Here is a 118,297-nt window from a genome sequence, read left to right as displayed (position 1 = left end):
ATGAAACATTAAAGTGCTGGTCCAGAGCCAAGTTGCCCTAATATATAAAAGCTTCAACTACAAAGCAAGCTGCTGCTGGAAGATATTAGCACTATGCATGTAAGGGATCCATGTCACTGCTGTCTTGTGAAAGGCACTAAAGAACAATTATGCCCATTACTAGTGGAACTGACCAATTTCTCCAGAAAAGCACACAAGCCATGCCTTTAGAACATAGTGCCTTGACCTGCCAAAGAAGAAAATATTTGAATTTCTAGCTATTGCCAACAGTACAAGAAGAAAAGCTACTATGAAAGTATTAAAGAGAATTCCAGCAACATGACATAGGTCATCTGTTGAAGCTTCACAGGTTCAGACACAGCCACAGACCAAAGACTGCCCTGGGCACTCCAGCTTACATACTCTCTGGCCATGGCACAAGTAAGATGATCTCCATGTTATTCCATGAGATCTTTACAGTGACTTCGAAACAGTGGAATTCAGAAGAGTCTTCAAAGCGTAGAAGTAAATCATAGAATCACAGAATCATTCAGGTTGAAAAATGCCCCTAAGATCATCTAGTCCAACCTTTTACCTAGCACTAACAAGTCTACCACTAAACTATTCTGCTAAGTTCTACATCTATATGTTTCTTGAAAACCTCCAGGGATGGTGACTTAACCTCTTCCCTGGGCAGCCTATTCCAATGCCACACAACTCTTTCAGTAATTTCTCCTAATATCCAACCTAAACCTCCCCAGGTGCAACTTGAGGCCATTTCCTTTCATCTTTCACTTGGTGCTTGGAAGAAAAACCTGATCCCCACCACTCTACAACCTCCTTTAAGGTAATTGTAAAGTACAATAAAGTCTCCCCTGAGCTTTCTTTTCTCCAAGCTAAGCAACCCCAGCTCCTTCTGTACATCTAATTTGTCTCTGGTAGGAATCCCAGAGAGCATCACCAAAACAGACAGGGAGTCAGCGTGTCCTCACATTTTATCTGTGGGATCATGCACAGAACTCTGTTGGTTTTTTTTTGATAGCTTTCAAAATATATATATAATTTTAATAATAATATAGTAATTGAGACACCTTCTCACGCAAATAAAACACCTGGATTTAAGTCTTCCATAGGCAGAGGCTTACTTCAGGGTGAACTAACAACAATGTACTCAATGGGGGACACAGAAAGGAACCAAAGAGCAAGCACCACTTATGGTAAGTTGCTCTGAATGTAAACTTAAAAATTTAGAAGATCAGAAGCACTGGAACAGTAGCACCATCATACCACATACTGTTCCTGCCATGTTTTTGGAGGGATGCAGCCTCAACTGCTTTACTATGTGGTGAACTCGGTGCTACCTATGTGAGTAATGCATGCGCACAGAATAACTATTGGATTAGCCCTTGATCTTAAGGGCAAAATATGCCTATTTTTTCTGAAGCTAAGGATTAGGCATTAAAATGCTCTGCACAGCCAAAACAATGCCATCTCAGGAAAGCAGAGCAGCAGAATATTATACGCTGAACAAATTGTAGTAGCACAAACATGAGACGTCTACCAATTCTCAGTCACACTACAAGTAAAGAAGCATTTTGAGGAGATTGCTCACCTGGATCCACATGCCTAAATAATTTATTCCAGGTGGCACTTTTGGCAAATAAACTTTTTTTTTTTTTTTTTTTTTTTTTTTTTTTTGAATCTGGCTTTATGTTTCTTCCTCCTATAAACAATCCTGACAAACAATCTATATGTCTGTGACCTCCACCCTGGATTACTATAACTCACTATGTGGTTGAAGCTGAACGTGTGGGTAAAGTACTGGCTCCAGATGTGACTGCTCATCTCTTCCAATGCTTACATCATTATAGAATAACAGACCTGCATTTAAGACTCTTCATAAGCTCCCAAGTAGTTTCTAAAGCAGAATCAATAAAGAACTGAGGCAGTTTAGGTTGTTCATCCCCACAGACTAATAGGTACCCTATTTCTGGGCATAGTGAGAGTTAAGAGCTTTAGGACATCCCAGATGCTGAACAACCTCTGATGCACTACGTGCAGAGGCATATCTGACAACTTCTCCAGGGTTTAAGGGTCTTAGAGAAAAAGTCAGAAACCCTTCATGGTAGTTAGGATATAGGCATCTAGAACTCTCAAAGAGCTGAGCAGAGCTAGCTCTTTTATTCTGTAATCTACATAGGTATATTATTTAACATAGAAGTTGTGGTTGTAGTACAACTCACTTTTATCTAAGATGTAGTAGTTACTCTACTTACCAAAAAGTGGATAATATCAATGCAGTTCCTAAACTGGCCTACAATGAGGATGGAACATTTTCTTGTGGCAATCCAACTACATACCCAGAACAGATCACGTAAATCAGGGTTTCCATGTCTTTAAGATTACCTGCAAGTCTTCTTACTGGACGCCACAGGAAAGGGTGCAATTTATTTTGGATTGATAGGCAATAAATTTCCTGCCTCACCTAAGCAGATTTCTTTGCTTATCCTTTGACTTTTACCATGAAAAGAGTAAAACAATGCTGCGTATATTGTTTTTGACTGTTACTGCAGCATAAACTGGATACAAGGATTGTATTAAAATTCTATCTTTGAGTTTCATGGCATGCCAAGTTTGATTTTGTTAAGCTGTGCCAATTCCAGACTCCAGTACCGGCTCAAAGATCTCAGAAAAAGTTCACTTTGGAATTTCAAAGGCAAGCTAAGACTCAGCTGTAACCTGGCAGATTTGAATTTCAGAAAAAAATGATCCACACTTTTCCTTATTTACATGTTATCTTCCACTTTGTTTCATCTCACCTTTTCCCAAGCTTCCATATTTTGCAGGAAAACAGAGAATATGGAAAAATAACATAGTCCAGGGATTTGGCTTACCACGTGAACAGGCTATTTGCAGAAAAAAAATACAGATCACAGAAAATTCTGGAAGTATGTTACTGACAAGGTCAGTAACAGTACTGATGTTTTAGACAGAAAAATTGACAGTATTTTCATGCAACATTTGAACAGTTTATAGACACAATAAGGCTTTTCTTTGCATTTGTTCATTATGTTCTAAAAATGACAATGCAGTTAATTAGCATCTTGCTGAACTAAGACATTTAAAAGTATAGTATAACTGTCTCAAGAGCACAGAGATAAATTGGAGGTGGTTCCGTCTGTGTAAGCTAGTACAACAGAGCATTACCATCCTCAAAAACTAATGAGAATGTCAAAATGTCAATTCATAGACTACAGAAGAAAAAGTCAAATTGTTTGATGAGACCTTGGACAAAAGTTTAGCCCCTTCTACACTACTACGACCCTGAACAATGGTTGCAAACCTTGCCAATTTTTAATTTCTTCATACAATTAGGTTTTAATACAGTTGAAAAAAAAAAAAAAAAGCAACTAAAACAAATTTAACATATGTAACAAATAAGGAAATTTGCATTAGGTTTGGAGGATCTGGAAGGCTGCCATTCACCACAAAGTCTTGGAACAAGATAAAGTCATCCATATACTTAGCAGATGTTAAACAAAATAAAATAACAAAAGTGCTATAGATAAAAATTTCTTACAGTACATTCAGATTTGGCTCCATGGTCATTACACAACTGACTTGACAAATGAAAAATATAGATTCAGATAAATAAAACACATGATAGAATGGCCACACACAATGTGGGATCTCATAAACTACTACAAATATTTGTACTGTTCTAAAAGTAATCTTGATTAAAAATTAACTATGTATTCACTGCTTCTAACCAGTTTACCTAAAAAAAAAATAATAAAATTCCAGTTAAAGAATGGTAAAATGGCCTGGTGTTTATACATTCTTCTCATCTGTAGAAGTACCAAGCATAGTGTTCTGTACGACAGTCATTTATTTCATCCTTACAAATCAGACAATTCTTGACAAGACACTACAGTACAGAAACTCTTCCCATAACAAAAAGTTATATCTAGGTTCTACTTTAGTTCTTTGCTGAAATGATTTTCTTATGTTTGTTTTCTTGATATAAATGTCCTTGGTCAAGGTGGATGATAAATGTAATTAATCTGCAAAGAAAATCCATTCAATTGATTGTTCCACTATTGAAGGAAGCTTGTGCAACCTTTGAGTTTGTTTTCTTGTTCAAAGCTGTACAGATGAAGTTTCCAGCCTCCATCACTCTATAAAGATTTACTCCCTAAAAAACAGAGGTGAAAAAATATTAAGAATAATAAATGCACACACTGAAAATGCTTAAATTTCATGTTATTTTGCTCCAATGTCTAATTTTTGAAGAGGACCTGATTCCTATCATAGGTGGATGATAGGAAGCAATGGAGCTCAGTAAAGTTATAGAGACACAACAATCACAGCTCCCAGGTGTTTGGAAGGTTCTACCACTCTAACGGTGATTTCATACCCTAACAGCAGTGCACCAAATACCCTAGTAATACATTTCAAAATCAAAAAGATCTGGAATAAAGAACTGGAATAATAACTAGAAGAAGTTGTAATAAAATACAGTGTCTACTTATGTGTTGCACTTATCACCAAACTTCATGCTCATAAATATTCCATTTGTACCTCAGGAAAATGAAGGAAACATACTTTTATTGGCAACTGACATCATTGAGAAACAATATCTTGCATTCTCTTGAACAAATATAATCACCATCTTGAAAAAGTTCCCCTCAATGCAAAAGTACAGTTTGCATAGCTAGTACAACTGACTAAAAAATTGCAGCTGGTTGATAAGCTCTAGATAAAAAAATATTCCTTGAGCAATCAACTGTTGGTTTTTTTTTTGTTTTGTTTTTGTTGTTTTGTTTTGTTTTGTTTTTAACTAATATAAGACACATGACACATATAGATACTGCTTGATTGCTAAAATAGAATCAGATCAAAAAGGAAAAAATACTACATTATTGGTTTCTTGAATTACTCATTTAAAGTTAAAGTTTTAGACTTCAAATTGTCTAAGTGATGCAAGCACTTGCTCCAAAAACTGGGATTTAGAAGCCAGTAAAGCCAGTAGAAGGGATGAAAATGGGGACTTTGAAATGCAAATACACTGAGTAGATATGCAGAACTGGGAGAAGTGTGTTAGTTTAGTAAACATATTTGAATGCAAGATTTATTACACCTGAAGTACACTTTCATAACAATTACAGATTTATGTACTGAAGTACAGACCAAGACCTCATTGGGATGCTTTTTTTTTTGAAAGATCTAGCACTTACCATATTCTACAGTAAACTTTGTCTTTTTCATTCTTGGAGTTGGCTCAGAATGTTAATGAGTATAGAAATTACTTCACAGAAATGAAACTAAAAACATTTTTAATTTTAAAAAAAGTTTCTGTTTCCAATCAGTTCTAGCATTCAGCACCATCTAAAACTTATTGTTCAAACACATCTTTTTATAACTCTCTCATTTTATAGAGTTATAACCAGGGTGATTTCAGCTCATTCTGTTTATCCCTTATTGGTCATTACTTCATTTTAGTTTGTAGAGAACTGTTGTACATAACACAATCTAAAAATTCTTACCGTATGCTTTTTTCTATGCTTTTTACTAGGAAGAAGTAAGGTACATGTCAGCATAGACATACTTGGTAGTTAGATTATGTAAGATGAAAAGTAAAAACATAAACTATGCAAAATTCACATTTTCAGCACTGTAACAATGCATAATGTGACACACGTTGATAAGAAACATGTTCACAATTCACATTCACTAAATGGAATACAAGCATCTCTGGCTTTTAAATTGTCTTTCTTATGTGTCATAATCCTAAGAGGATTGTCATGAGGACACAAAACCCAGCATTCACAAGTATGACTTACAGATAGATATGGGAAAAGAGTAGTGTCGTATGTTTGTAAGGTTGTTGAGTCAAAATAATAGGTTTTCAAATAGATGCTCAGACATGTACTTAAGTGCATTTAGTGTATTCCACATATTCAGAATTCCTCCTTGGTACCATGAAGCATAAAGACAAGTGATTCCAATAGTATCTATGAACTTGGATTAGTTAGTTAAGTTAGAAAAGCTTCTGCCAGAAGGCAAAGCTCTTTAACTCCCACTGACTTCAATTAATCACTTCTCATTCAGCAATCATAAATACCAAACCTATTACCTCTCTGAACTTTGGTTTCATTGTCAGTAATGTGAGGCTAAGAGTATTTAGTCACTTCTCAGAAAGGCTTGTTGTTTGCTACTTCAAAGACATCGTAAGCACAAGCTCTATTACTGTAATTACATAGGGACCATATAGAAATTGTCTTTGTACATGGCTGCCTACAAAGTTTCATGAGCATTAATGGTCTATGACATAATTTGTTATTTATTCACTGTGGTACAACCTTTCAACAATCAACCTTTTTGTAGATGGGCTCTACTACAAATTTATTTCACACTTAGCCTGCTAAAGATTCATTTCATGTGTCATTTCTTGGTTACACGGTATGAAGAAAAGTACATAACAAGTATTAATTGTTATTTTGACATATCTAGTCAATCTGAACACAATAATGTACACTTAAATACTGTCCATCCTTTGGTGGACACTTTAAGTGACTTTAGTCAACAAAATAAGAGCTTTAATGCATAGATGAAAGGAACAAGAGAAGAAGCTCCTTGCAAATGGGCACAACTATAATTGTAATTTCATTTTATGCCATTATATAAAAAAGGACATATTAATAGATTTTTTTCAATAATGATTTTACAGAATTGGCCGTGGTATCAAAACCAACCAACACTGCAGAGACCAAAGCTCATGTATTAAGACAATAATTTTGAGACTCTGTGTCTACATCCAGGGATTTGTCTCTCATCCAGTAAACCACTTTGTTTTTAATGGGCCAGAAAAGGGTCAAGAAGTGAAGCCTTGTTTTGCTACTGCATAATCTAAAACGAAAAAATGGGGAGCACTAAATATTTGACGATAAGATATTTATCTTCATGTTATTTGGAATCAGCCTTTAGGATAAGCTAGATTCCTGCTTTGATACCAGATCATTCACAGACTAGTAAGTCTTATCAAGTAGCCTGGAGCAAAGCATGTTTCTTTTTATCAGGGCATTTTTATTCAATTGATTCCTTTTGCTGGATGTCAGTCATAAAAGTCAATGGGTATTTTGCCCAGAGAAAGGCTAACTCTAAAAGGCACCCACCAACATAAACTGAAATGCATGATTTCTCCTCCCCTTTCTAAAGAATGCTGTTATTTTAAAAGAATAACCATCTGCTTCATGAAAATGACACCCCAAATCACCTATGCAGAGTTCAAAACAGTTCACTTGTCCAGTGGACACGTGATTAAACCTTTTCCAAACAGGTATCTGACATCTAACCAGAACTCCCTATGAAGCACATGAAAACAGAAAATCATTACAGTGAACTCTGTAAGGGACTAAATATGATTTAACTGGTCCAGGGATGTACAATTCAGATACAAATTCCACAGTTCTTTTATGTCAAGGAACTCTGTTAGCATGCATGCCACACTGAACTGCAATAGATAGGCAATAATTCCCCATTAACTTAGGTCTTTGCATGGCAGACATTAGACTTTTCTGTCTCTGCAGTAACTTAAATAAAAGCTACACACATAGAAGTTTTGGCAGCTCTTAATATTTTCTCCTTTGAACCTGACTCTCAAAATCCAAGTTAAAGGTAAAGCCATTGTATTGCTTAAGTCAGTAAAAACTCATTATGCCACATTTCTAGAACAATCCTGACCAAAAGGAAGATTAAAGAACAGATCCTTTTGAGAAGGTTCTTGGTTCTCAGGATTACAGAATAATTAACATGCCAACCAAACATGGGATACTAAATGTGTGCTCATGAAATGAGGAGTCTCACTGGCAAGGTTAATTAAAGTGCAGCTCAGTGCAGATAAGCTGCCTTGCCCTCTCCTTCAAGAACAGGGCTGGAAATAAACATGATTGTGAAGCCTGCAAAAGTCAGCAACTGTTCATAGAATCATAGAACAGCTCAGGTTGGAAGGAACCACCAGTTCCAACCCCCCTGCCATAGGCAGGGATGCCTCCTACTAGATCAGGCAGCCCAGAGCCTCATCTGAGCTTGTTTTGAACACCTCCAGGTATGCGGCATCCAAAACCGCTGTTCTAGCCAAGAACAGATTTTGCACAATTTTGAAATATATTAACTGAATAACTGACAAATATCTTTGTCCTATGCTTGTCCTATGTCCAAACACAATTCTTTATCTACCTTGAAGCCAGAAGAATTGACAGCATATTAATAAGCATTATGAAGCAAATTCAAAGCTTTCAAAAAAAAAGCTGAGGTTCACTCAATCTTTCCAGTGAAACACTGATTGGACTTCTGAGGCAATATCTACAGTAGTTATATTTTGAGGTTACTGAGGCAGAGCAATGACTCAAAGCCGTTGCTACTGAGCTCCTCATATCTCCCGTTAGGGAAGTGGGGTTATTCATATTCCTGTCAAATACTCAAACCCTTCCTGCTCTAGACTGCTAGAGAAGACAATATTGTTCATATTGTGTCAACGCATATTATAACACTGATTTGCCAAAAACTAGCACACGCCTCCAATATTTTTTGTACAGCACAACTGTCCATTATGCATCTCATGTTGTCTAGAAAAATGTTTTTCTTTACATTAAAGTAAAGATTATCTTAAGTAGAAAGTAAAGATTATCTTACTGTATTGATCCCCAGACCATTAAGCATGTATATCACATCCTCTGTGGCCACATTTCCAGTAGCACCCTTTGCATAGGGACAGCCACCCAGACCTGCGACGGATGAATCCACTACAGCAACTCCCATCTGGAAAATTACAACACAAGAATGCATCACCATCACCAAGTATTATTTATAATTATTCATAAATAGCAGGCTACACATATTATTTGCCATAGATAAGATACATATTTCTCCACAAATGGATGTGTTCATCCAAAAAAAATATAACAGCCTCAGTCCTGACATCTTTATAAGGTAAGACTCTTCAAACACAGGATGTGGAACAGAGAACTAACAGTCAATTACATATAATTTTGGCAGATAAGATGATTGCTGTCTTAGAGCCAAACAGAGTTTTATGATTTCTCTCTCTTAATATCACTGTGTGATGTTTTTAAGTGCATCTACTCCTGGAAAGGTTTACACACAACCAAACACAATCAATGCATTTACTCAAATGAGTAACTTTAACATGCCTTTTCAAGTTGGAAGCCTTAATATTAGCATCTGAATTATGTGTTAACCAAAAGATTTTGCGACATATATACTCTAAAATGTGTTTTATATTAATGGCAATGCTTCCACAATGAATGCCAGTAGTAGCATTTTCTTTCCTCTGGTTTTATTTTCTTCCGTCTTTACTAGAGACAATGAAACCACCATGTTAATAATTCTATGGACATTTTTCTTGTTCTCGTTTTAGAGGAAGACTACAAGGTATTTTCACCCAAGTTGAACACTGCAATGTAAGGAAGAATTAAATTTTGACACATCTGTTAAAGAGTTTGAGTTCAAAACAACTGGAAATAAAAAGATTAAACTGTATCCTGGTGAGTCTGACCCTTTGTTTACAGTAGTCACAAGTCTAGAAGAAAAAACAGTTCCTGAAACAGTAAATTTCACACCCTAGCACAGTCGCGGAGCAGCTTTCAAAAGCCAAGTTGTTAAGCTGCTTCAAGTAACAGAATAGCTTGGGTATCACAGAAGGTCTCCATAGGTATAAATTCTGATTGAAGTACAGTATTAAACTTTCTCTATTAAAGTAAGAAAACAGACAATTGTCCTTAATTAATAATTTTCTGATATAATTTTCTTCCTACTTTATCTGATCTCTTTCTTTCTCCTAATCCTCTCTCAGCATATTCATGATAAAAAATAGTAGAAAAATTACCAACTGCACCCAACAGATATTATTAAATTTCCTATGGGATAAAGACTAACCTGTGTGTTTGACTGGGCAAGGAAAGGGACTGACCCTGTGATTTCTACTGCTTTGTTCAGTGAGCTCTTGCACCCTCTTCTTTCTGTGACTGGTTTTTAAGATAATGCTGAAAGGGGGATGCATTTTTTTTTCTGTTATGTTAGGTATGCGGTCCCAGCCACTTGAGTCTCCCTTGTCAGAGAAAGCTCTTCAGCCTTCTTCTTGAAGACTAGGTGCCTTTGGAAGCATTCAAGCTCTACAGATAATGAGAGGCATGTAATCGTGTTATGCAGAGAGGTCATCAGGTCTTTAAAGACACCAGCAACTCTCTACCTTGTTCACACTAGAGTATCCCCTTCCCCTATGGCTAACCACCTAAAATTTATGCAGATGAACACCAGAAGTTTAGAAGAAGTCAGACAGAGTGAATTACGGTTCACTGACAACTCAAATTCTGGACGGGAGTTCTTGAGCACAGACAAGTTTTCATTCCAGCTCTGATTTGGGGTTCTGAGAGATTCAGAGGTTAAATCATTCCTGTTGCTTACATTTGCAAGTCGGTAAGACCAGCTTGTCTGACTGCACTGCAAGCTGGTTTCTCTTGCTCTTATACATACAGGGATCTAACCATCTCCATAGGCTAGGAGCCTGAGTTTCTCCTTCACAGACAACTACCTGATAAGGCAGGCAAAAGATGGTGTTGCAGTTGCTAAATCCCGTTTCCCATTACACCCATCAGCCTCACTTTATATGTGGGTATTTTGGTTCTGAAATTAACTTCCCTAAGGTTTTGTTGCACTTTCTTCTAGTTTTCCATCATTTCCATCATTTCCATTTCCATCATTGACCTTACTGGCTTGCTGAAGTTCCAACAGTTCTAGAGTGTAAAACTAAAGAGTAATCCAATTAAGTGTTGTCCCAGGTCCTATTCTAAGACAAAAAGCTTTATCTTGAGCTAGGTAGTTGCTCAAAGCCTTTAACCTCAGAGGAGAAAAGGTACATAACGGTGACAGATAAGACATTACTGTTTCATACTGCTCACACAATGAGACCTTCTGAGAAGGATATTGTATTTAAAAGTACACTAATCTGTGAGTTATGAAGTGAATCACTAAAGTACATGTTTCACATTTCAGTCACTTGTCACACACTTTGTTTGTGTAACCCGCTGGTCAGAAAATGTGTTATACAACACATCTGTGCCCAATACACAGAGGGTATGTGTTTAAAATAGCTTTCAACAGGAAATTCTGTTTCTTTTGCATTAGCTGCTAAGATTCATACATTTATTCTAAAAGTCATTGCTTCAAGCTCCAAAGTGGCAGCTGTCAGGCTTGCAAGTGTCCCTGCAGAAAGACACCAAAAACCTCTTACTGGAAAGAATTAGGGTGGTGAACGTCTGGGAAATAGAAAAGGGAGACTAGAATGTAGGTATGTTGGTTTGATACAAGCATGCATCCTGTTATCATTACTGCTGTCTTAGTCTGATTTTAAGATTTTCATCAGAAATAAAGACTTCTTTCAGGAATGACTGTTTTAGAGAGGAAAAGGTAGAAAAAAATGTCCTTCCTGGTGTTTCCCCCCAGCTGTCAGGTTATGTCATAGCTGCTAGAGAATCCTTCTTGATACTTTATTTTCACTAACTTTTATGGGAGGATAAAAGTTTTAGATAAATAATGTGCTAACATCCATCACAGTTGTTAAACTCCTAGGAAGATCAATAGATTCAGGGAACAGCTTTATCATAAACAGTCACTTTTTAACTCCAGCAAAGTATCTCATGAAACACTTGTCAATATGCAAAAATAGGAAAAATATCAACTAAATGGGTTTTGGTGGCAAGGTAGCATCCGAAATCATATGGAAAAGTACATCAATTGAAAGCTGGGGAGAACCTGCTCCTGTGGGTTCACCTATATTACTCTCAGTAGACTGCTCCAGTGCTTCACAGAGCTTCAACTTCAAGAAAAATAAGAAACAATATACTTCCAACATAAAAAGAGAGTGTCTTCCTTTAAAGTTCTCTTTACAACCCTTCTGATGTCTCCTGCACTGTACTGCTATTTCAGCAGCAGGCTCAGCAGCACCCATCTGTTTTTGCATGTGCTACTTCTTTCAGTGACAGGCAAATATAACGTGCTGTCTGATTCATGTGCAGAATCACTGCAGTTCATCGCCCGTGTGGCCCCATTCAAAAAGTACTTAAATAATACGTACTGCGAGCTCCATTCTAATCATGCTAAAAACAGATGTTGGAAAACATCCTTCAGCAGCACTACTAACTAATTTGAAGGTTAATATTACAGCCCAGCCCGTCCAAGCTCAGAGTCTGATATAGCACCTAATAAATAATTTCTCTATGATTTTGAGCAGCTATGAAGATGTTTTGCTCTTGCAGCACTTGAAACCATAAGGGGCTTTAAAAGAAAAGCTAAAAATTGACATAAAGTGTAAAATAAGGCCTCATCCTTTATCAGATATACAATATTTGTCAGGTTTTTAAAGGAGATAATGAGTTTCAAGCCTTTCAGCAAGCTGAGCTTGCAAAACATTCACTGTCAATATGAGATCTTTAAAAAGCCCACAGTTTCATTGTCACTTCCTGACAGGCACTAAATTGCGCTGAGATTCATGAAATATTGCACTGCAGCTATTTCATAGGACACATCCAAGATGAGCACTCACTGAGCTTTTTACATATGGATATGTGTGTGGGTGAACAATGGCCTGGCTTCCAGGACCATTTAAATGCTCCAATCTTTTTAAACACTTGCAGAGGTTTGACAGTCACTAAATTCCTGATAGTGGTTCCTGAAGACCTTCCAAACTTTAGCTTTGGATAGCTTCAGTTACTCTCTAGAGAAGGCAGAAGACTTTTTGTTCCTGTCCCATGTTAACTTTCAAATTCCCCAAAGAGAGAGCAAGGAATTAAATTCATCACCTTTGTCAAATAGCCAGTTTTAACAGGAAACCATTATTGCCAATGAATAATAAATGCTTCATGTTTCTCGGTTTGCTTTTCTGCCTCCCCATAACTTCCTGTTGGGACAGTCAGTCTTCTTATTTACCTTCACTACTGATCTTTAATCCTGGCTTCATATGACAGAAATGTTTCTGTAAAAGAAACTTTGTTCCTTTCTTAAAAATGGCAAGGTCAGCATCAGTAACTCCACAGACGCATGAACTATAAATCTGAAGCTACAAACCAAGTCTGTCATAAATTATTAATCTTTTTTTTTTTTTTTTTTTTTTTTAATATAACATTTCAAAACCATATTATATGTTGGATTTTTCTGGCTTTTATCATTTTTTATCAGCTGCATTTATAAAATACCTAGGTGATCTAGGGAAGAACCAGTATCCCAGGTATGCATAAAAAAGATATCCCTATTAAACTGGAAAAGATTTGTTAGCCCAGAAAGTTTATGGGCCACAGCACTGTGAAGTTCAGTACCACAGTGCTTTAAAGATAGGTGCATTTTGACCAAAGACCACTACATTATTTCAGCATTTGTTCAAGGAAGAAGGAAGGGAGGACCTACACTCTAGGTCAAAGATTGTCCACAGAGAAGGCAGCATAAGACTGTTTAATGCTGCATCCCTGTCAGTGTGTAGCTGGCACAGGTGTGGTACTGTCATGCTACTGTATGTACTGGCATCAGTTACCATCACTGCTTGGTATGCCATCAGGGAAACTCCTCCTGTAGAGAACCAGATAACCACAGAAATGTAAGTAACTACACCAATAATTCTTTGTAAGGTGGCTGTGCCCACAAAGACTCTTCTGTCTAAAGTCAAGGTTTGCCACCTTCTTTATTTCAATAAGACAAATGCATGTAAACAAATATTATTTTAGTTTTGGAAAAATTAGAAACATGCATTTCTACACACAAAGCAATAAAACAGGATGACATATCTCTTTGTGGAAAACTCTGAAGGCTAACTTTTTTCCTTTCTGCTGCTGCTTCTCTCCTCTCTTGCTAAAAATTAATACATCACAAAATAAAACTTTTCAGAGGAAACTCCTCCACTACTCACCACAGGGTGTCACTGTTACATTAAAATCTATAATTTCCCATTTCATTTATTTAGAAAATTGGTACATTCAGCCAAAAAATAAAATAAAATCCTTTCCTTCTGAAACATACTGAGATGCAAGCAATTTGTGGGCAGACGTGCTGCATAAAATAGGTTAATACAGCATTCCTTTAACTTATTGCACACATCTTTTCATATTGCTACTGACACATTTATTATAAGCAAAGCTGGCAATGACATCTAGAGTTAAAGTTCCCTAACACTTTCCATCATAAGGCCCTACTTTCAGTTGTTTATTACTTTGTCAGCCTTTAACTGCTGGATCTTATATTTTCCATGCCTTGTCTCTGCCTCAGGCTGGATTGTTTTGGAAAGTTTTAGTGAAAAATGGGGTTGGCCACTTCCGAGAACAAGTTTTGGGGAAGAAAAATGCTTTGTTATGCTAATATTCAATAATTCTAACTCGAGCTTCTTGGAGACATTCTTACAGCTTTACACACATCTGGCACAGGAGTAGCACTGATTTTAAGGGCTCATACAGCCTGGGGTTAGGAAAGTTCCACCTCATCATCAGGAACCTGGTCACTCTGGTAGCTAAAATGCCTGAAGGTCAAGCCAGCAGCAGTTGACCATGGTCTTTCCCTCAACCTCAACAAAGAACTATGGAGCAATTTTTCTCTGAAACTAAGAAAAACCTGTCTCTGGCCTGAAGTACATCAACTGCATGGGCAATCTCTTGCCTACTGGCTTTAACACTCAAGATCTGTGTTGTGGATCCAGTTCTTTGGAGAATTTCCATGGACGTTTTGGGGGGATAAATGTCATTAAATGTACGAGAGACTGCTTTCCTTTTTCCTTTTTTTTTTTTTTTTTTTTTTTTTTTGAGATTTTGAAAAGCTTAGAAAGGCCTAATCAAAATCCTACACCGTAATAAAATTAAGATTGGGAAACAGGAGTTCAGAAATCACTATTAGCATTGCCTTTGCGGGCATATTTTGCACTCTTTTTGAGTATGTGCACTTACAAGAAACTACGTTTTGCTAATTCAGGACTGTACCCTATTAGAGCTATTCCCCTTTTTTTGTGATCCTGCTAAGGATCACAAAACCTGCAGGGGGAGCAGGAGACACATTTTAAGGTCTTGTGGAGCCTCGCGAAGATGCGATGACCATGATGACACAGACCGACTTTCCATTCTCCCTGCCACCCTAAGCAACCCAGGGCATTGCCAGATTTTCCAAGGCAGCTGCTGATGATTTCAAGTAAGTAGTTATTGCCCCAGATGCTCTTCAGCAGAAGGCTCTGCTCTCAGGTAAACCTGTGATGGTTTCACAGTTTGTTTGCCTGCTATATACTATGGATTAATCTGATTTAAAAATTTGGGATATTCAGTTTATAGATTCAAGTTTGGACACAGTCATGAGACCAGTTAAACATGTATAACATAGAAGATAATTTGGGGATCAGGAAGGAAAGAGGAACTAGAGAGGAAAAGCTATGGGCAGCAATGGAGTGGACAGAACTGTTTAGTCCGCAGATACAACACTTATGCCAGATTGTTCCCTATATGCAGCCACAAGGTTCTTCTCACATGCTACATCACAGTGCAAATTAACAAAAATAAACTTGAAAACATACTGAGGGCTTTGAATGGACAGGAAGAAACATTTTTTTTTAATAAAGTACATTTGTAGCAATAATAGTGTTTACAAGAAAGCTGGAAAAGCAGAACAGAACTATTTCATTCCATGGCAGTATTATGGTATGTCAGCATCAGGGTGTCTTAAGGAGTGAAATGGTAACAGCATTTAAGTCCCATCTGACTTTCATTCAGCCAGAGCCCTCACACAGCAGCACCTGACTCCCCTAGAGCCAGGAACATCACCCACCCACAAAAACCACTTTGTTTTGACTTTCATTCCCCACATTATCTCTGAAATCCCACCCACCTGCCACCCTGTCAGGAAAAACAGGGACCTCCCCCACATCCCTGGGGCTCATCTCCAGATGTCCTGTGGAGTCCTACAGAAGCAGCATCTCCATGTCTACAGGCTGGTCACCCACACAGTATGTGTGGTCTTCACAGTCCGAAACCACCACTGGCTCGCTGGAGTTGAAGCTTGGGAAGCTCAATGGATCAAAATTCATAAACCCATGGCAACACTTAAATAGAAGATCCTGCTGAAGCTAAAGTTTTCAGCTACTTCAGAAACACCAGGATGGTGGTGGGTTCTGTGCATGTTCCTTGAGAAGACTAGACCCTCTCCAATTTCGCCTTTACCCCTCCATTTCTCGACTACATTTTATTGCACTTTCAATTTCCTTAGGCAACAGCAACATTTAAAGCCCTGGCAGCACACTCCAACTGCTTACAAGGATCTATTTCATACAGACCTAGCTCTCTTGAAACTGCCCAGCCTTCCAGAGGTAAATTGGACTAATTCTTATTTTACTAAAAATAAGAATTTATTACTCTCTGGGAGCTTGCTTGAGCAAAGGCATGAACTTCAAGACTGTATCATTATTATTACAACCGCTAAAATAGTTCTAACCTGCAGTTGGAATTCCCAGATTTGACGCCTCTTGTAGATCCCAGTGACAATCAATGAAACATGATTCCCCAATAAGCAGGCAGAAAGAAAAGGAACTCATTGTATCAGAGAACAAAAATCCGTTTTCATCTTTTTAAATGTTACTGTATTAATTTCACTGCTTTCAGAAGAAGCAACAGTTCTCTTAATTCCTAAGGTGACTTATTTTGTAAAAGAAGATACCTAAAGGAAGTCACACATTTCCAACAGGGCACATGTGTTATAATGATGTAGTCTGCTACTTTGATCAAGAAAGCCAGTTTAACTTTCATCAAATGTATGAATGCATTATTTTATTAATTGTTTTACTTGTTCAGATTAATTAAAAATGTACTAAAAGAATGTTCAGAACTTTGAATTCTAGTTTAGTTTTCCCCTGGTATCATCCCCATTTTATGTTAATACATACAATAAATGTTTCATATTTACAATGCATAGTATATGCTCATAGCAGTTACTTTTTAATTTGTTAAATAATTCTCTTTCTTCTCACTTCTAGTAATATACTTCATGGCAGAAACAAAGAATTGTACATTCTATCTCAAGTTGAATAAATGTCTATCTCCATCATTCACTATCACTCCATACTAGATTTAAAGTTCAGGTCAAAAAGGATTTTTACCGTTAATGCTGTTAAATAAAAACCTGTACTTTTTATTCAGGTATAACTACTTTTTTTGAATCTCTCTGACTTTTATTTTCATAATCCCTTGAGTGAAACAATGCTTTATTTTGTTTTCATATGTAGGACATAAGGAAGTTTGGAGATTCTACTCCCTACTATTCATTGACAAAATACGTTCACCATAAAGAAAAGTAAATTGCCAAGATGTATGGTAAACTACCCATAGAAAAAAGTTCCTGGCATTTATTACATCATCTGGATTACACAGGTGCATATTCATCTTCTCCCATATTTGGAAAATAAGAACTGCATTCTCCATTCGAACGCTTTCAACTTATTTACAACTAGACCTGGAGACTTAATATTTATCATCACAAAGTATAAAGCCAAATGTCCTTTTTCTTCAGGAGCACCAAAGATTAACAGATTAGAATGTTTTCCACATGTCCATTTTACTGTCAAGAGAATATTAAAGAAGTTTTCCAGCTTCCGCAGCTCAGCCAGATGTCAATGGATCCCACAGTGAAGCAAAATTGGCAGAGTAGCCTTCTCATGACCCCAGCATTGTTTTATCAAGGATCAGTTTAAAAGTATAAAGGGCCATTTCTTGCTGAGATCTGTAATGTTTTTCAGCCCTTTTCCCCTGCAATTACACAAAAGTGCTGACTTCGTTGAACTACTGATATGCAGTAGTATTCCTTATGACTTCTCTCACACTGTGCTGTAATTGCTGTTTGTGTTGGCACAAGAAAAGTACCACGTCTTGTTTCCACTGTACATTTCCGGACTCTGGTTTCAGTAACATCAGTGTAGGATATTGTACTGGGCATGTGTTTTGTTGTGTAAACATTAACCGGTAATTTACCCTGTCAATCTCCACAGTATGGCCTCTAATTAGCAGAGGTTGAGGGGCTTCAGATGGACATTTTATAAAATATTTACAAAGCTATACTGCTGCTTTTTTCTTCATTGGTATCAGGGTTCTGAAAATCATTGCATGGAAAAAAATTACAGCACCACCAAAAAAACATAAAGCAAAACCCAACAACAAAAACAAATGTATTCATTTTTACACACCTCATTCTCCAGAGGAAGACCAGGTTCACAGTTAGTTAAGCCAAAGTTATAGCAAAATTTCAGTACATGTTATGGTATAATAAAGTACTAAATATTTGGTTTGTTTTTTATTATTTATATTTTTATTATTTCCTTCTACATCTTTTGCAACAAAAAATAGTCCTTCTACATCTTTTTCAACAAAAATAGTAGGTTATTTCCATCAGTACATTTGTCTTTTTAATTCACTCCCACTAAATAAACCCCAAATTTGCAAATAGCTATACACTTGCTTAATTTCATTCCAGATTCAGACAAATGTATTTAACAAATGGGACCAGTAAGGTTTTGTTGGAAAATATAGCTTCTACTGCAAAGATTCAGAACCAAGGAGTAACCTCCCTTTAAGAACTCTGGAATATATGTTTTATTCATTCATCTATGTAATTTCAAGGAAGTAGAACTTTCCATTTTCTGCTACAATATAATGTTCTGAGCAGAAATCCAGGAAGGGATTAAACAGTTAATAACTACAGTAAAGCAGTGACCAAAGAGCATGTAATCAAATAGGGCATCTTTTTGGACACTGTGTGTCAGAGTGCGTCTTTATTTAACATGAAGTTTTCACCATGAATTTCATCATAATGCAGTAAACTTTAAAAGAAAGTGTAACAGTTTCTCAGCTTCTACTATTCCATTACAACTGGATCAACTTTGTAATATCCATTACATTACATTACAATACCTTATTACATTATAGTACCTCCAGAAGAATCTTGCCTTCCAAGGTGGGCAGTCACAAAATATAATCTTACATTTTTTCCCCTTATGCTGCATAAAGTTCCTTTATATATATATATATATATATATATATATATATATATATATATATATATAAAAGTTGCAAATTGCTCATCTAAAATATCTTCTAACAGTAAAGCCAGATCACTGCCCTTGTTTTAAAAAACATTCAATTTAGCATCTTCTCTTTTGCTGCAAATGCACATTATATTGCCTTGCTACTTGCTGAGTCTACTTTTACTCTGTTCATACAGTTTATTCTTAAGAGGAAAATATACATCAAATACTGTTACAGGCTGGTACAACTCTTACTGTGAGTAACATCTAACTATAAGGAAAAAGATCAGAGAAAAATCTTTTTATAATTGCTTACTTTCTGCATTTGAAAGGACTTTAAGCAAATCATATCATTTGCCTCTGACAATCTGTCACTGTATAGTACTTGCAGTACGCAACAAAGGAGAAAAAAATAAATAAACATGAAAATATGCAAGCTGGCAAAAATTAAGGAGTGTATCATTCATTTATCTTTACAATGACCAAAAAGGTTTTATTTTTGAAACCCTAGCTGTTTCAATTTATACTGTAATATTTCAAAAGAAAAAAAAAATAGATAAATGACAAATGAATTACTTCAGAAGACTGGTTCAGTGTTGTTTTTGGACAGCACAGAAAGAAAAGATGATTGTCATATTTTAAGTATTGCATCGGCTTTGGTTTCTGTCTTGACTGAAGAGTCATCTTTGACTTATTCCAGTTATGCAAAATGTTCACTTGCTCTCATACAGCTACAAAGATCTACCCAACACACTCTGTTAGAGTGAACTCAGCAGCTTCACTATGTCTGATGATAGTACCTCTGCACTTTCTGCAGCGAATTTTTAAATGTTTTAGATGTTTAATTTACCCTAGGAAACATCCCGACAGCTTGTTTAAAGCCACCTGATACGTCTCAACAATAGGAAGTATATCTCCCTCCTTCATTGTTTGCTGGATTGTAACAAAATTGGTTCTGAGGAGCCATAAATATGCAAGAATGGCCAGAGGTTTAGTTCCACCCCCTCAGCACAGCTGTCTGTAGAGCTGCCCAAAAAGGAAGTAAGCATCATCCTGTAAACACTGCACTTCCCTACTGGAGACACTGGGATTTGCGACCCAGTTGTAGCTATTTCCCAGGACTGTTCCTGCCATGGCAAGCTAGTCTGACCTCACCTGGGTCTAAAAGTCAGCTTCCATGCAATACCTCTTTTCCAGGCATAAACTAGAATAACCATGTTCATAATTAACATAAGGTCATGAAAAGAAACATCAGTCCCAAGTGGGAAGCACTGTTGCAATTCTGTCCTTACTTTACACTTACTGTTAAACTCAAAAATAATTACTTTAGGGAAAAAAGGGAGAGAGAGACGTTTTGACAGTGTGGAAAAATACACATGCTTAAAAGCTATTTATCTTCTTCTAACTGATGGATGCAGAGTCATAGCCTGATTGAAGTGCAATATAATTTTAGGGAGAATTTCTAAAGACAAGTAAAGCAACTCTTACAGAAATAAGTTCTTTTTAGAATACCATGAAAATATGTCCTTACATGTACTTAATATAATTGTATCCTCACCAAACTTTTATTATTATTTTTTAGAATTGTTTTAAAATTATGTTGAAGTACTATATGGTATTACTGTCAGTGCACCACACAGCTTTTCAGTGTACAGCATGTAAGCTCAAAACAAAAAGAAAGTGAAAATAATAAGGCTATACCACAGTTAGTCCAGAAGGAGACTAGCTGAAAACACAAAGCTAGGTACACAGCTATTGGCATACTAAGATATTGCAAAGTAGCAAGGACCTAAAACTAGATATCCTAGAATTACCATCATAAGGACATCTTAATCACAGGAACAAATAGGTAGTCTATTAACATGAACTAAGTATTAATCTAAAATATGTTTTAGATTATGATTTTTTAAAAACAGACATTACTTTTGTGGCATTTTTAAATTAGAAATTTAATTTAAAGTGACATGGTAGCAAAATCAGCTGCAAAGATTGGCCAGCATCTTCCATATTCAGATCCTATGGTACACTATGTTATAGCTTTGCCAATTTTTCATTTATCAAGCTGAAATCCTATGGGACAGATATCTGCCCTGAACTGATTGCTTTGGAAAAAAAAAAAATAGCCATAACAGTTCAGCTTTTCAAAACAACTTAAATGCGCTGCTTTTCTCATGGTGATTAATGATAGCCTCCTGAAGTGCTCATGACCCCATGCCTTGAACCAAGGACATGTAATCTGGGAAGTCCCACCTCAGCTGTACAGACAGACACAGAGTACAGCTGCATCATGAAGACTTGTATCAGAAGGACAGTGAAAATACTCTGGGACTCCAGCAGCACAGAACACAGCCAAGGCTGACCAGAACCTCTGAAACCTCAGCCATGGGGACAGCCTCCAAAAGCCACTAGGAATGACAGCACGAATTATTTTTTGTGTTGTTAATATACAGAAATGTGCATTCTTTTGTTGCTGTGTATATCACCAGTAGACTAAACTGTGTTGGGGAAGACTTCCAAGTACTGGAAGTCAATTGTCCACTGTGTGTAACTCTTGCCACAGTCTCTGGAATGGCTTTGGCCTGGGACAGGTAGGGTTCCAACAAACAATCTCAGGCGCTTTTGGGAAACTAGCACCACTTAGAAATCATTCATAGATGGCAGTGACTTTGTTTTGTAGGGTAAGAATGACCTCTATTACATTGTTTTGTAGGGTAAGAATTTGATTTTATGGATGCAAGCTTTTTCATATCAATTGGCCTCAATGCCAGAGAAGCCCGGACACATTTAGTTTACATGCATAGATGTAGCCAGTTGACACTTCACTGGACCCAGGCAGCAGAAAGAAAGGTGACTGATTCAAATGGAGATATGACAAAAATAAATACATCATGAAATTCAGTGGGGGAAAAAATAAAGGAAAGATATAACGAGAATTGGACAATATTTAAGAATGAGGAGGTAGTTCTAAGTCTATTCAGACAGGTAGTCTGATGAGACAGAAATTGGTGAAGAACATGGGAAGGAGGCTAAGAGGGGAGAATGGGACTAGCTTGCTAGGATGAAGCAGATCTGGGATGAGCCAGTGGGTAGGAAATATTTGTGTGTGGAAATACCATTTCATTTGTTATAGGTGTGTAAGAAGCAAGCAAGATATCATAAAACCAAAGGGGACAGGTAATAGCTGTGGAGAACTAGACTGGATTAGAGAGTGCCTATGTGATGCTGAATGAGGCACAAAAACAAACTTCAAGCCAATGAAAATTCTTCATTTTCCAGTCATCTTGATAATCTAGATTTTCTGACAGTGAATCCAAAACTGTTGTAAAATAACAACTTCTGATCTTTACAGTCATCTTGTCAAACCTACAGCCTACATGTAGTCTCGTGAAAAAAAAAAATAAACAAAGTACTACCTTTTTATGCATGCAATCCAGTTGAGGTACAACAGAAAAGTGCAGGGGGAATTTGACACCAGTGTGTCCTCACTATATTTTTATGCATGCTACAGCTCAGTGATTTCAGTTTTCTAGTGCTATATTTTCACAACTCCTAAAAGTACTAAATATTTATTTTAAATTGGGCTTAGCATTTTGAAAACTATTTTATACTAATTTGTTCTATAAACACCTGAAAACCTTTTTTGAAAAGCCTTCTTACATTTCCAGCATTTGGAAGTAATTTGTTTCTATTCCAAAAAAATGAATGTCTGTCTCTAACAGAAAGACCTGGATTACTGCCCAGTCCACTTCAGAACTGGATGATGCTGACTCTTAGTCATTTAAATAGTCAAGTTAAACAAGACACGGTTGGGATGATAGAAGGAGGTCTGTAAAAAGACTATTGCTCTGGCTATGTGGACTTACATCTAAAAAACAATGGCTAGGAAAATAGTAAAAGAGAGGAGAAAATTAACATAAGTGCCAGGGAAAATATTATGATTAGGTGATGTACATGTAAGAACACGGTATCTGTTCATATCATTCTCCTTTCTTGCCAGTGAGCTGCCAGCTCCACTTAGGAGCTCTATTTGCTCCACTTAGGCACTGAGGGAGACAAAGAATGGGAGAAAAAAAAAAAGAAAAAAGGAATTACACAGGAGAACAAAGGTGAGAGAAGTAGACAACAGCCTGTGCAAAGTACTGTCCTCAGATGAGCCTATAATCTGCTGGTTAAGTATCTAAATTACATCCTGTGCTATCTTGTATAAACCTTGTTTGCAAGCACAGTTTTCCAAACCTGTAATCAACTGGCAAAAGGTGAAATAAGACAGAACTCTCTACTCATGTTCTATGAATTCTAATTTCTTTCCATTTTACAAACTATAGTTCCAGATATAATAACTAACAAATGATGCAGAACAGCATCTGATGAAGAGCTAAGAATCATTTATAATAAATTATCTGAATCTGTTTATTTTTATATGCATAGAAGTGCACTCACAACAGGAGAAAGATGACCAGTAATGGAATAAATACTATGGTTCTGGATTTAATGAAACAAAAAAATACCAACGAAGCTGAAACGAGCATACCACCAACACTGCAGAATGAAATGTGCAACTGAACATCACTTACAGCATGGGAAACTCAGAAGTGAAAGCATTCAGGAGGTGATTAAGAAAGCTACAATAAAAAAGCATTCCAAGAAAAAAAAAAAAGTATAAGTAGGTCGGCGCAGAAAAAGAGGAAAGAGCATAAAGCATTTGGGCCAAACACATTCCTTCTATAAATCCATAGCTTCAGTGCTATTAGTACAGAAATTATCTTTGGCTTTAAGATAGAAAATTGTTAAAACCACTTTAGAATTTATTTCTCTAGTTGCTACAGTGATTTCTCCGTTCATATTGCATTTAAATCTAGAGTGATAAATCCATATGAGCTTGCAGAGACATACAAAGACATACATGGGTTTGCATGAGAAATTCAGGGTTTAAGAATGTTTTAAAAGACAGTTGAGGCCTGATTTTAAGCCAAAGGGAAGTTGCATCTACTGCTCCAAGTTACCACTAGTGAGAGAATTTGGAGACGAGGATAATCTATAACTGATGAAGGATCTCTTTTTCTGATTAGTATCCTGAAACAGAGAGAGTTGAGGTTTGTTGGTTCAGTAACTAGGGTTGAAAGCTTCTGAAATTCAATCATCATATTAGAAGCAGCTAGAAGAATGAAGATTTCTATTATTTGTTAATTGTTTATAATAAGCTAAGATTATTTTTTTAAAGATCATACAGGCTACCTGTTGGTATACTGATGTAAATACTTCTTCATCTTAGCACTCTGGTTGCTATTTCAGTATATAACAAAATACGTTATTACCTTTCCTATCCTAAAAAGAGTGAAAACTAAAAACTTCAAAAACTAAAAATCACGAAACGAAGTCCACTGTTCAAACTTTTTTTATTTTCCTAGCAATACTGTAACAGTTGTAATATTAGCAATGAGGAATTTATTTGTTAACTATCAGGCTATTAAGTTTTTCTGAAGCACAGAGAGAAAGATCAGAAACATTCAGCCCTTCAGAAACTGCATACTATGCACATCCTGCGAGAAACAACAGAAAGCAATAAAAACAGGGTTGCTCCTTCTTTTGTACTGATCTGAGAAAAGAGCAGGAGTGGTAGTGTCTGTTTATTTTCTTTCTTTCTTTTTTATTTTGTTGAAATTACAGGGAATAATATAAAACCAGTACTTATGAAAAAGGCCAAAAAAGAGAAAGAACAGAGAAAATACTGGAAAACATCTCTCGGATTTTCAGTATGAATGCTTATGTTTTCATTTTTTTCCCATATGTAGGTCTGATTTATTCATTTCTGCAGTATGCTTTTTCACTTACAGAAGTAACTAGCTGACTGCTTATAGTAGTAATATTATTTGATATAACACAAGTGTTTTTCTACTTTTCTAAAGTGCATACCCTCTCTTTAAGTTTTCTTAATAGAAACTTTGCAATCTGGTACCTTTTCACAGTTCACCTGCCATTTTCCCCCAACTTACCTGCTTTCAAATATAGTCTTACTCACTTCTGTTTTCATTCTTAAGGAGTTTTTCACTCTCTTCTTTCTTTTTTATGCAATGTATTTCTTCAGCTTAAACATCTAAACTTTTTAATTGCTAGTTTTACTGATGTTTTGTGTTGTTTCTATGAGGAAAAATGAATGAAAGGAAACAGAAATAAAGACACCAATTGGTGTTTGCTAAAGAATTTTTTGTCATTACTAATGGCTTTCTTAGTTTACTGACAAATAATTCAAAAGTATCATTTATACTTTAAACACAGAAAAGTAACACTGGTAACTGCTCTGAACAAACTAGCTCCTAGAGTAATAAAAAAGCTCTATAAAGACCTGTTTTTTAAACAACAGGCATGTTGTAACAAATAATATTTTACTTTACCTAAAATTAATGTATTCATATACTCCCAGTTTTGGTCCCAAACTTATTTCTTTTGCATGTCTTAGAGTATTAGACAGATTTACACTTAAAAAAATGTGCTAGCTATCCTGTTTCTCACACTGGAAGTCTAAAATTTCTAAATCTAAATCTAAAAAGTTTAATTTCTATACATTAGAGTGATTGCCCTTAACAGGAACACTATGGTACAGTAAATTACTCATATAAGCAGGAAAGCCTGGGACCCACAGGCCAATACTTCCACAACCCTGCTGATGGGTGCTTTACAGCTTGAAGAAATTCCGTTTTATAACTCCATTTGTTTCCTGCCATTTTGCCAACTTTCCACTTATTACATGACTCCACGCCTTAATATTAACTTCCAGTACAGAACACTGTAAATTGTTTTCTGACAAATCAAAGCATATGATGGCCACTGTATATCCTTTGTCTTCTTTGGCAGCAACTGCCTCAAAGAATTCCAGCAAAATACTGAAGCATGACCAGCCCTTCCTGAATCCCATTCTCAGTCAAGCTGTACTTTTTCTAATGTTTCCCTATCTGAACCTTGAAAATAGTTTCTGTAGCTCTCTGTCAAGTCTTCTGCAGTTTCCAATATATCTTGATTCATTTATAAACAGCAGAGGAAAATAAACCTGTGAAGTCTGCTGAAACCTCTCCTCTTCTATGCATTTCTCAAAACAAGAATGAAAAAAAAAAAAAAAAAAAAAAAACATTTTTGAAGATCCCAAAATATGTAAGTGTTTCATATGGTAAGTCTTTCCCAATCCACATTGAACTGCATAAATTCTTCAGAGTGCCAGGCTGTGCAGGAGAAAGGAAATGGAGTATTACATGGATTTGAATTGGCATGTATATGTATTTTGATCACTTGCCCACTCATATACTTTTTTATACTTTTTTTTTAGTTCAAAATTATATTCTGTACCAGATTTGAAATCTGTTTATAAATTACAATTTCAAAAATAACTTTTAAATCTGGACTTCATAAAAATAATTTGTACTTGTCTGATATTCTTCCTCTGTGTATGTTTTTTAGCATTTCACAAAAAAAAAAAAAAAAAAGAAAAAGAAAAAAAAAAAAGAAAGAGAGAGATGAGCCTTATTTCTGTTTCATAAATGAAAAACTGAGAAAAAGTGATGTGCACAGTGACATGTCAAGTCAGGAAAAGACAAGCCAAGATTTTATGTTTCCTGCCTCCTGTACCTCATTTATTCCATATAATACCACCCTGCTGGCTTAAAAAAAAAAATAAATTAATAAAAAAAAATGCCTTTACTATAATGTTGAAATGTTAACTTAACTATTAAAAATAAGTTTAGATGTAAATTATTTCAATGCTAGGCAATGGGCACCCCAGCACACAGAAGAAAATAAAACAATCCCAGTGGTAGTTAATGTATTATTCAAGCAAGAACTTTGGCAATATACAAGTTCATCTCCTCAATTACTATTTATTGGCCCAAAAAACAGTGTACTTCAGTTTGTTTAGCAACAGGCAAATATGGCTAGACTACCTTCCTCAACCATTAAGCTCATATTCACTGTTCCATGACAAATTCCTAGCTCAAGTCTGGTATGATGGCAATACACAAGGCTTCACACATTAGTACTTCTTAAGTATTAGCTATTAATTTTGAAATATTAATTATTAGTATTTCATAAGTATTTCTTACCAGAAAAAAAAAAAAATTTTTTTTTTTCTTTCTAAATATCATTTTGAATGTCCAATATTAGGTTGCTAACGAGTTAGATACGAGTTGAGTGACATAGGTGTATAAACAAATTTCTAGTCCTACCACAACTGTAGCCTATGGTCGCTAGGAAGAAGCACAACTACAAGTGATGAACGTGATGAGACTAGGAGTCAATGGTAGATAAAGGTGGGAGACCAGAGAGATTTTATGTCTTTATTCAAAGCTTGTGCATACTTCTCTGTTTTACAAGGAACAAGTGAAAGATGTGAAGTGGTTAAACCACTTTGGGCACATAAAAAGCAGTCCAAAATTTTGATCACCCAACATGGTGACCATTTATATCAGCACATAAATAAATGTGCATACCTGAATTAATGACACTTTGAGCTAATGCTCCTTTCTTTGTCCTCTTCTAACGTCTTTGTTTTGTTGCCCGGCATGCTGTGGATTTTTGATTGCCGTTTCATTAGAAAGGCAGAGAACTGATTTTTTTAGTTTTATTGTTGATGTTTTACTTACACCATGTCCTCATTACTCTCTGCTAATACAGCATTTTGCAACAGAGTTCAGCTAGTTTTTAAATCACCATTAATTTTGTGACCTTGTCTAAGCAGTCATACAAAAGATCACAACCTAGCTATGTTTTTTCATTATAATTATAAAAAAGGGGAATTTCAATGTAAATCCAGGAAAAACAGCTCGTTTTAACTTTCTGTCTTTTTGGAAATGAAATAGAAGCATGAAATGAGTACATAAAGCTCATGAAAACTAAACTATAGGAAAATATGCTTTTAAGTTCTTACAAAACAAAGTTTTGTAAAACTGTATTTCAAAAATTATCCTGTTGCTTCTTTTAAAATCTGTAATACTGTATGTATGTTTTAATGTATAAATTAGCAAAAACGTAACAAGTTATCAACAGAAACCCAAGAGCAATTGAATATTTATATGTGACTAGTATACAAACATAGCTGCTTTCTTCCCGCTCAGCCTCTTACCATTGCTATCCATACCATCATGCCATTTTACTATTATTTCTTTGTATTACTTCTCTATTTTATTCAGCTACTGTAATTTGTATGGCTTCTAGCTGTACATACAAGTCATTTACTGGGCTACACTAGCATGAGTACTGGATCCTTTAGTAGCCATCGAGGAAACTTATTTAGTAAATAAATTGGACAAAGCAAATGTGCAGGAATTGTCTTCAGGATACAAATGCAATTAATTTTCTAGAATAGAAATATTATTGCAGATGCTGTACTTAGTTGGAAATTCATCCTTTTGAATATAGTCTTTAGTTCCCAATGCTGTTAGGGCTTTGTGTACAACCAGACCCAATGAAATGTATGATTTAAATGAATGTCAATAGCTTGCCTCTCTGAGAGACAAAGCCTCCAGCCAGGCTCCAAGATCAAACCACATGAGACCTGCTAACTTGCCCAGCCACTGTATCTCCCAGTTCAACACTATCACCTGCTACTCAGAGCCATCCTTAAATCAGAAGATACTGGTTGCTGGTCCCTCCTCTAAATATTCAACTATCTCAAGTAGCAAGGACAGGCTGCTCCATGAAGGCAGGCAAGCCAAGAGCCAAGAGTCACAGCTAGGCCAATGGCAGCAACAACCTCACCAAAAAGGAGCCAGGAAGCTGAGTCAGTGAGTCTAGGTCAAGACCAGGTCTGGAGACAGTAACCAGGATCAGTCACAGTCCAGTGATCACTCAACAAGATCCTAGTGATGAGCCAGGTCCAAGGTTAAGCCAGAAAGTCAAGCCAGTGAGCAGGGATGAGGGGGGGAAACAAGGTACAAGAGTGGGTGCAAGCACAGCAGCAACATTGCTGCAGGGTAGCTCAGGTGAAAACCAAGCACAAAGGGCTCCAGGTTTAAAGCCACCCCTAAGTGAAGGAGGGGGAGCTCCTATAGAAGCTTCTTGGCAGGGATATCTTAGCAGTGAGCTGGCCTCTAACAGCTAGCTAAAGGGGCGGTCAGTGAGATGTTACTACAGGGAAACCAAACAACCACAAACAGCACATCCTGTATTTGAAGAAAGAGACAAGTCAGGTACTCACATCTTGGAGATGGTTTGGGGTGGAAATTTCATCTCACCTAAGGCTTCAAGTGTAAGTTTATAAGAACCATGGAAGAGGGGAATTTAAACCATAATCCCTTTTTCAGTTGCTTAACATAGGCTCTCCCATTTCAGGCTGCTGGCTGTTGTGAACTCTGTTCCCGTAACATAACAATCCTTGTTAATTAATATACCATGACCTTCTGCTACATGCAGATCCCTTTCCTGGTTCTGGCACTTCAAACTTAGCCATATCAACACCAACTGTATTTGTGTGAATCTAGTCCTTATTCCATATGTAAACTTGAGCCACAAAAATATGCAAGTTGGTTTGTCTGTCCAGCATGTACAGAAGGGGCTAGAATCTACTCGGTTAAGTTATAAAGGGAAGAGTTCAGCAGCCAGCCATTCCAAGTTCTTAATAATAATTATAATAATAATATTTAAAATTTAAGGACCTTAAAGATATTAATGAACAATATATATTTTTTTCGTCTCTTTACAGGGATATATTATAATGTCTATGATGAAAAACACCCTATTCTCAGACATGAATTTTTCAGCTGTGAAAGCTTAATTATAGGCTCGTTAAATTCTGTTTCTGATACTAAAGTGTGCATTTCATTTCAAAGTCCCTATTTTCTGGAAAAGGAAAGCACTAATATAAGCAATATTATTGGAGAAATCATCAAGACGAATCATCTTGTAGTGCCTAGTAAGGTGGAAATGATTACACACAGCAATAAAAATCCTTGCTCCTCTTATGTCATTGGAACTCGTTTTCTGTAAGTTAGGATTTGATCCCAGTAGTGTAGGGATCAGTTCATATCAATGAATTAAGTTAGTAATTCAAATTTTATAAAATTCTGTGAGATTACCAGTCAATTGTTTCATTCATTCATTGAGGTATCACTGCAGGGCAAAACACCTCCTTACCTATTCTACATATTCTCTTCTCATGTTCAGGCATGTACTATGAAAACAGACAAAGCTATTTCTGGCAACTACACAAGCTATGCAAAAAACAAAAAAAGAGTTTTATATCACTTCCATTAAAAAACTTACTCTTTCTTTAAATGCTACAGGGGTCAATTGTCAAGGTAACTCAAATCTCCTGAGATAAATGGTCTACCTTATTGAGGCCTCTCCAGCACAGAAGTTTTCTGACCCATCTTTTTACTCTTCCTTGGAGGTCTGTAACAATTTCCTAGAGATGTTTTACAACTTCTTTTAGCTACATTTTGTATTTGTCACATTAGCTAACCCACATATGCAATTTTACTCAAAATACCACACAACCTTTAATTAGATCACCACATCACTTCCCATTCTGTCTGATCCTCTTCCCATTGTCTCTTCAGTAAATTTTATACTCTGATATTTTAATACTAAGCCAGTTAACCAGGAGCCAATCGTGTTTCTACTTAAACTGTTTAATGTTTTGTAATGAAACATGACTTCATGTTCTTCACATTCTTACATAGATTCTCTTCATAAAACAAAGTGAATCTCTCTTTTTTCTTTTTATTTAGGCAATGCTTTCTGCCTATATGACTCGCTTCAGCAACTTAAAAAATTACTTATCCTTTAAAAGTTGGCTAATCTCTCTCCCATCTTTCACTACCTATCCTTTTGCTAAAACAACACACATAAAACTGAATACTAAAATTACAAGGCTACTTCCCTGCTAATTTCTTATACAGATACGGCCTGTCAGTTCTAGATGACTTTGGATCAGCCCCAAACAAAAGAAAATATTCTGGGTAGTATAATCCTGCATGGAACAATGTGATCTGTATAAAAAATTACTTACTGAATCACCAGCACCTCTTTCCACTCCTAGGAGATCTCCCTTCGAAGCAATGCCTGAATTAGTGTAGAGTGATTTGTGGCTTTCCAGCTGTCATTCATTAATTCTTAGGAAATACAATATACAATACAACAGTACTCAGTCTGAGTTTGTAGTTTGCAGTGTCTTAGGAATAGTGTAATTTGCCTGACGAATATTCTTGAAAATGTTTTTCAAACAATAATTGCAGACCATTATTTCGATAACCCCTCAATCACATTTCACTCCTGATGAAATATTGTGTCGGTCATACAAACCCATAAAGCAGGCAGGGTAAGGAATTCATCTATGGAAAATCTGGTTCACAAAACAGATTACTGAGTTGAAGACAAGGGTTTTCACTCCAGTACTTTAAACTACCCATTCATGTTTCTTTGGCAGAAAGGAAAACACAGGCAAGCCCGGCAGCAGGGACCTCGGTATTCTCATCTGGTTTTGGCATTTATAATCTAGCTGACCCGCAAAAGTTGCGCTGTTTTAGAAACAACACAACATAGCTATAATTCTCTGCTAGCTACCCAGTTTCTCTGAACAAAGCAACAAAGCCACTACTTAGAGTCAGTGCATGACCACTGAGATAGGTTGGGATGTGATGTCCTGGACCTGTGTGAGGATCCAAGAGACTGAGGATCCAAGAGACCTTCAGACCAAGCCAAGGAACTGCTTGCATAAAGCCAGTCAGAGAGACTGTGTAATGCCTGCTTCATCAAGGAATTTTGGCAAGATCGTGACAAGTTCAGGTCAGCCAAAAACACAGCACCTTCAGACATGCACTGTAGCAGAACCTGAGCACATAAGGAGGTTTTCTGATGGAAGCTTAGGCACTCATGGCTTCCCAGTAATCAGAGAAGACTCCACGAGGGATATGTTTTAAGTTTATTGCTCTCTTGAGTTTACATGTTAATTAGCCTGAACTGCACATTAGGTAACTAAGAGCTTTTTTCCCTTTTACCAAGTTGATTTAAGAAGTAAATATAAAGATAGGACCATGAGGTAAACATGAAATGAGTATTGCAGCAAATACCAGGGCTAACAAAGCATAACTATTGTTCAGTGTTTAGTGGGCACCATGACAGCAATTATTTTAAGGAAGGATTTAAAAAACAATGCTTCAAGTATTTTTATGGGGAACTCCTCCCATGCTCAGGGGTTTTCATGCTTTCAGCTATTACATCTGCAACTGAAGCTAACTGTGAAATTAGCAATTGATTTATCCCATGGTACATACATGCACATTTGCAACAGTAAAAGTGAGTAGGGGTCAATAGTGAATAGTATGAGTAAACGTTAGAGCCCTTTTTATCAAGTTTTGTGATTCAGTATTTAATCAAATACCATACTGAAACATTTCCATGTTCCCTCTTGTTGCTTGTATCACTAGCACTGTTAACACATTGCTGTTATTTCCAAACAACATAATATGAGCAGTGCCAAAATAACAAGTCAGAACAAAGGAAAAGTTGATATAATAAGTGATGGTATAACTTGCAAGGAGCATAAGATGCCATTAAATATAAAATAGAACAATACAGGCCTAACATTTGTAAACAGTTTTTGGTTCTGTAAGATTTAATAAAAATAGATCTCCTTAGGAATGCACATACATATGAAAGTATTTTTCATTAAGGTGATACCCTTACAAAAACTCCATTAGAATTTGTAGTCTATTTCTGGTATTGTGTCCTATTATAAAAAATATATGAACAGAAAGAGAAAAATATGGAAATTAACTATTTCTGATTATTTAGCCATGGATTTGAAATAAGATTAAATAGGATACAAATTGTTTCTCATCATATTTGGAAGATGTAATTCATAAACATAAAATTCATAAACATAAAAGCATACTATGTGTTAATAGTAGTAAAATTATCTAGACCACTCTGCGTACATGATCTCCAATAATTTAGGTTTATCAATATGAAATCAAGATGTAATTACACTATTTTACATTTAGAAACATTTGTAAAATAGACATTTTACTTTAGTGGAAAATGAATCGACTGATGTTCCTAGGAAAAGACATCAGAAAAAAATACTTTATCTCCCTTGTTCATGCAAAATATATGGGATATAATCATCATCACTGCTTCTTAGGGTTTTTGTATGGAATTGACATTAGTAAGTAGATAAAAATTCAGAACTGGATACTTTCAATTTCATGCAAGGTTGCAGAATATGTTTTGAAATTTTCTTGCAAAAACAATAGTTATAATATCTGTAGACAACTCAAAGTGTGAGCAACACTTGCTGAAAAGTTTAATGAGTGGCTCTTTCCTCTTCTACTGGTTTCTTTAAGGGTGGGATTTATTTATTTTTTTCAATTGTGCATTGTATTAAAATAAGACTATTGTTATCATATCTATAAAATAAGGACTTGCATTACCTGTATGGCTGTGAGTATATTGGCTAATGCCTGGCCATATGTGTCATGACAATGAACAGCAAGAGCACTCAGAGGAATTTCTTTCATAACAGCTTCCAACATTCTTTTCATACTTCCAGGAGTCCCCACACCAATTGTGTCCCCCAGGGAGATTTCATAACAGCCCATACTGTACAGCCGTTTCGATACCTGGTTAAAAAAAGAAACACAAAGAGGACAAGATGAAAGAGTGAAAAACAGGGTCCAGAACATACATTAGAAAGGACATGTTTCTCTATAGGTTTCAGTTTTTGTCACACTGAGTTGGATCTACATATCAGAAATCCTCTCTATTCATTCTTGAAAACTGTAACCCAAGAAAAATTTCCCATAGATCCTCTTCTTTTTAACTTTGTAGGTCTGCTTCTGTACATGAAATAGCCAATGAAGCCAAATCTATCAACTTGCTTTTTGACTCTCCCACAGAATCTAAATAAGCAAGATTTTACATTATGAATTAAGTTTCTGTCAAGCCCTTTCCCAACATTTTCCTGTCTCTGGGGATTTCCCAGCTGTTTGTTTTTCTTCATGTACTTTTCAGCTTACGAACTGTGCAGGGTAAAGACCTGCCCTTTTGTTTGCTTATTACACAGAGCCAAGCACATGGCTTAGCTAAGACAATAAATAATTAACAAGAAGCCTGATTTAGATTTGTCTTGGCACTGAAAACATCAATGAAAACTGAAGTTTTAACATACTGTAGTTAATATTAATTTTGCTTGCTTTTCACAAAGCCAAACATTAAAATACTAAAAAAAAAAAAGCAAAACTATAACACAATTAACATCCTAGTTTTTAAGTCTTCAAATTTTTCTTAATACCAAACATAGCCTTATGCTTACTTACAGAAATAGAGCCTTAAATGCTTCAAGAATTGTGTCTGCAAGTTCTTTGTGTGCGTATGAGATTTGAGGTCTGGCCCCATCATGTTTGTATGGAGAGACATACACTAGGCAGCACAGAATTATGTTTGCACATTGCTTTAGAAATTGAATGTAAAAACTTCCTATTTTAGCTTTGTCAAATTTATTTGGAAAGGGTTTCAACTTATTTTCACTTGCTGAGTATGTTTGTCCCCTTTAGCACTCCCCACTGTGCATCGATGATCCCAACAGGCCATTCCATTGGAACGGAATCCCAGTCTGGAAACAACTGTTTAGAAATGAAAAAATACAACTCTTTTCCAAGACGACTTCAGTTGCAGTGCACTCTCCTGTTAAATCAATTCCAAGGCTTCATCAGTGGGATTGCTGTGAATATGTCTGAGGAAACTGACAAAGTACTGCACTAGCAGTCCCGGAAGTACTGGATTAATATCACTGTTCACTTAATTCAAAGAACAGCTGAAAAAGAGCTTCAAGTGGTCTGAATTGTTCTGCTTAAAGCCTGTAAGTGCTATGACTATTGTAAATGTTGTAAAACTCCTTGTGCTTTACAGTCAGAGCCCCTGGTTCATATCAACATAAATTCCATATACACTTAAGAAAGAGACATTCACCAGATTGCAGAAAGGGATTCCATCTTGCAGCACATTTTTATATCATCAGCACATGGCAGGTGTTTAAGCTGGACTACTGTTGTAAGACAAAATAGATCATCTGCAGTTAGAGGTGGATTACCTCTATTTAATACCCAAACTTTAGTTTTTGTTTAAGATCAGGGTGAAAGAAGTAGACTTCTTTTTTTCTTTTTCATGTTCTTTTCTACGCTTGATTCAAACATTTTATAGGTGAGCATTTTAGTGATGGCAAGGAGGCTACATAAACTGCTAGAAATCATACTGAATTCGCTTATTTCCAGTGTTCTTTGGTCTTCTAGCTTTCTGAAAATATAGCTCTGAAAGAACAACAGGACACTTTGCTAACAAGCTGAGCAACATCACTGACTTGTCATGATCTAACCTTAAACTGACCCTTAAAAAGAGATATACATTTAATTTCAAGAAGAATGTGCATGCTTAAAAACTGAATGGGAGTTTTTCATACTGGATTTTCTACCCTACTATGGTAGGAGGCAGCTCATTAGTCATAGTTTTATAAGTTTTCAGTGTGGATTTTTGGGAGTAGGGCGGGGGAGAAGAGAACGCACTGTTTTGTCAGTGTAATCAAAATGTGATTATGAGGTTGCAGCATTGTTAATTGAATAGGTCCATGTTCTGCATTATTGGGCAGTTTTACTTTGCATCAGTTTTTTGCTGCTTCAAGCTGGTCACCCAACACTGCAGCCCCTTAAGCATGTGAACAATCCTACTGCTGCAAAGCATATTTAAAACTATCCTCTTAAATCAAATACAAAAGGTCATAATGTAGTTACAGATGGTTTTAAGTGAACAACAACATAAAACATGCTGCAGCCTTTGTGATTTAAGAGAAAATTTCCAATAATATAACAATATTGAAACAAGAATGGGTACATTTTCTATAGCTTGATCAGCAAGGGGAAATTACTGTATCATTAATATTTACATGAACTCACTGATCTAGGTTAAAAGGATGCTAAGAGGAGAAAGAAGCAGGCAGAAAGATAAAACCAAGTATACACCTGAAAGATAATGGACAACACAACTGGCTTCGAGGATGTTATCAACATCCTCGTTGCTTTCAACAACTTTCAAGCCTCATTTGCCTAAGGTGGAAAATAAAAAATCAGGGGAGGATAAACAGTTAAACAGTAACTCCACTTCAAGATGAAGATAAGTGATAAAAAGGGTTATGCAGTTTTATTTTAATTAATGATAAATGGTTTTTTTTGTTTTTTTTTTTTTTTAAATAAAGAATCATATGCATGTACCAGATGGATCCTACAAGTCAGAAGGCATCTGAAGTCTGGACTCACGAGATAACTGTATAAAATAGTTATGTACCTAGTAAGCCTGAAATGCATACAGGTTAATGATCCATCTCTCCCAACTGCTTTTGCTTCAGTTAAAGTTTTTGCTTTAAAACAAACAAACAAAAAAAACTGTTCACTGTCATTGACTGTGGAAAAAACAGTCTAAACCTGTAAACCTTTCAATCATAGCTGCTGATTACAATGCACAGTCACATGCTCTTGTCCCAAGAAAGATGATGACCCAAGAGGCAGCTCCCTGAAAGGGTTGAGCAACATGGCCAGTAATTTTGATAATTCTGATTCAGCAGAGGATGAGTGCAGATGTTCAAGTAAAACCCATTAACAGCTAATCAGATACTTCTATACAAACATCAGTGCTTGCTGAATCAGTGCCTGAATGAATAATTTACTGAGGTAGCTTTCATTCTTAAACACATACACAATGGTGTACAGGTAAAAGACATGCACTTGGATGAAGACATAAAATAAAATAGCTGCATGAGTAAATGTATGCAGGTTTGGAACATTAGAGCACTCCCACTGTCAAACTGAAAAGGAACCTTTTCCTGCACAAGGAGAGTAGTCAGTTTTTAAAAAACGAGCAACACATGGAAAGAAGCCTGTTGGGGAACATGATATTGCAGTAAGCAATTTACCAACAGCACAGCTGAATCTGTCATCACTGCTCTAACTAAAGCTGTGTCACTTCTAACTTTCACTTCATATTAAAACCAATTAATTTAGAAATACTGAGTACCTTCCAATTTAGCTATTTTTTCAAAGAGTGTAAGTATGTGTGGTCGCTGTGGGAGAAGCATTATCACAAGTTCCATCTGGAACGTATGCTAAAAGAAGATGCAGAAGAACAAAACCTGAAAGCCACACACAGAGAACACAATATATCAGGCAAATGTTGACGAGCTGCTAGTGCTACAAGAGAAAAAAATAAAAATAAAAATTGGAGATTCTGCTAGATCACCAAAAATAGGTGAGTAAGTGTAACAAAGAAGACAAGTCTTTCTCCAGGAGTAAAGTTGGTGTGTTCTGCCTTGTGCTGCTTGAATTCTCTCCCCACTTTCATCTTTAACGTCCATTGCACCCTCAGTGCAATCTTTGTCTTCTTGGAAAATATAACACTGGTGATTCACTCTACAGTCTTTTTAATCTGTCATCTCTGCTGTGAAAAAAAATAGACTAAGATATCTTTTTCAATTTCCTTTATTCTAAATGGAAAAAAGGGTGTGCAGAGGGAAGGTGTAGCTTATTCTATCACAGAAATATAATGAGTCAAGTTGTAGGAAATCTCATCACATTGGTGATGAGCTTTGGTTCGTGTGTTAGTCACATTACACTTGTATGTCACATGCCAGAAGCACAATGTTTTAGCAGTGGCTCTACTGGCACAGTATGCTCATGCCAGTGTAAAGCAGATTTAATATCAGTTTCCCTTTGCAAGAGGTTGTTGTGTTGGAAATCATCTCATACAATGTGGTCCACTGACATATGTGCTTGAATCTATTTCCTTAAGTATTTCCTTGCATTCTTGTTGAAGGAAATACCACATAATATTTTTCTCATGACTGATAACAATCGAAAAACACTGTTTTCCTTAGATTTGACTGCAGATGGTTGAGAAAAACTGATGCTGTACACCCAGCCTTAGCATTAGCTGCGTTTTGTTTGCTTCCCTTAAATGTTATTCATTAAAGAACTTTTTAGGATTAAGTAGATAACATTACTTATAGACATTTTAAAATGTATATTTATTTCATTAAAAAAGCCAGAAGTTCACTCTTACTTCTGCCACTTTAGCTGGTATGATGTTTCCTTCATACGGGCATCCCAATGCACAAGACACATACCTACAGCAAAAAGAACAACACACAAAGATACTTCTCTTTTATATGTACATATCTATATCCATACATGTTACATTCAAAAAAAAAAAAAATTAAGTATAATTTTGAATAGTTAAGCCAGTCAGTGCAGAATAAAGATCCCCATGAAAAGTTAAAATTATATCAGATGAAAATAACAGGTTTCCCAAAATTCTTTTTAAATCACAGAACAAAGTTTTATAGCTTTATTTATGCACAATGTATGTCACAATTTGTAAAGGGCTGACAATGCAGCCAAGTTAACTGTGCTGCAGGAAACTTTGATTTTTCTCAGTATTTCCTTTTAAGTTACAAGAGTCAGCTCAAGTTTTGCCTTGCCTGGCCCACACAAGGAATTCAGAGGAAGTACGGTATCATTTTCCTCCTTGTGCCAGCTACCTGGATCATAAAGAGCAGCAGAAGGACACAAGCAACTTACAACCACTTTGTCATCTCATCAGTAGCTAGAACTGTGGTGAACAGGGTAGCTTTAGCCCTCTGTATCTCTGCTGGCATTTGTGTGCCAGTGCCTCAGGAGAATTACAGTTCCATTGCAAGGTATGCCTTGGGACATGAAGAATCTGTGAGAACCTGTGTCTCTCAGCAGCTATCTACTCCACAAAGCACAAAAACTGGGAGCCACAACTAAGCCTTCATTGTTCAGTCTTAATGCTGTGTTAATGTACAATTTGGTTTAAATTTCCTTTTTTTTAATGACAATTAAAAGCCATGAAATTCCAATTAAGCTTCTAATTGTTTATCTTAAATTGATTAGAAATAGGATTAAACTAACCAGAAACATCCATTTGAAATCAAAATAAGTGTGGCTGTAGAGGGATTTACAACAGCTTCAAAGGCAGGCAGAGCCCCATTCCCAGTGGGAGGTTGCTCAACTGCTTAATAGGAGAACAAGAGCCTTCATCGATCCCTTGTCATTCCCCTTCCCTCAGCACTGAAGGATATAATGTAAAATTATACACTGTATAATGCAAACTGGATTGAACAGATGCCAGTTTGTATGTAGTCAAGGTCCACAGGGTAAAGAACGTATTGTTTCTTTGCAGCTGATGGAGAAACTGATTGATAGAATGTGAAATCAGGATGAGTAACAGGCAAAAACAAACTGTGAAAAAATGTCAGCATTTTAATGCATAGAACATATTCCATCCCTTATATGAAGGTATGCTGTTGGCACACTGGAACCAGCAGTAAGAATGAAGCAGACCCTGAACCTAAAAGGAACCTGATTAGCCCCAACAAAGAAATGCAAATTAATTTTATTTCCACAAAAGTGATTGGGTCCATTACATCCTGCTCATAATTTTAGCCCAGATGCCTACTAGGCATGATTTCAATTATCTGTATGTTATTATGAAAACCGGGTTTTTCAAACTTGGCCATACACTTCATTAAATATCCCCTGATTTACATGTCACCATTTAAGGTTTAAAATTCTCAATTTTCTTATCTACATAAAAGAGTAGCTACTTTTAACAACTAAGCACAGTCCTGCTTTTCAGTGACACAAGTCTGAAACAATTCAAGATAATTTCCTTAATTTTTTTTGCATACCCAGAGTTTTTCAAATGCTACCAAGCATGAAAAAAATTAGAGCCAAAGGATTGGTTTTTACATAATACCATGGTGCCTAGAGCTAGTGAACACAGACTTGTAATGAAATTATTTTGTAACATCAGCCACAGAACTCATTATGAAGTGAGCAAGAACAGTACTAAATACAAAGTAAATGCAAAACATACAGTATGTATGCACATGTTCCCTTTAATTACATTTATCTGACATGTTCCTAACAGCTATATGTATTAGATCAGGTAGAACTGAATTTGGTAATGATAATGTGGCATGAGTGACATCTGGAATGGGGTAGGGCAAACAGAAGTAAAAACAGGCCAAAAGGTATCTATAGAGCAAGGATATACTCCCTGTAGTTCACACCAGCTAGCAGAAACTCGCCTGAGCTCACATAATTCAGCTGCGCCTACTGAGGTATGAAAGTATGTGGTGACCGTAGGAATCTGCCTTCTACAACATACAAATCTGTTTGGGATTATGAACTCTCTGCATGCTTCTACCATTGTGCCTCGCCTGACATTTTAAACAAGGAAAATATGATAGATATAATCTAACTGGGCATCTGATACTACACTGGAGAAAACAGGGATTACTAAAAGAATTAGACAGGTAAAGGACTTCCTACCAGAGGGAACAAAGTCCTGTAGAGAATGAACGAACTGTTTTTAGTAGAACTTGCCAAGGATGAGTTGGGCAGAATTTTGTTTAATATTTTCATTTAATGAACTGTCATAAGAAGTGTGATGATAACAGTAAATTTTTTGATACTGTCATTACAAAAAAAGCACTGGGATTTGTTGAAGGACAGACAGGATCAACAGAAATGGGACTCGATAGCAGTGTCAAAGGAAGTGAAATGCCTAATATGAGGCTGTAAAACTGTGAAATGCACTCCAAAAATATAACAGGATAAGCACTTTTAGTAGAGAACATAAAATATGAATTCCATTTGACAAGTTCTTGTTATGTTCTTATTGGAAATAGCAGATACAATTTGAGTCATTCCTAGAAAAAGTAATACAAGCTGGAACAGATGCCAGTAAGAGCCAGCACAGCTAACAGCAGTACAGAGAACCTATGATATGAAAAAAGAAAATATGCATGCCAAGGTGAAAAAGGGAATATAATCATTTATCTGCTCTGAGCATTTGCCAAGACATCCAGACTTAAGGCAGCTCTGGGTGGGATGCTTTGTAATTGCATTTGTGTGGTTCCAAATTAATAAACTCAAGTAAGAGGAGGTTTTGAAGGAAAGTTATCTGCTATATGCAGATACATTTGGCAGCTACATTTTCTTTGTGGTGTATGAAATAACCCATAAGGCATAAAAAAGAATCCAGACAAAGCAGAGCCCCAAGACCTCCACCCACACCCCTCCAAAATAGGTTTTAGAGACTTTGAAGAACATGGTGAAGAACCACTTGGAAAGAAGAAAATGAACAAGACAGCCATAGAAAGCAACAAAGGACACAAGTTTAAAGAAGAGCCTGGTCAACTGCAGCAAACACTACTGACAAGTCGAGAAGAATAAGGATAGACTACTGTTTCTGAGATCTTGTCATCAGGGAGTTTGGTGAGAGCTGTTGCAGTTGCAAGCAAGGAACAGAAGCCAAAGTGTAGGAGTTATAGGAGGGAATCACAGAAGAGGGTCTGCAGACAGTAATTATAAACAGCGCCTTCAATGAGCTTAGGAATGAAGCAGAGATAGGCGATGAGATATGATATGAAGAACCAAGTGGGGTCAAAGGTGCAATTTTTAAGAGGCAAATGCTTGCTTCTATTGCAATGGAAAAGAGCCAGAGGACAGCAAGAGGTTAAGAAAGAGAGTAAGGGAGGGGAGAAATAAGAGGAAGAACAGAACATGGGGTCACTGGGGCAAGTAGAAGGGGTACAGATGGGAAGTAGACAAGAAACTCCTGCTGTTCTGACAGTGGAGAAGGAGAAAGCATTATGGGAGGTGAGGAAGAATAGTGACAGAAGGAAGGGCATACTGTATCTATTTTTCCTTAGGAGAAAAAGCAAGAACTTGTGTGAAGAAAAGCAGAGGGGAAAAAGAGGGAAGAATTTGAGCAATGAGTTGCAGAGGCAACTGGGATTTAATTTGGGATTTAATATTCTCCAATTAAGCTGGAGAATACAGCTGTTTTCTAAAAAGATGGCAGGACTGAAAGAAAAAAGGAATTTGTAATGAAAAAGACTGTCTTGGTCTCGGAATATTCACCAGAGACACTCCTTAGTATGAGAGCAGAAGCAAATATCTGGGAGTTCACAAACCAGACTTTGCAATGGAAGTGTTTAATTCTAAGTATGCACTTAAATCTTTGCTGAATCAAGGCCAGGCATTTTAGTAGCTTAACTATGTCTTTAGCATGCTGTCAAGAAATAGCCCAAGCAACCAGAGTAGAAAGAAGGGCTTGCAATATGTGGAGGTATCTATAAAGCTGCTTTAGGAACACATAGGTTGATGCTGTTTCTCTCACTCAGGTTGCGTGAAATCAGAATTACTCTCTTCAGTAAAAAAAAAAAAATAAATAAAAATAAAAAAAGTGATAAAAAGATCTCTGCTTCCTTCACCTGGCAGGGGTTACCTAGTCTCTTGCCTGTTTTCCAGATTTCTCTGCAGGTGAGTATGATTTGATCTTAATGATTCTATGACTCAAAAGATCTTCTCCTAAATTGTTTTCTATGAATATAATAACAATTAAGAAATAAAACCCAACAACTTTAGTGTGTAATATTCTGGATAAAAATGCTGAACAGCCTCTGGGGATGGGGAGGGATAAGGAAGAGGAAGAGAGTTTTCAATTTCTTCCAATAAGCCAAAACCAAATTGCAGAGCTCCACAAATGGAACGTAAGACAATATCAGGTCCCCAAGATCAAGGTCACTAGGAATGGTGATAATCACCACACCAGCCCAATGACTGTGAAGTGCAGGATATGAAACCACAAACAGGGTAAATGAGCAAACTTTTCATAACCAAAGTGTTAAAAGGAAAATGAATCCAAGCAGAAACTGAACTCCATGTTGTAATCAGCCCTTTGTCAGCTTGTTTCAGCAAGAGTTCCAGAGCCAGATCCACAGCTGCTACCACAGCTGGAAGCACGGAGCCTCCTGAGAAGCCAGTTGCAGACTCAGATGCTGCTGTTTCCTGTTTATTATTATAGTGTAAGTTCGCATATAATTTACCATGTTCACTGCAGATGTATTTATTTTTATTGGATGTTCGTGCTAAAATGTATATGCCTATCATTTGGTGAATTCATAATATGAAGGTTGATCTGTCTCTTTGCAAAGGAAGACATTTGTTAGAAACAGGCAACCTTTACCGCAAGGAGAGGGAAATACAAAGAAGAGAGGAGGTAAAGGAGATTGATTCTTCCAGAAACACAATCTCCAAGCCAACCCCAAAATGTGTAAATAAGTCCAGAATTTCTTTCTGCACCTGATTTAAAAAATAAAAATATCAAAAAATAGCTCTCACTTTATGTGCTTTTCAAAGTGAAAGCCTATAGTATTCATTAGTAATTTTAAGATGCCTAGAAAACACCACCAAATTCCAAAAGTGACTTCTCTAAAAACAGAAGAAAACAGTTACTATAATGAAGGGGTCACTTAACCACTTCAGGTTTGATACCTATATCCATGTGGCAATCAGTTACATACTAGCAAACACACTATATTGTTACCTCATAATTTCATATTAACATTTCATATTTGAATTTCCACTAATACTTTCAAGAAAGAGGGACAATTTTTAATTACCGCAGGTATCCTTTTTTAAAAAATAAATAAATATATATTAAAGGAAAAGCTATTCTGGTCCAACAGTAGTATTTTTTTTTACAGGCACATAAAAATTGAGTAAAAATTGATAAAAAGCTGTTCCTAAGAAAAATCTCTCCTTTTATATAGTGCAATCATCCAGTATGATAAATTATTATAATGGCTCCTACACCATTTTCTTAACCTGTGCCCAGTACAGCAAATGCACAAAATCCCACCATGCTAGCAATCTCTGAATTCTCAAACTTCTCCCGGGGACTGTGACCAGCTGGCTTAATACCGTGCAACCCTGTACTTGTTTACCATTCACACATTAAAATGTTCTGCTTCCAAGGAAGTCTATTAAATGTTCGTCTACATTTTGTTGTTCCCACAGTCTCAAGTATAAGCTCACTTATAGTGACATGAAGGTGTTAAGCTGGTTTTACTAACTTTCTAAAGCAGCAATAATACAAATCTCCCTGTTACTTATATAATTGTGACTATGCTACAGAACATAATGTAGTCTAACAACAGTGGTTTAAAGCACTGCAAAAAAATTAAAAAACATGTGTAGTCCAGCCCTATATATTCTAGAAAGTCAGAAAATATGAGGTTGAAGTTTCTGCCTGTATTTGTAAAATACACACAGCTTTAAATTGCATTGATTTGTGCAAAACTGCATTGTTAAGAGTTTATCTGATGGTACTTCTGAGTATCCAGCCAAATGACCTGAATTAAGGTATCTAAGATGAACTGTAAAAAAAGGAAAAATGGCATTATTGAACTGAATTAAGATCAAATTGTCTTGATAATCAGAAGTTTCGGATAATTAGAATGTTTCTTTATTAACAAAATAAACTTTGTTATTTCCAAAATTACTTGATATAAAGTATATTAAAAGAAAACTGATACATTCTTTCACATGTATTTTTTTTTCAAAATAAATGCAAATATAAAAAGCAGAATGAAGATAAGTAAAATTGAATCTTTATTCTATAACTTCTATGATTTTGTCTTACCTTGTGTATTAGCATAGATGTAAAACAATAGTTATTTCCTATAATCAACAATTATAGTACTTTTAACCTGTAACCTTTATTATACTGTAACATAAAAGGTATCAGTTGTACTATTTTGATAATATTGCAATATAATTGTTTGTATGCTATCTATCTGTCATAGCAAAAAATATCTCTATATTTCAGCTGGTATTGAATTCTATAGACACATATCAATATATTCCAATATTCTTTTACATATTGTGAACTCAGCATACTGCTCATTCTTAAAAGTTACAAGACTATAAACTAAGGAATTATATACACCAGTTTAGAATTAATGTGTGATTACATGTGTTTTAATTTATGAAGCAGCAGCTTTGTAAGGAAATGCTTCTAGAGTTAAAAGTTATTTTACAGCAAACATTTCCATCTGTTTTTCTAACATTGAACCTCTAAACACTTGCATACACACTCACATTTGCACATGCAAATAGCCCAAATGGCCTCAAAAGGGCTCTTCACATGAATTTTTTTCAGGACTGGGACATAAATACAGCTTTTAATTGCTGGAGAGGTGCTTTTTTGATATATATAAAATATTACAACCTTTCAGCTTCATATTCCCTGTTAATTTTATTAGGATTAAGACAGTCGTATACAGAACTGAATGTTTCAGAGGGAGATAGATTATTTCACTGTCACGGGATACACAGTAGGTACTGAAGTGCCATTTCTGGAAAACAGGGACAGGAAAATCCCTATTTCCTTACTGCTCTTCTATTGTAGCAACTGTGATTTATTTCCATGTCATTTTAAATTTTGGAATGCATTCACTTTGAAGAATCTCTTTTAACCAGATTTAACTTCACTTCTCCACATATACATTTACATTAAAATTGCATCTATGGTAAAACACAATCCAAGTGATTACTTGCAACTATCATTTGCCACAATTTTTTTACCAATCCTGGATTGGTAAAAAATCCATTTTTAATCACTGAAAAAGATATGGTACTTTTAACAGTACCTGAATTATGTATTAATAAATGCAATCCTAAAACCAGCAGTATTTTGTGCCATGTCACATGCAAAATATGCATAGTAGTCATTAGCTGACCACAGTTTATAACACTGATTTGGCAGTGTCTTCACAGAATGTGTCCCAGATGTTATTGTAAAGTTTTTATGCACGTACAAAAAAATAAAAATTAAAACCCCTTTATGATGCTAATAAATAGTCTAACTGCTAAGACCATATGCAAGATTTCAATTCTTCATAAACATTTGAACTAATTTAGTAAACATTTAGAAAACTGTGTGCTGTGCTACAGATTTTAAATGTGACAGCTGACAACATAAATTTTCTGGATGATGATCGAGTCAATGTTAGTGCAGCTGTAGCAACAGTAAGACATGCAAAAGCTTAAAGTTTAGTTTCAACTGTTTGAGTGCATTTTTCATAAGATTCAAGGATTGCCAATGATTTACACTCACTACATAAATTCTAAAATGCCAGTAAAAATAGGAAATAAAATTTGAACCCCTTAAAATTATTTTTGGATGTATTCTTGAACTGCTCAAATAAGGTGTTAGGGCAAGGCACTAAATTATCCATTTCCTGCAAATAAATAACACTTTAAACAACAATAGTGCTTTAGAAAGGAAACAGTCTCTGTATTGAAATTAATATAAATACAATTTATGCATATTAATATTTTTATTACCTAAGTAATTCAAGCAAAATATTTAGCCTACAAAATTTATATTAGAAGCCAAAATGTGTAGCCCTGGGATCTTGCTTGAGTAAAGGCTGCAGAGTTTGGCCACAGTTCTTTATAAGCAGCTATTCTCCAAAAGAGTGATTGAAAAAAATAAATAAATAATAATAATTCTCAGTGCACAAAGTGCAAATCTTTGCCCTAATACTCCACAGCTTCATTTCGTGCTACCTTGCACCATAAAGCCTATTAATACATTAATTGTATCTATTGCAATTTACATAAATTACAAGATTCTAATCCTTAGTATATGCACAGGTAGAATGGGGTTTAGCTGCTCTAACTTTTGATATCAAAGATAATCACCTACAGCCCATGCCTTAGACAGGCCAATCTATAGTGTGACTAACATAGGATAGGACCCAAGCTCCTTTGCAGCCAAAAGGATCATCCAGAGAGTGATCCATCTTATTCTAAGGCAGGTACTTAAGAAAGCACACATGATAAATTATAGTCTGAAGGCTGCCTATTTCTCTCTGGTAACTAAAAACAAATTTAGGACAACAATCTCAGACTTGTCATATTGTCATGCTCAGCTTTGCCTCGTGTTACAACAGTAGCTGTAATCAATATGTAATAATTATAAATAAATGCCACTTAACAAAATAAAACCTGAAATTAATCTTCTCCTTGAAATTAAGAAACAATCAGTGAAATAATGAGTACCAGTTCTAAATACTGAATATTGGCTGATAAATTAAGTAATATTCCATACTCTAGTTCCTAAAATGCTAGGTTTGACATCATTTAATGTAAACTCCCAAATTTCAAATACTGAAACTCAGTTTCTGCCCCTGCTTGACTTGTGAAACTTACAATATAGATCTGGGCATAACTGCGTAAAGAACAACTTGCTACAAAGTCCTAATCATCTCACCATTCAGACAATCTCGCAAAAAAAGTTTCATGGAAAATGCCATTTACTTCATCTGTCACTAAAAGTAATATTTATAGTAGCAGCTATATGGGATCATAAATCAAGATGGTAAATCACAGGCTTCAATAGCTAACTCTTTTTTCATTGTTTTATCTTCAGGAAAAAGTCACTTTGATTGCACTGAATATTACTACCAGAGCTGTTTATTTGTTTGTTTGTTTGTTTTTAAGTTCCGCTTCCTGATTATCTTCTCCACACTTTTCATTAAGAAGGAGAAGCTCTCTGTTTTATATAATTAAATGCAATGTAAAACTCCACAAGTCTTCTAAATGTACTTCAGTATTTGCAAACTAATGAAGCACCTCCACTCAAGTCCTAAGGAATTCAGTGCAGGCTTTTGTTGAGTATTAGCACAAGACTTCCAGAATTGAGCTGGAATTGATGGGCTGCTTCCATAATCGTCCTATCATTAGCAGCTGAAATACTGTAAACAGACTTATTTACTTCCTGGAATTTGGCATTCAGAACTGATGCTTCCTCTTTATGGGTATTTCTTTATTTTTTAACTAATTAGACGTTTCAAGTCCACCTTCTAGAACTTTGTTAAAGAGATCTGTCATTAGAGTCTTGTATTCTGCATGTTCATGCGCCTGATCTTTTTTTCTGGTTTTCAGAATTCTAGTCTACAAAAGACAGGATATTGAAGCTTAACAGAAGATACTGAGGTAGATGGACGCTAATCAATCCTTTTTATTTCTAAGCAATCATTCAGTCTCAGTGCTTCCTAGAGATTTCTGTAACTCATGAGGAGTGTGTCTAAATGAGTATGAACGTGCAGCTACGAGACTCAGTGTATCACAATAGCTGATAACTATTCTCTCAAAAACATTATTTGTTTGGACTCTGATCCCTAACAACATTTCATTTCTCATTAATTACTACTTTGCCTCTTCAAAATCTTCCTGGAAGGGATTTTTTAAATGTGCATTGAAAATCCAAATGGATTGTATTAACTGGTTCTGATTTATTTTCTAACTTATTAGCATGTTCAAAACTTTATTTTCAATATTTTCATATACTGAAAACGATATTCAGATGATGCTTTAGATACTTTGAATTATTACTTGAGGTTTTCTGGCTATGAAAGAAAGCTCCATTTTCTGCAATTTAGATTCTTGTCAGAGTTCTAGCAGATTAGCAACTTCACTATTGAATTAAGTTAGATCCCCTTGGACAAATACTAGTCAGTCTTCTAAAATTATTGACTTGTTGAAATATAACTTTAGTTTAATATCTTATATCTCAATGTCTCAATCTCCAATTTTCACTAGAAAAATTAGTTCCCAAGCTAATATTCTGTGCTGAAGATAGCTGTAATATAAACACACTTCAATGTACTTATCCCTTCTAATTGGATTCTTTACTCAGTTACAGTCCTACAAAGGCAATCATTCTGTCAGTGGCCTCCTGCTTCTCAATGATTCACTCTTCTTAGACTTGTAAGGCTGAGGAAGATAGCTATAGCTGGAATGGACTTACATCACAGCTTTCATTCACAGCTTCAACTTTGTTCTCTTTATAGCATATCTGATATTTAGCAGTCCACTGCTGAAGTGTTGTGTAACATGTTGCACCTGGCATGACAGACTCAATAAAATTGTCCTGCACATGCCATGTGAAGTTTGCTTAGGTTTGCACACTGAAGTGAAATTACAGATCTTTGCACTGGATGCACAAAGTAAGCACTTCTGATCTGATAGTAAGTAAGCACTTCATAATCTGATTATATTTTCTCTGGGTTAAATTATTTTTTTTTTTTTTTCATCTCTGGATTGCTGTTCTTCACTGTTTGCTTTCTTACATGATTATTGATATCCCTTTCACTGTATCTTCTAAGCTTGTTTTCTTTCTTTTTATTCTTAATTATTTTAATATTATTATTGTCTTATTCTGTTTTGCTTCTCTCATTTTCTGCCTCTTAGTTCATCCTCTTTCTAAGTGTCTTCCCAACCTGGTGCTTTCTCAATCTTTTCTGCTGTGTGACCACATATGATTGATCAGGTAGTTAACAACAAATGTATGGGAATGTTGTAGAATCCCATTGTGGGAACAGCCATTTCCATCACGTGTCAGTGTATCAGAGCCAGAATAGCTTCTGCTGGCATAATACAAATGCCTTAGACACACATTTGTGGAAAAGAAGCAGCAGGGTTCCACTTTCTTAAGCATGTGCAAACTAGTGCGGAGAAGATCAGTTACCATTTTAAGCTCCAACATCAACTTAGAGTCCACCACAGGGAGTTTCTTCATCAGCTGTAGTTTACATCTCCTGGACCAGTTGCAAAGTCCATTTATTGACACCCATAGCTATCCAAAAATACATACAATGCACAAGTTTTGAGGATTCCCTTGATGGTTGGCTGGCTCTATTGTGCCATTTGTTTTGAGTTTTGGTAGTGAAATACAGGGACATGAACGAAAAAACTACTTGACATGCTTAGACATCTGAAGAAACTGGAACACAGAAATTTTGTGAACCAATGTTCACCAGTGCTAAAGGTTTGTTGCTATACAAATGCTGCCTTTTTTGATTTGACTGTGCCCTTTTATCTACACCTATCTGGGACCTACAATTCTGTCTGATTAATCCCTGATCTTAATCCTCCTGGAGAACTTCAGTTGCTAGTTATATTCTCAACTCAGAGTTTACTTTCAGAAAAACACAGCAAATAGGTGTAGAGATCTGTTAGACAACAGACTTCTTATAAGATATGCTGCTCAGGAAGGCAAAACCTGACTCTGCTTGAGAGAATAGTAGCTAGGTAGAGTATTTAAACTGGTACAAATTCATGTTTCTTAATACACTGAAAGATATTACCTGTAAGTGATTGTCCACCTGAAATACATAACCAGGCTAGGCAAAAAGGATTGAACACTTACAAGCTGTGTGTCAAAACCTTTTGTTGGATGGATGTGTGTTAAAATCCTTGGGTTGGACAGGATGTCCTCCGAAGGTCCCTTTCAACCTCATCCATTCTGTTATTCTCTGATCCTCTGAGGCTGAGGTAGAACTAGAAGTCAGGTCTGCCCTTCTCAGGGCAAATACTCAAACTAACACAGTATTGTGCAAGAAGAGAGCAGTAGCATTACCTCTTCACTATTTCTGAAGCAAAGAGAAATCCCAGTATTTATTCCCGACAGGTTTCCAAGCACTAAGCCTGTAAAATATCTACCTCTATCACTTTTCAGCTCCAGGTACTTCCTTAGATTGAGTTTATATGTAGCTTGTATGACTAATAATTCTCAATGGACCTCACTGAGGAGTTTCATCTTGAAACTATATGAACGTTATTGTATTCACAAGGATGTTCACCAATAATCTTAGATATGAAGCTCTGCATAATACAACAGAAAAAGCAAATGAAAAAGACTGTCCAAGGGCCAGTAACACTCAGGAGTATTTCAACTTTAAAATAAAATACTCTAGATAAAGATAAATACTGGCAATTTCAGAGCTGCATGCACTAGATACTCCATACACTTCAGCTCCTGGAGATTTCAGGATAACCATCATGATTTTTTTTTTCTTTAGGAAAAAATTTGTTCCATCATTTTTATACCTTGATCCTACAGTGTATTAAGTGATACATTATCAATACTATTATTCTGTATGCAGGATACTTTTTAAGGTTCAGGATGTTATAAGATCTCAGCAACACAAAACAAATTTTATTCTGTCACCTATGATAATATAAAAATTTGCAGAGTAAATGGATATGTAGATACAGTTGTTATTTTTTTCAATTTCCAGAAAAACTAGTTGTCATTAGTATTTACAATATATAGAACAAAATTAATAAATATATGTTTTTTTTTAAAAAAAGTGTTTTCACAATAAAAACTGTTATTTTATTACATTAAGGTGTAAAAATTTGGTAGTATCCTTTTCTACTGGTACAAAAATAATCCCTTTAACAGTGACTCCAATATCTCTGTATTACTTAAGAATCTTTATATTTACCCACGCACTGGAATATTCATATTCCTTGCTGATTTAACAACTTCTTCAAATTTTTCTATGCTTTCTTCAATAGAACAATTAATATTCATTTTGCTAAAAGATTCAGATGCTGCACCAAATACTGAGACTTCTGTAGCTCCTGCTGCAATCTGGAAAATACATTTCAACAAAATAGAAGCATAACACTGTATTAGAAGTTTAGATTGTTCAATTCTGTATACGACTTTAAAGTACATTATAAATCTCATCTATATCTCAAATAATAGTTTAATTACATTATTTTTAATCTACTACATACAAACCAATTGAATTAAACTTTGAGTTCATTATGCTGTGGCAAATTTCCTTCCTCTTCTTATCAATTTGATACACATACATTTCTGAAGTGATAAAACAAGGTATTAAAATGCAGGAAATTATGTGAATATACTCCAAAAATAACAATGATTGATACTTACATTTCATTTTTCACAAAAAAGAAAAGATCAAATAACATCTCTGAAATATCCATCCTCTAAAAAAATCCTGTTTCTAGTGAACTCTAGGAAGTCATTCTCACACTTAGGACAGGGCTCTGTACCCTGCTGGTTCCTACACCAGCAACAGTAACCAAAAGGAATTTCTTTGATACAGTCAACTGTAGGATCCAGAGCTCCACTGGTCTTGGTGTCATAGTTGATAGGGACAGTACGTAGAATGTGCATCTGGAGTCTGCTGAGAAAAAGTCTCTAAGCAAATACCAGCCTAGAGAATTTGTCAATGTTTTTACTTCACTGAAGGGGCACTTAGCCTGAGCTTGTACTCAGTACCTCAGTAAATCAAATAACATGAGGTAAATCAGAATGATGAAAGTCAAGAGATTGGAGAAAACATTTAAACTTAGGAGAATAGCTAATTAATTCTCACTTTCCAGTGACTCTTTTTCTATGATAAAATAAAATAAATAAAATAAAATAGTTTTAAAAAATTGTTTTTTCTCATTTTTTCTCACTTTTTTCCCTTTACTTTCTGTTCCTGAGGGATAACTTCGAATCTTCAGCAACTGTTACAGGAACAAAAATGCTTTCAAATAGAGGGAAAAAATAACATAGCAGCAAGAAAGAACTCAGGAATCACCCGCAACTATTTATTTATTGTTTTCTCTTCACTGTATCTCTAAATAGAGTATGTAGAGATATAATTTAATTCATACAAGCTACCGCTGCAGACACAGTTGTGGCACTATAAATGGTCTGACTACCAATGGTTGACTCGCCTATGTACAGGATTCTGTTTTAACAGAGATTGCATGTGCAGTATAGAACCTGAAGGACAGACTATACACAAACGTCCATCAAGCAATACCTCTTTCAAATATGGCTTGTCCTATATCAAGGCAAGGCACAGAAGCCTAAAAACAATTTCAGAAAACACGGAAAAAATTTACTGTTTTTTGAAGACTGAAATGCTCCAAACACTTCAAGTCCTATCATTCTTAATATTGTCTAGTATGAACTGGAACAATTAATAATTTTGAACCCTACTGAAATGAAATGCGAAATTTAAGAAATCTAATACATTCCTATAAACCATTTTCATTTAATTCACTCACTACTTTCCAATAAGAAAACACTCTTCAGAACCTTTTCCAGGGCCAACAAGTCAAAGAAGTAAAAGGAATTCTCGTTCTCTTTACATGCAATCATCATTTATAGGAACTTGCGAAGACTGATTGAATGATACTTTCATTAAAGCTTGAACATATAGAACTTAACATCACTCTTAATTCAGTCATTTTTCACAATGAAGATGCAGAGTTTTTCATCAAAAGAAAAAGAGAAAAAAAAAAGCATAGTTTAGCTCTAACAGGATAGGGTACATTATAAATAGCTAGTTTATGGTACTGAGCTGGAAATGAAGGAAAACAAGAAAACAGGAAGGAGGTAATTGTGGATATCTTTTACAAATGCACTTACAGCATTATGAAAACCTTGAAGGTTAGGTGTGAGAACAGGATATCGGACTCCAGGATGTCGCTCGATGCCTTTCATTACTTCCTTATTATCTGCCATCTAAAACATAAAAAAATATATATATAATAATGGTATTGATTGTCAATTATTTTTTGATTTTATGTATCTAAGCAAAAAATCACTTAGACTGTGCTATTGTCTAGATTATTGTCTAGATTGTATACAGTTCATACAGAAAGGATAACAGGAAAGGGATTAAATTGAGGTTGTACACTTGCCCTTTCTTGCATTTCTTAACTTTTGAATACTTGAGCTGCAAGCATTCAAATTCTACATGAATACAGAATTGGAGCTAAAATTATCAAAATGTTCTTTTTGTGTGTATCCGTAACAACATAAATTGCATCATACACTGAAAAACTTTTTATCATATTAATCATCAATTGTTATTGTAACTTTAAAACTACCTTAATGGATTCCACAGGTGGAAACAACAAAATAACTAAATTTTAGAACTGTCCACATACTGAATTTTCAGAACTCTTACTAATGCGACTTCACAATCTTACTTGTGATTGAACCTATGCAACACTGTAACCAGCATATTTGAAAAGACTAATCATAAGTCTATTCATAAAACAATAAACCAAAATATGGAACTCTGCATAGCGCAACATTTAATATACTCAGGATTTTCATTTAACAGAAGAACATACTGTTTATTACAAAAAGGTCAAAGAACAATACTTTACTGAAGCATTTGTTTTCCTTAGCCTCCTCTCACAAGAGAAACTCTACCTTTGTAAGACGTACTTAAGCTTTTCTCACTCAAGATTAAATATAGTTCCCTGTAGTAATAAGGAAGATGAATCAATGATTTATTCACGTAATAAACTGTAGATTATTTAGACAATTTATTTCTTGAAATAAGTGGAAGAAAAGCTAGTTTATTTTTAATGTTGTCTGCAAAAAACAATAAAGATAAAATAACACATATCCTTTGTATTTCATGTCTTACAGATTTTGAGTTTTAAAAAAATAATCTCAATAGTGTGTTTTAAATACTGTTTAAATCAGCACTCATATATGCAAATCTTCCAAGCAAATTATATTTATTCTGATATTGAGTTGGATTTCTTATTCTTTTCACACTCATGAAAAGTCAGTTTAGGAATACTGTATGAAAAAATAGATGAACTACAAAGGTTTAGTAACTTGTAATTTGGAATGCATAAGATATTGATGCAGTATGACAGTTCTAAGCACGTTGTATCAAATTATAATATTTGATATTATATCAAATTATATATATATAGCCAGTACTACCATCAACCTAGAATCTTCTTGTCATTGCTTTTCTCTTATGAATATGGATGAATTAAAAATGCCAGAAAAATGTGTGCATGTCCCTTGTATGCAAGCCCACCACACATCTATAAAAAAGAGGATACATGGTATAAAATGCGTCTTATAGCCAGGTACAACTTATTTTCCATTAGGAATCAAGTGATGGTATAATGCAACTTTTAGTAATTGCTTCTAATGTAAACTAAACCAGTGTGATCACCTAATATATCTGATAAACTCACAAAAGACATTCTATAATGCCTTATTGGTTTAAGAACAATCTTTCATTCCTTAATTTAAAAAAAATTTCTCAGGGCAAGGGAGAATGTTTAAAAATAAATGATTAATTAAATAGCAAATGTTGGAACTAATTCCGTACTTTAAAATTATAGCCTGACTTAAAATATACTAGAAATCCAAAATGACACAAACAGTATAAAGCTGCCAGGTCCAAATAATATTTTATGTACTACATTTGTCCCATTAATATTTTTCCTGTAGGTAAAATCCCATTTTAACATATATTGCATGTTAGAAGATTTTAAATTGTAATAAAATATTTCTTTTCCAAATTTCTTTAAAAATAAGCTTTCTAATGGTAGTTATTTATAATTTTTGGCCATTTAGGTTATAGGTGTGGGATCCTGTTTTATATGGCACCTTGCTACTGTGGAACTTTTTCTTTTAGCTTTTTTCAGCAATAAAATCACTGCCAAAAAAAACAGTGGATGGGAAACCATAAAAGAGCTTTAAAATATTAAAAAAAGAAATAAGTGAATGAGTGATCTAAACATAACCATGAATTCTATTCCCATGACCTATGAAAATAAAAAAGAAAGGAGCAAAGAAAAGACAAAGTCAGGACTGCACTTCATATCAGAGCAACACAATCTTATCTTTAAAATAAAAAAAAAAAATAAATAAACACAAATAAAGCCATTAAAATAAAATATTCAGACATGAATTTAAGATAAGAAGGGATTGGTCATTTTTTCTAAAACTGACAAACTTGTTCTAAATTTGGTATTCTTAATGGCCCATACTGTTACCACCAAAGTTTGATGACACTTGCAAAAACCTAGCATATACACTTTCAATCAACACAGTCTGAATGCATATTGTTCCTATGTTGTCACCAAAGAAATTCTGCATTGTCAGTGTTCTCTCCCTCTTTCCTATTATCCTTCCTTTGGGCCCTTCTCTAGTGATCCTAGGAACATTAAAATTAATCAGTATGTGCTGTACAGCCAGTTCACCCTGCTTGCTCATGATAAGAAAAAGTATGATCATACCATGTTTTTCCCAGAGGAAACCCTGGAGCACAGCTCAGTTCCAGCATGCATTCTCAGCTTAAACTGGACAAACTTTTTTATACATTTTGACAGAAGATGTGCAAACAAAATTGTTTTTAAAAAAATATTTTCTCATATTAATTACTTTCAAGTTTTACTTTGTAAATAACTTGCACAGTCCTTGCTAAACATACAAATACTCAACTGTTCATGTGCATACAGTGGGATTTTAGTTTCAGACTCAGTGGAGTCTGCTGCCTTGGTTTGGTGCTAGGGAGCATTTCTGAGAAGTTTCTTCCATTTGTACAAGTTCTGGGTACCTGGATTTTCTTCACTTGATTCTACATCTCTGAATTGGAGTTGCTTCCACAAGAAGTCCCCTCTGCCATGAATGTTCCCCAGAGATCAGCTGCACTGCTTTTCATATGGATACTTGAATTTGTCACTCTGTAAATTGACTTCATGTTCTCAACTCTTTATCACTGCATAAGTGATGAAGCAACTCACTTTAAAGTAGCTCAGAATCCTATAACCCAGTTGGTCTTTACTCATGGTGTCAATCCATTTTTCCTACACCTTTTATCCCCACTCAGCATCCTGTAACTCAATTCTCCCATTCCTCACTTATTGCTGTTCCTTGCACACAACACACACAAGTTCCTGCCCTAGTGCTGCATGGAAGAAATTGGAAATCACCTGAATTTTTTTTTTACGTTTGGAGGGTGATGACAATGTCTAATATTTCAGATTTGGAAAGAAAGCAGAAAGGCAGGAGAACAAAGCTAGAAGCAAGAAAAAGCTGGAATAAGGCTTTGCAGAGGCTCCCAGGAACAGCTCTGTTAAGAAGTCTTGACATGGCCTACACTGTCTTTTCACTCAGAGCAGCCAAGACCATGAGTGGCCATGTTATCACAGAATCACCTGGGTTGCAAAATACGTCCAAGATCATCAAGTCCAGTCATTAACAGTGGTAGACTGCCAAGTCTACCACTAAACCATGTCACCAAGCACCACAACTACACATCTTTTAAATACCTCCAGTGATGGTGACTCAACTGCTTCCCTGGGCAATCTGGTTCCAGTGTTTCACAACCCTTCCAGTGAATAAATTTTTCCCATTTTCCAGACTAAACCTCCCCTGGCACTACTTAAGGCCATTCCCTCCTGTCCTATTGCTTGTTGCTTGGTAGAAAAGACCAATGCCCACCTCACTACAACCTCCTCTAAAAAAACATTCAACCCTGTCATGACCATTATCAATCTCAAGACAATCCAAACACTCCCTAACATACAGGGCTACCCCACCACCTCTCCTTCCTAGCCTACTCCTTCTGAAGAGTTTGTAGTCATCCACTGCAGTGCTCCAGTCATTTTCTTCAATTGTTGACACCGACTATGTCTGCACTCACCATAGGTAACCCCCGCTCCAAGGCAAGCAACTCATGGCTATGGATAACATTAGCTGGCAGAGCACCTTATAATTAGAAGTTACAAACCTTTGTTTTCCAACAAGCCCTTCAATGGACACAGGTAAATATAATAAAAATTCTTCCAGATTCATGTTTTTCATTGGAATACAATTAGTGGGACAGACAGATAAAGGTATGTATAGTCCTAGCACATATAGTATGCATGTGCATTGGGACTACTTTTAATAATTAGCCCAAGTTCAGTGGACCTAAATCAAATCACAAAACTTGAAAATTGTGTAAACAGCACCTGACTACAGCATCTGATTTTACAAAAAAAAAAAATAATAATGATGATAATTTACTCCTGTTCCATTGTCTTCTATATTTATACAGACAATACGACTGGAAGACATCACTGCAATTACATGTAAATTGAAAGTAGAAATGGTGATGATTTTACATACCTGAGGCACCCGTTTGGATGAAACAAAACTGGTCACTTCTATTGCAGAAAGGCCTGTTTTGGAAAGCCGGTTGATTAACCCAATTTTGATATCAGTTGGGACTATCACCTGTGAACATGGAGACATGCTATAGCAAAGTATTTCATGCCATAAGAAACTTTCATAAGTCTTTCGTACATAATCAATACATGTATTTTAAAATCATGAATTACACTGGTACATTATACCATGACTACACTGTTTAATGAGAGTAGGAAGCTACAATACAGGAAAAGCACTAGGAAGTATACAAGATCCTACTCCATTTCTTTGCCCACTACAAAAGAATAAAGAAACACTTCCATGTAACTGTTTATAGATCTGCCCTAATTGTTAGTAACCAAAGATCAGCCTAGCAAATAAGTGACAAAGGAAAATAATACAGAAGAGTCCACCCACTCTTCTGAGAAAAATGGGATAAAAAAAAGCTCCAAGGCTGAGGCAGAGTAATTCTCCTATTCTGTTAATACCATTAACTCTACTAACACCTTTAATATCAGTATCAACATGTATAAGCTTAACCTCCCGTTTGCAGAAAGGGATGATTGTTTTGACACATGTACTGTATTTTATACAGTCTCTTTCAATCTTCTTCCATGCTTCCCAATCCCCCTTCAGGCAAATAATATTAAAAGAGTGATTTTGTTTCCTTTCTATGTTATTTCACCAGGAAATACGACAAAATCTATTGTACTATTCCTACTACAGTAGCATATGTAGCACAAACACATATTAAAAAAATAGCTAGCTAGTATTTTGTGGTGCTTACTAATTATGTCATGACATAATGCAATTAGTTGACAAAACAAATTCCAGAGAAAAAATGGTGGCTGAGTAACAGAAAGCCTAGTTAACCAAGTTTAGCAAGAAGTGATATGATTTAACATCTGGCTAAACAGTAATAATATCTTATTCTAACATGCAAGACAGTTATTAATATATGCAAATATACTTACTGTACAAAATGGAAAAAATGGTGATTAGCAGGATGTACGTATTTTACACAATGAAAATGACACTGATATCCATGTCAAAACACACACACACTAAAAGAGAAAAATTACCTTTTCATTTTGTAATCCATCCCTTGGCCCAACTTCTACAATCTTTATGTACTCAGGCAGTCCAGATGTTTGGGATTCCTGAAACACAAATCGATACTGAAACACTAAACAATGAAGATCTTTAAAATAAAAGGCACAGCTTGTACTTGTCCTCTTTCATGGTTCTTATATTATTCAGGGTATAAAGTCATACTGTCAACAGTAAGTTTGCTCACTGCCTTTCAAACTCTGTGAGAATATAGTCCACACCTTGAATTAGGGAATATAAAGCAGAAGTTATCTGCACATACGTTCCACTGCTCCTCGGAGGCTACAAATGTTTATTATAAAAATGTACATAAAACCATAAATGAACACCGTGTTTTACAGAGTGAGAAATATTCCCATTTCAAAAAGCTTCCAAACAAATGATCCCATCCTCCAAGCTTCTACCTGAATGTTCTCAATTTAACTGAACAGTTACTTCTGTGTAAACGTTTGCAAGACTAGGCTATAAATCTGAAAGGAACAGGGCAGAGAAGACAAGAAATGTTGAAGAGATTATTAATGAAAGATGAAAGTAATTCCTCCACTGGAAGATGAAGGTTTTAAAGAAAGATTTAAAGGAGAACAAGGAAGGCCCCTGGTAGACAAGAAAAATTTTCCAGGTTTAAGAGCAGATCTGAAAAGGCAGGAGGCTGATGGTGAAAGGAGAGAAAGAAGGCAGCAGTAAGGTCAACGGGCTAAGGAGAGCATGGGGAGCTGGAGGGGGAGGAACGAGAAACTAGATCAAAAAAGCAGGTGAAGGGAAATGAAACTTCCTTTTTTATTATTTAGCTGCTCTGTTATTCAATCAAATTGACAGGTGTGGTAGTTAACATAACCTGGGCCTGTAGGACCTGCAACAGTTCAGAGCAGTTGCTTAGGTTGACCCCCAAAAGCTGTGCGCCTTTAAAAACAAATTCGATGGCTAACTTTGGCCACAGAGCCAGCTCCCAGGTGAACAGACAGGATGAAGAACGCAGAAGCATTCTTCTCCATCAGGAGCTCTGGAGGTGCCCTGTTTTCTGTTTTGCACCGAATACAAAATCCAACCCAGCATCTTCATTCCAGTGTTAAAGCCCTTGATGGGATTAGTGCTAGCTACTTGTGAGACTGCTGCTCCCTCTACAACCTTTACCTTCCGTGGCAGCTAAATTCCACTGGAGCCATGAAACTGTCAGCTCCAGGGGACAACTCCTGCATGCAGCAGTCAGAGCTTGCACAGAGACCAGGCACGGCCTGCAGAAGTCGCTTCTGCCATGCGTAAATATGACCGCTAATCTCACAACTTTTAAAACATGTTTTTCATCCCTTCCTTATTAGTATCACCAGTGTAGTTTCTACCAAGTGACTGCTAATTTCTCCTCACAGCAATGGAAAGTGAGTCATCTACACCAAACTTCTAGAGCACCTTGTTTTTTCCCTGCATTCTCAGTGCCCGTGCATTAAAGGAAGCTCTCTCTCTACAGTAACAGACAAAATACTGGCCAAAATACAATAAACATATTTCAGAGCATTTACTGTATATTTATCTGAGCGCAGTAAAAAGAATGGGAAACAGCTGCATAGTATCTATTTGATCACGTGGAACATCTGGTAAGTTAAAACTTTGTCAGGCTGTGCTAAGCCCACACTCACTGACAGTATAAACCTACTAAAATGTGAAGGTAAAACCTTCACATCTGCTGCATATTGTTTCTCTTTTTTTTTTTTTTCTTTCCCAAGTTATTTTCGCAAATATGGCACAGCTTCAGATTTAAAGGCATAAATCTGGCTTATTTCATGATTATCAGATCCTTCTTGTTACAAGACAAATGCCACAGCCTTGCTATGAATAAAGCTGTGACTGGCAAAAAGAAGAAAAAAAAAAGGAAAAAAAAAAAAAAAAAAAAGGAGCTAAAATAGATTATGTGAACCAAAGCTTAATTTAGAGCATGAAAAATATCCATAAAACTTCAGTGGCAAAATTGTTCGATTCTTAAGCCAAATCCTGTAAATCCTATTCAGTTCCTACTGTGGTAAAACTTCTGTTGAAATTGAAGAGCTGTACCTGTCTTCCCAGAACAGCACATACAGCTGTATCAAGTGTCGTAGCCTTTCACATGGCCAGTTAAGGGGAGATCTGCAGTCCTTGGATTTCACAGAGAACAGTGTGAACAGGCATTGCAGAAAGGCAGTCAAGTATTGATTTTTATTTTCCATCTGTGATATTACACACGTTTAATCTCTTCCAGCCATGGGCTCTTATCCCCTGACTTTCTCTGTAGCCTTCCTGCTCACTAGTCAGTCCCAATTAAAATTCACTGTTGGTGACCATGACACTGACAAGGATGTACAGGATGACTCTCATAAGGGCCTGCGGCATAATGCAAATCCACTACAGACAAACCCTTACACTTTTCAAGCTGAAGAATTAATGGCTTAGAGTCTTGGCTCTTCATCCAGAAAAGCCTTGTTTTGCATTCAATTTAATCTGATTTAATCTACTGTACTCTACTGCTCCTTTCTTCAAGGTCACTCATTTCCTCCTGTGTGGCATCCAGTACATTACTGACAATGTCTCCCATCTTTCTGACATCAGTAGATCTACTCTGATATTTCACAATTAAAACATTTGGACTAACGCAATCACCTTATTTAAACACAAAGATGTATTGTTTCAATAAATTTGGTTTGGTTTTATTGAAGAAAAACTTTCAACAAAAAGATCTGAGGATCTCGACCAGCAATGTCCCTTCAGTCTGATAAATCTGCTTTCAACATTCTCATTTATTTCCTCATCAGCCAGCTTCTTACTCATTTCACAATTCCTCTTCCCATCATCCTCCTCTGCTTAACTAATCATTTCTCTTGTGCTGTATTATTGAAGCTCAGAAAACAAGTGAGTAAAAGAGATGCAAATACTTCGAATAAATCCCCTGTGTCGTATTTATGCATTTTACAGTACATAATCATTGGATAAAACTCAGAAATATATCAGGGACTAAATGACTACATGCTCCATCTTCTACTAAGTGACTCTAGCATTTTTCACGCTCTGTGGCCCAAGCTGAATCAGAGGAGGAAAGGAGTACCTCTTCACCTTTGTCTCACCTGTCCTGTGAGTACTCAGTAACCAAGTCTTTAGGACATTCTTCCAAGAAGCTGGAGTTACACACTTGTCAATGGTCTCAGGAAAGGAGACTCCTTGCTTTCTTGCTAAGTCTTCTGATCAGTGTCATAGAATGTTTGGACGTACCTTAAAACATAGCTGAAGAAGTGACAGGAGCCACCGATCACTTTCTGTGCCAGGCTCAATGCCATCTGCATTCACAAGGCAAACATCAAATCCACAGAACAGACTGAAGTCTTTAAGAGCTTATTCAGAGTTTAAACACTTTGGGTTTACTATCTGGATGACATTAGACCTTAACCAGGACTTGAGCTTCCTGAATTGAGGCACTGAGTCCCCTTAACTCTAACTGGAGGGCTTTAAATGTGCACCATCCCCACGGGTAGAAGAGAAGGATTTTCAGAACCAACAAGGAGACAGAAAACTTTGATACATTCAAGCAAGGCATTAAACAGTTTTTGTATATGAAAAGAATCCAAAAAAAAAAAAAAAGTGAACCCTATAGAAATATACAAGTATTTGTTAAACACCAAACATGTCAGGCAAATCAGTTTGGTTTTAGAAAAATAATACTTAATTATATTAAATGAAGTATTCTCATGTAATGAAGTATAAAAAGTAGTTATGGCAGATACTTAGAGGTGACTGTTTATTGAATCATATACTGGCTCTGTTAAAAAGTAATGACTACCAAAGTACAATGTTTGAAATATCAAAAAGGAAATAGTTGACATAAAAGACTAAGAGCCTGGAAAATTTGTTTTTTCCATGTATCTAGCCTTGCCAAGGGAGAACAAAAAGCATATAAAACCACAAAAAATGCCTCCCTCAAAACAAAATGCAGCCAGAGTCTTAAAAAAAAAAAAAAAAAAAAAAAAAGAGAGAGAGAAAAAAAAAGAAATAGGAAAAGGAAAGCCATACTATTCAGCTTGGGACACTGTATGCCAAATTTCTGTATGGAAACATTTTCCCTGAGTTATAAATAGAAATCCTAGTAACCCTTAATTAGAGCAGTATAATCTTCTTTACATAACCATAAATGTAATCAAATTAAATAAACACACTTTTTAAGCCCTGTAACTGCTTCAGAACTTCTAGTAAAGGCACTGAGGTTCGTTCAGCCTTCTGACTTTCATTCCACGCAGCTCATCTATATGGCAATTAATAGTACTGGCAGATATCATCCAGAGCTGATCAAAACCAAAACGACCCAAAAATAAGGATGACTAATCTGGAGGTTTGGTTCTTTCCCGTCTTTCTAACCAAGCAAAGATAAAGCTCTGCTTTTCTTTTCCACAAGGTGGTGTTCTGCCACAGAGGACAACTGAGCAAAGGTAGGTCCATTTTGGAGAAGAAAAAAATAAAAATAAAAAAAAAATGCCCAGGAGAGTGCTTTTAAACAAGAATCAGCAGGGAGGCATCATCATAACTCCATCTATACATGTCATCATATGCAGAGACATGGAAAAATACCCCAAAACTGGGAAAAGGCTCTGAGATAAGAAGTACAATTGCTGGAAGAAGAACAAAGAAAACAATGGTCAATCTTCTAAACTTTACAAGACACTGAGGAAATAAACAGGAAGAAATAAAAATCTTACTACAAATCAAATAATGATTGAAGCGATATTACAGAAACTTATTTACATAGTTCACACTACAGGAAGACATATAAAAGATATTCATTCCTAAGTTAACTAGGGGAAAAGGGGAGGAGATTCACCCATGAGATATAAAGAATATATACAGATATTCAGAAAACAGTGGGACACACCTGGTGAATAACCCTCAGCAAAGATAAACAGAGGATCCATCCTAGAACATCTACCCTACACTGCTGACTCAAGCACTGGAAGATCAGTAGCTTGAAGGAGGCTATAACTAGCAAAAATAATCATGGACCCGTGAGAAACTTACAGTAAGTAAACTGTTCTTTTGATATTATTGAGTACTCACAAATTGAATGACAGAACAGAGATATCCGGCAAAGCAGTTACAAATGGTTTAGACAACAAGACTAGAAGTCCAATTTCCATTCACATACTGGAGAAATAAATACAGAATCACAGAATTGTTGAGGTTGGAAGGGATCTCTGGATGTCACCCAGTCCAACCCTCCTGCTCAAATACAATGTACTAAAAGCAATACATGACATGACATTTTGGATATCATTATCATACCTAATATTGGCTAATTAAAAGAATCATTTTATGTCTGTCCTTTACAAATTCTATCATGTTTATTTCTCCAGTTTGACAATTTTGACCAAAAAATAAGTGATACTTAGGAAATATAGAAGATCAACGGAACCTGACTAAACCATTCCATAAAGAAATATTAGGATATTAAACTGGATAGCAAACTAAATGAGTCAATAACATGCTTTCAAAAAAAAAAAAATGAAATTATATACCTAATCCTAGGGATGTTGGAGAAAAAACAGCAGTATGCCACTTAATGAATAGAAATAGTTCTGGGCTGCCTTCTTCAGTAAAGAATTCAATCAACTGAAGAGCAGCAAAATACAAAATCCAAGTAATTCATTACAGAATTTCATTCTGTTAAGCAGAGTTGTATGTAGAGTTAACTTATCTGGAGCAAATCAAAAAATTGTTGAGGACAGAGGGGTCCTCTATATATCGTGTAGTCCAATCCAACCAACAACACACACGCCCTGCACCAATAAGAGCAGTGTCAACTGAAGCTGGTTGCCCATGACTATGTCCAGCCAGCTCTTGACTATCTCCAAGGATAGAGAGTCCACCACTTCCCGGGGCAACATGGCATTTGACCACCTTCATAGAATAGAACATTTTTCTGATTCTTAAATGGAATTCATTACACTTCAATTTGTGCCCACTGCCTCCTGTCCCATCACAGAGCAGAGCCTGACTTCACCCCATCGGGTAGTTAATACACATTGATAAGACCACCCTGAGCCTTCTTTTCTCCAGGCTAAACAATTGCAGCTCTTTCAACCTCTCCTCATATGACAGATGCTCCTATCTGTTAATTATCTCCATGGCCTTTTGCTGCACCCCATGCAGCATGTCCATGTCTGTCTTGTACTGGGTAGTAAGCTTACCTATGGCCTACATTAGCCCACCTCTTCAAATGTAATTTGAATGTGCTTATAACTTTTATTAGAGGGCTTGTGAGAGCTCATGAAAGAGCAGTGATTTAGATGTATCAGCAACTTATCTGAATTGACCGGGAATTCACTATTGCAAAGTAATAGCTTTAACATTTCGACTGCCATTTCCACTGATTATGAAATTCTAATATAATCTGCTAGTACACTTATTACATTGTTGCAAGGCTACTTACAACTAAATACAAGTCATTCATACAAGAACAAAAGAAATGTGATTTTAAACACAGGGGAATTCAGTCAAACTAGAAATGCTCATGCTGTCGGAGAGGCCAGTTCTTTGATTTAATCTGATTTATAAAGAGGACTGTAATAGTTAATAGAAGGTAATTAAATGCAGATAATATTAACTAACAAATAATATTTAAAAAAAATCCTTTTGTTTAGATAATTAATCTTTCATAAAAATAATTCTATCAAGTGAGCAGAATTTTCAAGAACTGACAGTTCAAAAGATAACAAATGACATTAACAGGGAATGCTGTGGAGTTCATGAAAAATGTTGCACTGTTAAGAATACTATTCTCATAGAAAACTAGAAAGTTCAAGTCACACTAACTACACTACTCATGGACATATGGTCACAAATTTAAAAAAGAAAAACATAATCTATTTATTACTATCCTATCCTAAAGGATTTCTGAAAGGGATAGGATAGGATAGGATAGGATAGGATAGGATAGGATAGGATAGGATAGGATAGGATAGGATAGGATAGGATAGGACAGGACAGGACAGGACAGGACAGGACAGGAAGCTACGCAAGTCAAAGTTGAAGAGCAGTATTCATGTCAAGCTTAAGAAACCTCAGCTTACTCATGTTGTCTACATACATGTACCTAGAGTCATTCTTGACAACTTAAGTGTTCTGGCCTCCATATGCGGTTCAGAAAGGGCACATTTCACCCACTTAGTAAGGTCCCGTTCCAAACCTGTCAAGATGTCTATACACTGCAGAGCACCTGAAATGGCAATTGAACTGGGCTTCTGAATTGTTGCTTCCATGTGGATGTCTAAAGGCATGCCAGATGTCTAAATTCCCACTGTAGTTGAACAAGCTTTATTTAATACAGTTGATGGAGATAAAAAATGATTCAGTTCATCCTGTAGTTGACTTCTAGTGGCTGACAGTCTCTATTTCCAGGTTTCTATAACCACTCAGAGACTGAGTGCCATTCTAGAAGGAATACGTCTCCTGCACATTTTACTACAGATATCCAGGTCCCATAAGGATGTCCCACATACTCTAGGTGTAGAGTGGCACTAGGCAGCTGTTTAGGCAGCTGAGTCCTGTCCCAGATCTCCACTGGCTGTCACAGGAACTCCAGCTGCTGTAGACACCAACATATGTCTTAATTCAGGTGTCTTAATTTCAAGCAGACATCTGCCTCAAATAACTATACATCATCTAATGAGTTATCAAGAAAACTTGGAGAAGCTTCTTTTGAACTCCTACAAGAGCTCAGCAGGCAATGTATTCTCTTCCTCACTGTAAATTAGGTTTTCACCCTTCTTTGCTGACATGGTTCCTAACCTAACCGGCTGCTGCATTTCATCTCTGCCTCTTAACTCTTCCTCACTGAAAATTCAGAATACAGTCAAAAACTTAGAAGAGAGGAAGTAACATTACTCCTTGTAACAGATCATTTCCATCCAAAATATTCTCAGCAAGTGAGATGTATATAAATACCTAAAGGAAGATGAAGATCATTCCAGCAGTGCCTATTGACAGGATGAGAAGCAATGCACATAAAGTTAACTGTCACATCTGAACATCACAAAACGCTTTTTTACTGTGACGGTGACCAAGCACTAGCACAGGTTGCCCAGAGAGGTTATAGTCTCCCACCTTGGAGATCTTCAGAAGCTGGACACAGTCCTCAGTACGCCGCTCTCCTTGAGTAGAGGGTCTGGACCAGATGACCTCCAAAGGTCCCTTCCAACCTCAACCACTCTCTATTTCTGTGAGACCTCACACACCACCAGTCTTCCAGGTATATGAAATGAAACATGTAGCATACAGATATTTAAGCATCATCAGTCCAAATGAGGATTCTAATTCCTGTTTCTGAGCATCTCTTTGGAGCAACTGGCATGGTTTCTATTCTTCTGCTGAAGTTACTCATTAGAAGCTGAGTTCAACTGAACTCTTGCCTCTTGTTTTGAAGTTAACTCTTCTGTAAACATACCATTCTCGCTGATCCAGACCTTGACCTACATGGACTAACTTTCCAGCTTTATCTTAGACTTCTGTCATCACTACTGACCTGCGCAGTGGTCACTGGGCTGTGTGGCTGACCCTGATTACCATCACGGGACCTAATCCTGACCCTGACTCACTGACTTGCGCCTGCAGCTGAAACTTGGGACTTCTCTCATCACCACAAACTTGCCCAATGATCTGGACTCCTGGTTGAACCTAGTTACCATCTGTAGTGGGTTTACGTGGCAAGGTTTTGGTAGCAGGGGGCCATAGGGGTGGTTTCTGTGAGAAAGATCTAGAAGCTGCCCCATGTTTGGGAAGGGCCCCATTGTTTTCCAGATCTGAGCCAATAAGCGATGTTGTTTTGCGCCTCTGTGAGAGCATATTTAAGACAGGGAAAAAACGCTGCGCCACACAGCAGCCGGGAGTGAGAAACAGCCTGCAGGTGCCAAGGTCAGTGTAGAGGGAGGGGGAGAGGTGCTCCAGGCGCCGGAGCAGAAGTCCCCTGCGGCCTGTGGTGAGGACCATGGTGAAGCAGGATGTCCCCCTGCAGCCCATGGAGTACCACGGTGGAGCAGGGTTCCACGCTGCAGCCCGTGGAGGAGTCCACGGTGGAGCAGGTGGCCCTGTACCGACGGAGGCTGCCACCTGTGGAAGACCCCTGCCGGAGCAGATTCCGGGCCGGACCCGTAGCCTGTGGAGAGGAGCCCACGCAGGAGCAGGTGACCTGGCAGGAGCTGCTGCCTGTAGGGGAGCCAGGTTGGAGCAGTTTTCTCCTGAGGGATGGACCCCGTGGTACGGACCCATATCTGGAGCAGTTCTGAAAGAGCTGCTGCCTGTGGGAAGCCCACGCCGGATCAGTTCATCAAGGACTGCATCCCGTGGGTGGGACCCCACAGCACAGGGGACGAGAGTGACCGAGAAGGAGCGGCAGAGAAGAAGTGCTGTAGACTGACCATAACCCCCATTCCCCTGTTCCCCTGCGCCGCTCGGGGGGAGGAGGTGGAAGAGGGTGGATGGGGGGAAGGTGCTTTTGTTTTTTTTTTCCTTTGTTTTCTCACTTCTCTTGCTTGTTAGTTGTAGGCAATAAATCTTACTATCTCCTTATGCCGAGTCTGTTTTGCCCGTTACAATAATTATTGCGTGATTTTCTAGTCCTTATCTCAATCCTTGAGCCCTTTTCACATATTTTCTCCCCATTCCTCTTTGAGAAGGGGGAGTGAGAGAGCGGCTGTGGTGGAGCTCGGCTGCCCACTCGAGCGGAACCACGACACCATCTCAGGGTCTTCCCTGCTCATCTCACTTTGCTACTGTGGGGCTGGGCCCTGTCTGGTTGGTGACCCCACTGCCTTGTCAGCACAATGGCCACCCTCAGCTCCCCTCCTTTAGTGAGCTGCTGGACCTCGCTGCTTTGAGAACTTTTTTTACTCCATGTGATCACATGCTGGGAGCAGAATGCGACGTGTTTCTTCCTCTCTTTGCCCCTTTCTCTCAATTGCACCTAAACAGAAAGGTTAGCAAGTGTTCATGACCGTCACTGCAAGAAGCTCTACTTATGGAGGTCATATGCTCCAGATTAGGGTAGCAGCAGTTGTGAGCTATTCCTTTAAAGTAGTGTTTGTGCATTAACTCTCCCTGAGCCTGCTGCATCATCACCTTACCCACTGGAGACTACAGCTATCAGATGCTATGAGAGTCATCCCAAAGGACAGTGTTCTGTCCAAGCAACAAACTAGGCTCTATGTAAAAGCAGAGGCCTCTTACATGAAAAATACAGCAAACTTCCAACAGTAAAAGAGCTCCATGTGACACACAAAAACAACCATACTCACAGAAGAGAAAACTGAGGCACAACTCTCAGTTGCATTAAAGAACTTTCTGCTAGGAGAATCACCAGAGTATTAATAAGAGTGCAAGCCGATTTCCCAGCATGCTATCTCCTAGCTCTTAGCAAAATGTAACAAGAGATCTCGCATATTAGCAGATCAAATAAATAAGCAACTCCTTTCTGTATGAAAGGACATTTCTTTCAGGCCAAACACAAAATAGCATATTTTCCAAAAGAGCTACAGTGTTAATAAATCAAGATAATCTCTGTTTGCAGGAGTCAAACAGAGGGAATAAGAGAAGGGAATTCCTCACCTCTCAGACTATTTTCATTTGTGCTAGACCAGAAAAGGTCAACCCTCACATACTTTGTGCGAAGCACCTGCTGTATATTGTTTTCCATGATTTGGAGTTGCCCTTTTGCTTTCACTGGATGTGTTTAGCCACTAAGAGATGCAAACTAAACCTGCAGCTGCCTCCAACAAATACATTGCCCACTAATTCAAGTGAACTTGACTTGAACTATGAATACACAAATGAAAACCCTGACTTCTTCCTTCTTGTTTGATTGAAAGTCTTGTCATACATTTGGATACTATTTGGCAGTGTCTACTTACACATTTATTGTAAAAACGTAAGAATAAGTTCTAATTTATTAATGCATTTTTTAATACACAAAAGGTGGAAAGTTCTTTTCTGTCATACTCTTCATACTACATCAAAGATTAAACTGACATTCTTTCTTAGGCTATTTCTCATTTTCCCCTCTTGTGAGGAAGTGCCAAGTTCAGAAGTAATAAACAGGCTTAAAGTCACCTCATTGTTTCTTCTGTCATATTGTGCATTTGGAATGTATTCTGAAACTACTTCTGTTAGTTAAAAAAATTGCATGGGCTACCACACTGATCTTGCAACAAAATTATCCTCTGTTGTGTTATGACCATCTCAGTTTCTTCAAAAACTGAATTTTCTTCTCATTATTTGAAGCAAACAGAGAATGTAACTGTATTCCTTCCAAATTTGAAGAGGTACGCTGAACTACTACACTGGGCTCATGTTTTTTGCAGTAGCAGTACATAAAAAAATGAATTGCTAAAATTATTTGGATTCAGGTCCGATGAAGTCGTTGCTTTAAAACTTTCCATATATTGCTTCCAACCCCCAAAACCATGCAAAGCCAGGTACAGCGAAATTAAAGAATACGATTTAACTGGTGGTTATGTCTCAGGTACATAGTAATGGCTGTGCTGGACAGAAAACTAATAAAAGCTACATTTGCTAACTTACATAATGGTAAAGAGCAAAACCTATTAAGACCACCTATTCAAAATGTAAACACTTATGAAGAAACATACTTAAAGATGATTACTACCTAAAATGCAACTGCTAGTATTACTTCAAATATAATAAATAAATATTAAGTGGACATATAGGCATATAAACATTCAAGATTTATTATCAATTTATGTATTTTACTGTTTTAGAATCTTACCTTTCTTCACATAATTTGATTTCTGAAGGAGTTTAAAAAAAGCCAGTGAAAGTATACTGGAAAATATGTATTAAAATGATCATGATGTGAAGACAGTTACAGATCCCTGGCTTGGTAAGAGAAGGTAAGAATGTGAACACTTGAACTGCATAAAGCTCCTTATTTTAAATTGTGATTAAATCACGACAGTAATGTTACATTATTGCTGTTGTTCCAAGGATAGCCATTGACAACATGTCAGCAGAGGGGCACACAAGTGTTTCTGGTGGTCGTGGCTTAAGGTTTGCTGAATGCAAGCTTCAGTGGATCATAAAATTCCACAGGGAGATGCAGCCTACTGAAGCTGCTGCTCTGACAGCCCTGAAAATATGAAATTTCAGAAACTGTGTACTCTGTGTCTAGCATATGCAGCAGCTAGTTCTAAGAGCAACTGCAAACCACATCCCATTCCCTGCCATAACGCTGAATCATAGAATTTGGCTTAGTTTGGAAGGGACCTTAAAGATCACCAAATTCTACGCACACACACACACACACCACCATGGGCAGGGATGCCACCCACTAGATCTGGTTGCTCCAGGCCTCATCCAACCTGGTCTTGAACACCTCCAGGGATGGGGCATCCACAGTGTTGGATGCTATGAAAAAAGTAGTAGCATTACAGGACAGATACTCAGGAGGATAAAAATCAAGCCCCAAACCTGTTCAAAGTCTTTGAAAACCCTTCTCTAATACTCACGATGCATGTATATTACATAAAATTCTTCATAACATGACACAACAAAAAAAATTAGACTGTGTCTGTCAAGTAACAGTCTCCCAGATGAGTTATCACTGAATTATCACTGACAACTTGGATTGTCATTTTATAAAAAAAAAAAAAAAAAGAAAGAAAGAAAGAAAGAAAAAAAAAAAGAAAAATGAATTGTTGCTGTTTTCTACAAATGGAGAGCATGTGTTATCACAGAGGTTTGAATATGTGTCAATCACAGCTAACAGTTCATGCAACCTAAAAGTAGACAGACGTGCTGTAGTCACACAGATGCCTGACTTTGTATAACTTGCAAAATAATGATGAAGGGAGTGTTTTACTAGAGTCAGATAGTAGCAGAGGCATAGACAACAGATAAACTTGCATTATAATGGAATCATAAATAATAAATAATACTATCAGCCTCTGTTCTTAAAGATCCCAACACTGCTGGTCACTGCAGCAAAAAATTAAAAATGTATTTTCAGGGCATGGTGTATACATTACCTTTTTCTATTTCCCTAAATGCTTCCCTTGGCTAACAAGCAGCATTTCTCCATTAACCAAGTTGATTTGCAGCCAACTCACTTTCATCCACATCCCTATCTTGGTCAAAGTCTGGAAAAGCTATTATACTTTGCCATCTGGGTTGGATGAAAAGGATACAGAGAACTGAGATCAACAGCACACTGATGACACTGGAGCCAAAACCTCCCACACTTTCCTTTACTATTATTTATGGTAATAGTATTATGGTGTGTATGGTGTTTTACAGGCAAGACTGAAGACAGAATTCTAGAAGGCTGAAAGAGTGGTGTTTTTCCACACACATTGAAAAAGCAGAGGCATGATCATCCTTACAAGACTAACATGTGAAAGTAATTTGCCCTTATAATGCTTCGGGATATCAATGAAGAAAAAATGAGTACGGTGACAAGCCAGCCCATCCACCCTATCAGATATGCTCTTTGAATACCTCATTGTCAATAAAAGTGAATTATACATAGATCCTTAAGAACTCAAGTAAAAAGTTGGAAGTAAATCAACTATCCTCAATTATTATTGTCATCAAAATCACCTTCTGTGTCCAAAGCCAATGCCTAAAAGATCAAGGAAATTTTTAATTCAAGTACAGCTGGCCCACCACTACTTTTTCCGTAGCTTTCTCCCCAAAAGGCACTGATAAAAATGACAGTAGTTTAATGGTTATTTATTTAGCCATGGTTGGTAACTCGTACTTCAGGAGAATTTGAAATTTATAAAGCTCTTTAGAAAAATAACATCTGTTATATGTTATCTGTAAAGTGTTACCATAATAATTTCCCAATAGTAGGAAGGAAATTATAGTATCTTGAATGCTACACCATTCTGAATGTTATAAAAATGTTCCATTTTTGCAGCAGAATCAGTAAAATATAAGCATATTTTAAAAATATCAATTTCTGCCCATTTAACTGATAACAGTTAAAGGTACTGAAAAATTTCCTTATTTAAAAATCAGAAAAAGACAGACACTGCCTTACTTTTAAATAAATATTTTAATATTTTATCATTTTTATAAGCTTATTACAAAGTACACATATTATAATGGTATGTCACAGTAAAAATAGGCATATTTGAGGCTTTCTCTGAACTTGTTAAATTTCTGCTTTGTTTCATGAAATAATAATGCAGTAAGGTTTTAACATGTTCTAAATCATGTAAACCTGAAAATAGGGGAGCAGAAGAGACTGGACTGGTACAGGAGAAACTATGACAAAGAGAAAAACAGTATGGGATCATATCCCTTCAGACTATTTTGAAAGAATAATGGTTGTCATAGCTGTAAAACTGATAACAAGACCAGTAGGTTAGTGTTAAACAACTGTAAAAACTTTTACAAATATATTTTGTCATCATTAGCTGTACTTTCTTTTTACTATGACACTACTAATCTTGACCAAAGGATTGTTCTAAACTCTGGTGATAAGATAATAATAATTAGGGTAAAAATGGCAATCCAGCAGTACCACTGACTAAGCCCAAAATGTCCTCGCATGTCCTTAGTGGTATAAATGAATTGGAACTTAAGACATGTGAGCAAGATATCTACACACGGATGCCTACAGGTGTGCTACGGATTTTAATAAATTTAACTAACATGTACTGTCTTAAGGTTCCTGAAACAAGGCACGTAGGACACCACCTGTGGCCTGTTTGAGAAGGTGGAGTACACATAAGATATTATGGAGCATCGAGGAAGCATGGCCAGCTGAGATAATCCATTTCTCAGTACTGTCAGCAATGGCCAAAAGAATATGACATAACAGCTGAGCCCAGTTCAGTTGGTTAATTGCATTTACCAGTTGAGATGCATCCCACTTGACTTCCAGCTGAAACTACAGAGGGCATGGGTCTCCCCTAAACCCTGGTCAATATCTGTCAAACCTCTGAGCTATCTCAGTTACGCCGAGGCAGCTCAAACAGCAGTAGACAACTATGCTTAGGCAACTAAATAAAAAAAAAAATGATAGGGAGACAATTCTCAGTCACCAGTATATTCCTCTCCATGTAGCCAACAGCCAGCTGGCTTAGTAGCTAAACTTTCCATCTTCTTCATACCATTCAGGCGAAAGGGTCAAGCAGCTCGCCTATCCTCTCTCTTGTCTTTCCCAATAAATTCTTCATGTAAGCTGTTTTGCTTTATATGAAGCCAACATATAGTTCAACTCCAATTATGTTTCCAAGCTTTTAAAAATTCAGCTGTGATCAGCTATGGATTCAGTTAAATCTTTCTCTTAATCCCAGTGTTCCACATGATATACCTTCATCACTTAGCTTGCTCCCCCATTTCTCACATACTAACACCTCTATTTAATCTCATCTTAACTACTTGCATTAAAAGTAAACCCTAAAGCCACATACAGTTCCTTTCCAGATGCTGCTGTTGAATTATTTCCCTATGGGTTTCACCTAACATTCCACCAATGTCCTCTGGCGCTTCAGTCCACATCTCATGCATTCAGAGCCTTTAAACTTTTTTTTTTTTCCAAGAAACTCATAAACTAACACCTTTATTCCCATACAAAACAGCTAACATCTGTGGACAAAAAAAAAAAAAAAAAAAAGAAAAAAAAGAAAAAAAACAGGCAGAGAAGAAATGTCTACCCAGCACAGCTTTTCACCAATGCAACATTTAGCAAGTTTTGCTTGTAATAATTTTTTTTTTTTTTAGAAAGTATAATTTTCTTATCACCTGCAGCTTCTTCTTCACATTCTAGTTTTGTTCCAAATAATAATCAAAGTCTTCACTGTCTATTATGTTTAACCCAGTGAAAGTCTGGAAAGTTGGTTACTTGCAACTCTAAAACCCTGTGTTTAAAGAAGCAACTCCTAAAATTATCCCTGAAAGCATTGTCCTGAAATATAAATCATTCATTTATCAGTTTTCTGACTTCTCTGGAGTGAGAGATTGATTAAACGATCAGAAAGTCAAAAAAAATAAGTCTGTATCTGATTCATAAACTCAAATTTAAAAAACTCTTTGTTCATTACAACTTATATCCTTTTAAAAAAACATTTATCTCAACTCCACTGCTTAGTTTTCAAGTTTGCACACTGCTTTGACATTTCTGCCCCATGAGGTCTATACAAGTGTATACCACTAATACAGCAGCCATAAAATATTTCTCCTTTGCTGAAAAGCTAAAATGCTGCATTAGCTTTACTGGTATTTAGCACAGTTTGAAAGCCTGATTTTGATCATGGAGCTACAGGTTTCATATTACATGCTCTTATCTCAGAAATTCCAAATCAGGCAATAAAGCAACTTTTCTAAGAGTTCAATATCCTGCTGAGTTCTTCCATGTGATAGAAGATAGATGGCTTCGATAGCCAAAGGGAACCTTCCCCTATAAATTTGTGTCTGGCAGCTTTTCTTTCTCATTCTTAAAAGTAGTATCTTTCTGTTCCAGCATTTTCTGAAGATCAGTTAGTTGATGAGCCTTACTTTTCACAAATAATTGAGTGCGTGGGCCTTGATTGTGTAGTGAGTGCATCAAGGTCCACATATGCATTGTGATCTGTACTGGCACACATTGTGGTACACATTCCCCAGCAAGTTCACAATACCACACACCATCTTTAATACACATTTTCTTTTTCATACTTCATGTATCTTTTTAAATATACATGTGGGGGAAAAGAAGAACGTTAAAGAAAATAGTTCATCTTTGTTAAATGAATGAGGGAGCTAAACAATAGAAGAGAATTCAACACAGCCTGAAGTATTAAATAACTACTTCTCTGAAGTCCCCCGGAGTTTCTTTTAACATAACTCCTTCCACATTTGACACACATCAAAGGATATCAATAACCTTTAATTCCTAAAATTTCAGAGAATCATCACCTTGGTTAAATACCTCAAATATTTATGCTGTGAAAGTGCAGAGGGTGACAAAACTTATTTCAGCTTTGTCTCTGGACACTACCTCCACTGCACCAGTTTCTCACTGCATGATATTCACATGGAAACTTCAATTCAAGCACACACTTTCATAAACAAGTCAATCTTTCATTCCAGACGCTGCAACCTTCTTCCTCTGAAACATCAAAAAAGCATTAAAACTGAAAGCAAATAAATGTAACTGCATTCCACCTTTAAGCCAACTCTAAGGGAGAAAAAACAATTTGTTGATCCAAGCCACCAAAGAGACTACTGTTACTGATATTTATTAGTCACCTCATCAAACATTTCAAAGATTCAAAATCTGATTAGTTAGGAACAGTTAATATTTTGCTTTAGAAAAGCTTCTATGACCAACTGTTAGTTCTTATAAGTAGTCTGATAAGGCGGCTTGTGAGATTTTCTTACCCAAACTAGAGTAACTATGAAACGAGAAGAGTCACAGCTTGTAAATTAAAGTGTTACTAAGATTAAAACCTGAGCTAATGATTACATTCCCACTTATTTCAGTAGGAATTAAATTTGAATCTTCTTGAGCTTAGGCAAGTCACTTAGACTCATCCCCAGCCAAGGCAAGTAGAAAATGAATTAAGAAGAATGATCTCAAGTTGTATGAATTTTAGAATGATGACTTGACACAAGGGGTGTCTGAAATTAATCTCTCTCCTTGAGCTGGCAAGTGAGGAAATGAACATCACTGTGCCCATATGTAGTCTTTGAAGGAGGTGGAGGTGGGACAAGTCAAAAACAGGATCTCACCAAAAAACAGATGTTGGGGCTGAGTAGAAATTTCCTGTGTATTTTTTTAATTCCCAAATTTGCAGAGCAAGATCTGTAAAATCCTTTACAACAATTCCAGCTGCATTATGAAGTTCTAAATCCACATAATAATCCCCATACAGCACAAATCTGTATCAACTAAAAGGTTTCTGTTATCTTTCCACTATTGACGATCCAATGGCACAAAGAAAAATAAAAGTCAGTGACCCTGCTTGGGTCAAACCTACCCTTTATTATCACCCTTTTAATGTCTAACATCCTGTTTGGCAAGTTTAGCTAACTGACTACTTAGCCTTTTCAGATTTTCCACTCTTCACCCACCAATATTCTTGAGCTGTTATACTGCAGCATGAAGAATATCTGAAAAAAAAAGAAATCGAGGTGAGTCTACCACCTTTGTCTTCTAAAGGGGAAATTCCTCTTGTCTTCAAAGGAAATTTTTGAAAGAATTCAGTACTGAACTCTCTCTACTCCTGTTAAATTCAGTGGGAATGTGTTGTGCTTTTTATTTACATGTAGTGTTAGCATGTGTCAGCATGTGTCAGCATGTCAGATATTATTTACCATCTCAAAAGTCATCAACAAATGATATAGCATTCTGATATGTACTTTATAGTTGATAATTCAACTCCAAATTGTTCTCTATTTTTAGTAATCATTTTTACTTTATTCTTGTATTTATATTTATTGCTTGAACAGCATTGTATGCTTTGTATCTTAACAACACAAAGCTAGTAAATGATGCTTTGGATGCATGGGAATCTGCAACAAGGCAAAAAAGTCTCATTCTTGGGATGTATTACTCAAGAAAAAAGATCTGTCTATTGATAGATCTGTATTGACAAGGTCTCTACACGTGCAGGAATCTGCAGGGATGGAAATTTGGAATTTCCAAGTCTTTTAGTGATCCGTTATTTAAAGTACATGAAAGACAACATTAAGTCAGAATACCTTGGAAGTTCTATATGAAAACACAGAAAGAGGTAAGAACAGTGGGTAAAAGCACAAAGAGAGAGAAGAACAAAAAAGAATGCAAGATATTTGCCCTTTGCAATTAATATGCCTTCTCTATATAGAATTCTTTAAGTATGTTTAAAAGATGTCATCCTTCTAAAAAATCAGGCAACAAGAATTCTGCAATATAAAGGTCAGGACCTCTAGTTTCTTTTTTCACACTTGAAAATACACTTACTATGCAATTTTCAACATATTGAAACAAACTGAAAGTAAATTACGATGAAATTATTGTATACTGTATTTGTCATAATGTTTGCAATATCATTGACAGAAAATTTTTGTAATTCTTAAACTAAATAAGCTAAATAAAAAAATTAAAATAACATAAGTAGTTATTTAAGAAGAACCTGCAAATGTGAATTTGTTCCTGGAATACATAATTGCATGGTGATAAAAAGAACACAAAATGTAGTATGTTTCAAATCAGTCGGTTGGAGGCATAGCTTAAAGATTCCAGTAAAACAGACATGCCTTTTATGCAGGTAGCATAATACCAGACACCTCATTTTTTATGCTGTAATTTCAATCAAAAATCAACTGTTGAACACAAAAAGTAGTAAAGACAAATACATATCAGCTTGCTGAATGGCTTGTGGTTTTCATCACGTTATTCTTGAATTACTTTAAAAGTAAATTTGAGAGGTTTTTACCATATGGTTAAAAACGTGATTGTATATTCCAAAATCCAAACTGCCACATTAAAACTGCAAAAGTAAGACAATTCCATCTACCTCTTGATCCAACATTGTGGGGCAGTGAGGAGATGAGAGAACGTTCCATTCCTGGAGGTATTCAAGGCCAGGCTGGATGAGGCTTTAAACAACCTGGTGGGAGGTGTCCCCGTCCATGGCAGGGGGGTTGGAACTGAATGATCTTTAAGGTCCCTTCCAACCCAAACCATTCTATGATTCTATGATCTGCATCATAGAATATTTTAGGTCTGGATCAATACAAATACTTTGGCAATTAAAAATAATTGTGAGCTAGGCACTAAAACAGAAGATAGGTATCTAATTTAGAGGACCTCAGCTTTTGTCCATTGTTATACATATTTATATATGTTTGGTGCAAAGAGTTTATGATCCTCTGTAGTTACAAAAATTGACAGTAATGTACACTGTGCTTTCCAGTGATAACATACTGAACTATTAATAATTCTGTGTATTGCATCCTATATAACAGCCTAAATCTGTGACAAAAATCCTATGGAATCATGTAGTCCACATCAGCATCATTTAGATAGATCTATGCATCCTAGAGTCACAACCACATCCAGCAGAGCAACAGATCAGAAATTTATTTTTCAGTCATTTTTGCTTTGCATTTAGTAGATATAGGCAACTCTCACCAAAGCAGATAAATCCTAATACACTCCTAATACACCACACCTTTCAGTACACCTAGCCAGTGGCACATTAAAACAAACCTGTCCCATAGAAAGATGCCTATTATTTAGCTATATTTGGATATAGCTAATAATATAAGCTAATAATATAAGCTATAATAGCTAATAATATAAGCTTTCAGAGTAGAGTAGGATGCTCTGATTCAAAGTGACAGAAGATGAATATTCACACTGAAGTTGACATTGTGACCTTAACAAATCCTATTTTTCCAAAGTACTGTAAGCCATGTGATGCAATAAAAAAATGGACTTGTAATTGCTTCTATTTCAAAAATCATTTAAATGTTTATTCCTATAGTCCTTGTTATATAAGCTTTAAACTCTCTTGGGAATCTACACACTTTTGCTACTATGGACATCACATCATTGCTGTCGTGGCTGTGATGTGTAAAACACACAGCTGTCCACACATTAACTTTACGGGCAGCATATGCGTGTAAGTATGACTTGGATGGCCTAAAAGAGGACTGTTGTTTTTTTTTTATATGTGTATAATTTTGTATAAATTGCAGTAGCACTGTATTAGAGACAGACTACCGAGAGGGTGGTCAGGCACTGGAATAGGCTCCTCAGGGCAGCTGCACGTCATTGAGCCAGAACAAGAAGCATTTGGACAACACTCTCAGACACATGGTCTGATTTTTTGGGTGATTCTCTGGGGACCAAGGAGCTGGACTTGATTCTTGCAGGTCCCTTCCAACTCAGATATTCTGTGACTCTATATAACCCTATTTCTATGCCTACATTATAAAGGTCTTTCACCCTGTTACTTTGGTAAGGAAGTTATTACAGTATGCCCCTACTTGATTCTTTAGCTTTTAAGAATTTCTTCAGAATTTTAACTGTGTTTAATATGCAAGCAAAGTATGCAGTTGTGTGTGTAGCAGCATATTCCTCTACTTTAAGCAGCTCTTCCCTCTTGTCTCCCTGCCTGCCCATCCCCTAGGTGTTAACAGTAGATATCAAACAAACCAAAGTCATTTAGCATTGCATCTCCATTTTCCTGACCATTCCATTGGTGCAAGACCTAAGCTGCTCCAGCTGGAAGTCAGTTTCTTCATCATGACTAACCAAAATTGAACAAGCCTCAGAAACAGTCTTCTGCAATGGCATTAACATTTCCCTGTTTGATTGGAAATACCTTATCTGATATATCCTAGGATTTCATTTGTTTTTTTAACAGCTGTATTGCATTGGCAGCTCACAGTCCTCCCATGATGTGTTAGTATTCCATGCTTCTTCTGTTCTTCAGTCACTTCTAACTGATAATCTCATGGTTTATAGCTAAAAGCAGAAGTTTGGGTTATTGGTCTCAAAATATCTAAACATTTTGTTGTCCTGAGTTTCATCCCAGTCTTTTACACCACTTCTTCAGCCATCCAGTTCTTCCCTGCTGTGTCCTTATGCTGTGTCCTCAGCATATTCCCAATGCATTAAAATTCCATTTTAAGCTATGCGAAAATAAAATATTACATCTGTGGGATGAGACCAACATTGGTTGCTCTCAGAGCATTTCTCCTTCTTGCCACAAGGCTTCCACTACGGTAGAGGGCAACCAGCAGCAGCAGATGAACAGCCACCAGCCTTCCTCCTCACTGTTCAGCCCAAGCTTTTTGTACAAATGAGAACACAAAGCACATTACAAATTCCATTCAAGTGCCATGAGTCACTGCCAGTAACAATCTTGATCACTGTGGAAATATCCATAATGTTGCAAAAAAATCCAATGCCACCTCATTTCTAAGTAGATCCTTGACCATTTTTGCAGTTCTGATATAAATCCAAGTGTTTAACAAACTCTCATGTAGCAGAGTATTCGAAGTTGCTTAAAAGCGTTCTCAACAGTGTTAGCAGCTATCACTGCTCTTAGTAAAACTTACCTATTAACAAAAACATTTACACCGTAACACTAAGAAAATGAATCAAAACTATGATTCTCTTGTATAAAATGTATGATAGCATTTTTTTTCTGAAGAAAACAAGATTAAGAAATGAAAAACACGGAATAATGCACAGCAACAAGAATGTCGTGTCCCATTGACTAAGTCAAGTGTGTGATAGCTTATCTACACAATATGGAATATTTTAAATGTAAGTGAAATGGATGATAGTAAATTCCATTAACAGATATTGGTAAATTCTGCTTACTGTCTATTTAGCCTTTAGCCCAATTACCTTTTTATTTTTACTTCTTTTCAGTAACTTTGCTCTCCAAGCAACCCTATGTTTTAAAGTGAAATATTCATGGAATTGTAATAGCTGGAAGTTGTATGGAGCTTACCTACATGAAGTCCTGTGCTTACAACAGTATTTTTTATGCCTTGGCAAAGTTTCTAGCTACATCTCCCATAAGCATTGCTTTGGGTATTTCACATGAGTAGCTGTGAGATATCAACCCAGATCATCTGAAGCAAAATTATAATGGAGTGTTGCTAGCTTTCATGTCACTGAGAATACTGTATTTGGCATGATCTTCCCACCTCTAAAGTTATGTTGCTACCTAGTATTTTCATGTCAGTTCCAGATGGTGGAGAAAAATGGAAGGTATGTTCCAGGTATATCTGAAGCATGTGGAAAACAGAAGAAAGATGCAATGAACAACAAATGCATTTTACACGATTCTTAACGCAATTTTGTTCTAGGTCTGCTTTTTATTGTTTGGATTAGTTACTGATTACTGGGGTTAGACTTGAAATGAATGATCAGGCACAATATGGTTTATCAATACATGGGTTGCCATAGCAAAGATAACATCATGTTCAAAATTTCCTACTTTGAGTACTTCATATTGACATCTTCCCTCAACATCTTTCTAGATTTATCCAGCCTCTTCCACTACAGCTGGCTTTCCCTTTCCTTCATTTCTTCCCTTCCAAAGCTATGATGAGCAGAGTCATACCCTATGGCGTTTGCTTGGCCATCTGCCTAGGTGCTTCCTCATCCCATGTCCTTTTCCACCCCCCAAGTACCTCCACCACTCCCCACACCCACTCAGAAGCGATGCAGGATGGCGAGCCCCCACCTCTACTCTCCCTCCACAAGCCCACCACTACCAGGAGCTCAGCAGGCCATGAGAGGGTAAAATTGTTCTGGAGGCGTTGGTGGCTCCGGCTCTGCCTTTTGGCAGCAGCCTTGCAGACCCCAAGGTCAGTGCAGAAGGAGGGCAGGAGGTGCTCCAGCAGAGGGGCTCCCCTTCACTATGGGACACACTTTAGGGGCCCCGGGGTGCTGGCAGCAGCTCGGGGGCTCTGCAGGATGCTCGACTTGACTCGAACTTCAGAAACACGAGCTCGGGGCAGTGATGACCATAGCGCGGCACGCCGACATTTTGCTCACCCCACAATGTCACAGCTGCTCACAGCCGCTTGTCCCACATGGGGTTATAAGGGGGGCAGAGGGGACACGCACACGAGTGGCTTTCCATTAACACCTCCTCACCCCTATCCCTGGCTCCCCCAGCGAGGGGCGGCGACCCCCGCCCGGCCGCGCGCTGCAGCCGCTCCCCTGCCTCCCCCTGGCGGCCGCCGCGCCGCCCCCGGCCGCCCCCCTCCCACCCCTTCACCCACCCCTAGGCTCGGGGCGGTACCTGCCCTGGCTGCGGCGGGGGGACCGGCTCCCCGATCCACGGCTGCTCCTTGAGGAGATGCTGGTAGCTGAGGCAGTGCTTCAGCGCCGACGGCACCGTGCCCATGGCGGGGCGGCCGGCCGCAAGGTCAACCGCAGCCGGCAGCCGCCCGGCCCCGAGCAGCGGCGCCTGCGAATGGCGGAGGGCGGGAGCCCGCACCCCCGCCGCGCCCCCACCCGCGGCCGCTGCGGCAACCGCCGCCTCTGCCGGCCGCCAGCCGCCACCATCGGCCTCTCCTCACCTGAGGAGCTCGGCCGGGGCCGTGGCTGCCCGGCGTTGCGGGGAGGGAACCGCTGGGGAAACACGGGGACCCCGCGGGGGAGGCGGCGGGGAGCAAGCGTGGGGGCACCTGAACCCCCTCGGGAGTGTGCGCAGCCTGAGGAAGTGGAGCCCAGCCTGAGCTCTGCGTGCTTTCCGCAGGGCCAAGGGAAGGGACAGGGCTGCTGGGAGGGATCGTGGGGCTGTGCAGGGTGTTTGGGATAAAACGTGGCCCGTTTGGGATGAAACCTGGCCCCTCGGTCGGTCGTGGGGCAGCAGGCCTTCGTCGAGGCTTTCTGTGCACGCCCGTGCTTGTGGTGGTTTGGGTGGCAGAAACTGGGGGCAAACGCAATACTGTTCATGCTTTAACATGTCTCAGAAGCAGCAGGTTGTATTTTGTCATCTTCAGCACTCAGTGTGTCAGCCAACTTTCCAGGCTACTCGCAAGTGAAACACCGTATACACTGGAAATTGTTTCTGGATTGATTCCTTTTCCTGGGTATTAATGAGTATTTAATTTCACTAAACCTTTCCCTCTGTCATTTTCTGCAAGACTACCAGATTTACAGTTAAGTCTGTGTTTCCATCCTTTGCTGATAGGCATGATGCCCTTGAAGCACTGTCTTTTCTGCTGTATTGCAGTTCGAGCTTGCTCTTCTGCACATCAAAACCCTTCCCTATTTCTGTTCCCATTGTAAACCAAACCTAGGTAGCATTTGAGGGGCTGGGAAATTTTGCTCTTCAAGCATCATCACAGCTCTAAAGAAATGAAATATTTAAAGTACAATTTTTAAATTTATTTTTAAATGGCACTAGTGGGCATCTCTAATATAAGTTCAAATCTGACCACAAGGAAGTGATGAGGTGTTGACTGTGATCTAAGGTAGTTACTATCTTTTCTCTCTTCTTTTGGAAAAAAAAAAAAATGTATCTTCAAAATTCTTACATTTTAACAGTTCAAAATTCCACTAATTACCTATTACATGATGACTCTAGCTTCATGATAATACCCATCATAAGCAAGTCATACTTAGCCATCAAACTGCTACCTTCTCCAAATTAAATCCCTCTCATATCCCTGCTCCTTAGCATAACCAAACATATTGCAAGATCTGAATGTTGTTCTTGTAGGGCTTAAACCTTCAATGTGCTCTGCCATGCTAAGTCCCCTATCAACATTTTCTGACACAAATCTGCTGTAAGACTCAGATTGCCACCAAGTATGCTGAAAAGGAGCATCTCTAGCTGAAATCCTAGTGTTGTTGGGCAAAGAAGGAAAACACAATAATGATACATTAAAAGATTATACCAAATAAAATTTCTTTTTTTTTTTTCTATTGCACCTCTAATTCTCCCTGAAATCATTTAATCATTTCTTTTTTTCATCCTTGGCAATTCTGCACTGAATTTTTCAAGTGCTTCTAATTATATGTAGGCAGTTGCCTCAAAATCAGGAGACATACTTGTGTGAGTACAATACTCATCTGAAACTCTGTGTTTCTTAGGAGAAGAGCATGATGATTTATCTATTGAAAAAGCACTGTGTTAAAAGCTGTAGAACTACAGCAAATTGTTATTCCTGAGCAAGAGTCACGTGGAACAGCACAATGTGAAAGTAGCTCTGAGCAGAGTGTGTCTTAAGCAAGCATAATCATGCTAATGCTGTTCTTTAGTTGCAGAGGCTAAAAAAAATTACTGAACCCTACTTTATGTGTCAACCTGAAGGTAGTTATGGTACCATATGCTGCTTAACCTCGTCTAGTTTCAGTGGTAGTACCAGCATTTTTTGCAAAATCATGTGAAGAATAATGGAGACTCCTGGCTGATCTGGCTGTGAGAGCACATGGGCCTCTCGTGGTCTGGACCTTTATATACCCTGTGCTGTTCCTTATTTTGATTCTGCATATTTTTTGTTCAATGGCATTTTGGAACAACTTCAGTTTACTAGAACACATGGAAGGACTCAGATGTGTTTAGTGCTACATCAGGATAGTGAATAGAAATTGAACATGACTGGCTTTTGGATTTCCATCTGTCTCTTAAAACTATTTATCATTCTGATACTCCTCTGAATCTATCATTGTCATTGGCTCACTATATTTTGGTTAAAAGTTTTAAAATGTTTATTGAAAGGAATGCTTTTCACTAAAATAAATAATCTCTCAAAGAAATCATGCCACCAGGTCTACCAGATGGGAAGAACAGGCACATTTGTGTAAAACACAGAGAAACTTCAAATATTACCACAAGAGATGTTGCTGTACTGGTTATTGTTCCCATGCAATTACACAGGTAGCTGGCAGCCAGATCATTAGAAGTGGAAACATCAAACTGTTGGATTTCCTGCAATGTGACACAAACCCTTGGCCAAGAGAGGCATGGTAAAAATAGGTCGATCATTTACAAGCATCTAAAAGAAAATAAGAAAGTTGTTTAAAGAGTGATTTGATGACAGCAAGAAGGACAGAATCAGAAGCAAGGGAGCTATTCATACCGCTGATAATCATAAGTGCCAAACTGGCAAGCAGCCAAGGTGCCTACTAGGCAGGGATCAAAGACACATATGGTGAGTCTCAAACAACAAATAAGCCATAGAGTTCTGGCAAGCATTGCAGGCATAATATGCTCCAGCCTTGACGGAGAAGATGAGGGCTAAAGGAAAAACAACTGAGCTACCAATATTGGATGATACCTCAGGGAAAGCAAAGCTTTCATCATTTCAGCTTTATTGGAGAAAAATGCAGATAACTTCTCACATATGGTAGGTCTGGTTGATCTAAATTGATGGGAAGTGTAACACGATGTTAGAAAAGATTCTTTACAGTTGTGGCAGTAAATCAGTGTTCCATTAGCAGCGGCATCATTCAGAGACAGCATTCTTCAGAGAGGTAGTAATAGATTTACTTTGCCAAAGTAAGGCTGCACCCCAGGTGATAGACACCTGGCGTTTGAAACAGACATAATCAGGAAGAAAGTCCAAGTTACATCTTGCCAGATGTTGAATGCTGTTCTTTTCTATCCTTTCCCTAATTCAATCAGATAGCAGTGTTTTTGCCAACTAGGTCACAGTGTAAAACACGCAAATGACAACAACAACAATATTAATTTTATTCTAGTACTACTAAGCAGTATTAAATAAAAGGGGAATTCTGTGACCTTAGACCTAGTTTCATAATCACAGAAGTTGTTCATCTATACACAGAATCACAAAAGAAAGGACTTGTACCATAAGCTATGTTATTTTGTATTTATGAAGGACACTGCTTTTGACATCGGTAAGAATGGTACTCTGCAGCCTTTTGGGTGCTCTCCAAAGTGTCAGCTCTACATAGGTAAATGTAATTGTTATGAAGCTTATCAAAAACAAACAAACAAACAAAAAACAGAGAATTATGGCAGGAACTATTTATGGGTTACATTTTCCATTTGAGATATTTCTGTAAATGAAAACCAAATATGCCTTTTGTCTGACTCCATCTCTTAGGCTATAAGTTCTTCGTCTCTGTGGCTTGACCTACTACGCAGCATTATCAGGAGAAGCAACGAGCCAATTCCTGAATGGATTCTCAAGATGCTATTATAATATTTAAGAAAATATTTCCTTTTCAGAGCAAATATTTTGCCTACCATTATGTAGCCTATGTTTCCATCTCTGTTTTTCACATAAATGCAGCTGGTATCTCCCTCTCCACCCAGTTTTTTCTGCCAATAAATACTGATTTTATTTTTTTTTTTATATGGCGTATAAGCTGGAATAGGCAGTAACCTCTGATTTCCTTCCTCCCTTTATGCTATTAAGAAACAAAAAAGCAGTATTGACTGTCTGTGCGGCCAGACTTCTTGTTCTTCCAGTAAGCATTCCCTTCACATCACTTGGTACAAAGAGAAGCTTTAAATCATCCTTAAGAACTATTCACTGAATGATGACAGATGCTGAGATGACTTTTATGCTAGATCCATTTCTTCACAAGTACAGAGCATTTATTAGAGTTGAGTCAAAGTATGGCAAAATAATCACCTAGCAAGTGTATCTGCACTGCTTTCTGGGGCCAGTGCTTTCCAACAAGGAAAAAAAAAATAAAGATGCGCCTTTTCTGTTTTCTCACAGGCAACAATTATATTTTAAATATTTATTTCAGGAACAAATTAACCATATTTTACTATATGCATATGTATCTACTCACTATCAAGACCCACGCGTAACTACTCAGATGTAGATAGCTGTATTAGCTACATTTAATTAAATAAATCCTAATCCAGATAACATTATTAAGTCCATTACATTGTCACTTCATTCAACTCTATACCTGGTTTCTACTTTTGCAGACAGGGAAAGTCTCAAACCAGCATACTTGGCAAACATGTTGCTGGCTTCAGAGAAAGGGTCACCATGGAAGATAGAAGTGGACTGAACTTACAGCAGGATGATATCTACAAAATGAAATTGTCTATGTCAGGTTTTGTGATTTTGGTAAGAGATGGATAGAGGGTTTTTTGTTTGTTTTGTTTTTTTTACGTGTAGTAAATTTGATTTAAATAATAGAATGCTATGTTTATTTGGAAACAACATGTGCAAGTTTATCATCCTAGTTTTTGTCAACATCCTGTTACAGAAAGGTGCAAATGAAATGCAAATAGGAATGCAATCTGCATATAGGGGTATATAATCTCATTGTATACTGCAAAAGATATGGTGCCAAACTTGATTGGTTGAGTGGTAATAGCTTTGAGGCAGGTAGATAAAAGAGATAAGTAAACAGTGTGTCCCTCCTGCAGGCTATCAGAGCTGGGTGCAGTTTCAGCATTAAGGGGAGGGAAGACAAGATGGAATAGGACAGGAGTGTTTCTGAGAAGCCCAGATAGTCCAAGGAGCCAGGTACTTAGGCAATGAAACACAAGACAAATAGAGATTGATGAGTTGCTAACTTGATGGTTATTTTATTACAAACTGTAGGATCTAATAAACTAATATCTAATATGCATCTTCTCTATTTCAAACTTTTCTAGCAAGTGACAATGAATTAGACACCATCGAATAACGCACAAATATACATTGGCAATAAGAATCAAAAGTCAGATTTTAGTATTCTTTTTAGTGTTATTCTTCTAATTGCTATGTTCATATACAAAAAAAAAATATTTTGTGAGCATACACAGTATAACTATATTTGATTTTTTTGTTTAGGCATTGGCCATATAACTGTCTTTAAAACTGGTTTGGTGTGCACTGTTTGCTATGTCCCTGGCATTACAGTGTCCCAGAGCAACAGTAAGTTTATATTCTGGTACAGTGACTTGTCTGTTACTAGAACTTTTCTATTTCTTCTCTCTCACCAACATTACTCAACCTAGGACCAAAAATACAGGAAAAAAAAAAATCCGGTGCAGTACAAACTTGCCTCCTAACTTGCCAACCAAAAAGCAGGTGCCTCTGTAGGCAGAGGTGTTACTGAACAGACAAACATTATCTTCAAAGACCAGAGTTTACTGTGGTAGCTATATAAAACAGGAATCATTGATTCCAAGAGGATTAACATAGCATATTTTCAAAAACTTGAAATGTTCTAAACAACAATTACTGAAAAACACAATAGAAGATGACAGCTAAGTGGAAGCTAAGTGGATCAATTTTGCTTTTCTGATATCTAATGTCCAAAGCACAGTTTTAGTTGCATATTTCATTAAAAACATATTCCAAAACCAGAGTAAGGAGAGTTACTCCATGGACCTTTATTTTTTTCCACCTTTACTCAGAACTCTAAGAATGTGTAAGAACTTAAGCCCTAGGTATTAAATGTTGGAGATACACTTTGTTATAACACAGACTAAAGGTGTACACTTAGCCTCAGGAACATTTTTGTTGTTGTTTAGAGTGCTTAAAGACATGAACTTTCATTTAAAAAGATCTACCATCTACTTTTACAGCTACCATCTACTGAATACATTTGTACATGTGTATAACAGGATATATTTTGATATAATTTACAATTTTTATTTTTTTTAACTTTATGTTAATTCTGAATTTGCTAGGGTTCCAAAGTCTTTGTATTCTCTGTAAATTTTCCAAGCATTCTCTGAAGATTTTTATTGCATTCTTAAGTTAGTAATACATGCTCAGTTCTATTAACTCCACTTTAAATTACTTTCACTCCAATTAAAAATACAGTGGTGGAAAAGACAGAAATAACACATCTTGTGTAGACATTTTCTGTTCCTTAGAGCAAAATTTTGCATGGTAAAAAACATGCTTGCCAAGGTAGTCTCCTCATGTTTAATATGGCAGTGGTATTTTTCAATTTACTTCATATCATTTTGCCTAAACAATGTGTAATTAAAAATGCATATCACGGTAACGAAGTGCAGTTGTTAAACTATCAACATAGCAAAAGCTTTTGGACAAAATATGACTAAATAATGAAAAATAAATTGAAATAGTGTGTAATGGGGAAGAAAAACAAATATCACATGCACCATAATACAAAGTAATCTGAGATCATCAAGTAAATGTGTGCATCATTTATTTCTTCCATTTCTGTTTGTATTTAACTTCAGAGTCAGATTGCAGTTTTCAGCTGTGTCCTGTGATCTTAAATCCTCTTTGGTAGCATGCATAAGTTAAGACAAAGGATTGTATTTTTTGGCTTCAATAGCAAACACTGAATCAAGCAAATGAATGCTGTAACTCTAGAGGAAAGGATCACATAGGAAACACTGGAATGATATTTACATTCAGAGATTCCCCTTTCAGCATAATGGTAGCAACAACAAGTTAAAATAAAACACTTGGAAAAACTGTAGGGTTTTTTATGTCTACTTTTTCACTGCACCACTAATGTAAGATGTTATCACATAAAAACTCATGTGCACTATTTCATATTGCTGTTGCAGTAACAAACACTTTCTTGAGTCCAAAGCATCTGAAACAAATGCATATCTGTAAGGAAAATAATACCCTTAAATGAAAATATTGATGCCATGTTGTGAAAGAGAACAACATTCTTTTTCATAACAAGAATGTCATTTGCAGTATCAGCTACTCCACTCTATCCTTAATGATTTCTTTCCCCCAGTTAAAAGACAATTTGCCTCCAAAGCAGATATTTGTATTACCAATGACAAGGGGATTTGTTTCAATAGAAGGTCTGGAGGGGTTTAAGGTCTGTGTGTCAGCCGTCTTACGGCAACACAGAAATTAGCTTTCTTAAGAAAATTAGCAATTTTCTAATCTTTCTGATCATAAAGAATGGTTTTAAAATGTAATAGTGTGCTCCTAGTACAGTAGTGTGCTGATTTTGGCTGGGGTGGCATTCTCTTCATGGTAGTTTGTATGGTGCAGTGTTTCAGGTTTGTGATGCAGACAGCGTTGATAACACACCCATGTTTTACCTATTACTGTATATATGGCATCATGCTCAGCAGTAAAAGCTGGCTGAAAGGAGGAAAAAGGGCAGATGTTTGGAGAGATGGTGTTTGTCTTCCCAAGAAACCACTACGTGTGATAAGTCTTGCTTCTCTGGAAGTGGCTGAACACCTGCCTGCCAATGGGAAGTAGTGAATTAATCCCTTGTTTTGCTTTGCTTAGTTCTGCAACTTTTGCTTTGCCTATTAAGCTGTCTTTAGCTCAACCCACAAGTTTTCTCCCTTTTACCCTTGCGATTCTCTCCTCCATCCCACTGAGGGGGAGTGAGCGAGTGGCTGCATGGTGCTCAGGTGCCTACCAGGGACAACAGATACAGCAGTCTGTCTGCAGAAAATTAAAATAGGTATGGATAACACTAGTCAATTCCTACTTTAGGCATTTTAATTAGGCATTGCAACATTTATAAGACTTTAGAGCAATTTAGACTGCCTATTAGCTGCATATTTCTGCAGAGTCAATGGAGAGAGCGAGGGGTCCACAACACCCTCAGGGAGTTATTTGGAGCAGCTTAGTTTTAGACTTGCTTCTCCACTGTAACGAAGGAAGCTTAGGTGGATCTTCTAGGCAGTGCAGCATGTCCACATAGTGAACAGGTAGCCAGTAAGCTTTGGTCAGCAGGAAACATCAAGCACAGAACAGCCATGAAGTTCCTGGCTCAGGGTTTGAGAAGCCTTGAGACTACCGAGCCCATACTTCCCATTTCCTAGGAGAGAATCCTAAATGCCAAACCAAATGTTGACACTGGATCACTGTACAGCCAGGAATTTGAGTAATAAGGAATTAAAAACAATGCATAGAGTATTTCTTTAAGTTCTACAGTGATACATTAGTTCTGACTTTTCTTTGACCTTTAAGTATTGCTGGTCCTAGTACGGAGAGACGCTTAAAGATCTATAACTCCCCTTGAGGATGACAGGTAAATAGACCTTTGGACTTAAGGCTATTCTTTACTGTTTTTGTAAAAAGTTTTTTTCCTCACCTGCTCATACAGAATTTCCATTAAATTTTTTGAGGTGTTTCACATGATGTTAAGGATCATGATTTGACACAATACCTTGATTATTATAAATCAGATTTGTAATTCAAAGCTCAAGGAGAGCTATCAAAGATGTGCAGTACTATAGTGTTAATGGAGGTGGTTTGAGTTCTTACACTCCTCTTTCAGTGGGACCTCTGAGGAACAAAAAGGAAGGTAGCCATGGAGCACCAGAAGACCTAACACAAACAGCAGAGGCAGTATTGTATCCACAGAGGCAGTAGCACAGTGCGTAACAGAAAGAAAGAGAAGATTTAACTTGCTTTTTCAATGGGTCCCAGAGAGACTTTGCCTCTTCCAGCCTCATTAGCATCCATTTCCTGCTTTCTGCCATAGTGTTGTCACTGCACATGTTGTCGGGACAATGAACTTGTGTTCCCATTGTAAACACAGTGGCATTTACCCATGGTAAATCTGTGCCTGAAGTAGTGACCACTGTATTTAAGTTGCCAAAGCTTTCCCATGACAGAAGTATGTCCAACTATTTCTAAAAGCACAGACATCTCCATGTCTTATAGTGTGACTTTGGAGCTTAGCAGTAGGACAGCCTGGAGTCAGGAACATGCCTTCTGTTGTTCTGGCGAATATCGATTTAATTTCTAAACTGTTGAGAAATGTTTTTTGTTTTTGTTTTTGTTTTGTTTTTGCTATGTTTTGCTTCTTTATGTTTGCTAGGGGCTAACAGCTAAGCAGTTTAATTTTTTGTTTGAGCAGATTTTGTTCTTGCATGTTGCTCTGGCATGGGAAACTGCTGATCCTACATCTGGAGCCCACACAACACAATTCCTGCCATTGTTCCACAACAAACAAACTCTCAAAGAGTGAAACTTAGTAAGTAAGACACTGGAAAACTGTTCTGGAATGTACATAAAACTTCATTCTTTAGGACTTCAGACAATCTCTTATTAGGTCTTAGGATGAGACCTCCTTAATAAAGAAATAATCCAACATCTGCCTACTGTAAGGGTTTTTTGCACCTTTGTCTAAAACATCTGGTGCTGGCTACCATCACAGACAGGATGTGGTGCTTCATAGATTAAATGTCTGATTCTTGTTTTTTATAGTAAGGGTAGAAAGACCATAGAATGCTAATTCTCAGAATACTAGCTCTGAAGGTATTTTGTTGTGCCTGTGGACTATTTATTTCTACTAAAATAATGATGTCCAGCAAGAGATCATCCTGCTAACACATTGGAGGTTAATTATGATGACACAAAAATATAACAATACTTGCTTGCTTGTCTTGAGCTTAACTGTATCCAGGCATAACATAAAACATTGTCCCTATCCCAATTTATCAAAATTCCCAAAGAAAGCAAAATATAGAAAGGGAAAGGTAATCAGAAAATAATCCTCTTTAAAAGCCTTTCATTGACAAAAATGATACATGAAAAATTATGCTTCTTTTAGACACAAATACCTAGGAACAAGTTGTAAACAAGGAATAAAAAGTCTCATTGTTTTCTGTTATCTGTGTCATGACTAGATTTTATGAATGAGCACATGAAAGGGTAGATGCGTTGCTGAAAACCTTTTAAGAAAACCAAGAAATAATCTCTGTTTTCTCTGGTTAGATCTCAGAGTGAATCATTTTTATGGCGTTTCAACAGTGATACGCTAGGAAGAGAATAAGATGGGACCTTCTAAAATGGAAGGAGATCAAAGTCAAGCCCTAAGAGTAGGGAAATAGGTGGAGTCCCCAAATCATGAGGCAGAGTTTTAACCAGAGAGGACACTAATGATATGTGCTAGTCATGACTCAGAGCAAGAGTGAACGAAGTCAGCAATCAATGAGATAGACATAATCAAAATAAGTGGCCTATGATTTTAAGTATTACATAAGCAACTCTACCAAAAATGGAAAATTAGAAAAGAAGGTGTTTCAGAAGTATCTTTATGAAAAACATTAATATGTCTTGCTTAAAAAGATTGTGTAGCTGCTCTGAGAGAAAAAGAGGAGGGGAATATAATTGAAAACATATTTCCTGAGGAATTATATCTGAAAACAGTGATTCAGCTTTTAAAACAAACTGCAAATTATATTCCCATCCCATTAAGAAAGCAAATGATTCCTTTGATTCTTAACACATGTCATCATGACAAAACAGAGAAGTATGACTTTTTAACCAAGGTTAAAATTGAGTATGTCACATTTTTCCCTTATAGCATAAAAACAAGAATGAATTTCGTGGCAGGCAGAACATTTCAAAATGACAGAAATATTTTAATTTCAATATATATTTTGGGAACTCTCAACTAGTAGGGATTATTATCTTTGCATATCACAAAAGCTAAGAGTTTACCAGAATTCTAAGGACTAGTGACAACATGCATGAGAGGATAGCTAAGAACAAAAGGCTAAAAAATATAACAAGTATTTGTACAGTTGATGCTTGGAAGGATAGTTTTCCTTAAAGGCAGATTTAATTTTTGATCACTGCCTGATTTTATACGATAACCAATGGATTGTAGATCCTGAGACAGGTTACTTAGCAGACAGATCTAAGACTTGATGTATTTGTATCTTAATGTGTATGTAGAAGTATCTCAATATGTATCTTTGATGTGAACAAAACACATCATCCACATCAATATACAATTCTATTTATTTATTTCGATTAGCCAGCACCAGAATATTGATTGGGCTGTAATTTCAAAGACTTGATTGCTCCCTTTTATAGTGCCATAACTTAGCCCTTCCATCTCTACCACCACAAAAGATAAGGCTAGATACAATAGCTGAAATGATAGTAAGCATGACAACTTGAGCAACACTTATTCAGCTCTGATTTCACAATAGGTAACATGTCACCTAGCAACAGCAATACAAGGGCAAGAGAGATGATGTCAGAAAACAATAAGGTTGATGGATTTGTGGCTATGATGAAACCAACTTTCTCCTAAAGGGCTACCCAGCAGTAACTATATAAAGAATATCTAGGCAACAAGGGAAAACTGACTTCATACAAGATATGACCCAAGACTTTGATAGCAGTTCATCTTTTACGGGGTGCTTTGGGATAAGTAAGAAGTACACCCTATTGCTAGTGTAGCTGTGCAGGAGGAGGATTGTTGGCTAGAAGCTGATCGTTGGCTTGGCTCTCCTTCATAGCTATTGCTGGTACGCTGGTCTGTACAGAGATATACCATCAAAGTCTGTTGTCATGACTTTTGCTGCCAAAACACAATGTTAATGCCAAAGGACTCTTTTTTTGGCGTCAGAATCAGAATTGGGATTTTCCCTATGGGGGGAAAAAAAAAAAAAAAAAAAAAAAAAACACTTTATTTTCCCCATACAATGAGAAATGCTGAAGTCCCATGTAATGACATATTATTTGGCCTTTGTGCAGGTGTTGCATGTAGGATCTGGAGGAAGACAAGTGGCCAGGTGTTCCTTACTCCTCGTAACCTGGCCTACCCCAACATGTCCCCACTGATACATCCATAATAGATGCAAAGCACACCTTTCTATAAAGCACAATACTCTGTCACCCATACTTCCTTACTCATCACTGTATTAAAACCAATTATAGCATTAAACATGAGAACTTATATGAAATTTCTGCCACAAAAGGCTCAAATATATCTTACAATATCAGTGAATGATGATCTGTACAGTGAAAAATAAGTGAACCCCATCATATCTACCCTGGAATTTCATACTGCTGCCTCTTACTGCAGTGTCTGAATGCTTCCCACATAGAATCAGTAACAACAGCAATGTCTTTACTGTAATAATGATAATGATAATAATGATGATGATAATATGATGATGATGATGATGATGATGATGATGATGATGATGATGATGATGATGATGATGATGATGATGATGATAAGATAGTCCCTTTGAGTTGGATTTTTTTTTTTTGAGATGCAAGATTCTAGTCATTAATTTTTTTTTTTATGGATATATAAATGCTAATACTGTTAGTGCTACTGTGGCTGTGATGGTTTAAGGATATGCACAAGTCTGTAGGCAGCAGCTACGTGTATATTTTTATTGAGATTAGTCAGTATATTTGAAAAATGATCATTCTTTGGGCACATGAATCCCTCCAAAAGTGCTTCAACTTTTTTGCTACAGGGACAGGGAGGACTAGTTGAGAGATTTGGTGTTTTTATGAGAGAAGGACAAATAATGGTTATGAATATTGTTCTCCAGCAGTAAAGTTTCTTCAGAGAAGGATTTTGTTAGTGGAATGAAAAGTTTAACATTAGGAAAAGAAAAAGAAATCTGTTTTGTCTAGTCATACCAGATTATCTGGTAAGACAAGCACAAACCTTGGTTCCTCTGGAATATGATCCTGTAGATTTCCATGTGTTCCCGTTAATTTAATGCCTTGTATGTACTTTTACAGCTGGATTCATGAGCTGAAGCTGTTAAATTTAATTTCTAGCAAGCTAAATAGCTTATGGTCTAGTTTTATTATTCATATTTCTGAACCTTAAGCAATAAGACATTGCCTGTAGGGATGTGTTAAACCAACACATGACTAATCTGCCCCATGAGAGCATGAGTAAAGGAGGGGCCATGTATCCACAGCTGATCCCCAATGACTTTTTCTCATTATTCTTGCAGACAAAATAGTATCATTTTAAAATTAGTGCAATAATAGAGAATAAAGCTTGGTGACTAACCTGATGAACTGTTTAAAAAATTTAATAAAGCAAAACAAGACTGAAAGATAAAGTGGGCTGGAACGACTCTTCTTGGTATCATTCTTCACATCTGACAGAGTCACCTGCTGTGAAAGGAGATAAAGGACATTTCCCACTGAGATGTAAACTTTTTAGACCCTGATCTGCAAGTCGCCAAATGTGACAATCAGTCTGAGGTAGGCCTTGCTCACCAACAAGAATCTATTTTAAATTATTGTGGAATTTTGCAGACACATACTGTTTTGGATACCTATATTAATCTTAATGATAAAGTATATTTTCTCAAATAAAGCTCCAGTCATTCTTTAAAGCAAGCATTCTCTCTTACGTTTTAACTCCACTTATGTATTCCTCAGCAAAATACCTTTTATGCATGTTTTTCTCATGAAAAATGACAGGCAAACTATGGATATGTTATTTGATCTATGATTTATGCTCCAAATTACAACTGCTTTCAATTTGATACACTTTTTTTTAAGGCAAAGGCCTCCTTACATATCAAGCCTCCATCAGATGAATCCTTCAGAGACTTGCCACTCAAGTTTGAAGGATTTCAGCAAATTTGGCAGCCTTCGCTGAAGAGAGGCTCTGGCCGGTGATAACCATGGTGTGGCAGATCAGAAACAAAGTGCAATGGGGAGGCAATCTGGGGGTGGCTGCTTAGCACATGTCTGCAATTTATTTACTCTTACCAAGGTGCAGCCTGTTCTCCTGCATTGTAAACTGGCCTCTTACTGTGAGGCAAAAGCAACAAACCTGAAAACAGCAAACCACCATAGCATGTGAACAGTATAAAATTGATACCAAGCCTGAAATGTGTATGTTTAATGTTAGCTTAATAAAATGCAACTGTACAACTGTGCTGCTTCAGGACTCTGTTTTGTGAGGTGCTGAGCACTACTAACTTAAGACACATAATATTTTTAAATGTGGAGCTATACAGAGCAAAAAGAAAGGCATTTCATTATGTTTCTGGTCTGGATACCCAAAATAACAGTGCTTGAATGAACACCCCAGAATCCTTATATGCTAGTTTTATATGAATGCTAATGAAAATTAAAAGGTCAGAGTTAAAAGCCTTCAACACCTCAAATGCCTGTACAGATTCAGTGTTACTGCCATTTCATTCTGTAGAACAACGCTATGTCAACTAAAAATACATTAGCTATATTGCTTAACATAAATTTAGAAACCTAAATAAATGTAGCAGCTCCCACATAGAAAGGATACATATTTATTCCAATTGGATTTCATAAGCATGTAACTTGAGGGATTATGCGCAATGTATACTAAATTGGAAGAAATAGTTCCTTCTCTATACGTGTGAAAATGTGCTAGATTTGTATTTCCAATAATATAATTTCTAATGAGAAAATTTGCATAAATACACACACACACGTTGAAGTGTACCTTTTATTATTAATACTGAGACATGAATTTGCACAACATTCATGTATATTTCCACCAGCCTTTAAATATTGACATATTTACATCTCCAACATCTAAATTACGCACAGCGAACTATTTGATTGATGAGCAAAGCACCAGAAAACCAGTGAACCCTCCTTTATAAATATTTGCAACAATAAGTCTCTTTTATGGCTTCTTCACAATTATGTATCTGGCAAATGATTCAAGTTCGTAAACATGGATGCCTGATATTTTTAAGCACTTTAGTGAATGAGACATTTGTATGGGGCTAACAATTATGAAATATAAGGTGATACATGGTTTGTAGAGGATTGGCAGATGAATGAGACTGTGACCCATGCCCATCTAGAATGGCTGTTTGCTATAATTACCTAACAAGTAGCATTGGTTTAAGGTTACCATAAAGATAAGCAGCTTAAGGCCCTCTGCAATTTAAGCTCTGCCCTGAGCTCTGTCGCAACAGCTTCTTTTTATTTTCTAATGAGCAAAACAGAAAGGAAAGAAAGAGCATCCATATATATCATCCCATCTTACTTGCTTAAGTATGTATGTTGCATCATGCAGCAAGGTGAAACAGCTGTTCTCTCTATTATCTCATGTTGTGCATGTGACCATGAAGAGTGTCAAAATTTATAAGGTCATGAAGATCTGGTCTCATTCTGGGGATCATCCCCAGTGCTTTTGTTTATCCAGCAATTAACAATATTGTTCTTTTGTAAAGCTATATTCTGGTCCTGAAGCTTCCTGTATTGCTACAGTGAGAACTGATTTTCTTGGCTCCCAGCAAGGTCAAAAAGGAACAAAATGAAGTCTTCCAAATGTAAAAAGACGAACCACAAAAGTATTAAACCGACATTTTTCTATTTTTCCTCTATTATTTGTATTTTGGAAGGGTATTTTATTTTAGTTATTATTTTTCACAACAAAGTAAAACTAAAATACTGAATCTAACCATAATTTCAAAAGCCTGAATTGGAATTACAACATATACAGCAGCAGGCAGTTCAGAAAACTGGCCTTTTTAAACATTTCAGAATGGCTGGAAATATCATCTGCCAAAAGCACATGGAACACCTCTTAAACAGACGCAGAACAGTATGCTACAAAGGACACTGAATTCAAGTGCCCTTTAAAACAGTTATCCAGCTTTAAATACAAGCTGAAGTGAAAGCCAAAAGACATTCATATGACTGAAACACCACAGCTTGGACTTCCTCATACTGTGTGCTAAGGAAAAAAATGGATTGTAAAAAGTCATGAGCTGAGCTTCCATTGACCTTTGCTCTGCCTTCTTAACTCTGAAGAGCGCAGTGCTTCAGGACTAAAGATAACCATAATCATGCTTCAAGAAGAGATAGTCCAGATTCATAATACCTGCTAGTATGCTAGCAGAGGGAAAAAAGAAAAAATCAAAACCTCAAAGGTATTTCTACTCTATAATTAACCACAACAAAGTGACTTAGGAATAACATTTCTTTTTGACAACAGATTTTTTTTTTTTTTCTAAGAGTATTGTTGCTTTATGCAGTAAAGCAGTTCTGCTCTGTTAGTTTCACTGAAAAAGTACAGGAGGCTCAAAGGTGGAAAATCATCCTTGTTTTGGCAGACCAGGCTCTTTACCGTGGGTTAAGAGCACAGTCCTGACAGCAAAGTCGTGTTTTTCCAGAGCTCATTTTGGAAGGAAACGGAATAGCATGCTCCATTTCTAACCCTTTCTATTTTTCCTTACTTCTTTGCCCTTTTCCAGCCTCCAGTTGCAAGAAATTTGGGTACAGCTCACGCAAGCTCTACTCGCTGTTGAATTAGTGTAACTCCTGCTCGCTCACAACAGCAGAAGCAAACATGGTATGATGATCTCCACTGAGGTCCCAAAGCACTGTTTTGAAGTTTCTTCTGTCATAACTGAAGTTTGCAGAAAATCCAGGGAAAAAAAATCACATCCTACTTTTTTTCTAGCTATATTGTTGATACCAACTTACCAAATAGGTTCATGCAAGATAGAGTCATGCATATGTGAAAGACTGCAGCTTAAACATATCCAAACATGTCCAATTCATGTGATCACTGCAGATAAAAAGGCAACTGTCTACTGCCTTTTTTGAGAAAAAACAGAATCTACTGTTTTTTTAAACACCTGACTTTGGGAGCTCTGGACGTTACCAACAGCTGGACCTAGCAATCCATTTCCAGCTATCGAGATCTCCACTGTGCCCACATCAATGAGTGTCCACAAAGCACTAGTGAGAAAGATGCGCTAGCAGGAGGCCACCTTTTCTGCTGAAGGAACACAGCCAGCCAGGGTAACCAGAAGAGAACTTTCTTGCCTTCACCAGGTAATAAATACAAGACAAAGAATAAGGAAACCAAATGCTTCTCACAAGGAGAGAGTCACAAAAGGTTTGAGTCTCTCCCAGTGGAGCCAAATGAAGGTAAGAGCTCATTTGAAAGCTGGGAATATGTGACTAGTACTTCAGAAGAGCTAGGAAGCAAGAATCCCACTGGAATGAATGTGAACCACAAATATGATTGTTACATTTATTTCTCGAGGAAGCAGAAAAAATCTTGTGAGACACCAGAGAATATGCTAGAGAGAAAACACAAGGAACAAGTTACATTCTGGAAAAGAGGGAGAAAGGATTGTTTTCTCTGTGTGGGACAAACACCTAAGTAGTGCTTGGTCCTGTAAATTCTCATCACATCTGAGTATCTCTGTTGAAGTGAATCTCCCAGTGGCCTCATTGCAGTCCTAGTGAATCCATAGATTTCAGTGAGTTTTTAGTCACCAGATAAGTGTGTTTGTAAGGCTGGTGGTGGGTGAGATTGGGACCAGTTCTTTATATTTATTTTGTAAGCAGAAGGGTCCTAAGGTTTTGTACTGTGGAAAGGCTTATCCTCAAAAAGAATCAATTCATGATACTCATCTTCTATCACAATATCAGGGAAACTGTGTTTGATTCCCTGCAAAGTGAGCAGGGGGAGAAGTTGCCAACACACAGCAGTCAAGAATGCAATGTATGTTTTCTAATTTTCCAAACATAGGAATTTACATGAAAGTATTCTAATCTTTTCCTAGGTCAGAATTTCTGATTATATTATATATATATATGTTTCTCTTACAAAACAAGAGTTTTGTGGTTTTTTTTTTTTTGATTTTTTGTTTGTTTTTTAATTGTTACTGGGACGGCAAATCTTTAAAGAGATTCATGTAATCCAGAGAGTTGCCTATATATTTCCTGTAGAAATACTACAAAGAAAAGATAGAGATACTCCCCTCCTGCCCTCCCTCAGTCCTACACCTTCCTTAAATTATGTCACAATACTAGTGAAAGGCTTTCTTTAAGGTTAGAGAGGGCGGATCTGAAGCAACTGTATGTGAAGGTAAACTCAGCACTCAAAGAAAGTGATAACAGTATCTGCTTTTAACATTCCTCAGCATCCTCTTTCCTTGAACTGAGGCCCTGCCAGCACTTATTATAGCAAAGTTAGTCTCTTCCTGTAAGCTACATCTAAGTGTTTGATTGCTTCACCATATTGAAGGTGAAATACATACTTTGAAGAAACCACAGTTCCTATTTTAAGAGATTTCATCATTTAAGGCCACGGCTGGTCAGTACCAAACAAGCAATCAAGAGACTAAGGACTGTCAACAAAGAACAGTTCTTTACATCAGAGAATCAGACACATTTGCACTCAATTAATATATACAATATATAATACTTTAATATTTTTAATGCTTTAATACTTTAATATAATACAATAATATAAATCCTTTGCTTAAAAATAGACAAAGATAAGTCGTAAAGAGTGTGGTACCCCACAACCCAATCATTATGTATACAATATCAGTGCACAGCAGTAGTTATCATCATGCCTAACCATTCCATTAGCTATAGCAACAAAAAAGATACTCTATCAATTCCTTATCATGTTTTGGATGTACCTGGAGATATTATTGTAAAGCTGTCTCCATGATACAGTCAAAGGGGTGATATTCTAGCATTTGTTTAAAAGTGAAATTTATATAATCCTGAAAATCCTTAATTAGGGTTGATTAAACATAATCCCCTGTCATGTATGGGTGGCACAGATGACTTTAGGTCATTTTCAGTGTTCTTGAGGTTCAGTAGAAACTAATTTGACTGTAGTAGAAGTTAGCTCTGCTTCAAAATGATACGAATCTGTTCGTAGCCTCAAAGAAGCAGGGATCACTGGAGTGCAGGAATGCTCTGGACTCTCACCTATTCAGGAAAACCTCATTCATTTTCATTTTCAAGGCTAAAAATCTGTTGGTACACAGCTTTCCAGTTCTTTTCTATCAATATTATATGGGCATTCATGCATGAAGGAGAATTTACATCTGCATAGATCTGCTATCCCAACAGCTGTTTTGCAGCACCTGGGTAGTGCAAAGCAGAAAGAATAAGGCTGAGAAGAAAACTCATGTTATAGCAGGTCACAATTCAGTAAACCTTTCAGCCTCACCTCAAACATTTCCATCTGCAAAGCTGTATCTGGAGAAGGCATACAGCATTTACAGAGCACTCAACAAAGGAGTAAACTCTTTGTCGTTTTCCATAGCAGCTTTCCAGTGAAGGAAAACACTTGTAGAACAACAGTAATAACTTTCTTTTTACATAAGTATAGTTCACTAGTGATGGTTCCCACATGGAGAAGAAATGCCTCTTTTTTTTTTCTTTTTTTTTTTTTTCTTTTTTTTTTGTATTTACTTGGCACTTGGGACCTATTTATTACTTCATATACTTGGACGTAATGGCAGTTAACACACAGTTATGATGGGGAAGTGATGTAGGATTCTGAAAGATACAAATTGCAGTGCATATTAAACTTTAATTTGCTGCCAGTCGCAAGTTCTTCAGCCTTCCTAGGCCTGCATGACCCCTCCAGAAGAAGCATAGTGGACATGAGCTGTAAGGTGTCTTAGTTAAACCTAGTGCTGCAATCCTGCTCACTGGCAGAATGATATCACTATGTCTTATTCTTGCTGCATTTTCCTGATCCTATGCAGATGGACATAAGTAATTGCTGTTTATGCTGCAGTCCAACTGTACAATACTTGGCTTCCATGGTCACCTTAGAATAGGTGGTTTACAACATTTGCATTAGTTGCAAAATGTTCTCTAAATCCTTACACTTTTACTAATTGCAGTGGAAAATACCACAATTAAGTATAAGATTCAGTGCGTGATTAAGATACTTATATTTACATGTCTACATTTAATTGTCTCTGTGTATGCCAGACACACAAGCTCCAGTGAAGGCTTAGCCAATACAGCCCGTGGAGCTGGAAGAGCCATTCCCAGATCCAGGCACAAAGTAAATTAAATCACTCTCTAGACTGTGCTGATTAGATAACGGCTGTCATGGGAACTTAAACACCCTTACTGGAATTCAACTGCCTACTTACAAAAACCCAGTGCCATTTGAGAAGCCTTAGTCCCCTAGCTGGCAGTCTGGAGGAACAGATGTCTCCTGCAGGTCCTGCGATATCTGTCAGACCTGCTGCGCATATCTTGGACACCCTAGAGCTCCTCACATGGTCCTAGGTACAACCCCCCATGGTGTGTTTGCAGACACTGCAAGCATTTTTAAAGTCTCTTTGCAATGCCCAATGCTGGAACTGTCTTTAAAAAAAAAAAAAAAAAAAAAAAAAAAAAAGTAGTAATCAAGCACTGCAGTTGTAAACATCCAGCACTCAAATGCAGGTTTCAGGGAGATCTGCAGCCACGTGTTAGATTTTCTATTCAATAGTGGGGCAGAATCAGGGACCCCTGAATGGGATTCAGAAAGCAGAGGTCTAAAAAAGCAGCTAGTAGAAAATGCTCTAAGTAGCAGATTGTCACCCTATTTAAGACTTTCTATACCTAATTACAGGCTGAAGAGATAACTCCATCTGATGGTGTATCACCATCTAGAAACTGGGGACATGTTTTTCTTCCAAGAAAACCAAGACAACCACACACCTCCTGTTTAGCCAGTAGTCCAGTGGCAGTGGTCCAGATCCTGCCAGAGCAGAGCCAAATCCTTGTATTTCCCTGCAGGAGTACCCTAGTCATCACTGTATTTTTCCTTGGGTAATACCAGTAAGCAAGCCATGGAGTTGCTGACTTTTTTAATCACTGACTAAAAAGCATCTAATCAGTCAATGAAAAATTTTAAAGAACCAGAAGAAACTGACAGCTCAAATGCCCTAAAACCTCTGAAGTCTGGTGGTTTACAAACACTGTTAGACCCTTTCAGCCAAAGGATTGGCCCAAAAACATATTTCTCATAAGTGCTAGGGACACTTTATCTTCTGAAATTCAAAATAAAATCTCTACTGTCTTTAAGCATTAAGGCTGAGTTGTCTGTGGATATGCTGAGAAATAAAATTTGAGACATATGAGCAGCTTTGAAATCATAATCCTAAGTACATAGGAATTTTATATACTGCCAGTGCTCAGAGTTAGCTGAGTAAGGAGTGAGAAAATCTGTGCTTTAGATTTAGGCTTCTAAAGAGGTATTTAGGTATATAAATTCTGCTTTAATCTCAGCTATTCTAGCTCTTAAATAGCTAATTTGGCACAAAGTTCGTTGTTCAGTTATAGCAAAAAGTTGATTTAAAATGTTCAACATTTTAACAAACCTTTAACATGAAGTTAAAACTGAATTACCACACACAATATATATAAATCTGTTATGCATTAATATTCTATTTTTATGTCTTGTACCTTAAATCACCATACTGTATAATGAAAAAGATATATCAAACATAAAAGCAAGCATGTTTCTCAGCAGCTTACTGTAAGCTAAAGTAATTGTTATTTTTTGTTTCTAGAAATTAAATAAATGAACGTATCTTTTATCACACCATAATGAGATGCATTTTTATGTCTGCTAAATACATTATTTAATACCAAAATATAAAACTACAAGGAAATGTTAGTGGAGCTTGCTGAGATGAGGTCACCTTGCTGCTAGAAAAGTAAATATAGATCACAAATACAAAAGAATCTGGAAAATAACTCTGACTATTTTTAGCTAATGGCATGCTTCTGCTCCTTGAGTGATAATACTCCCTTCAAGCTGGAACTTACACTAAGTCTTATGCAGCAAGTGTAATCTCAGAAGAGGACAATATGCATCTGATTTTTTTATTTTCTCTTTTAATATTATCTACTGGGAAATATTATTATGATTTCTTTTTCCTCTTGGTTTCATTTTTTTTTTGCCTCTATATGTATAATTTCTTGCTATATGTATAATTTCTTAGAAGCATGATAGGAATTAGGACTGCACTGGCCTAACAAAGCATACAGTCTAACAGTTGCATTTGCACTCATGAATACATTTACACTACTAAAGGAATCCTCAGTGTTCACAGAGTGCACACAATTAGTAAATTATTTTAATATTACAGATTTACAGTAAAAATATTTTGTGCTGAAGTGGAAAGACAGGGATACTGCTCACAGACTGAACTGTATGGTACTCAGATTCAAATGATGAGCATTGTCTTTCAGAAAGAGAAAAAAAAAAATCTGTTATTAGGCAAGAATGGATTAATTTTTATCTTAATCCAGTTTATATAAAAGCGTTTCCTCTTCTTTGATGTGGTATATACTAAGTGAAAACATCATACTCTACGCATCAAAATCATGCAAGTGGTCATTCTTTCTTTTGCACTGATGTTACAAAAGGAGATAGCCTGCATGGCTGGAAGGTATCCATGATATTAAACAGCTCATGGGGCTGTGAAGTGCTGAGAGCAATCATGCAGAGCAACAGGCCACAGGAATGCAAATCATCCACAAAGCCAAAAGTGGAGCTAGCAGGTGGCCTCTCCTATTCATCTGATGTCAACACACTGTTCACATCAAGCCCTTTTAACATCTGGGTAGGCCCACTATTGCTTTTAATTAAATATAATACCGCCATTCAATGTTCTCGCATACAAGAAAACCACACAGTAAAAAGCATATCTTCTATACACTGAGGGTCACTATAGTTATATAAATAAATAGTACCGTTTAACTTAGATTGTAAGGTAGTTTAGATTTCATATACTTTCCATATACTATTCAGTGTTCAACAGTTAGAGCCTCTCTAACATTTCAGTGACTGACCATATTTCCATGGAAAATGTTCTTGTTCCTTCAGAGGATTTAGAAGGGGAAAAAAGCCTTATAATTAACTTTTTCTACCTTTGAAACATTTCCACTGTAAAAGGTTTTGAACAGAAACATTTGTCCTCAAAATTAGTTTACAGAGAGAATTTAACTGTGTTAACGTAAAAGCTATGGAAACTGTCATAATATCTAATTAAATTATTACTGACGTTCCAATCAGTAGCAAAAAAACATCTGTAACTGTAATTCTACTACAGAGAAAGCATAATTAAATCTATTCAGTAATGGGTAACAAGCTATTACAGAAGTATACTGCAAGGCTTTAGAAAGCTGGAATACTTCAAATATCTTTTTCAAGTATAATAAACCTTTATTTTAAGTGAGAACATGAATATATGCATTCTTCTGAAGACCCTTTATTAGTATTTAATTTCAATGCATTTATGATTACATTACTTTTTCTGTTTGAAAGACTGGAAAAAATAACTGCCATCGTTCAGAGCCCAAGACATAAGAAAAGCACATAAGTGTGTTTTCAGCCTATCTCTATGGAGAGCAAAAGGTAATGGCACACTACATTTTAATTTCACAAGATACATAAAATAAAGCACACAGTGGAGTGTTTTCTTGAACAGACACATTTTCCAGAAATGAAGCCAGAAACATGTGACAATGCTGAGATGCACTATAAAAATGTTCAGAAAGTAGATGGCTCAGGAGGAAAGTAATGGGATGTGAAGCATTTAAACTAAGGTCACAAGGTCACCTGTTGGTAATGGACTGGGAGTTTTAATGTAAATGATGGCTGTGCAGTAGCTCTGCTTGAAGAGAGATAGATGTCCTAGTGGGCAGATGTGATCAACCCACAGCTACATCACAGTTGCTTTTTTTTCTTCCTCCAGTCAGAAAAGACTGCATCTGACTGGCATCACATCCTGTGATACCCTCTCAAGTCTGAGCTGAGGAACACTACCAGACCAATGTTTGGAAAATAGCCTGCCTGAATGTGTCTGCACTGTAATTATAAATATAATGTGGATATTTGACCTCCCTCCTAGAAATCTGAAATTATAACAAAAAAGTGTAAGAGACAACAAAACCAGCAATGTGCCAAAGCCACCTCAGCCACTCATAAATGTGTATGTCAAAGGTTGAATATTTCATTTCATTATTAATATTTTATTCTTCCTGAACATGCCATCCATGCAGAAACTGTTTCATTAATTCAGACAATAGCATATATCACAAATAAACAGTCCATTTTACATTCATTATTCTTATATAAAAAGCCCATATGTCTAATAACAGTCATAGCATATACAAGAAAATGGTACCTCCATAGCACTTTCAGAGTGAATGTCAGGTTTCAGCTGCATAACTTCTGCTGATTCACAGGGGTTTATGTGCCTAAAAGCCCTATTAAACGCCTTCAAAATTTATGGCTATGTAACTTTTCCCAGTGTTAAGCTAGTCTAACTGTAGGCAAAAATATGTGGTACAAATATGTGGCAGTCATGGTGCAGATAAGAAGTTTATTGGCCTGCTAGAAAAAAAGGAAGTTTAGAGAGTGTTGCTCCTACTGAGGTCATTGGCAAAACTTCCACTGACTCTAACTGCAGCAGAGCAAGGCCTGGGGGGAAGAGATTTTCTTTCTCTTTTGTGTAAATTCCACCATTTATTTGGTTTGAGTTTGGGGTGGTTGTCTTCATTAAAGAGAAGGCAAGAGAGAAACTGAATCCTTAATGCTGGTAACTATCATAACGATTCTGAAAAGCTTCAGGACTGTATTCATCCAATCAAGTAGAGATTTGTCTATTCAGCTCATGGCTGTTGAAGAAGAAATACATAAACATCATGCAAATTATTCTGTTCTGATTACCTGACAGCCAGTATTAGTAATCAGAGCCAACAGATTTACAAACTGCATAGTTAAGAAACAACTATAAGTGGTTAGGCAAATCAGACACCTAGCACTGAAGCATTTTGATACTGTGTAAATGGAAAAAAGACACTATACCATTCAATTTCACTAACTATATATAACTATAATGACTCTCCACAGTCATCCATTCTGAAAACATCTGTTTCTTATATTATTATATGTTTCTTTTTGCTCATAAGGGAATTTATGCGTATACTTAATGAGACATCTTATCAGACACATTTCTTTTTAACACATTCTTTGTACCTGAACATACTTTCCTTAATTTACAATCTCTTTGGTAAAGAAGGCAGAAACACCATCAAATGGAAATAAGTGTCTCTATAAGTACTGCTTTCCAAAATATTGAAATCTCAGAATGACAGTAGAAGCTCAAAAAGTTCCAGACTTATTTCAGTTCTTAAATCAGTTTGGCAACTGAGAACCTAATCAGCATTTTTCTATTATATCTTGTAATTAAGTGTGGAGTTTTTGAAAATAAATCATCAGAATCATTTTCATAGACTGTAGGAAATAATTTTCATTCTCCTACCAATCTATGTCTTAAATGTCCTACAGTCACAATAAAATAATTGGTATTTTGGAATCCATGTCTTGAGTGTAGATATTCCACCTCTGCTTTGTAATAAGTTTCAGCTCTTTTCTTGGAAAGATCAACCTCTCTTTGGTACTTCAGTCAAATGTGTAGCATTTCAGACTTCTTTTATTGAAGACTCTACACTTTTCTTTTATTCATTTTATTGTGGAAGCAATTATGTTTTCGAGGTGTTATCTCTGTTAAGTACTTCATGACCTATTGTACATCTGTCAAATCTATTTTTGAAAACATGATACTCTTTGGGGGAATTCTGAGGCACTCATACAGATTTCAGCTGCATTAAGTGCTGTAATGAAAATGCTGCCCAAGTGTATTTTATACTACAGTAAGTACTTATTTCAGAATTCAATTATACCTACAGGAATATATTCTGTGTCTGATTATTTCGGAATGCCAAAGATACACAGTGTTCTGGCAGAATGACTTCAGCTCTGCTAACTATTCTTTTGAACAGGAGATTGGGTGAAAATGTTACATGCAGGCTGAATTTCCTCCTCTGGTCTACCAAACAAGGGTATTTACTTCATGGAAGTGAGAACAAAAAGGCTGCTCATTTTGCTCCCTTTCACATGTGCTCTTAGCTCTTCCACTACAGCTACACCATTGGAAATGTAGTTGTTAGACTTTTCTTTTTTTTTTTTTTTTGAATTATGGCTCAAGGCAAAAAGGAAAAAGAGCACTGTTGTCCGGGCTAGTGCAATACTTAGTAAGAGTTAGGCCAAGATCGTTCTGCAGTACAAACAGTAAACAATAAAAAGAAAAAAAAAATGTTTGGCAAAAGGATGAGTTACCTTAATATTTCATTCTGACTTTATTTTGGGAAATAGCAATCTAAAATTCCTACTCTGTGTTTGATTAACATTGATTAAAAAATAAATAAATAAATAACATTTATGTTTGGATTTCTTGTGTTTTATATCATTCACTCTTATGTAAAAATCAGTGATAGTCTCTTCTACTTCTAGTTCCAGTGAGTTCTTTCGATGATGTCTTGATGTGCTTTCGATAGCTGGTTTCAATTTTGTAATTTCAATTTAGCTGGTTCATTGGCCTACTTGAAGGCATTTCATTCAAACAAATTCAATTTTGCCAGCAGTTTGAACTGAAGATTGTTATTTTGTTTAGATATTGGTTGTATGAGCAATTTATTGCTATATGTCTTTTTTTTACTCTCTCTAAAATGATGAATGATTCTTAAGATATAAATTTGTGAAAAAGTTTTTATAAAAAAAAAAAAAACTTTATTTTTAGTATCTAATATGTTATTGTTATTCACATAAAGAAAAAAATATACAAAATCATTGGAACTGGTGATGTAATTACTGTTAAATATTATTGCCATTTTATTTAGCATTTTGCACCTTTTAATCCTTTAGTAGCTTTAGTATGCATTACTTACTGGCTCTTCCTTTTGTCATATTAAAAACAAGCTAACACATTCCTTTTCCCAAATACCCTATCTTTCTGACCTCTTGATACAGTGAAACTTTTTAAACTTTAAAAAGTTTTACAACGTGTTATATGACAGTTCCCACACAGAATGTTCCATGCCTTATCTTAACAAAGAGTTTAGAAAACTCTTTATATGTAGCAGATATCCAAAAAGAGCTTACAGACATGCTTAGAAAAATAGAGCTACAACAGATTCCTTTAGCCTGTGATTTTCAATAACACAGGGTGAGGATTTTAGAAGGATGGTACATATTGATTAGATCAATGTTGTTAGAAATAGCAGATAATGCTTTTAAAAACATGGGATGTTCTACAGATCTGAAATGCAGGCAGCAAACTTCAGTCTAAGTTCAGACTGATTATGACTTTTCTGAATTACTTATTCAGAGATTATGAATAAAGGAGGATGACAGCAACAGTATAAGCGATGAAGTTCTTAGTCCTTAAAGAGCAAAAAGACAACTTGTTAGTGAAGTATTTTCTCCAAGAGATTGTAGTTCAGGGGAATACATAAACCTTTTTTTTTTTTTTTTTTTAATTTTCAACTCTCATATTTACACTATGAACACCAATTTATAAGGCAGTTATTAAAATTGAGATCCCATGGGTTTACAGCTGCTCTCTGTTGATTCCCCCAAAACCTCATTGCTAATATGAAACCAATCACTGTCAGACAGGAAGTTAAACAAACAAACAAACAAACAAACAAACCTCTCTAATATAGCCAGGATACCAAAATATCATGCATAAAAAAAAAAAAAAAAAAGAGAGAGAGAGAGAGAGAGAGAAAGAGTTTGTAAAGCAGTAAATCCATGTCTAAGTGCAGGCAGAGATGAACTGTTCTCCAGTCATTCCTCTGCACCAGCAGCTTGTGCAGTTCAAACTCCACTATAGCTTGATGTGTACTCACTAGTCATACTCACTAGTTCAGGCACATTCTAAGAGCACATTGATGTGGCCAGGATGATTGCAGGTGCCAGTGTTATGGAATAAAATTCATAACACTGAGTCAAGAATCTGCATTCCCCGTATTTCCCAATAAACTGAGAAAGTTAGCTGCCTTAGGAGGGTATGGGTAACTACTTGAGTACAAGAGACACAGCCAAAGGAGAGTGTTCAGACTTCTGACCCTGCCACATATTTCAAATGTTGTCAAATGGATTTATATGCTTGAACTACTGTCAGTACCTAAAACATCACATTTGCTTTTTGATTGGCCTGTTCTTCAAGTAAGAAGTGACAGTAGTACTACCTCCATTCACATCGTGATCTACTGCCTTTGGCATATGGACAAGAAATGAAAGACAAGGTCCCACCTGAACCTCAGGTAATTCAAATCCTTATCTTTCTTCCAGAAGATGAAACTATTTATTGACTGTCCTGCTGAAGGTGCACTGCTGGGCTGTCAAGAACACAAACTATAGAATTAAAAGGACCTGTGACTGTTAGAACCCTCTGCATATAAGATCAAGAAAATGTTCATATTTTTGCATCCATATGCATTACAACTGGTAATCAGAATATAGAAACAATCTCGATAGCAAAAACTGAAATAAATGGTTTATTATTAGATTGTTGATGGATTTTGCCAGAAAAATGTTACTTAAAGCAATGGCCTGATTAGTTCCAATGATGTTAATTAGTTCTCCCATCTGACTGTGCCATGAATTTGACAAAATACAACCACCATCATGAAGAGCTGTGCTGTAAAACGGATTACAGGAATCATTGACAATACTCCAGTTAATACTATCAACATGACTAAAACCAGAAAATGTGAGATCACATCAGACAAAGTTTCAGTCATTTCCAGATTATTAATATAATTGTTTTTGTGACTGTCTATGTTAATTCTATGGAAAAAAGTTTTGTTTAATTAAAATTCTGTAAAGATTCAAATTTAAAAAAAAAAAAAAAACAAACAACCATAAATTTGTAATACATTAAGATAAAAATATCAGTGCAGTTCAGAAATGAATCTGGCAATCTGGCAATAAAGTATTTATCTTTTGACTAAATAATTTAGTATTTGGCTTCATGATCTTCTTAACAGTTCCCTCATCCAGGCTCCTACGAAGTCCTCAAAATATGCAGAATGATATATTGTGTTCTGGTTAATCACTGAGCTAGTGAGTAGATACAAGATTTTAGGTGGGAAAAAGTGCTCTGAACTATATTTTTATGGTCTATGCTTCCTTACTCATGTCTAAGGAAACACAGATGATCCCAGCATTATATACTCTCTTAGTGAAAGACTATTATAATCAAGCTGATATTCTACTCATTTATATAAGCTGCTTTTTTTGTTGTTGTTGTTGTTCCTGTTTTGGAATCTTCTTAACTAACATAACCCATCTGTGACAGCTGCTGTTGATAAAAGCTCTCTAAAAGCTGCTCTGCTTGAAAACAACATGCATTGTATTTTTTCTTTCACAACATTAAAAATTATTAGAAGCAATTATTAAAAACAATAGTCTGCTATTACTTTGTATTATGCATTTTTCTTCTTGTATGTAATTTATGATTGAAGGACTTCTATTTTTTTATTATTATTATTAAAATATGGGATACTTACATAAAGAAAATGTCAAATAAAGTAGGAAAATACCTCAGTGATTAGGCTCATTACTCATGACTAGCAATTTTAGAAAGAAGGGAGGATCAAACTGAGGATTTTTTTTAGCAGTTGATTGGGAAATATTATTAGGCATATATGAAAGAAGTAGTAAAAAATACCAGTTCAAGAATATTTTGTAAAGCAGACACAGTAATAAATTATATATATATTATATATTAGGAAACAGAATAATGTAGGTTGTGATTGAGACTTGTAAAAAAAAATAATCTGGTTGCATTTTATACCAATACATCTGATATGTATACTGATATAGCTGGAATTTTTCTATATTTATGTTTTACAGAATTACATTTTAATATAAACACTAACAGGATGAAAAGGTCTTTTATTCTGGAATTTCCTAAGTTCTGAATATCAGAATATGTGATTAGATTACAATTATTTTATACCTGAAGTAGGTCGGGGAGGTCATTTAAAGAAAATTACAAATATAAGAAAGAAAATAAAACTGAAACTCTATGTAACTCCCTTTGATCTCCTAGTACATGAGACAAAAATTCTTCCACTTGAACAAATGAAGTAACTCAATAACACACTTAGAGTGGTCTTCTTTGTTCATTATCACTAGAAAGGGTAGGTCACGTTTTTAGCATCTGCTGATAGCAACGTGATAGCAGGGGAGAAGTGTTGTGTTCTGACTGGAGAAGAGTAAGCAGCCTTTGGTAAGTAAGATTTTCTTCTGTCTGCTGAGTTGGAGCCCACCTGGTCCTTCTAAGGTACCTTGGTATTTGCCTCTTCACCAGTCTGACTGAATATATGTTTACTGAACATCTGAGTTTCATCATAAATACCCTTACTTTTAAACTGCACAGAATCTTTGCATTTGAGGAATTTGAGTACTCTGGCCATTGAATGAGGGGCTATTGAATGATGAGAAATATCAAAGAAATGGCTTCACTTAATTCCCTCGTGTTAACTTTTCCCTCCAATGCCACAACACTGCTAGGTGGGCCACACACACCAGGGACCATCCGTAATCAGCAGTACAGATCATAAACTGAACCAGTCCATTGCTCAGGCAATAAAGAACACTGCAATCAAATGCTTGAGCCCAGTTTGCCTTCCGCCGCTGTACACAGTCCTTCACTATCCAAATTGCCTTTGTGTCATAAAACATCCTCACATGCTTTTATGCCACACAGCTACCCTCAGGTATACACTATGAAAATACAACTTCAATTAACTGCAAGATATCCCTCAGATTATTTCAGAGAGATATGAATTTGTCAGCACACACACATGTACACACAAACTAATAACTATTCCTCAAAGGTAAGGGAATGATTTGGGGCACCCACAGGTAATGCTGGGCCAAGTGTTACATAGTATGGCTGCAGGCAAGCCACCTAGTTTTGAATCTAGAGGATGATCCCTGCACCTGGCCTTAGTAAGATCAATTGGGATCATTGGAAGGTGGCCACCAGCATAATGTCTTATCTGTATTTACTGGGTATATCTAGTGAATCCACAGTGCCTCGTAAGGCACGTCCTAAGGACTTGTAGGATACGTGTCAGGCTTGCACACGTGAGCACTGTAGTCTGGAGCTTAGTCAATCAAGAAACGCTAGTGAACAGCCTACAACCAGTTCACAGCCCTTTATGTGGTTGTAGCAACAGCAAGTGAAGCTGCAATTATAGGGCAGGTTACAATTTCTGAGGTGGTGACTTTACTCTCATCTGGATTTGGACACATTTTCACTGAAACCATATCCCTGTACTCTAGAGGTCACCAGTGTGGCAGCTGAGCTGGCAGGCATCCCTGCCACTGTGAAGGCATGAGCGATTTTCAGAGAAAAACTCACCAAAGAGTTACCACTGGGGGAAAAGATATGCACTCCTTGTAAAGCCATATGTCGATGTCCCTAACTTTCAGAGGACCACTGAAGAGGTTTGCCTGAAAACTTCAAATAAAGAAGCTTATATCCCATACAATGACTGGGGTCTGATGTGGACCAGTTTTGGACCATTTCAGATCAGATGGTTACATTTCACCTATTGAAAATGAGATTTTATAGACAGAAGTGTCAGGCAACTTCAAATAAGCAGAGCTGCCAGCCCTGCCTGTGGGAAAAAAAAAAAAAAAAAAAAAAAAAAAAAAGTTGTACATGCACACACAGACATAGACTTCCTCAGAAACCTCATCTGTGCTCACATGTCTCCTTCTGGACAGAAACAGCAGAGCTGGCCAGACAGAGACGGGAGGAGTGCAGAACAAGCGTGAACTGTCTGGAGTCAGCCAGAAATGAGGCTCCCACCACTGCAGACATTGCTTATAGGTCACAGTCATGCAGTATGCATGAGTGATAAACTCAAGAGTTATGAGTCATTAAAGCAACTTACAGGTCATATGTATGCAGACGTGACCGGAGGGCAACAGCACAGGCTGGAAGCCAGATCTGCTGTTGATGGTATGGCGGGTGGCACTCTTCCTTTCTAGTCAGCACTAAATCAACTCCACTCCCTGACCGAATGAATAGCTGTCAAACAGGGAAAGATCCTCCCTAAGATAGAAGTCAAGAGGTACACAGAGTGTTTCATTGCACCCCTTGACATCGTTCCCATTAGGCTAACTGCCATGATGAGTAGATAGAAACACAGGACTTGTTAGGAAGGTGGGTGGCCCATTTAATGCCTATAGTAGTGTGTGGTTATTAATGTACCATCTCAAAACAGAGGAAAAACACCAAAGCTGCATGTTGAGGGAATTTAGGGGAGCTCCAAAAGACTGGCAGCATCAAGGAATGCATTTTAATAAACACAGAGCCCTAAGAAACAAACCAAATAATAATATATTATTAAAATTAAAAACATATTATTAAAAGAAGGGCTTTATGATAGCGTTTGGACCATTTTTCTGGTTTCTTGGCTGACACTTTCCTCCCTGCTGTTCCAGACTTTCCCACAAGCATTGTCACAGCTATAGGCTTCAACAGCCCTTCATCTGCTCTTGAGGTTCTTACAACTTTTTTTACCCCATTAGAAACTGCACATAGAGCTCTTTAGTAGTGCCAGTTTTGTTTTCTTTTAATAAAAAAAGTAAGTTAAACTGGGCAAGCTCTTTTCTTGAACTGAATGAGGAATGACAGCAGCAAACTAACAGAAAAGACCAAATGTATTCTTTTGTTTCTATTTTGCAGATTTTTATTTTTTTTTTTTCTGGCTTCCACTTATATTGCTTATTGTTTTTCTCTTTTTAGACCAGTGGACCACCTTTCCCACCATGTTGATCATCAGTGCCATCGCTGATAGCTATGTAATGGAGCTATGTAATGTACTGTGAAAAAAAGAGGGGAAAAAAAAATCTGGCTTAGAAAACAATGATTCTCTCCTTTGGATAGTGGGGAATTAAGGAGTGGATAAGTACTTGTTTCGACTGTCTGAGAACTGTGTAGGTTCTATATGCCAGAATGAGTAATCTATTTACTAGCACTTACATTTGACTATACCACAGTTGCTCTCCAAATCTTAATAAGCTAAGCAACAAATATGGTGGGAATACTACTTTAAACTTGTTCTGTAGCTGCAGCTTGGGAACGTAGAGCTTTGGAGCACAAGTCAAAATGGAGACACACTAAATATCTAATCTCATACTGAGAAATTTTAACGTAATCTCTCTTTAAAATACTGTATTTTGTGTGATCAAAGAGGCTTCGCTTATTGAAACAATCACTTATTTTAGGTTTCCAAGTCATAAATAGTGCAGAAGACTGTTCTAGTACATTGGTAAATTGATAAGCAACAAAAGGGATGTTCTTGTAAGAAAATAGTTCTACTGCAATTGGTACTACATTTTAATATCAATGAGCAAAGCTGAAAATAAGTATTTGCACATATTGTGCCCTAATTATAAAACAAGGTTTCTCCATTTGCTTTCATTCATTGCCTTCTAGGATCATGATGTGATCCTAGAAGATCCATTAACTTTTTCTCTCTTTGTAGAATAAACTATAAAGAAGCATTGTCAACTGATCCACTGAAACTATTTAAAACAGCAGCAAACATCTACACAATACCTAGGACATCATTCTCATGAGGGGAACAACTGTTTTCAGGTCTTATCTTTCCAGAAAAGAATGAAGATATTACATTTGCAGAGAACATGTCCAAGCATTAGAGTTAGCTTTGTATGTCTAAATGTATTAGCACTGTAATATAATAAAAAGTGCTATAAGAATGTCTTGACAACCTTTAACAGTGGTAAGGTCTTTCTTTTTTTTTCCCCTGAAAGGTTCAGTTTCAGTCATCCTAACCCTACACATAAATTCTGCTGAATTCATATAATAGTTTCATTTGTTTTTCTTCAGGTTAAGTTTTACACAGAACTTCCTTTTCGTTTCATCCTGTATCTCATGAGTTAAAGTACTAATCCAGACAGTAGCTAATTAATTCTCTGTGTTTAAGAATTTTAACCCTCATCTTTAGGGAGAGTCTTAAAAGTTACAAAGCCTTCTGGGAGCAAGTGGGCAAACTCAGTGTCTGTTGAAACTATTCTATTTCATGTAAATACATTTCCACTAGATCAGGGACCAAAACACAGGCTTTACTCACTTGGGTGAGTAACTTACCGAGACCAGAATCACTGCCTATTTCTGACTCTGTTAACACTCTCTTAGAGCAATACCATCTTCATGGTATTTATATTACATCAGGAAAACAAACTGGTCCTGTCCCATGCATTACTGGGTCTGACTCCATAGTCTCCTGCCTTCCCCATACCAGTTCCGAGACTGGTGTTGATACTGCCCTGCAGACCTACAGCTTGCTTTGTAGCTTTGTAGTTCATTTCATTGTGTTCACACCTTGTCTTCTGATTTGGAATCCACTGGTCCAAGATTTACAGCATTTGGCTTGAAGGAAGATGACCACACTTGAATCTTGTTGATTCAAAGCTCACATGGTGGAAGATAGTTAGGATTACATTGGAGAGGCAACTTACTTCCTCTGCTTCCCTTTTTATCTGAACGACATTTTTTCCTGAAGTGCAAAGCCCATAACTGGATGCAATAAGGCTCAATCAGAATGAAAGGATTATTTTTCATACCACAAAGTCTGTCAGTTTCGAGCTAGACAAGTTCTTTCTTGACACTTCAGAAACTTCTGAATACTTCTTGCCCTGCTGTGACTTAAGCCTGGCTTATGGAGGCCTTAGAGCCTTCTCCCCACTCCTGCCACAGCTCCCTGCAAACCACAAGGGGATTAATGATTAATTGAAACCAGATTCTTTGACATTTTTCTACATCCGATAATTCATTCTGTCACAACAACCATGGAATTAAAACAAAATGAAACAGTCATTAAAGAAACAGGTTGAGTCACTAAGAAGTAAGCAGTCCTTAGGTCACTAACTCATCCAGCCAACTTTTCATAGACCTTCCCCCACCCAGGACATCAAATTGCTTTATTAATTCAATGTAATGCATCCAGGAATTCATCACCCAAAAATTTAGTGTGTGGGTAGTGGACTGTACAAATAATTACATTTTCTGTATGACCACAGAACCAAAATATACAATAAAATTCTTATTTCCTCTCCCACTAATCAAAATAGCATTTACTAATTTTGTTGTTGTTGTTGTTTGTTTGTTTTTTTTCTTTAAAATAATAGGGGTTTAAACAGGAATTCATGGGGAGAGAAAGAGTGACAGAGAAAGCCACCACACTGTATTCTGCGGGAAAAGGCTGAAAACACTCCAAGAAGAAAAAAGGCAGAGAATTTGAGAAGGACATCTAAGCAAATATTCAAACTACTTCATTGTGTCCTACCTATGGATGCACTGACAGCAGCAAAACAGGGTTATGAAGGCATTTTAGATTTGCTATGAACTAAACCAGGCTTTAAAACATTTGGAAAATTTCTAATTTCCAAAATTTTTCTTTATTTTTCATTTGGTGAGAACAGTTAAACAAACTTCAAGTCAAATTTGCAACTGTTTGTGAATGACTTCAAATTGTGTTTTAGAAAAAGATAGGAAGGGGCAAAGATAATTCTTACTGGAAGAAAAAAACAGCCCACTTCAGTAATTAGACAGTGTAAGCAGAGCACACATTTGA

The 118,297-nt window shown here is 36.7% G+C and overlaps 1 protein-coding gene across 1 annotated transcript; it reads right to left on the bottom strand.

Moving 5' to 3' along the window:
• Positions 1–4,060: 4,060 nt before the first annotated feature.
• HMGCLL1 (3-hydroxy-3-methylglutaryl-CoA lyase like 1) lies at positions 4,061–82,749 on the bottom strand (the record flags this gene model as incomplete). Its single annotated transcript, XM_084285281.1, has 9 exons — positions 4,061–4,174; positions 8,674–8,799; positions 33,499–33,687; positions 38,168–38,231; positions 51,285–51,433; positions 53,240–53,335; positions 57,752–57,859; positions 58,855–58,932; positions 82,645–82,749. The coding sequence occupies 9 exons, from the start codon at positions 82,747–82,749 to the stop codon at positions 4,061–4,063; spliced, it is 1,029 nt and encodes a 342-aa protein (XP_084141407.1).
• Positions 82,750–118,297: the final 35,548 nt, after the last annotated feature.

This window comes from Netta rufina, assembly GCF_964035555.1.
Source record: "Netta rufina genome assembly, chromosome: 3".
NCBI classification, from domain to species: Eukaryota; Metazoa; Chordata; class Aves; order Anseriformes; family Anatidae; genus Netta; species Netta rufina.
Note: the sequence above shows the minus strand (reverse complement) of the source record. Positions and strands in the feature narration are given on the sequence as shown.